This window comes from Ailuropoda melanoleuca, chromosome 4, assembly GCF_002007445.2.
Source record: "Ailuropoda melanoleuca isolate Jingjing chromosome 4, ASM200744v2, whole genome shotgun sequence".
Classification (NCBI taxonomy): domain Eukaryota; kingdom Metazoa; phylum Chordata; class Mammalia; order Carnivora; family Ursidae; genus Ailuropoda; species Ailuropoda melanoleuca.
In genome coordinates, this window is record NC_048221.1 from 105,470,139 (window position 1) to 105,580,322 (window position 110,184).

Here is a 110,184-nt window from a genome sequence, read left to right on the forward strand (position 1 = left end):
GGTAACTCTGTCTCGCCACTCCATCCTCCCTTGAGTCCCCATGGCCCACCACTCCGCCTGAGACCTCCTCCTCCCTCCGCCCCCCGAAGTCCTCCAAGGCCCTGGGTTGTCCTTTTCCCTTTACCCCACCCTCGCCCCCTCCCCTTTCCCACCGGCCAGTGAGGAGGAGGGGCAGGTCCCAGGGGTGGGGAACCGGATGGCTGTGTGTGGGGCCCGTTCTGGGAGCTGGAGGAACAGACAGGGCCCCTTCGTGCCCACGTCGGGTGATGTGGGTGCCGCTCATGAGGCAGAAGCCGGCGCTGGGCTGTGGTCAGCCACATAGGCCAGCTGGGGGCCGGAGTGGGCACTGCACTTGCCTCCCTCTTGCCATGCTGTTTCCGGAGCGAAGAAGTCATCACTAGCGGCCCAGGTGACAGAGCAAGACTTGAACATCTCTAAGTGTTTCATTGAAGGGGACTTGTACTGCCATTCTCACTCTGACCTCTTGCCTCCACCCCTCCTGCTCAGCTGTGGTCTGTTCCAGGCTGGGAGGACAGGGAGGCATGGAGGGGGCCCTCCCTGGGGGCACGGGGAGGGGGTGAGGGGAAGGCTGTCTTCATCCTCCACTACCCCCAGCCTGGTTCTCACCTTGGCACTCGTCTCCCTTCTGAGGCCCTGGACCCCAGACAAGCTCTATCTTTCTGAAGCCAGACATCTCCAAGGAACGTGAATTTATAGATAACGACCTGGTTTTACAGATATTTGGGCACATGTCTAACCTCCAGATGGTGCTACGAATTCCTAGAGGACAGAGATTGGGTCTAATTCATTTCCAAATCCTCGAAAAGGCCTTACAAAATGTATATATTGGTTTCTCTGTTAAATGAATAAAAAGAAAATGCAGTGATTCACGCATTTATTTTCTTTCTTCCACAAATAACTACCAAGCAGCTAATTTGTTCAAGACCTTGATAGAGTGGGACATAGGCCTTTTCCAAAACCTTAAAGAGGCTCCAAGGGAGATGGGCTAGAGTGGAGCGGAGCCTGGGCTTGGGGTTTTTTGCTTTCGGCAGCTGAGCCTTTGAGAACTGAGCGCTTACAGAGGACCGCTTTGGAGCACAGGGGCCTGGCACGGAGCGGGTGGACATCTATTGACCTTGTGTGGATGAATGAATGTCCGCTGCCACACCCCCACGCCGCCCCCACCGCAGACATCACGCATCGTTGGTGGCTCTTCTCCGGGGCCTGAGGCCCCTGGACGGAGTTCCGGACCGCACTTTGGGCGGTCACTATTAATCAATTGAAGAGACGTTCTCCCTTTGCGCTCCTGGAGCGAGTTTCAGTGGGAACACCCTCAGGCCAGCCTCCTGGTGCAGCGCACGGAAGATGGGCCCGCAGTCCTTACTACTCATGGGGCTGCGTGGCGCCCCCTGGCGGGCCTTCTGTCCCTGATCTGTTCCCAGCTGACCCTTCCTCTGCTCTCTTTCTGAAGTCCCTCCCCTGGGCCCACCGCGGCCAGGTGGAAGTCCAGGCTCCCTAGCTGCCCATCGGACCTGTCAGGAATGGTCTGTCCTCTCCTCCAGCATCTCCAACGTCTCCCCAGTCTCTATGACCCCTAGCTTGGCATCCCGGGGTGCTGGCCAAGTCCCAGGTTCTTTTCTCCCGCTGCCCATGAAACATTTTTTCTGAACCCTAGTGTTTGCTGCAGTGGAAACAGTTCCTTTTCAATCTGACTTTCCTCTGCTTTGGATCCACCCAGCTCCCCTCCCCCCAGGTTCCTCCCAGAACATGAGTTGTCTCAGTCCCAGAACCTGAGCAGCCAGAGAGACCCTGCTTTACCCAACAGCAGTGGCCTCGGTGCTTGTCCTCCCATCCTAAGAGCTCCTCTGCATGTGTTCAGACATAAATAAAAACATCTCCACCCCCACCCCATATTCACAGAAGCTCAGCATTGCCCGGAATCTCCCAGGATTCTCGGGGAGGGGGTTGTAGCCCTATGATTATGTCCGCTTTGATCTCTTGGGTCCTCTGAATTCATAATCTCTCTCCCGATTGCCTCCTATGGCTGGTCCTTTCTCTCTAACCTGCTTCAGCTCAAGGGAACCCAGACACCGTTCCTCAATTTCCCGCAAAAATCATTCACATAAGGCAGTTGTATGTAGAGGAATTGTTTTTCTCTTTCTTGGTGATTTTTTAAAACAATGTTTACACTCACAAAACCAAACAAGACCTTACTTTTTTCTTCCCAATTTATGTAGCTGATTTCATGTATTTTTGACAGGTTCATCATGTTTCCGGCAGTTATAAATATTTTCCCCTCTGGCTTCACTCCCTGACACTACATTTCTGGGCCGTGACTCACCCTAAGTTGTCCCACAGCTGGGGCTTAAATCCAGCCTTTTTTCTTCAATCTAATATCTCCCTAACAGACCCCAGTTCCCCACCAAACCCAGGCCAGAAAACATGAGACTATAAAATATGGTATCTAATGGAAAGGTAACGAGCAAATAGGGCAGCTGGCTGGGCTCTCACCCCCCCTCAGCTGAGCAGGTATCTGAGGTCTTTCCCAGGAGGAGAGATGCACGCCCTGGAGTAGCCACATTTCTCTCTTCAGGCTTTCCTGTAACCAAGGCATGTCCAAAGACAGCTGACTGACAACACCATCAGGAGCAGGGGACAGGACAAAGGCTGCCCCCTCCCCCAAGAGGCAGACAGAGCCCTGAACTTAGCCCTGTGTCAAGCGCACACCCCAAACCTCCTTCAAAGCCATCTGGCCCACAGACAACATGCATTCATCCTCTGGGGTTTCATTTCCAGCTCCACAGCAGAAGTTTCTAGAGAATTTCCCTCTTGCACACGCATACATGCATGCAACACACACTTTTTTTTTTTTTAAATAAAGAACTCAAAATGCTTCCAAGTCCCAAGAAAGAAATCTCCATTTTTGGAGAAGAAAATAAAACAAAAAGGCAAGTTTCTTTGGCACACTTTGGGATAGCTTTGCTGACCTTGGTTTTCTAAATAAAAATTCAGGTTTGACAAAGCTTTTATTGCCTCTTCCAGGTGTGAGAGGCGGCCTCAGAAGCCAGATTTGTAATTTGGGGAACAACTCTACGATGAATAGGACTGGGCCTTCTAAGAACAAAGGGTTCGATGATCCTCTCCATTGGGGGCCACAGCATAATAAACCCCTTCTTAAGGGTTCTGAAAAGTCCTGCAGTAGGAAAACATTTAACTCTGGAAATAGTGCTTCTCCAACTTATTCCGGCACTTATTCTATAAAAAAAATTTTTTTTTACTGCTGTAAAATATATGTAACATAATATTTGTCATTTTGGCCATTTTCAAGTTCACAATCCAGTGGCATTAAATATATGCACAATGTTTTAGAAGGATCACCACTATCTATATCCCAGATTTTGTCATCATCCCCAACAAAAACCCTTCCCACCTCCCCCCCAGCCCCTGCTAGCCTCTATTCTACTTTCTGTCTCTATTATATGCCTATTCTAGGTCCCTCCTGTAAGTGAAATTGTGCAGTATCTGTCCTTCCCTGCTGGGCTTATTTCACTAGCCGTACTGTTTTCAAAGTCTGTCCATGTTGCCGCATGTATCAGAACTTTATTCCCTTTTATGGCCGAATGATATTCTATTGCTTGTACATGCTCCATTTTGTTTATTCATTCTTCTATTGACGGAGGGCACTTAACCTTTACTTCATAGCCCTAGCTCTCATGGGACACTAAAGGGGTTCCCTGGAACACAGTTTGGAGACTGCTGATGTATGGAGCATCTAGAATGTTTGGATTTGGGATGGGCCAGGATTTTCTCTACCCACATGGTTGCCCCAGGCACTGCCAGAGGGGCTCTGGTCAGCATTGGTCTCAAAACTCAAGGCGGAGCTGAAGCCCCGAGAGGTGAAGCTGTCTGGGAGGTACGTTGGAGGGGTGGTCCGTGTTAGCGCTTGGGGAAATGAGGGAGAGCCTTGCCCTCCACCCCTCACAGGACACGCGGCCCTGCTGCACTGTGGGGACCCACAGCGATGACTGACAGCTCAGTGTTGGTGACATCTGTCAGGGCTGCCTTCCCTGGCTTTGATGATAGGACTGGAAAGGAGCCAAGATGGAGGGGAGCAGTTGCCTCGAGGCCCCGGCCCCCTCCTGGCAGCCTCACAGGTGCGCCCTGTCCTGTTCCTTCAGGGAGCTGGACGAACTGTTCTGAACCAGGGCACCTCCCTGCCCTTCCTTGTCACACTTTCCACAGAGACCTCCCTCTAGCAGGCAGACATGCTGGGCTCACTCCCCCTTTCGGAGGGTCTTCACGGGAGCCGGTCTGGGAAAGCCAAGTGAGGCAGCACCCAGAGTCGAGCCTCCCGGGACGGCAGGGAGAACATGGGCCCCTCCGGGAACCTGGCTGCCTGGAGTCCAGCTTGGCCTGAGATTCGATTCCATGAGTCGCCTGTCTTGAGTACAAGTAACTGGTGGCTCTGTGGCCTCCAGGGTCCCTCACATGATGTCCAACCTGGGTTCCAAACTGGATGGGTTCTGCCTGCTTGCTGGAGGTCAGCGCTCACATGACAGCTCCCGACACAGGCTCTGCCTCCGTGAGGAGCTGGAAGTCCTGCCTTGTTCCTGCTAGAACAACTGTATGTCTCCTCCTGAGAGATGATCTGTTACACCAGAGAATTATTTGGAGGAGCAAAGCCCTTCCAGAGCTGTGAAACAGGACAAAAAGCAGCTATATTTTTAGAGAAATTACAAATAAATGAGCATTCATCCTTCTAATCTGGGTATTCACCTCCCCAGTCCCCAGCCCTGCCCCCTCAGCTGGAGGTCCTTCACCCTTGGTCCAAACTCCCTACGGCTTGGGCCTCCCAGGACACCTCCTTTCCCCTCACCACGCTGTTGCTTGCCTCTCCCTCTATCTTTCTGGCTCGGTCTCGGCCTCGGAGGACAGGGAGCGGGTCTGGCTGTCTCCCCAGGGGCAGGACAGCCCTGAGGCCTTGACAGAAAGCACTGCTGCTCTGGGATGGGAGGGCTCCTTGGGGTTCTTTGCCCAGGTTGGGACCTGCCTCTCACAGACTTGCCATCTCCCTCTCCCACCTGGGCCAGGCTGTTCTCAGGATGTCTGCTCCCCTGCTCACAGAGCCCAGCCCTGCCAGGAGAGGCCTGCCTCTCTCAGCTCTTCTCTGTCCTCTGTAGGAGCCCATTTTGCCTCTCCGGGCTCCTCCTCGCCCCTCCCCAGCCTGGTTTCCTCTAGCTATGGGTTTCGGGGGGACGCTTCAACTCCATGAGTCGCCTGTCTTGAGTGCAAGTGGCAGTGGCTCTGTGGCCTCCAAGGTCTCTCGTGTACCCCAGGCATCTCCTGGCAGGCAGGTCGTCACAGGTGCCCGGGGCTCTGACCCTGGTGCTCAGCCTTGCTGCTCATTCCTGCGTGACCCAGGGCAAGTCACCCCTCTCAGAGCCTAGGTTTCCATCCACAAAATATGTGGTTGGAGGATGTGATGACTAAAGCTTCTCCCAGCTACATAATTCTATCGCCCTAGAAAATATCAGTCCACACCAGGTTGAGTTAAAAATCTACTTAAATTTTTTAAAAAATCTACTTAAGTTCTTTATAAATTCACCATGTGAAGCCTGCCTGCCCCCCAGGCATCACCCACTGTAGGAAGGAAGAGGCATTTTATTCCATCTGCTTTTCTCACTCAGGACTGGCCTCAGCTGGCCCTCTGGGCCCCTCCCAGGGCTGCGGCCTTCCTCTGGCCTGGTCCTCAGTGCTCAGTCAGGGGCTCATTTCCTCCCTTGGGCCTGAACACTTTCCCAAGGAGCCAGTGCCTGTCCCTGCTGCCTGGACACTTCCTCAGAGGCAGGGCGTGAGCGGCTTGACAGGCACTGGCCTGCTCTAGACGAGGGCTGCATTAACACAGAGATCTGCTTTCTTCCGGCCCGGGTGAGAGGCACCTCGTCAGGCGCTCAGGGACACAGAGGTGTGGTCCACTGCTGTCTGGCGAAGCCCGGCTGCCACTGGCTGCTGGCAGGGTCTGTCAGCTGCTGCCCTCTCGCTCCTTCTTGCTCTCGGGCGTTCTTTTTGCTTCCCTCCCTGAGGGGCTCGTGGGAGGACCTGCCCACCCTCAGTGACTGACGTCCTTCCCTAAGGCCACATCTTCCAGCCATTCTCCCTCAGGGTGTTCATGATGCTAAGTCCAGAGTCGATCCTCAGTCCGCACCAGAACGGACCAGTCCACACGGTCGATGCAGCCCATCCCCCATCCCTGAAGTGGTGCCCTGTCCCTCGGTCCCTCGGGGCTGCCACCTACCTCTCTGGCTGCTCCTTCTCAGCCTCTTTTGCTTATTGGCTGCCCTGGGGCTCGGTGCTCAGGCCTGTCCTTCTCTCCCCTCCCTCACTCCAGGGAGCATGCCCTTTGCAGGCCACTCACTGACTTCCAAATTCATATCTGTGTCCCAGAGACAGCTACGTCCCACTTCAGAGTAAAGCCGGGTTCTTACAGCGACCTCCAAGGCCTGTACCACCTGCCCCACCGCCCACTCCTCTCCTCTCTGTGGTTCTTTGACAAACCAGCCCAGCCCGCCTCCGGGCCTTTGCACCAGTTGTTCCCCAACCCGGAATGCTCTACTCCAGAATATCCCCATGACTTGCACGCTCACCTTTTTTGGCTCTTTTGATCAGATGCCACCTTCTCAGTGAGGCCTCCCCTGATTACTCTATTTTAAAATGCAACCCACCTCCACTGCCCTTCCCCTGGCATTCTCGGTCTTCTTCCCTGTTTTATATTTCTCCCCAGTAGTCTTCACTGACTGACAATCTATGTCTTATAAATGTATCTGTTTGCTCATTGATTTTTTTCTCTCCCTCTGAAAGGTCAACTCCATGGGATCAGGGATTTTGTTTGTTTTATTCAATGTATCCCTGGCATCTAGAACAGTGCCTGGCACATAGCAGTGGAACAACAAATATTTGTTGAACAAATGACTTGGGAGCTTCAGCAGGTGTCCTTGCACATATATCTTCATGTTCTGGGGTTCTTACTTCTGCAGAGTAAATCCTGGACGTGAGGTTGTTGTGTCAAATGTACAGAGTGTAGAGTACTTTTAATTTTAATAAACAACTTTAGATTCTTTCCCCAAGGGGTTGCAGCAAGTCATGCCCATTTCCCTGCCTGTGCTGGATGTCGTATGACGCTTGAATTCTTGCCAAAGTGCTAGTGAGGGGAAAGCATCTCATTGTTTTAATTTTAATTTTCCTGACTAATTAGAGAAGGCTGTGTTTCTTATTTATTGACTACTTGAATTTTTCTTATTTCTGCTGTCTTGTTCATAGCCTTTACTCATTTTTTGGTGTTGGTTGGGGGTGGGGTGGGGGAAAGGCTTACCTTTTCTAATGAGTTTTTAGAGGGAATTTTCATTAAAAAAAAAAATCTCAGATAATGCTGACACTTATGAAGGTTCTAGAGCTGTTGCTATAGAGTGAATATCCTCCTGGTTCTCCATAGGGGTCCCCTGGGGGTTTTAGAATTCAAGATGTTTTACAGGTTTTTTCTTGTTCGTTCTCCATATTTTCTACAACGTACTGTTGCTACTTCAAAAAAGACTAAAAACAATCATAGGAAAGCCCTTAGACGGTCATGCCAAGTAGAAAAAGCATTTACAGTTAGGATGTACTTTTTTATTTTTTTAAGATTTTATTTATTTATTTATCTGACACAGAGAGAGAGCGTGCATGTGAGCACAAGCAGGGGGAGCGGCAGTGGGAGAGGGAGAAGCAGACTCCCCGCTGAGCAGAGAGCCCAACGTGGGGCTCGATCCCAGGACCCTGGGATCATGACCTGAGCCGAAGGCAGATGCTTAACCGACTGAGTCACCCAGGCGCCCCTGGGATGTACTTTTTGATGACAGGTAAATGAAAAGGCTCTCTGTATGCAGAAACTCTAGCAGTGAATCAGCCCAAATGAAAAGGTGGAGGGATTATGGGTGATTTTTCCCTACAATGGGAGGCAGCAGAGTAAGGCAGGGAAGAGGTGATGGTGAATCCTTAGTGGAAAAAGCTAAGCTGTTGGAATGATGGCACGCAGCCCACAACACTGTGTACTGTGCCTTGGCAGACATCACTAATCGATCACTGTGGTCGTTTCACTGAGGTCCAGACTCAGTCTTAGACTCTTTCTCAAGCTGGTAGGCCAGGGAGCTACCCGTCACGGATCAGAGTTGGCAGGCAAGATTAAGCCCATTCACCCATTCTTGCCCAGGCAGGAGGCGGTGCAGTCAGCACTAGCCCCGCAGAGGCCTCTAAGCTGGGGCAGCGGCAGGCTCCCCAGTTGGCTGCTCCCGCCCAGAAGGGGCATCTAGGGTTTTTCAACCTGCCCTGGCTCCCATCACGGATACCTGGCATCGCTTTCTGGACTCCCTTTTCCTCTGGACCCTGGGACTTGTGGGAACTGGGAACACTGTCCTCAGCCTGGATGCTAGAACTGTGACTTTGTCCAGACCCTGGCACAGCCCCTCAGGTACCGCACGCTGGCTGCTCCCATTACTGGCCTGACTCTCCGGCCTCTGACTTCTGTTCTCATGATTCCTGGCCTGCCCCTGGCCCCACCCCATGGTCTCCACTGTGCTTTCATGCCCTGTGTCCACTGGCACATCCTGACTATCCAACCAGGCTCTTGGCCCTCCTGCCTCTCCTTCCTGCTCTGCACTTGACTTGCCTCAGAGTCACCAAGACCCACTGCACGATCCCCAGAATTCCTCACTGATCCTCCTCTTCTAGACCAGGTAGGTTGATTAGAAAGGATTGGAAGAAATATTTTTTACAGCTTTTTCTGTTGTGGGAAAAACAGTAAATGATCTAGAAAAACTACACAGAAATGTATGAAAAAGTTGGCAGTCATTTAACCCCCTGGAGTTAACCATGGCCATTGAGTTGGCAAACACCTTTCCCAGTCACCTCCCCACCTCCACACCCATTGAGATACGTGTGTATAAATCGTCTTAAATGAGATCACGCTGTTATTCAACCTGCGTTTTTCACTCATCCATATGTCATGAACATCAGAAAGCATGCCACTGATAAAAAACATGTTTTCCCTCTCCTCGAATGTAAATTATATACCATCAGATTCTTTTTTTCACCTGACACATCTGCGTTTTGCTTCTTTTGAGGCAGAAACTGAATTTCTGTCCCATTCCTTTCCTGTAGTAATAGACCAGCAGTTTTTGGTTGGGTGTACAGCCACTACAATAAAGACGATACATCCCGGCTCCCCCTGGACTATGGGTGGCCATGTGACTGAGTTCTAGCCAATGGTGTCCTAGGAGAAGAAGTATACACACAACTTCCCGGATGTGTCCTGTGGTGGTTTTATGTACGTCCGCAAATTCTTTGATGCTCCTTCTTCCATGAAAGGTGAAGCCTAACTCCCCTCCCTCCAAGTGTATGCTGTACTGCGTGACTTGCTTCGGTGAACAGCATGTGGTGGCAGTCATTGTGTGTGACCTGCAAGATTAGGACAGAAGAGGCAGTTGGCTTCCTCCTTGCTCTATCTTGTAATAACCACTCTGGAGAGGCCAACTCCCAGGTCAGGAGGACAATCAAGGAGCCTATGGAGAAGCCACGAGGTGAGGAACTGAGGCTTCCTGCCAACAGCTGCACGGGGAAGCCATTTTGGAAGCACACCCTGAAGCCTCAGTCTAGCCCTCAGATGACTGCTGTCCTGCTTGACATCTTGACTGCAACCTCGAATTCCCGACTCATGGAAACTAAGATGATAAATGTTTATTGTTTTATGTTTTGGGAGAATTTGTTATGCAGCAGTAAACACCCAATATATGCCCTTAAGAGGCGGGTCTTCCCTTCCCTCTTTACCCTCTCTCTGGATGGAAGGCGGGCGTGTGGAGCACCATCTCGGATCTTGCAAATGAGGGCAACATGCTGGGGAAGGAGGAGCAACAACATGGATGGGGTCTGGGCCCTCAGTGGCTTCACAGAGCAGAGTCAGCATAACAACTCACTTGCCTATCTGAGAGGGAAATCAGTAGCTGTAGTATTAAAGCCAAAGCTTCCCAGTGTTGGGCCTCCTGGTGCGTGTAAATGGGTTCAAGGTGTGTGAAGCTACCTATGCCTCCATCCCTGGGCCAGTGGCCTCTGCAACAAACAACCTTGTTCTTTTACACCAGTGAGCTGTATCATTGTTATCATTTTCTCTGTGCCATAATGGAAATAAAATTTGGGAAGCTTTGGATCTCTGTCACAAATGCCAAATTTTATCCTAACAAAGACACTCTGCAAAGTGAGATGTCACTTAGTATGTTTAACACGCATTCACCTTAATAAGGCCCAAGGGTAGTCATGCCCTTGAAGGGGTCTGTCACATCTTGGCAGGTGAGGCCAGAGGGTGTTGCAGGTGGTCAGGCTTTCGCCAAGTCCAAGAGGCCCATCGCACTGGCAGTTGCTCACCGTGTCTGTGCAGAGGGCCAACTCTGCAAGCAACAGGAACAACCTCTCTTCTCCAGCCTCAGAGAATCACTTTCAGCTGCCTTTGATTCCGCCTCTCTTCTTCCTGACCGCATCCATTCCCAAGATCCCTTTTCTTCTTGGGCTCTGCCCACCTCAGGAACAGAGGTGGTGGCAGGTCAGAGGTGGATGTACTCCTTTTTTTCATATCCTGTTTAATGTCATTTCTCCCAGATGATGGTCATGGGTCACACACCCAGACACACTTAGCCTCATGTAGACAGAATCCTTTTTTTCTTAAAGATTTTGTTTATTTATTTTAGGGAGAGAGAGAGAGAGAAAGAGAGAGTGCAAGCAGTGTGGGGCGGGGGGGACAGAAGCAAAGGGGGAGAGAGAGTCCCAAGCAGACTCTGCACTGAGCGTGGAGCCTGATGCAGGGCCCGATCCCAGGACTCTGAGATCATGACCTGAGCCGAAAACAAGAGTCAGACTTAACCGACTCAGCCACCCAGGTGCCCCAATTCGGACAGAATTCTGTTAAGAGGGAGGGGCTTGGGGCTTTCCTGATTTCACCTACTCAGAACAGCAGAATCTCACTTTTAGTAGCTAGGTAAGGTTCACCCGACCCAGGTAACCAGCTAAAAGGTCCTCCCCTGTGTTTAAACTAAAGACTATAGGAAGTCAACAAAAGGATTTGTTTCAGAGTGAATGACCTCACATAGTGACGTGAAAACGTATACATGTTGTGGTATTGCTTATGCAAACAAACTCCAATCTACATGACTGTGACTATTCTCCGGTGGCATTCTGGGGTCACTGCCCAGCCGGTTCTCACTAATGGCTGACGGGCCCTGGGGAGCTCCTCTCCAGGCAAACCTTCTCTACAGCTGCTCTTGGAACTGGGTCTTTTTGTTGTTTCAGGGCCCTCATTTTCCAATTAGTTTCAGGATCTGCTAAGGTGATTGCATACCGTTGGCTTCAGGCCATAAAGGTTTGTTTTTTCCCCCCTTCTTTTTTTGGGAGTTTTTTTTTTTCATTGTGGTAAAATACACGTCACATAAAAATTCACCATGTCAATCATTTCTAATTGTACAATGCAGGGGTATGAAGTCCCCTCACAGTGTTGTACAGCCATCACCACTCTCCAGCTCCAGGACTTTTTATCACTTCAAATTGAAACTCCGAACCCATTCAACACTAACTCCCCGTCGCCGCTTCCCCTCAGCCCCTGGTAACTAGTCTACTCTCTGCTTCTATGAATTGGCTATTCTAGGTACCTCAGATAAGTGGAATCCTACCGCATTCGTCCTTTCGTGTCTGGCTGATGTCACTCAGCATAATGACTCCATGTTGTAGCATGTGTCCGAGTTCCATTCCTGCTCATGGCTGAGGATTACGTTTATAATCAACGGGTTTTCACCAAGGTTTGATGTTTCCAATACATTCTGCAAACTTCCCGCAGGCATTTATTAAACCTGGACTTGGCTTCTCTCTTCCCTGCATCTCTGTTCTCTTTATCTTGTACATGGTGCCTGACATCTGGTAGTGTCTGGGCAAGGTGTTTCATTCGGTTCTCTTGGGTGAGAAGAGGTGCTCCCAGGTTGGAAGTCCATGCTGGGAACAGATGCCCTGTGGTGCGGCACCAACAGAACACACGAGAAGCCTCTTTCTTGGGTGGCAGCTCGGGAACACTCGCCGGCACGTACCACACCCACGTTCTGTAAGCCTGCGTAGCATCATGCTTGGTGTGTTCCATGTGGCTCCATGATTCTTATTTGATTTAATCCCAACCCCATGATATAGGCTGGGTGTCCGTAACCCCTTTTCACTTCGAGGAGACTAAGGCCCAGGGAGGTGATGGCTCTTGCCTCCTCGAGAGGTCAGTGGCTTCCTGGAGACTGGATGAGGGCACTCAAGTCCAGGAATTCTGTTATGTCACGGGGCATCTCAAAGGCAGGGAAGGCTTTAGTCTCCTTTTCTCTCGCATGGTCCTTCCTCCTCCTGCCTTTCAGGGTTTGGATGGAGTAACAGGGTTAGGAAAGCATGGAGAAATAAGGAAGAATAAACACTGGCCCTTTCCATTCATTCTTCAGCTTGTGGCAAGCCCAGCTTCCTTTTGCGATCCCCTTAGGGCCGAGTCTGGCGCCCTCAAGAGGCAAGGGTGGGAAGGTGGCAAACGGGGCTGTGTCACCTCTTGGGGACTCAGGGCTACCACCATGGGTCTGGGAGGCTTCTCCTTCCTTGTGTGGACTTCCTACAGGAAATGCCAGTAACTGCCGCCGATGTGAGGATAAATGATTCATGCAGTGATTTAAATATGACGAGAAGCAAAGGGAATGCTGTGAAAAATCTCTTCTGTCAGCAGCACCCACTTCCTTCCTTTGAGACATCAGTGTTTTCTACTTCTCTAGATCTTTCCTGAAAAATGTTATGTATCCATGTGAGTACATATATCCATGCATACACACACATCAATGTCTGCATGGATGTGTGCACATGTGTATAGTTATATATTCTTGCTTGCTTCCTTTTTTTCCCACGAGTAGTAGCATATCGATATGTACATACTGCTCTGTGCCTTGCTCCCCCCATTTAATTTATAATAGTAAGAGCAACAAGCATATATTAAGTGCTTACCAAGAACTGAAGACTGTTCTAAGAACTTGATACATATTAATTGTCTTAATTCATTTAATCCTCACTGCAACCCCATGACGTAATGTTATTTTTTCAACACTGCTCATAATAAAAACCATGCAAATTAAAACAACACTGAGATACTGCTTTTCATCCATTGTGCTGTTAAAGATCAAAAAGCTTGCTAACACACCATGTGGGGAAGGGTGTGGGGAAACTGACAGTCCATAGATTGTTGGCAAGCAATTTAACAATAGCTATCAAAATTAGAAAGGTACATGGCTTTGAACTGGCAATTCCACTTCTAGAAATTTTCCCTGCAGATATACTTCACAGACCCTGGATGACTTGGACACAAATTACTCATGTAACACTGTTTGTGATCACAAAAGTTTGGGAAAAACTTAAATGCACATCAGAAGAGGCTGGCCAAATAATTACGGTATGTTAACATCCACTCATTGGAATACTAGCTATTTTTACAACGAGCTAACTTTTTATGCACAGAAGTGGGATATTCTCCAAGACGGAGAGTGTCTTAGTCCATTTGGGTTGCTATAACAAGATGTCATAAACTGGGCAGCTTATAAACAACAGAAATATGTTTCTCACAGTTCTAGGCGTTGGGAAGTTCAAGATCGAGATGCTGGCAGATTCACCCTCTGGTGCGAGACTGCTTACTGATTCATAGAGGGCCATCTTTTCCCTGCGTTCTCATGTGGCAGAAGGAGCGAGAGATCTCTGTGGGTCTCTTTCAGAAGGTCAGTGATTCCATGCATGAGGGCTCCACCCTCATGACCGAATCACTTTACAAAGGCGAATACCACTCTGAATACCACCACATTGGTGATTAGGGTTCAACATATGAAGTTTGAGGGGACGCAAACATGCAATCTATAGCAGAGAGGTAGTGCAAGATAATGGTTAAGAATCCACACTGAGGGGCGCCTGAGTGGCTCAGTCGTCGGGCGTCTGCCTTCAGCTCAGGGCGTGATCCCGGCGTTATGGGATCGAGCCCCACATCAGGCTCCTCTGCTATGAGCCTGCTTCTTCCTCTCCCACTCCCCCTGCTTGTGTTCCCTCTCTCTGGCTGTCTCTCTCTGTCAAATAAATAAATAAATAAAATCATAAAAAAAAAAAGAATCCAGACTGAAGTCAGTCCCCCTTGCTTTCTATTCTGGCTCTGCTCCTGGTCAACTGTGCCAACTTGGACCATTACTTTACCTCTCTATACCTCTGGTTTCCCCATCTGAAGAATGGGGCTTGTAATAACACCTTGTAATACTCCCTACCAACCCGAAGACTGGTGAGAAATAAATGCTCATGAGGATATGCCATTGGGATTTTGTGCGTATTTGTTACACAGCACATAGCTAACTGATACAAGCACATAGTAGGTTCTCAATAAATATTGCTTAAAAGGAAACAGAGTAAGCCTTTTCCTTATAATGAGGAACTTCACAAGTTACCTGAAGATTGGCTCCAAATAGAGCCCAAAGAGGAAGCTCAAGGTTAATATCCAAAGCAGAACCCAAGCCCCGGGGTTTTATTTACTGAACAGGCTGTTTTTGGAGTCCTAGCTATGTTGGAAGCTGGCCCTTGTCCTCAGAGCGAACGTCTCGGGAAGGAAATATTTGTAACAAGTAATTACAAGGCAAAGTGCTACTCTCTGTAACGAAGGTGTGTGGAAAGAGTGCAGAGGAGGGAGCGGGCGGGTCAGCCCATGGTGGACCTGGTGTGACAGAGCTGGGCTAGAAGATGCGGATGGCGCCTAGTGAGAAGCACGGGGATTCAAAGCTACAAAGGTAAGCTGAACCCAAGGTGGGAAAGGCCTTGAGGGCTTGGGAAGGGATCTGAATGCCATTCTTAGGAAACTAATAGGATTTGGGGCAGAAGAGTGCCATGTTCAGGTTTGTGTTTTGGGGAAAGAACTGTGGAGTTGATGTGGAAGGTGCCAAAGTTGCCTGCTGCAGAGCCCAGGACATGGGGCTGCTTAAACCATCCCTCCTGCTGCAGGTCAGAACTGACTGAGGGACAGCTCCTGGGGACAGGACTGATCTGGGGGCCATACAACCCCAGATGAGGAAAGAGGAGAAGTACGGGGGTTGATAATCAGAAAAAGTCATTTCCCCCAACTCTGCTGCTAGAAACTGTACCAGTTAGGAAGGCATTTGGCAACAAGTAACTGGAAACCTGGTCATAGAGGTTTGAACGCACAGCGGAGTCTTTCCCTCCTCAGAAGGAGTCAGGAGGTGGTGGTTGTAACATCGCTATCTTAACAGCTCTGAGGTTCTTGGGGCCTTTTCCTCGTGGTTGGTACAACTCAAGATATCATGCCCACATTCAAGGGAAAATAGATACAGAGAGATGGACAGAGAGGGGCACGCCAGCTGAATCTGTCTCTTTTTATCAGGAAAGCAGAAGCTTGACTTGACTAGACACGCGCACGTGCACACACATGCACACATGCATGCGTGCAGACTGCCACCTATATCTTCTGCTCCAATCCTGGTTGCCAGGGGACTGGGAATAGAGGAACAGGATTGTCATGCCTGCCTTAGACCAGCCATAGATTCTGTACTTGGGGCTAGGTGTATTTCTTTTTTTCTTTTTTCTTTTTTTTAAGATTTTATTATTTATTTGAAAGAGAGAGAGCAAGTGGGGGAAGGGGCAGAGGGAGAGGGAGAAGCAGACTCCTCATGAGCAGGGAGCCCTATATGGGACTCTATCCCAGGACCCCGGGATCATGATCTGAGCCGAAGGCAGATGCTTAACCAACTGAGCTACCCAGGTGCCCCTACATGCATTTCTATCTCCAACAAATTGAGTTTGTTAGCAAGGAAGAAGGAAAAATGGATGTTGGTAAACAAAGGCAGAGTCCGCTACAGGGACTCGGGCATGTCCTCAAGACATAGCCTAAAATAATGTGTTTTCTTTGTTCTGTTTTGGTTTTTTCTGTTTTGTTTTGTTTTGCTTTCTGAAATGGAGCCTCTGGCAGGTGACATGGCAAAGGTTCAGAACCCCTGCCTTCTGGACTTGGTACCATGACGTCCTCTTTGTCCCCCACTCCCATTCCAGGCCCTCACCTCAGTGGGTCCCAGTTTGTCCTCATCGCCCTTCGAAGCAGGTCCAGCCCCTGTGTCGGGGGGAGTGCCCAGTGCTAAGCAGGGTGGGGAGGGCTCCACGGGTCACTGGGAGCCCCACTGCTGAGTTCCTGAGGGCCTTTCCTGAGCCGAGCTGGTGCAGTCGCTGGAGTGTGGTGTTTTAGTAGCAGAGAGAGCTCCTAGAAAGCCATAAACTTGCTTGCTGGTTCCCCTCATAACAAGCACATTGTGCCATTCCCTGGGTGAGGGGGACCTGGATTCTTCCAAAGTCCAATTTGGTCACTGTCTTGGTCAGGAGAGGCTGAGTCGTGCTGTGGTAACCAACAAGCTTAAAAGTGTAATGCCTTAAACACATGGTATATTTCTTGTTCATTCTAAATACCCGCGTGAATCCCCTGGGGGCTCCGTTCCTTTTCTCCCCACTCTGGGAGGCACGCTGATGGAGTGGCCGCCATTTTGAACTTAATAGTTTCCGGAACAGAGGGAAAGAAAGGATCTGGAGGGTCTCACAGCAGCATTTAAATGCTCCACGTTGGGAGAGACTCCTATAATTTCTACTCACAGCTCGTTGGTGAGGAGCAATCCCCTGGCCCCACACAACCACAGAGGGGCCCGGAGGAGTGACGCTGCCAAGTGCCTGGACGAGAGATAATAGGAAATGTTTAGTAAGCAGCATTCATGATGACTAAAGTAATTTTGGGAAAGTTGCCTTATTTCTCCAGGTCGCCTTTATTTCATCTTAAAGTAGAGTTCCTAAGGCAAAAACCGGGTCAAAGTAGCTCTTATAATCCCTTTAGCCATTGAATACCCATAGGCAAAAAAAAAAAAAAAAAAAAAAAAAAAAAAAGAACGTCAATTTAACCTCAGACCTTATACAAATTAACTCAAAAATGGATCATAGACTAACTGGGCTTGAACACAAGCTATAAAACTTGAAAAAACATAGGATCTAGGCCTAGGCATGATCCATAAAAGGTTTATCCATTGATAAACCGCACCGCATTAAAATGAAAAACTTTTGCTCTGCCGAAGACCCCGCTGAGAGCATCGAAGACAATTTACACAAAGCTACACATGATAAAATTGCAAAGAGCCGTGCACGCAAATAGATACACGTATGCCTTGTGAAACTCTGAGTACATTCTAGAGATTGTACCACCACTGTAGGTTTCTTGGGTTTGATATCCTACTACGGAAATGCATGACCTTCACCCTGGGGGAGGCTGGGTGAAGGGTGCATGGCACCTCCCCGCACATTTCTTTGCACCTTCCTGAGAATCTATAATTTCAAAATAAGAGTTAAAAAAAAAATCTGCAGCCACCCATACAGAAATGTGTTTTCGGAGCCGTATTACCCATAAGCATCCATGTAGTTAAAAGCCACTCTTTCATCTACAAGATGCTCCCAATATGGCGGCTTCTGGAATGGGGGTGTCCTTACTGGAAACGCACGACAGAGCCACCTGAATCATTGCTACTACTATTTCTTTCTCCCGGTCTCTTTGTTTTATGGCATTCACTGGTCTACAGCTTTTTATGGGAGACCCCTGGGGCCAGGAAGTTTTTAAGGTTTTTTTAGAGGGGGGTTAGAAAAGTAATATGGTGCTGTGGCATTTATTACATAACTCTCTCCACACCAGCAGGGTGGGGGGCGGCCTCCCTTAATCAAGCACACTTAACATTAATATTCATTAATGCACTGTACGAACATTGCCAGAAAATGGGGTACACACAGAAAATTGTCCGTTTAAGTCCCCAGACGAGCCTGTTCCTGTCCGATTTAGGCCCAAACCTGACATACTTCAGAGGGCGTGCACATTTGTCCAGAACTCTGGGCCTTGGGGCTTACGGAGCAGCAACTGAGGAGTGTGGCAGGATGTGGCCGCCGGAACTTGTCCATGTGGGGGGGCCCTTTGTGACCTGGACTGTGTCCACAGAGGCCGCTACGCTCAGGGTGTGCGTGACCCCTCCCCCGAAGGTCCACGACCAGTGTGGGGCCCTAAGACATACCCCTCTCCTTACAGGCTGCTAGAGCGGGTCACAGCCCCTAGAGGAGAGGCCACCGTGCCTGCTTCCCAGGCTGCTGGCAGTCTCCTCGGAGGGCTGCACCTGGAGCTGGAGCCGGCAGGGGGCTGAGAGCAAGCCCAGCCAGCGCCTTCTTACAGCGGAAGGAATGCAGACCCAGAGAGGGTGAGTGACTTGTGTAGACTCACACAGCAGGCCAGGGAACCGAGACTGGGGGAACTCAGGCTCAGAGGTGCTGGGGGCATATTTCAAAGCTGGGACTAGACAAGCCCCCCACCCCAGCTACAGACCTCAGAAAAGACGCCTAGACTAGCGAGGAGAGCGCTCCCACCCCAATGACATGTGAGAGGTCCCCCCCCCACTTCCAGGCTTGGGGGGGCGTGGAGGGGGGAGGAGAAAGGTCACTCAGTCTCAGCCTGGCGTCCCCCGTTAGTGCACCCAGTCCCCAGGGGTGCGGGTGGGCGCTGCCGGCCCAGGCGGGGAGGCCTGGCGGTGGCTGTGGGCGCCCCCTGCCCCCGCAGGCGCCCCCCGCGGGCGCCCGGTCCTTGTGTGGGCTGCTTTGACTCTGTGCCCGAGCCGAGTTCAGGCAAACCACGCCGCACTGGACGCCATTCAAGCTTTTACAGGCCCTCAAATTGGGGCTGGAGCCGGAGAGGAAATACTAAAATCCTGTGTACGCAACTTCTGTCTGTGCGCGCCCGGCTCCAGCAGAATGAGGCGCGCGAGGCGCGCGGGGACGCGTTTGTGCTGCTGAGGGCTCCGCTCCGCTCGCCGCTCTGTTTTCAACGGGATCACTGATGTGTCGCCCAAACCCAGGGTTGCCGGGCGTGGTCCCGGGGCGGGGGCGCAGAGCCGGTGAGCTGCGGCCGGACCGCTGCGGGACTGCATTTGTCTCCTACCCCCACGGCCCCAGCGCACAGAGCGCGCTTCGAATCCCCGTGATCCTTAAGCCACCCATGCTGCGCGGCCCCGGCCCCGGGCCCCTGGCGCCCAGCAGAGACATGCTGCTTAGAGGTCCATCGAGCCTGGCCTTCGGAGTCAGGCAGGCCTGGGCGGAAGGCGGCTCACCACTTTGCAGCTCCCGGAGGATCGGCCAGGGCCTCCCTTTCTGCATCTGTAGGATGGGCGCGGTAGTGGTAGGCTTCCCCGGGTTTCCTGTGAAGACGGCACTAGGGAAATAGCCCAGAGCCCAGGTGCTCACTAAATGGTAGTCATTGTTATTATTTGTGTAAAGTAATAGTAATAGCACCATTAAGATCCAGGCAAACGCTAAGTCCTATGTACAGTTTACATTTTATGGGGGAGAAACTCGAACTCCAAGGAATCCAATGACTTACCTAAGGTCACACAGCCAGTGATTGGCTGCGTCAGGAATTGAACCCAGGCAGTCTGTTTCAGAGTCTTCAGTGCTTTGCTGCCCTCTGAACCGCTGGTCGGCCCTATGTGCCCATGGCGCCCTCTGCCTGGCACGAAGCTCCCCGCACTTGGGCCCCAGCCCATCCTCCCAGTTTCTCCCCTGTCAAGTGCTCTTAAGCACCTCTCCTGCCGCTGGCCAGCCCCCCCTCCCCCCGGGTTCTGAACCAGGGCTCCCCCTCCCAGCTCGCAACTCAGGCTCAGCCCTTTTCCGGTGTGAAGCTCTGTCAGCTGCCTGGGCCTTCAGTCCTCCCTGACCACCCCCTCCAGAGAGATCCACTCCGCCTCTGAGCTGCCCCAACACTACCCCACGCCTAACCCCCGCACCTTCAGGTCTCCCATTCCCTTGACCTTGGGCCACTGTGGTCTGTGGATGTGTTTGTTCCCCTTGTTTTGGTCCCTCATTAAGATCTCTGCAGGTCTGGCCCCGTCTCTTGGGCAGAGCAGGGTGTCCCATTTGGGGAAATTGGATTTTTACTGATGGCAGCTCTGGGCTGATGACTGACATCACACTGCTGTCCTATGTGAGGGAAGAAGAAGGGGGGCCCAAGCCCACTTGCTTTGGGGAAGTGAGGGTCAAGGTGGGCATCAGCCCCATATTCCTGGGATCTGCTACCAGACCAAAGAACATCCCAGACAGTGAGAGTGTGCTCTGGGCTCCCCTGCCCACAGGTGTTTTGGGGGCCCTGCCCACCCCTGCCTCTACTTCCCCGTTAACTGTCCTGTCATGGGGGCCCTCAGGAGCCCTGCTCAGTGTCAGGTAAGGACAGATGCCTCACAGGGGTCCGAGCCCCTTCTAGCTGGGCTCCCCCAAAAAAGCAGCCTGCGAAGGGCATCTGTTCTCCAGCCTGTCCTCAGCTTGAGCCGAGCTGGCCTGCGCGTGCATAGCGGGTCTCCCAGACTTCTGCGAGTGCCCCCCCACTGCTTCCCCCCAACTCGAGAGGCTCCACGGTGTTGTGGAGATGGCATTTGGAATCTGGAGTCTGGGTTTCAGTCCCAGCACGGTGGTTCCATGAAGTCTCGCGCACGTCCTTTAATCTCTCCTGAGCCCCAGTTTCCCTGTAGGAGCGATAGTGTCTGTCTCATTTCCTTGGTCTTAAGCGGCCTGAGAGCTATGAGAGGGCCTGGCCCACCGTGGGAGCTGAAGTGTTGGTTGTTTAAGTAGGAGTCACAGCACTGGGGTGACCTGGACCCCCCGGGTGGTCTGGGGGGATGGAGTGACCCAGATGACCCAGTGACCCGGCCCCCTGCTATAAGAAGGCAGGAGTTAGTCGTGGGGAGACCGGTGGCCCCTGCGGGACTCACAGCTGAGTGCTCCCTCCTTCCGCAGAGAGCGGAGGGGGTGGTTCTGCCCTGAGCACCTCTCAGCTTTGACCCTTAGGGGTGGTGTCCCCCACGGGTGGAAGCTGCCACAAGTCTGGGGGTGCCACGGATGCCACGTGGGGACCCACCCAGAAACCTGGCAGAGCTGCAGTGGTGCCCCGTGGTGCAGACTGGTTTGTGACCACACGTGAGCCACCCCAAGGGCTTCCAAACAGGGCATAGTGCTGAGGGGCTGAGGGTCTGTTGGGGGGAGAAACTGGATGCCTGCCACCTTCTACCTGCAGGCTGGTGAGACCCGAGGGTCCGGGCGTCTGGACCACTCCCCTGAAAGGGGGATGGACGCTGGACGCTGTCCCCATACAGCCCTGAGAGCAGGTGGCCTTCTGGAGAGGCCCATTCCACTGGCGGAGCACAGTCTGCGCGGCGCGACAGTGCCCTCTGCTGGCCATGCTGGGCTGCCATCGGCTTCTCGAGGCCCGCGAGGGGGACCTAATGCCCACGTGGGCGGGCCTGCAGAGCCCCGCAGGGGGGAGGCCTGGGAAAAAGCCTGGTAGGTGGGCAGCTCCTTCCCATGTTACAAAGGAGGAAACTGAAGGTTGGGGAAGTGGAGTAAGGTGCTCAGGAGTCCACCGCTGTTGCAAGGCCTGGCGGGACCCGTCCTTCAGGGCTCTTCCTCCTGCTCCAGCCAGACTCATCTTGTGTGAATGTCACAGAACTCAGGCACGCTGGAAAGACCACTCTGTATTTATTATTCGTTTCACTAAAATCACATTAGATCAGACTCCACCACTGCCAGGACAGCAGAAAAATGTGTTCCTCCTTGCTTTTGGAAATAGAAGTGGGGCTCCTCCCCAGGCCTGTGCAAGAAGCCAGAGCATCACCAGATCCTAGAAACGGGAGAGGGAGGGGAGGTTTAAATTCTCAGTGTGTCAGGGCCACTGTGGAAGCTTCACTTCGAAGCTTCAGGGAGGCTCTGTCGCTTCCCTGCCAAGGTTGGCAGCCCTGGAGCCCGGGCCGTCCTCACTTCCTCCCCTGCTGCCCCCTGAGGTCCTGTCCCCTCCATGGGGGTGGGGGGGCACACTGATGTCCTGGCCACGGGGTTCTCCCAAACCACCTCTTTCTCCTCTCCCCAACTCCCACCCAATCCCCTTAAATTGCTCAAGATCCTGAAAATAAAAGCAGGAAAGGCAGGTTGAGTAGGGAGAGGAAAATCTATCAAGAACAAATAGCAAATGATCCTCTCAGGACAAGCGCCTGCTTCTCTAAAATCAGCTGGGTAGCAACGAATGCCTATGGGAAAATGCTGTGTCCTTGGAGTGACCTTCTTGCTGCGGCTGATGCCAAGGCGACAGGATTCGGACAGTGAGTAGGTTGGTTGAATCCAGTTGAAGAGCCCTGGGGAAAGGGGTTGGACATGGGGAATGGAGCCTGCTGACTCCTCAACGAAACCGATAGAAGTTAGAAAAGAGGTTACGGGAAAGTGAGTGAGGACAGGAATGTCTAGGGAGCCTGGGTTGCAAAGCCAACTCTGTCTGAAAGGAATAAACATGGGGTCCCCTGTTGTCGTCTCGAGTATGCAGTAGGCCTGGCAGGTCAAACTGGCGCCCTTGGGACCCTGCGGCGCCCGGATCCACAATCCTCCATCTTGCTCTGACCAAGAAGCATCCGCATCCAGGCTGTAAACTGCCAGCCCGGTGTCACCATTTCCCGAGGGTGGCGCCCTTGGCCTTCTGCAGATGGTGCCTCTGCAGCTTCCTGGGCCCTTTCCTAACCTGGCAAAGTTCAGGTTTAAACATGGAGATGAGGAAAGAAGTGAAGTTTTTACAATCAAACTGTCACATCAAGTTTAGGAGTAACCCGTGCGTAGTTTCTTTAAAATATTCTAATAGTCCCGAGAATCTCTCATGTTCAGGAGTGACGTATTAGCCTGATGTTTCCAGTTTTAGATGTGTGATAGACAGAGACTTGTGATTTTAAGGGAAAGAAAACTTGACTTTATTTTTTTGTGAATGCTAATAGGATTTTAAAGAACACTGGTGTTTCACTATGTTAATACAATTTAATTTTTCTTTCTTTTCCTTCACTATGTTAATACATTTTATGTCTTAGGCATATAAGAATTTATTACTTGCTTCTTAGAGTCATTAGTTTGCTTTGTTAGGCAACTGCAGTGCTTACAAAGGAAATGTAATATGTTAAATTTATAAATGCAGTCCAGAGTGTTTAGAGGAATTTAATTAAGTTTACAGATGATCTCTAAAGGGAGCTTAGGGTCTTCAAGTTGAGTTAATAGATCATTAATCAAAGAAAATTGAGGGTCACTGTTCTTATCTTGCCATTTTTATAAATAGAATAACAAGATTTATAAACTGAACATAACAGCTTAAGGATAACTAGGTTATTTCTACTTTAATGAAAGGAACATTAATTTAAAACCTAAGTAACTGTAAGTAGTCCTTTCTGGACTGCCCTCCAACATAAAAAAAATAATTCGCTGTGACAGCTATTCATACTAACAGCTAACGTTTATGGAGTGCTTTACACTGATTATCTCATTTAATCTTCCATTCCAGATGGGAGACACTGGGAGGGCAGGAATTTGCTCAAGGCCGCGCAGTTAAGAAGTAATACAAGATGGACATGAGTTGGCTCTTCGACTCCATTAGCCACAATGTTGGATGAGCTTTGGGGCCCAGGTTTCTAGGATTTGCACTGAGCTCCCTGGAGAATGGGCTTGCTCTCCCTAAGTTATACCAGTGAATACCGTCTTGTCAGCAGCTCACCCCCCCAGCCACTTCAGTACTCACCAGAAATGGGGAAGGGGCTTCTGAATGCCTGGATTTGAACCCCAAAGTACCATTGGTAAACCCTTTTTCAGAATGCTGTGTATGAACACTAAAGCTGTTGTCTGTCTCCGGTACTGGGGCCACAGACCCAGGGTCCCCTCAGAAACTTCTTCCTTCTTCTCTGTCCCCATTTCTAGACCATCTTTATTTTCCATACTCCAAAGACAACCTTTTAGCTTGAAAGTTGATGAAATGAAGACATTTCATCTACATACATTCCCAAGGGCAGCCGGGAAGGGGCTGTCTACACTTTCCCAACTATTGAACTCCTTCTGGCTCAAAAAAGCAAATCTGGGGAACCCCTGTGTCAGCTCCAACATGTAAAGAGCCTGGAAATTGTCATTCCCATCCTGACACGAAGAAAAGCTGAACAAACTGACAGATCAAAGAGGCAGAAAATCAGTAAATACACAGTTGAACTCAACAGCATTATCCATTGTCTGGATCTTTGACACTTAGAGGATATTTCATCCAACATGAGCAGAATGTACACTCTTCTCACACCGAACATTCCCCGACAGTTTGTGTGCCCTCCCCTAAATTCATATGTGGAAGCCCTAATCCCCAGGGTGGCTAAATTTGGAGATGGGGCCTCTGAGGAAGTAATTAAAGTTAAGGAGATAATAATGGTGAGGCCCTGATCTGATACGATTAGTGTCCTTATGAGAAGAGACGTCATGCCAGCACACGGCAAGAAAGCAGAGCTCAGCGGGCCAAGGGGGGGAGCCCACACCAGACCCCTACCTACCCTGCTGGTCTTGGACTTCCAGTCTCCAGAAATTCGAGGAAATAGATTTCTGTTGTTGAGCCTCCCTGTGCATGGCTGTCTTTTGCAAAACCCTCTCTCTCTCATTCTCAGTGTGTGTGTGTGTGTGTGTGTGTGTGTGTGTGTGTGACCATGCTCTGGGACATGTGAAGGACATTCTGTAGCTATGAGGATCTGATGAGGCCACTGAGCCAGGCTTCAGGGTCCGCCAGGTCTGCTGCTGGATTCAGTGGCCGGGTAACAGATTTCTGTAGCCAGGAAAACAAAGTGGAAGTTGGCTTATGGGATAGTCCCGGAGAGACATTAGACTCTTTCCTCTGGCCTCATGCAGACAGGTGCACGCAGACAGGTGCATGGAGTCCTTCCTTGGCGAGGGGACACAATACAACCTCCACTGACCTTTTGCAGGTCAGTCTCAGAGTGAACGAGGTTCCCAAGGTCTTCCCTTGTGTCGTGCTCTGGCAGCTGCACGATTACCTATATGACATCTTCGAGGTTCCAGAATTGTTTTTAGAAGTGGAATTTGGAGGGTTTTTATCAATGAGACAAGCCAATTTGGACGACCCTCTTCACCTCTGGAGAGCAGAGTCCACACGGAGGGCTTGAGGACTGGCGTTAAATAGATGATGTTGGAAGGATCCATGGCAGTGGAATTAACACCTTTGACATCCAAGCTGTTGAAGCAATATAATAAGTTTATTACACTTACACAAACTTTTTTTTTCAATGTGAGCTGCAATAAAATCTTGCTTTCAGATGACTTACACCAGGGTTCATAAAAATAAGTAAAATTTCTAAATTGTAGCATTTCAAATCTGACATTGCTAATTTAAATAAATACAGAACATCAACCCCTTAAAAAAAAGTGGAGCCTGGTTCAGGCAACCGAAGGGACAGCTGGACTCATCCTCGGGCTGAGGTGGGGTTGGAGTCTCGGGAATTGGCTACAGCTGAATGCACCAGGAACCGAGGGTCTCTGATGCTTGACCTGCAGGACCTGAATGGCCACAGAGGGATGGCCTGGGTTCTGAGGAGGCTCCCGGGCCACCGGCTTTAGTGTCTTCAGAAGGATGAAGAAAATATGAACAAGACTATTTAATGGCTTTATTGAGGTTTAATTCATAGGCAGTATTATTAATCTAGTTGAAGTATACAAGTCAGCGGTGTTTAGTATATTCATAGACTCGTGTGTTCCTTCATTACTGTAATTAATTATAGAACATTTTCATCACTCAAAACAGAGAACCTAGCGCCCCTTAGCTGTCACTTCCCAATCCCCACCCATCGTCCCAACCCTAGGCAACCGTTAGTCTGCTTTTTGTCTCTATAAATTTGCCTATTCTACACATTTTGTATAAATTGAGTCATATAAAAAATATCCTCTTAGACTGGCTTCTCCTAGTATGTTTTCAAGGTCCATCCGTGTTGTATCACTACCTCATACCTCATTCCCTTTGTGGCTAAATAATATTCTAGCGTATGCATATGTGGCATGTTATTCATCTATTAGTTGATAGAATTTGGGTTGTGTCCAAGTTTTGGCTAATATAAAGAACGCTGCTATGAACATCCATGCAGAAGTTTTTGTGTGGACCTATGTTTTCATTTCTCTTGGGTATGCACTTGGAATGAAATTGCTGGGTCCTATCATCACTCTCTGTTTAATCATTTGAGGAGCTGCCAGACTGTTTTCCAAAGTGGCTGCACCATTTTATATTTACACCAGCCATGTATGAGTCTCCAATTTACCTACACCTTTGCCAATACTAGTTATTATGGTTGTAATAATAATTTAAAATTTTATATTATTATTAATTATTACAGTCATCATAGTGGGTGTGAAGAGGCATCTCATCGTGGTTTTGATTTGCATTTTTCTGATGGCTAATGCTAGGGAGCATCTCTTTATATGCTTATTGGTCATTTGCATATCCTCCTTGGAGAAATGTGTAATCAGACTCTTTGCCCATTTTAAAAATTGGGCTATTTGTCTTTTTATTACTGAGTTGTAATCATTCTTTACATATTCTAGCTATAAGTCCATTATTGAATATATGATTTGTAAAAATATTCTCCTATCCTGTGGGCTGTCTTCTCACTTTCTTAATAGTGTCCTTTGACACACAAGTTAATTATGATCACATCCAGTTTATCCATTTTTTTCTTTTGTTGCTCATGTCTTCTCTAAGAAGCCAATGTCAAATCCAAGGTCAAAAAGATTAACCCTCATGTTTTTTCCCACAAGTTTTATTGTTTTAGCTCTTATATTTAGGCCAGTGATTCATTTTGAGTGAGTTTTGTGTATAGTGTGAGGTAGGGATCCAACTTCCTTCTTCTGCATATGGAAATCTAGTTGTCTGCCGTCTGCCCAGTTGTTCTAGCCAAGATCAAAAGTGGAGTCTTGAAGTCTATTATTGTTGAATTGTCAATTTCTCCCCTCAGTTCTGTCAGTGTACTGTGAAACCTCATCATGGAATGAGTGAGCTGGGGTGAGGATGATTGGGGCCCCAGTATTCTTGGCCTGTCACGTCTAGGGTACAGCCTCCATCATATGGGGGAGGGGATGGGTAGAAGAAAGGAATGCCCAACCTCTTGGCTACACCCACCTCTAATTTAGAGTTGAAGGTGGTGAGAAACACTGATAGCCTGTCCCTACTGGTGAGATAAAATAGCTCTTAATCAATTAGCTGCTAAGGAGAGAAGAAGCCTGTCTTCTTGGCCACACCACCTGAAACGGAGCTTCCATTTAGCAGAGATGGTTGGGGGTGGGGAAGGAGGGAGAGGATGGTGGCTCACATACTCTTGCTGTTCTTAACACGCTTTAGCAGATTGTCTTGAAAAAAATCTTTCTTCATTTGCTATATGTTCTTAGGATAATTTCCAGACACTTAAAGTTTTTAAAACAGTTTTAGCAGCTTTGCTTGTGTCTCCGGGGAGGGGTTCTGTGCAGTTCCTCATGCTTTCAGCTTGGAAGTGGAACCAAACTTTTTTAAAACATATAAAGAATTCTTGTGAAATTATTAGAGAAAAATGAACATGCCCCATGGAAAAATGTGCAAAGAGTATTAGGCAATTTAATTTAGAGAAAGTACAAATGGCCAAGTAACAGAAAAATATTTAGCCTCTCAAGCAGTTAAAGATATTCAATTTGAAATAACACATTGTTTTTTTTTTTTATCATATCGTTAAAAAAGAGAGCAATACTCAGGATTATCAAGGCCATGTGTAAACAGACACTTTCCCACATGGTTGAGAGGAGTGTAAGGTAGTGTGACTCTTTTGGGGAGCAGTTTGGCAATTCACACCAGGATTTTTTAAAAAACATCTGTCCCTTTGACTTACTGATCCTATTACTAGGAACTTATCCCAAGGAGATTACCTAACAAGAATTCAAATACGTATCATTTATAATATTAAAACAAAGAGGCCCCTGGGTGGCTCAGTCGGTTAAGTGTCTCAGGTCATGATCCCAGGGTCCTGGATTGAGCCCCGAATTGAATTGGGCTCCCTGCTCAGCGGGGAGTCTGCTTCTCCCTCTCCCTCTGCCCCTCCACCGGCTTGTGCTCTCTCTTTCTCAAATAAATAAATAAATAAAATCTTAAACAAAAACTTTGTAAAAAAAATTAAAGCAATTTAATTATCCTTTCTTGGGGGGTTAATAAATTATGGTGTATTCAAACATAGCCATATAAAGGGTGAGGTAGACCTATATGGATTAACATGATTAAAGGTGGGGGAGATTATTACAGAGAAGTATGGCTTATATGATTCCATCTATAAAATCTAATCTATCCATAATCATTTATGTTGCACGTGCATAGAAAAAAGTACCCTGGAGAATATATCTTAAACTCTTCACAGTGCTTATACCTCTGGATGGAAACATGGTTGATTTTAATTTTTAAATTTTTGTCTTTCTGTGAGTATGTATGTTGAAACGGATCTCCAGTGGCCGTGTATTATTTGTACCACAAAGAAAAAACCCAAGTTGGGTTTTTACTGATGGCAGACGGAGGAGCCAGGGGCTGTGGGCAGGCAGAGGCCAGCAGGTCAGGAAAGTGTCACGGCGGTGTGGGCTCTGCAGGGTCTGTGGGAGTTCCGTTGCCTCCCAGAACCCCACTCTTCCAAACCATCCATCTAACAGGGGACAAAGTTGGGCGTAAGAGACACCGCGGAGGGACACTCCGCCAGGCCTGCCAGCAGGTGGACAGGACTGAGGCACCTGGGAGGTCACACCTGTCAGAAAGGAAGTTGGTCAGTGGCTGGGCTTCGGGGTGAGGCACAGCATTTTCAGCCTTCGGAGTCTGAGGTCCAGGCTTGCCCGGTAGTCAGGGAGGTGGTGACATCCTGAAGAAGGAGGACATACGGGGCTGGGGTTCTGGAGGCTTGATAGGAACTCCCATGCAGACCTGGGAATGGAATAAAAAGAGGGAGCATCAGATCCATTGAAAGGATGATCTCGCAGGAAGAGATCACAGTGAGAAGGGGACAGAAGAGAGTATGGAGGGCAGAAGTGTGGGAGGGGGAAAGGAAGCCTGAGAAGTGGCGAGAGAGAGCAGGAAGAGGGGTAGCGCCCACGCAGGCAACGGGGCAGAGGAGCCAGCCGGCCAGACTTCTGAGTACTGGGCTCCTCCTGGAAACCCAACGCCGAGAACTGTGCACACACCTCACAGACACTAGGCGGCGCTGTGGTCCACTCTTATGGCCACATATTCCGGGGTTGGCAGTTTTCTTTTCATTAAAGAGAAATTAATGTGTGCTGGGGCCCCGCCGATGCCCTGTTTAACAGATGAGAAGCGCAGAGAGGGGCTGTGACTTATCCCAAGGCATGTATGGGTGTTATAGCAGAGGTAGGCTTACCTCCCAGCCTCCTGGTTCCTGTCCTGGGCTCTCTCCAGTCACACCCCAGAGACAGATCTAGAAAAATGGTTGGCAGAATCCTGGGTCATGAGGCCCACCCTGGAGCTCCGGCATCACCCACTTTTCAGTCTTGCCCACGGTGAAGTCACTTCCCTTGGTTTTCCCATCCTTTCTCTGTCTGCAGTCCCCCACCCACCACACCCTTCATCCTCTTTCCGCCTGCAGCCACAATGATGTTTTCCAGTGTAAGCTGGATCAAGTCACTCCCATTACCTCACCTAGTGGCTCCAGAATGTTCTTTACCCCGACGTTCATCTTTCTGCCCTCTAGAAGCTGCACCCTGAGCCTCTATTTGCCTTTTGGGTTTGGTCTGATAAAGTTGTTGTGTTGGGTCATCTCCACATCTTGGCAAATCTGTTCCCTCTGCCAGGAACTCTCTTCCCCGGCCCTCCTCTCGTTCTGCCCATCACCGCCTTGGCCTCAGGTTGACTTCCCTGACATCCCTTCATCCCGTCCATGGTGCCCTTGCCCTTTGCTTTAACACATGCCTTTGTCATGTTTACTTCTTTTTTTTTTTAAGATTTTATTTATTTATGTAAAAGAGAGACAGCCAGCGAGAGAGGGAACACAGCAGGGGAGTGGGAGAGGAAGAAGCAGGCTCCCAGCGGAGGAGCCCGATGTGGGACTCGATGCCGGAATGCCGGGATCACACCCTGAGCCGGAGACAGACGCTTAAGGACTGCGCTACCCAGGCGCCCCTGTCATGTTTACTTCTTTAAGAAGTTTTGCCCTCTAGACTCAACTCCGGAGCTGTAGGACAAGGTCCATTCGGTTTGCAGCCTGTCCATCAGGGTCTGGCTGTGGCTCTCAGAAGGCTGTAGACACGAAGGTGGCCGTGGTGGCAGAGCGGGCGAGGAGCTGGGGCGAGGTGGCACAGGGCAGTATCTTTAGGACACCCCAGCTGGGTACTAAGATACAGCCGAGAGTGTCTGTCGGGCATGGTGTGCAGAGCAGCGACTGTTTCAGTGTTTGAACAAATGGTGTTCAGGACAGAATGGTCTACCAGAACAGTCAGCCAGAGCTGCAGAACTGAGCGTCCTACACAGGGGCCATCCACTGTTCCTTTCACTTCTGTATTCTAAGACCTGGTATATTTTAGTGTGTTTGAAACTAAAGCAACCATCGGATTCTATTTCACTTGCAAGTTTTGGAAAATGTGGGGGGTGTATCTGGAGCAGGTAGGTCTCAGCATGGCCTTTGTTCTAACCTGGTCTGAGCTCTCCCCGAATTGGGGCCAAAAGTCCCTGGAGCCAGACAGTGACAGCAATGTGGAGGGACCCACAAAACTGGTGGTGACAAGCACCCCACCACCGTCATACCTGTGGATACACCAACTTTGGGCTGTTTGTTCATAGGATGAACTCCAAAACATTTCCCTCTCCTGCTCTCTTGTACCCATGTTGTATCAGTGGGTCTTAACAGAGGTTTTGTATTCCTCCAAGGCATAGGTGGGAGGGCCAAACGGCTACTTAAATCCAAGTTTGTGACATAAAGGAGGTCACATATCTACTATGTGAAGACTTCAAAAAGGCTAAAGAAATGAAAAATGATCTAAATAAGCTTTTCTTTTATTTCATTTTTCAATTTTAAATAATATTTAAAATCTTATTTTAGGAGTATTCAAAATTAGACAATACAAACTGGACCGGCCTTTGTTCCTGCAGGAAATTATGACATCTGACGGGTAGAAACAAGGTGGTGATCTCTGCTCCTTGCCCCTGGCCAGAATCTCTTTGATTGTCAGCTCAATTTTTGCTATCTTCCTGAAAAGGAAAGATTCTTTCTAGTTGGAGGAAAGACAAATCATTGCTCAATACAGGACATAAGCACGGGGTGGGGATGAACAGAGAGAAGGGAGCAGGGAAGAAAATCAGGGCCGGCTCTTTATGGAGAGAGGCCTGGGGAAGATTCTGGAGAGACTTTGACGTAGCTGCAGGCTGAGATGGAAGTGGTCAGAAGTCACCCCTTCTAAAAGTGACTCCAAACATCTTGGGATATACACTGTAAGAAACACAAAATAGGTTTCTAGGAATAGGTATATAAAACAATAAGTATGGTGATTATATTGTCCAAAGTAAGAATCAGGACATTTGGCCTGCTCATTGGACAGGACAGCTGGAACTGAGACTTGCTACCCCTTCCAGATGAGGGGTGCCCAGTCAGTGTGCATGAACCCTACAGGGATGCTCGTCTGTGAAGCCTGGCATTGTACTGGATGGTTCCTCAGTCCCTGTCAGTCTTGTGGTGGTTGGGTGGGGAGAGGAGTTGAGGTTAGCAAGAAGATGGGGGCCTGTCCCTTCTGACATCTCCTCAGCTCACCCCCAGGGTTCGCAGTGCACTCATGTTAAATTTAGGTCAAGTTTGTAGAGAAAAGTGACATAAATGAGCCATAGGCAAAGATGGGGAGGGAAAGGCCACTACTGTGACTTTCCACTCAACCTCTCATTTTAGGACAAGACTCTTGGTTTAGCCTAGAATCTAATTTTGCATGCTTGGCTGTGTGTGTGTGCACGTGTGTGTGTGGGTGTAATCTCACTCACTCTTCCTACTAAACATCACACTGGAAGAGCAAACCACTCCAGCACAAAGCCCTCATCAGAAGGCCTTTTGTCCACCAATATTTTAAAGACAAGGGCACATAAAATGATCAGCTCTTTAGTAATTATGTCTTTTAGAAGTAGTCTTTATCAAGTAAATGATGTATAGCAAAAGAAAGAAAAAAGGCAGACCAGTATGTACATACATACAATAGATGTATATTACCTTGGTTTCCAAATTCCGTATAATAAACTCACTATGACTGCCTTGACTACAAAACATAGAACCTTTGACACAGGACCTTCCCTGTTATATACAGTGTGAAACACCAACCCCTACGCCACACTTTGGTGTACTTTGGCAGGTCTTTTGTGTTCTGAGCACCCAAATTCAATGCGTGTTGTGGAGGGGTCCCCACACCTCCAACAGGCAATGCTCTGACACTGGCAGTGTGTGTGAGAATTCGACTCAAGTCTGACAACATCCGCCAGAAGATAGCCTTGGATCCCACAGGTTGAGGGTTCAGTCCTACAAGCGCCCTTCCCACTTCTGACACCAGCCCCAAGCTCAGATTGTTACCTGGGCTTCCGCCTAACTGGCTACAAATCGGAGGTTCCAGTGAACTCCAACTTAAGATGCAAATCGCCAAGCCCTGGTGCTTATCTGTACTTCTGACCAACTGCCTAATAAATCAGAGATGCCCAAGGGCCCCTCCTCAGGTTGACTAATTTGGTAGAGCGCCTCACAGAACTCCAACATTTTACTTATGAGACGACTGGTTTATTATAAAAAGATAGAACTCAGGAAGAGCGAGATGGAAGAGTTGCATGGGGCCGGGTGTGGGCCCGGGGCTGGGAGCTTCCCTGTTCTCTCTAGGGGCACCAGTCTCCCCAAGTCTCTATGTGTTTGTCAGCTCAGAAGCTCTCTGCACCCCAGCCTTTCGGGTTTTTGTGGAGGTTTCATTACCTAGGCATGGTTGATTAAGTCCTTGGCCATTGGTCAATGATTCCAACCTTTAGCCGCTCTCTCTTCCCCAGAGGTCGGGGGGGGGTGGGTGGGACTGAAATCACTTGGGTTGGTTCCTCTGGTGACCCCATCCTCAGGTGTTTTCCAGAAGTCATTCATTAACATAATACAAAACAACCTTATTATTCTCAACACTTGGGAAATTCCAAGGGTCTGGGGAGCTCTGTGTCAGAAACGGAGATAAGATCTCCATACACTTCTTACGATAAGTCACAACAATCACAGCAGGTCTTTGAAAAGGTAAGGTACACACCTATTTTGGAAGCTTCAGCAATAAGGTGGTTTTTCCGCAATGTTTGGATATGTATATAGCCACTAAATAGGCCTAGTCAGCTTCTGGCATGTTCTTTTAAGATTCATTTAAGTCACTAAGGCAATTACATATAGAAAAAGTGATCGTGTTCATTTACTGCTTTAGTTACCTGTGTTCTATGATAGGCCAGGCCTCGTTATAGGTGCTATAGATGGAATAAAGTACAAAATCCTGTCACTAGAGAGTTCATCCCTTAATTACAGCAGTCCTCTCGAATTCTTATTGCTTTCGGGCTGATAGTTTCTTCCCACCCCAAATGAACCAGCCCAATAGGGTATCTTGATAGGTCATGGGGAACAGCCCACACAAAACGACTTTTGCATCGGATTACTGTCCCTAATCGCCCTCAACTGGCCCTCACTGCCACGCTGTCCTCCGTCACCTGTCACATTCATGTTACTGCCTGGTAGTGTAGTGTGGTCTTTCCAACCAAGGACCTAACCAACATTTTAAATGAACTCGTCGTTTTAAACATCAATTTTTCTTGGAACTGATTTTCAAGAAGTCAAAAAACTAAGTCAAGTAACAGGAGAGTGAAAATATATTGCTTTTAGAAGTTACACAGTTCTGATGTATAATCCATTAGGCGCATTGCTTCTGTGGGTATCTAGTGAATACTCGGTTTCTTTCGTGTTTGCATTTCCTGACGATTCACTTCACTCCATTTCCAGGCACACAAAGGCTGAGACAGTTACGTCTGCTGTGTCTTGGATGGCGGCCTGACGCCAACGCAAAACCTGACGGCCCACTTCTTCCCACAGAGGAAATTTGGAAACCTGTCTCCCTTCCTACACATTTCAATGACACAGCTCACTGGAGAGATCTGCTTTTTAAAAAGTTAGAGCCAAATTTCTTAGCACGTTATTTACTTCTCTTCCCCGGCAGCCCTCTAAGGATGGATGATTTTCTTCTCCTCTCAGTGGGTTGAAATTTAATATTGGGAATTGGTCAAATCTAATCATTTAGGTAATGCAAGCTGAACGACTGAGACTGCAATTTCCTTTGTGGGGGGGGACATTAATGTCTAGTCCATAAAATGTGTGTATTTAATGAATAGTTCTCCTGCCCAATTCACTTCAGTCTTATATTGAGTGTTGGCTGTAGGTAAATACAGATAAATACCATGTTTTGAGCACACAAATCCATGCTGTCTACAATGACCTTGGGAAGTGGGGAAGGACAGAATGAAGGCTGAGGGTGGGCCAGGGTGTCTTGACCCCAGAGAAAGGGCAGGGACAGATGTGAGTTCCGGTGCTCTGTGTACTGGGACCCGCTTCCCTTTGTGCTTTGTGCTATACAGTCTGAGAGCCAAGTGTGTGGTCATCTGGTCGCGCCCTCACAGAGGGTCAGTGCCTGGGGAGAGGGCATTGGTCCCACGGCAGCAAACACAGGGTCCTTTGTTTGAGAGAAGCATTTTGTTACTGTGTGTGAATGGAAGGAAGGCCGGGTGTCCCAGGGTTCCCGCTGGCGCTGCAAGCTTACTAAAAGCTCCCTGCATTCCACGGGCAATTGTGCTAACTCACAGGAACTTGTCCTTTTCTTCCTTCTCAATGGACTTTACTGAAGTGTTGCAAAGAAAAGATGAAAAGGTAGCCCGCACTTGGATGCCATAAACCTGCCAAGGAGGAAAATAAGTCGCCATTTCTTAATCCTCCTACGACGCTGGTCTAAAAGGGTCTCTTCAGACAGTAACAAGGCCAAGTCAACAATCCCTCTGATAACCAAGTCCCAAAGCGCTGGGGTTGAAATCCAGCTACAACAAAGTGGTCCTTGGTTTTAGAAATCTTCAATAACCTGAGGAGACTGGGGCGTGACCACTTTTTCCTTTTACAACTGAGCCTCTGTCTGCCACTGCAAACCACACTGACTGTTGATGGCCAAGGGGTCATCCCTGTTCAACACAAGCAGCTGAGTCAAAAAGCTGGTCTGACAACTTGTTTTAACTAATGGGCCCAACAAATGACGACACCCCCCACATATGTGAAAACAGGCATCGCCAACATTTTCTCGATACACTCTTGGAAAAGAAAAACCCCGTGCAATACAAAAGCAGAGGAAGGGAAGGGGCACCCAGAATACATGAAGTTGTCTAGAAGATCCCAATTCAGCTTTGCCTAAAAACGTGACCCACGTCATCGGGAGATGCTCATCCGGTCCCCAAGCATTTTCCTAAGGCCAGCCTAGGTTTCTGGAAACAATCTGCTCGCTGTAGGAGAGAAAAAGAAGAAAAGAAAAAAAAAAACCCAAAAACTCATACAACTCACTGAAATTTTCTGTGGCCCAAAGTTCCGGTAAGATGTACATTAAAATACACAACATGTAGAAGGTGTCCTCCGTTGCCTCAAAAGCAAGCACTACGGCCACGTAAGAGGGATGTGCGTGTGCCTATGAAGCTCTACGAAGTCGGAGGGGCGACATGGAGCCTGTTATTGGAGATCCACCCGCGATATCCGGAAGCACCGAGAGGTCTGTTCCCCAAAGAGTGGGGTAAGGGAGGCGTAACTCCAGGAGCCCCTTCTAACAAATAGCTGCCAAAGTGCCAAAAGTTCTCGAAGATGGTCTCCGATCGACTCCGACCGGATGGTGGACTCCATGAAAGGTCTTTGAAAAAAAAAAGCATGCCTTTTGATGCCCTCTGGGCACTTGCTCCCTGCTAGTAATTCAAAAGCGAGAGGCCTGGGAAAAGCAATGTAAGGATGCAAAAAGGGCCGCAGAGAGGAGGGGTGGGGAGGGGGCCAGGCCTGACATGGGCTAGAAGATGCCAGGTGCTGGGCACGGAGCTACACACCTCCCAGCGGCCCTGCAGGGCAGTGTCCATGTGAGCCCACGGGGAAGTTGTCTAAGGAAGTTCCAAACCCTGGCTTCGGTCAAACTGCTAAAAAAAAAAAAAAAAATTCAGGTTTCGAGTAGCCGCTGAAGGACGAGGGGCTGGAGCTGGGTGGTGCAGGGCTGGCCTTCCCTGAGTCAAAGGACAGCCCTGGACCATCTCCCCGAGTCTCAATTTTCAACGCTAAGTCATTTAGCTGGTGAACATTTCCAAGCATTTTCTCTTAAACGGTATTTTATAAAAGAGAAGGCAAAATCCATAAAAAATGTGAAGTCACCAATCCAGAGAAATACTATTTTGTGATGCCGGCGACTCTGAGTTCGACCCCAGAGCCCTGGCCATCCAAGGGCCCCCTGTGCGCCTGCTGTGACTGGCTCCCCACCCCGAGTGTGCTGAGGAGGGGGCGGATGCCGGGCTGGGAGTCAGAGCTGCAGGGGACCCCGACGGCAGGAGCAGTGAGTACAGAGGAGAACTGGACAGGGCGGGGAGGGAGCAAAGTAGCTGCCGACCCTCTGATGACAAAGACTAGAGCAATTAAGAGACAGAAGCTGGAACAAACCTGTGTTCTGGGAGGGAGCCACAGACGCTCAACGTCTCTCCAAGAGTCCCCACCTAGCAGCATCCAAGGACATTTCAGGGACATTACAGGCTTTTTTTTTAAGTGCTCAAATTAACTAGACTATAAGAGCTCCTCAAAAGCTTTTATTTTTTTTATTTTTATTTTTTGACCAGCACGCTGCCTGGTACACGCTGCCAGGTAGGCATTAAAAAACATTTTTTTAAATAGGCAATTTATAACACTGGGAGAATTTTATTTCAGTGTTTCAGAAAATGTGACTCTTCTTGGAAAGGGTTTATTCTTCAATGCTGGAAAACGGGGATTGTGCCTTATTTTTACAAGCCCTCTCAGGCAGACAGTGGAACACCTCCGATTAACATTTAAGTGCTTTGGAAGGGCAGTAAAAAAACTCTCAAGAAATTCAAGAGTTGTCACCATTTCAGGGGAGACAGTGGCTTCTGCAGCCCCGGGTGGCTTCGTATATCCCGAGGACAAAGAAAATGTCTTCTGTGTCCCTCCCCGACCAGGGACAGCTAGGACAGCTCCCCTGGCTGATGGCTGCAAGTCATCTGGCAGAAGGCAGACCCAACAGAGAGGGGCCGTGAACTTCTCCGACCAGCCCAGGCCTCACGCAGCAGCACGGCCGACCCGGTACCCGTGGTTTAGCTACTGAGCACGTCATCCTGGAAGCGCCTCCGACACGTGTCCTACCGAAGAGTGACAAGGAACCAGAATCTGGCATTCAGGGCTCTCATCGAAGGAGTGACCTCCATTCTCCTTCCACTCAATTACCTGGTATTCTATGTGCAGTAGACATGGACAGTTTTTACAAATTAAATAACGTCCTTAAAATACAATAAAACATCATTACATATAAGTCTCTTTGAAAAGTCTTTCCAATTCAATTCTCAAAATTATGTTACAAAATGTTGTGCAAAATCACTGACCTCAAATAAATAGGGGTGACAAAGTGGGAAGAGCAAAACTGTTTCTCACTTTTTTAAATTAAAAGTTAAAAACACCAGCTGCACTTCAAAGGCTTTGCAGGATGCATCGAGAAGGCTTTGAAAAGCAGCCTTCAGAGTCAGAGCTGCGCTGTCAGATGAGGTTTCTGTGTTCAGAATTCACACTGGATGCCTCCGCTGAGGTCCTTCACCACGCCCTCTCTGACCAGCTGCAGGAGGAACCTGGTCTCCGTCGTCACATTGTGCATGGTCTGGAAGTTCATGGCAGCCATGCAGAGATTGTCAAAATAGTGCAAAGGTGTTCTGGGTTGATTGAGGTCATACCCAAAGCCTGCCAAGCTGACTTCATCACACAGATGGGTGGCTAAGACAACAGCAATGACACCGATGGTGGGCACGTTCTGAAAAAAGACAGAACAAGGCTTAGCACTGTTCACTGCTTTCCAAGCAGTGTACATGGTCTGTAAGTGACAGAGGATGCCCCGGGGGCCGCGATTTTATACACCGTGCAGTCTCACAGATCACAGAATCCTACAGTCTGAATTAGACTCTCAAACACGGTCTGGGATGTGAAAACCTTGTAACACACCGCCAAGAGGGAGCTGGGCAGGCCTCTTGCACCGAACACAAGGCTGTTCTCTGTAAAACTTTTACCTCCTGGTCCTACACGTGACGACCAGAACTGCAAAGCAAGTCTATTTCCTTTCTTACACGCCAAGTATCTATAAAGTCTTTTCTGGAATTAGGAGGTCCACAGGACCTTCCACCACCCTTCTTGGACCTGTTTCTGGAGGCTGGCCCTTCCTTGCTGGCTCCCGTGGACAGTCTCTGCCTTAGAAGAGAGCAGCCTCCGCTCCTGCCGGCGAACACTGTGTTCACTTCTCACCTGAAGGTACATCCCACCAAAGGCCCTCATTTGCTTTTCTGGCAAATACGCTTCCAGGCCATTTTTACATGTATGGCTGCTGCTAAGCCAGTTTCTGCCCACCCTCTGTGGGGGCAATTTTTAGGCCCAAATTAAGGGTTTCCACATTTGTTCCTTCTAAAATGTATCCTACCGACTGTGGCCTAATGTGCCAAATGTCTGAACCAGTCTGGATTCTGATGATATCGTCACTTCCTCCCCTCACGTCCGCTATCTTGCCACTTGCAAATCTGGAATCATGCTTCCTGGATCTCTGTCCCAGTCGTAGGCAAAATCAGTACACAGGGTAGAGAGAAATACAGAAAGCCCTACAGCGGTCTGAGCACTCCCTGAAGGCCACACTGATCTGCTAATGACATTCTGTTGTACAATTTTTCACGGGTAAATATAACTACTTCGTTCATCCTCCTCAAGTCTGTGGCTTCCAGAAACAACTCTCTCTTTCTGTCAACGAGAACCACAGTGAACCCGTCTGAGTTCACCGTTTAAGTGGATTAAGGAACCTCTACAGAACTCAGCATGTGTTCAAAACCACCTCCTGCTCCTCGAGGAGCGGCATCTATGTCACTAAGAAACTCAACAGTCACTGAGAACAAGAGAAATTAACCCAAAGGAAGATTTCTTCCTGTTTAGCCGAAGGACCCTAAGGCAGTGTCCTGTCTTACCTATGGCCGGCTCCATACCTAGCATCCCAGTGTTTACAGAAGGACTACACGAAATCAGCCGCACACAGGGGCAGTGTATGGAGAGAGACTCAGAAGCTATGAAAAACCGCTCAGAGCATACTCTTTCCAGAACATATCCCCTAAACCACACCTCTGAACCCACCAGACTTCCCTCTCCGCTGGAAGGGCGTGTGCACCAGGCCGTTCCTGCGTCCAGAACGCAATCCCAGTTTGCTGTTTATTTCCAAGCTTTTCCCTATGCGTCTCTATACACACATTTTTACTTTTAAACACAAATGGGATGGTATACATGTCCAGTAACTTGATTTTCTCGTTTAATACCTCAGGGAGGTGTTTTCATATCCATTTGTATTCTTTCATCCTTAATAGTCACACAAGACTGCACTGACTATACATAATGCGTTTAAACAATCTCCTAATGAGAAACGTTTAGGCTGTTTTAGTCCTTTGCTATTAACATTATGGTGAACATCCTAGAATAGCCACCTTTGCAGATTTCTCTTTTCTCTCTTTCTTTTTTTTAAGATTTTATTTTTAAGTAATCTCTACTCCCAATGTGGGCGTCAAACTCAAACTCACAACCCCAAGATCAAGAGTCACACACTCCACCACCTGAGCCAGCCCGGTGCCCCTCTAATTTTTTTTTTTTTTAAAGATTTTATTTATTTATTTGACAGAGATAGAGACAGCCAGCGAAAGAGGGAACACAAGCAGGGGGAGTGGGAGAGGAAGAAGCAGGCTCATAGAGGAGAAGCCTGATGTGGGACTCGATCCCAGGACGCCGGGATCACGCCCTGAGCTGAAGGCAGACGCTTAACCGCTGTGCCACCCAGGCGCCCCCCCTCTAATTTTCTTATGATAAAATTTTTAGAGTAAAATTGCTGGGTCAAGACTATTCAAATTCACATTTAAAGCTGATATATACTGCCAAACTACCCTCCAACTTACAATTCTACCTGTATTCCTGCCAAGTAAAGACATTTTCAAGCCTTTAAATTTTTGCTAAGAAAACAGGAAAAAATGTCATTGTGGCTCTAACTTACTTTTATTTGATTACTGGTGAAGTTGAACATTTTATCATGTATTCCTTGGCTATATTAATTTCTTTTTTTGTGAAATGTCATTGTTATCTTTTCCCCATTTTTTTATTGGCTCATCTTTTCTTTTTAATTTAATAAGATCTCCTTATACTTTGGGAATATTTACTATCATACATATGATAAAATTTCCCCCACTTATTTTGTGTTCTAACTTTCCGATAACTTTTGCTGTTCAGTAACTTCATATTTAATGTAATTAGATCTGCTAATTTTTTAAAGGTTACTTTTTAAATAAAAATCTACCTACAAACCATAAATGAGCATTTGCCTATGTTTAAAAAATACTATGGAATTTAACAGAGACACAGGGCAGTTGAGAAGATAAAGAAATCTAAGGACAGTGAAAACTCTTCATAACTTAAGAATCTTGCCAAAGTCTGTTTAAGTCTTTTTTTTACACTGTGTTGTTACGATTGATGCTAACAGGTTAAAAGTGTGAAGTCCATGTCCTGGGGGACCCTATGTGCTCCCGTGTGGGGAAGAGCAGCAAAGCAACCGATTACATAATGAACCCAATCACAGACCCTGCCAGCCGCCGCTGAGCGCCAGAGCCACTCTCCTCCGACAGGGAAACAGGCACGGCCTCCTGACCGGAAACACTGGTTCTGGACACGTTCCTGCAGTGGGCAGACACGACACGGCCCTCGCGGCCTCCCCGTGGATGGAGAGGCAGGAAAGCCCCCGAGAGGGCAGAGCACCTGAGGAAAATGGTGGCCTGCTAAGGGAAGAGTGTCAGCTGTGTTGGCAGCGAGCTGGGTACTGAAGCCTGGGGCTGGAGCCAGAGCTGGAGTGAGCTGCTACCGACCACAGCCAAGTTTGCTTCCAGGAGCCTACTTCGGTATTTGTGTTTCCCAGTAAACACAGAATTCTTCTTTTAAAATTTACACAGGTGTTTTAAAGAACATTTTTAATTAGAATTTGATTCATGGGGGGGAGGCTTGGGTGGCTCAGTCGGTGAAGCATCTGCCTTGGGCTCAGGACGTGATCCCGGGTTCCTGGGATGAGTCCCGCATGGGGCTCCCTGCTCAGCGGGTAGTCTGCTTCTCCTTTTCCCTCTACTCCTCCTCACCGCTCATGCTCTCTCGCTCTCTCTCAAATAAGTAAATAAAATCTTAAAAAAAGAATTTGATTCATTGGGCAAACAGAAGAACCTGCCACTCTGCCTACTGGTTACTGGTTGACCACATCCAAGAGTCTAACTCACTGTCTGCAGATTGTGACCCTGACCAGCCCCAGGTATCTGCTAGGCAACATTGCAGCACCCCCCCCACCCATGTGAGCAGTGCCCCGCCCCCGTTTCTAAATTCCTCGTTTTCCTTTATATATGGAGATTTTGCTTAAAAGTTTGTTTAAGAATGGGGATGCCTGGGTAGCTCAGTCAGTTTCGCATCTGACTTGACCTCAGCTCAGGTCTTGATCTCAGGGTTGTGAGTTCAAGCCCTGCATTTAAAAAAAAAAAAAAGTTTAAGGAAGATTTCCCCTGCTTTTAAAAAAGTTATTTTTAAAGACACAGGCTTAGCTATTCGGCTCATAAAGAAACCAAAAATAAAGGCGTCGCCACCCTCCTGCTGTCCATGCAGGCTAATTGCAGGTAGAGAATTTCTATTGCAGTGAACAAGCTACAGAGAGCACAAAGGTTCTCAAATTAGGCTGCAAAATAAAATCGCCGGGGGCAGGGGGGGGACTTTGAAAATCCCAATGTATAGACCATAGCAGAGAAAAATTAAATAGAAAGTTTGGGATGGGACCCAAGCATCAACTGAAAAGCACTGCTCTAGGGGGCGAACTTTACTTACCATCACCTATCAAGTGATGACAATGTCAAGTCTGACCTAAGCGGCCCACAGAGTTAAAAATGCAAAGCACTGTCTAGACCACCAAAGTGCCTTTCAGTGTCCTGCAGTTAGCTATATGGAGTCCCAGAGTCAGAATACCTTGAATAATCTCAGGGACCTAAATGTTAACATGTGGACTATACTAGAGATGAGTCACCAGGGGAAGAGCCAAGCGAACAATGAGGGGCCCTGAAGTCAAGATGCAGAACAGCAAACGCGCGCGGAGCCTGTCATCAGTGACTCCGTTTCTACCCCGGGAGACGCTTCTGGGGGTACAGCTGAGCCGAAGTGAAATCTGTACAGAGGTCTCCCTTCCAGCACAGAGAAGAGCAGTTAACTTTCAACGGCAACAAAAATACCTTATCTCGACCCCAGAACCTGGACTGGGGCTCCGAGTACTGAAGGATGTCAAAGGCAGTCTCTTTGATAATAACCGGATTCAAAATCCTGAAGTGTTTTGGCTGTAGTGGGATTTTTTCCGCCACCTGCTTCCAAAAGAAGAGCCGCACCCAAAATGGCTAAGGGAAGAAAGCAGGCAATCATTAGGGGGCTGAATAAAGTCATCCTGCCATCAGGAGGCGAGCGTGCACCCCTGCTAAGCAGCCCAGAGCTGTGGACATGACCCCACGTGGGCTGGTGGGCGGCAGTCACTGAAATCCCTGCCAATCCGATACCCCAGCTCAGAGTAGCAACCCCAAAGGACCTGATTTACGCAGGTGGCACTGGACAAGAAGGAGAACTGCAGAACCAGCTCTGGTTTGTTTGGGGAAGAAGTTCCCCACGCAGTGACCTGGGATGGTAAGCCTTTTTAGGACCGAAAGGCATCATTTGACCCTGGGAAGACCAGGTGAACAGATCCGACTTAAGGGTATTAAGTGCCGTGTGTGCCCCACTCAGATCAGGCCCTCCCCCTGCATCCTCCCTCCACTAACTTGATCTAGTCTCTAGTCCTATGAAGTCTCCTGGCAACCGACTGTAAGTCATTTCCTATGTGCTTCATTTTCCATCTAGACCCACTTCTACCCAATGGAAAATCCAGAAGATCATAACCTATACAGAATCAGGCTTTGCAGACAGACACTCTCCATCAGATGGAGCTTATGTAAAAAGTCTAATATATCCTATTAATTTCGCAGACACCTAGTTTTTACGTGTGTCTATAAATGGGGCAGTTGACCTCTGAAATTTATTTCAGCATAATGGGTGGGGCCATAAAGTAATATGATCAATTACTGTAACGAACAAAAGGGAATATGACCAAACTCATGAGGGCCATTTCCTCAACATCTGCCCCTCTGGAATTCTGTGAATTGCCTCCAACAAGGGGACCGCCAGCAGAGCATTTTTAGACAATCTCTTGGGGAATATTCCTCAGAGGTTTTATATATATTCTTCTGAAAACCCTCAATAATGGTTTCTACTCATCCAAGGAAATTTAATTTCTGGATTAGCCAAAAGACATGTAAATTCAAGTCTGGTGAATGAGGCAGGTGGTCAGTAATAACAATTTTGGTTCAAAACCTGATATTCCCATTAAGTAATGATCACAACTTCCACGTGACTTCATCTTAAATTCTGAAAGTAATTTCCAAAAAGGAGTACTGATGGGTTTCTACAAAGGTAGTAGTTAGTTATTTGAAAGACAACACAAAAGTACCATTGACCCTGGAATGATGTGGGGGATAGAGGCACCATCATCCCCTCCCCGCATGACTGAAATGCACAGATAACTTCTGACTCCCCAAAAACTTAACCACTAATAGCCTACTGTTGACCAGAAGCCTTACCGATAATATAAACAGTTCTAACACATTGTTTGTGTTATATGTATTATATATTGTATTCTTACAATAAAGCAAGCTAGAGAAAGGAAAATGTTATTAAGAAAAGAAGGAAGAGAAAATGCCTTTACTGCCTTTGCTGCACCGTATTTATCAAAAACAATCTGTGTGTAAGTGGGCCCATGCAGTTCAAACCCATGTTGTTCAGAGGTCAACTGTATACATTCCACTGTGTTTGTTTAAAAATAAAAGTCTGTAATTACAATTAGAGACCCCTCCACTTTTTACGAAGGAACGCTGGAGAGCTGAATTTCTAGTGCTTACCAGGGTTTCATTTTTTACCATTGCTTGAAGCCAGTTGAAGTCAACACTCTTAAATAAAACAGCAACAAACAAGTCATTGGAATAATATTCAAGGTCAGACAATGGCGCGCCTTCTGGATAAGTCATCCTGATAGTAGTTTTATTACCAACATGCTCAGAATATCCCTCAACTGGTGCACTGTTCAACCTATTTAAATAAAAAGGACAAAGATAAAGTGACAAAGCAAGCCATCAACTACTTTATCACATCATGCAAGATTCCTTCCTTGTGCCCCCCACATGTTTTTAGGGCTCCGAGTGAGCTGTGGTTTGGGGGTAGGGCCTCCCACCTGGCAGCCTCAAGCCCCAGGGGACACCCACACCTCCTCTCTGAATGTCTAGCAATTCCATCCAGTCCTACCATTTTAAGCCAACTCAAACATATTATATTTTGGGCTTTCTCTGGGCATCAGTAATGATTCCTCGAAAGCTTCCTGCTGTGCTCAGATATTAGGAGATCTTGCCAGAATTTCAGAAAGGTAATCAGAAACGAAACCAAGACACCAGGGCAAGGCAGACCCAAACCACAATTACATTGACAGGGTCGGGACCCAGGAGGGCACCAGGCCCAGGTGCATCCTTAAAGCAAGGACTTGGGACACTTAAAACTGAGATCAACAAAGGGTCTTACCAGCGCGGTTGTTTTGGGGGCAGATTCTGAGAATTCTTCTGAAAGCACTACCACTCACCCAGTTACAGAGTCTCGTAAACTCAAAGTCTGTTTGGTTCTTCCCTTGTATATCACATCTGTGTCTCAGCTTGCTTCTCTATTCCACTGCCACTTCTAGAGATCTGATACCTACCTCTGGATTATCAAAAGACATTACCACGCATGAAGACCAAATGCAAGGCATGCCCCTGAGGCAGTTATTCCCCCCTCCCCTTTCTTTTCTTTTTTAAAATAAAGGACATTATCAGGGTTGTTGGTGAAATCTGGATAAGGATGTAGATAGGGCCTGTGTTTTCTCAGTGTTCATTTCCTGATTCTGCATACTGTTCTGTGGTTCTGGAGTTCTAGAACAGAATGTCCTTGTTCTTGGGAAATGCACACTGACTTATTTAGGGGTAAAGGGGTTTGATATTTGCAACTAACTATCAAAGGGTTCAGAAAATAATAATAGCATCTATAGAGAGAAAATCATAAAGCAATGTGATAAAGTTGTTGCCAGCTGGAGAATCTGGGGCAAGTGTGAATGGGAGCTTCTTTGTACTATTCTTGCAACTTTTATGTTAAATTTGGAATTGTTTCAAGCCTAAAGTTACCCCCCAAAATCTTCTTAACTGATATTCTCCCGCATCATCAGGCTAAGCCACCATTTCTCTGTCCCCAGCACTCAGTGGCCTCTCAGTGCCACACATGAAGTCCATGTTCCCCAGTTTGGGGATCTGTGGACCACCACTGGGCATCAGGCCACCTTCCAGCCCCTTCCCTGCTCTCCCAGCCCCACTCTCCTTGCAGAGAGCAAAATGGAGTCTCTCCTGTCAAGCAGGGGCCTGAGTCAAGCAAGGACGCAAGCAGTTCAGGTACTGCCGCTAGGAGAGATTGCGGGGACCAGCGTCCACTGACTTCCCAGAACTGATAACGAGCAGAGCCAGAGGAGGTCTGCAGAGACCCCAAACTGATGAAATCCCTCTAAAGGGGTAGATTTTGGCAGCAAACTGTCAGACTCTTCAGACCTGACCCCTCTATGTCTGACCACTTGCAAAAGTAAGTGCCCTGGACGGCTCTGCCTGACTGATGTCTGAGCAGAAGCGAGAGCCTTCACCGCTTGAACATCAGAAGCAGTCAGTGCCGAGAGCTGACCCGGATCGGACTGACACAGACTGACTTCGGGTTTGGCTAGTTCACTTCCTACACCCTTCTGCTGTCTTCTTTGTTGTGTGGCTTGTCTCCTGTCCTGCTCTGTGTGCTGTGTAAGAAGCCAAGTTAATCACATGGTGAACTGTCATCAAGTTTGGAATCCAGAACCTGCTTTCTAACTGTGATGAATGAACTTTGCTTTGTGACTGAATAAAGCTGAAACTGTGCAAAGACACAACTCGTGTGTGCGCCTTCACAGGGTGCCCATGACACTCCTCCTGCCAGGGCGGGGCTCCACACCCAAGCTCTCCTTGCCTGCCTCCTCCCTCAAGAGCCCAATCCCACTGGTCTCCAAGGCCGCCGTTCTCCCCCACCACACCTCTCCTCTGGCCCAGTGTGCGCACCGTGGGCACCCCTGCTTTCTGTCCACTCCTCGTCCTGTATCGGTCCCACACCAGTAGATGGGCACGGGCCCTGCCTGCGCACACATCGTTCAGCTGCTCGCACAGGGCCAGGGATCAGGTTCTGAAAGCCTCCTACCCTGCATCTGGGCTGCTGGCATCTGGCCTGGATCCTGGGCCCTCCAGTGCCTCAACGTCTTCACTGGTGACACTAACAGTGATGGCTTCCCGGAGGAATGAGAACCTCTAGAGCACGTGACACAGTGTCTGGCACATGGAAAGCATCCAGTGAAAGGCAGTGGTTATAGCCTCCTTCACCCCAACCTTTACAATCCTCAAAGCCCAACCCCACCACTTCTAATCCCTCACCTCACACCATCTCCACTTTCTCTGCCTCACACCAGGCCCACACACTGCATGCTTGCACAACCTCGAAACCCAGTCCCCTGCCCAAGCCTCTCCTGCCTTCGGTCAAACCCACACACCCCTGCTGAACAAATCTGTTGAAGACCCAGCATGCACTGCGCTCCTGGCTCTGCACATCCTTCAGATAGGGAGAATTTATTACAATGCATCAGAGCCTTAAAAACCCTCGAATATCTTTAGACCAACAATTCTAAGAATTCTTAGAATTATTTCCAAGGAAATAATCAGAGATAGGAACATAAGTGTGAGCTATGCAAGGTATTTTCACAATAACAAAGAAACTGAAAATTGTAAAATGTCCAGCAATAGGAGAACAGCTAAATAACTTATGATACTCTCATTTAAAGGACTACTAAGCAGTTGGAAGAGTTAATTTTCCAAGAAATACTTAATGACCTCTGAAGCTGTTCATACTATTACGTTAAAAAAGCAAAACACTTTGTAAGAATATAACAGCACTCAGTATCTGTACAGAACGGAAGCGGAAAAAACACAGCAAATTAATAGTGATTGGTTATTTGGGCCTGAGGAGTTATTTTCTTCCTCACATTTTTCTATATTGCTTTAATCTTCAAGAATAAACATATTTTGCTTTCATAAGGAAAACAAGTTTTAGCCAGCTACACCAGAAAGAATCTAGGATGAGTGGAGCTCAGACTGTGCGCTTCCCAGGTCCCCGCCAGGCCGGCCTCTGGGGGGCACACCCACACCCGGCCCTGCTCCCAGACCGGGCATCCCACCCACTCACCCCCCACACCCCGGGCGCCTCTTGGTCCTGCCTCGCTCAGGCTTCCTCCTGAATCCACCCAGCCTTCCAAACCTCACCTCCTCTGAAAAGGTGCGGCCAAATGAGGGTCAGTGTGGCCCACTTTGGGGCATCCGATCGATTCATGTTTTTGTTGCACGGTAGGCCCCCTGCAGGCGGGGACATGCGGCGCTGTCTGCGTCCCTCACTGTTGCTGGGGCGGCGGGGACCAACAGCAGCAGTGAGGTGAACTCGGGAGGTGAACCCATGTACCTTATCACAACGTCGAACTGGTTCAGGATGTGGCCCAGCGCGAGTCCGTGGAGTATCCCCCCGCTTCCGATAACCACACAACGCCTACAGCTCTTGGCTCTCACGTGCTCGGGCACGTCGTGCTCAGGCAGTATTTCCAAGAGGGACTGGACTTGGCTGGAGAACTTCCGGAATCCAAAAGGAGGATCGTACTTGTACTCGGCTTCATTTCCTTTGGGGACCTCCTTCACGAAGGGCGGTAAGTCCAGGGTGTACCTGTGCTCGAACAACTGCGCCATCGACCTCTTCGCAAACTTGGGTCGGCACTCCTTTTGCAAGACTTGCTGGGCATGTTTCTGGGCTCTCTGGAATGAAATCACAGCAATCTGAGTTGGAACAACTCTCAGGCATTAGAAATATCTTCTTACAGGGGACACTGTGTCCTGCAAGGTCTGACAGAGCTCCCTGCTGATTCCTGCCTTTCAGCACAAAACAGCTGCTTTTTAGAGTCAACTGATGCTCAGAAACGTAAAGAAATAACCTGGGAGAATCACAGGACAGGGGAAAGCCTGTCCTCGTACCCCCACCTCCTACCCATGGCCTAAGCTTGTTCCCCACATAAATTTGGGGTGAAATACATACCTTAAAGTATCTCACATTTTATAAAATCTATCACATGCTACCACATGGATGAACCTGAGAACATTGTACTGAATGAAAGAAGCCAGTCACAAAAGGACTGTCTGATGCCACTTATATAAGGTCTCTGAAGTATTAAAATTCATAGAAACAGAAAGGAGAATGGTGCTTATCAGAAACTGGGGGGGGCAGGGGCAAATGGGGAGATGCTGTTTAATGGGTTCAGAGTTTCGGTTTTGCAAGATGTAAAAGTGCGAGAAATCTGTTCCACAGCAATGTGAATATACTTAACAGCGCCGAACTGTACAGTTAAAAATGGTTGAGATGGTAAGTTTTATGTGCCTTTTTTTTTTACTGTTCATACTATTTATAGTATGTTCATACAATTTAATAAAATTTCACATTTCAGGTTCTTATCTACCAGGATGAGAAACAGGCTGATTTATCGGTTGGGCAATGAGCTTCCTAGAGTCTGGAATGCAAGTTATTCTAAATGGAATCAGGGCACGATGTCATGTCAACATAGAAGTGGCCTTGGTTTTATATACGATTTTCCTTGCACGTTAATGCTTTGCCTCAACAAGGAACAACTGCTGAATGCCAAGTACAGTAGCCCAGCTGAATGCGGTGCCCCGTGGGGAGACGTGGTCCAGAGGCCTATAGGCCCAGGCCTCCTCCTGGCTCAGTCTGGCCAAATGCTGCCTCACAACCGCTTGGCCGGAAGTTCTCCCTCATCATTGTGCTTTTTGTCCTTCTCTCCACATTCATCAGCCCTGGCCCTGCCTTTCCCCTCCTCTCACCAGGCTGTCTTCACACCTACGCACGTACCCATGCATGCGTGCCTGCGTGTATGAAGTCCCAGATTTCCTGGGATATTTATTTTTAGGATTGAACGTGTGTTTTAAACTATGTCCATACTATTATGAAGATAATTATTGTTGCATACTGTTTTAAATGTATGCCCCAACTAGGTTTTTCCTGAAAGTTTTATTATTTTTATTGTCTGGTTTTTGTATAATGAATATTTTCGTAGGAAAACACCTATCCTATTATAGCAACCCCCCCACCTCCGCCCCGCTCCTCCCTTTTTAAGTTACAGCTTCAAAGAGTTTTAGTACCTGGAAGAGCACACTGTCTGCATCTTGAGGATGGGGCCCCGTTTCTGAAGAGGGGAACTGATACTCTCTGAGCACAGATGATGCCAAGACACTATGCGCAGTTGCGGTTTCGGTCCCTGGTACCGAGGCTCCCACACCTTACAATGTGGCCGTTAGTCTCTTTGCTTCGTGGGCTCAAGGTGGCACAACCAGTAAGATGCTGAGCTGGCGAGCTAACCGGGTCTGATGACTTCCCCAACACCGACAACCACAGCCTCTGTCTACACAGAGCAGCACAGAAACACCACCACCGAGAACAAGAGTTTAAATACGAACTGGCATCTTCGTGAGGACTCAGTGGTAAGCCACGCAAGGACCAGTCGTGGCCCCGAGCAGCCCCAGAACGGAAGGCCAGCCAAGCCCAGGCCACTCGGCAGCAGGGATGGGGCACAGAGAGGGGCCACCCCTACCACAGACGTTTGTCTCCAGACCCGCGGCCTGAGGGTTATGAACAGCAAGTTTTAGAGAACAAGAGGTTGAGTCGTTCGCTACAGAACGACACGTCAAGCACCCGGGGGTGCAGATCTCCCAGGACAGAGAGGAACGTCTGACAAGTGCCTGGAGGCACCCCGAGCGGCCTCGGGATCCCCGCACGACTGGAAAGAGAAGTAGGCGATCGAGCCAGAAACCTGGGCTGCCAAATTTCCTCTTCAGAAGTTTCATTTGGGAGGAGGGAAATTTCATTACATTGCCATTCTGGCAAAGAGCTCCATTTCAGACTTCAAACTTCACCTTCGAGGCTGGGAGCAGAGCACAAGGCTTATTAATCACCCTCTGACCGTGACCACTTGTGCCTCTCACAGTGGGGGGCAAGACATCAATCGCAGGGGAACAAGTGTTCCAACGCCACTGGAAACGTCTATGGCGACAGCAATTCCTTTCCCCCTTCTGCTTCACCTCATTTAGAGACGTGGGACAAGCCCCGAGAAGGCCCCGGGGACCGTTTCTTCTAACGGGAAGCCAGCCCGGCCTGTCTCCAGCCTCCGCTGTGCTGCGGGGCACAGCCGGGGAAAGCCTCGACAAAGGCAGGACAGTGACCTTGCTCTTCCCCCAGCTGCAGGAAGCTCCAGAGCTGGAAGCCGAAGCAGGTCGGGGAGGAAGGGCGCGGAGGGGTCTGGGTGGCATTCATCCAGGGAGAGGGCCACGGGGAGCAGAGAACCGGAGACTGGCGCGGAGACACAGAAACCCCACTTCTCTACAGCAAGGCCCAGAAGCGAGGGCTCCAGCTTTTGCAGGTCCTCCAGGCTGAGCTTGCTGGCTGCCCAGAGCTAAGAATAAACAGACAGCTGGTCCTTCCAATTGTCAGTGAGGTGGCCCTGGGCCACAGGAAACCACGCCGTGAACATTCACTGCAGGGTGTTGCAAAAAATCGAGGTGGTTTCCTCGGCCAAGTCTCCACTTCCGTTTCTACTGCATAGTTTTTAGGACAATACTTCTCAGAAATAGAAGTAAATGGCATAATTCTTCGTACAAGGCAGTGTTCTCTTTTCGTTCTTCAAATCCGGGACAGGGCCCAGCACCGACGCTGAAGCAGAGTTTGGGGGCTGGAGCCCACCTCAGCCACAGACCACGTGACGGAGGGCTTGAGTGACCCCAGGAAACTTTCGGTTCCTGCCTGTGAAAGGCGGTACTGCTCTGTTCCTCACAGGGCCGCTCTGCCGCCCCCCCCCCATCCTGCACTGCGCCCCAGATGTGTGGAGACTGGGGTTCCATCACAGAACAGCGACCGCGGGCAAAGCTACTGCCACCCTGAACTCATGCTCAAGGGAACCGTCTGGAATCTTCCCCTGGCTACCAGCGGGGCAAAATCTGAATACCCAAGTCACAGAAAAAACACCACAGTAACAACTCAAGCAGTCAGTGGCGGCCCGGGCCAGGTGGAGGAGGGTGGGACAGACTACAACGGGTGAGGGAACTCATGCAGGTGACCGACGGAATGTTCTACAATTGGACTGGGGTGACGGTGGCGTAACTGTAAATGCACGGACTCCATCAAACTGTATGCTTAAGAGGAGTCAATCTTATGGTGCGTATACTTTGTGACAGTAAACGGTTAGAAAAAGACAATCAGAAGATCTGGACGCTAGACCCACTTCTAGATCCATTAACCAGCAGAGTAACCTTGACTAAAGCATCCAGCCCTAGGTCAAGGCTTCAGTTCCCTCACCTTTGCCATTCGAGAATGGTCTGGGGCAAGGGGCCAGCGCGGAGGAGAGGAAGGAACCGGTCTAGAGGTGCGGGCACCCGGACTAAAAACTCAGCCTGGGTCCCTCTGTTTACCTTAGCTACGTGAGTGTACATCTGCAGAGTTGGAGAGAAGGACATTTGGCCATAATCAACTGCACGGCATAAAATGCCATCCCCCGGGTGGTATGTGGTTTTTAGCTCTCTGAGAAGAGAGAGGGCCTAGTTCAAACGCTTGCAACCACGTGGCCCAAACCTAAACTGACAAGATGTGCCCCCGTCTCTCCTCAAACCTCTTTGAAGTGCAATTTCACTTCTGAAATGTGCTTTCAAAGTGTCCAGATCCTGGCAGAGACCACTGCTAGTCTTTTTAAAGAAACGGCACGTTAAGGGGCATCTTTAAATAGAAAAGACAAAATCCACAACCACCCCGGCCACACTTCTGCTGCCGTATTAACATAGTCCGGGTCCAGCACAACCAGACAACGCTCAGACCCCACAGGGTCAGCAGGGTCCCACTAACACGGCGCTGAATAACCTCAACAGAGCTAAGGGGGCCTCATGGCTTTGAGACCATCTTCTGCTTAACCTACATCCCTAACAATTCAGATTCATCTACACGCTCTTGGTGGTAAGGACCGATCTCCACCAACAGCCTGGAGACAGGGTTTTCTTTGTAGAGAGCTCATACCACCTCACAGCCATTCAGAACACCAGGACCACACTGGCCAGCTTCCGTGGCCATCTCTTCTACTCTGGGGACTTGACAGAGGGTTTCTGATTTTGTTTTAATGAAACATGACCAGATATCAAATTTGGGACTTGCTGAGTGTGGCGTTCAAGGCCCTTCCCTCTTTGGTCCTGGCTCATATTCAGTCTTCTGTCCTGCTCTTCCCTACGCCAATCCTCAGTGATATCCAACTCTTGTTGTGCGTCTAATTTGCAAAGCCCTGGGGGGCACATGCTTTCTGCACACACTGTTCCCTCAGCCTGGAATGAAGCAGGACAACCTGTCAGGACCATTGTGAAAAGTGGGGCATTCTGATAGTGTCAACAATGTGAAAAAGCTATAAAAAAAAGTCTCAAGTAAAAAAATAAAAAATATTCCTAATTCCACCGTGATTATAGCAGGCTTTCACTTTCCACTTTATTAATTTCTGAACGGATCAAGGCTTTCACAAACGACTTTTGACTTATATAACTACACCCTGATTCCTTCTTCCTTCTGCACAAACTACGGGGGACTTTCTGCTTTATTCATTTCCATATTATTTGAATTTTTGATGTTATTTTTGTAATTGGAAAAAATAATGATCTTTTAGAACTGGGTTGATGTGGTAGTCACTGTGGGCTGCCTACTGGGTCTCCATTACCCTGCTCCTTCTTAGGAAACCATAGTTTTGTGCAGGAAGCTAACACCCCTTCTCGAGTCAGGCAGTGAGGCCTGGGAGGCTGACCTTGCCCATTAGGTACTCCCATCGCCCTTGTCAGGGATTGGAATCCCTGGAATCCTCAACTGCAGCCAATCAGGGCAGGGCACTGGCAGCCCTGAGAGGCTGCTATTGGTCCCACAGTGAACTTAGCTTTTGAAACTGGCCTCATCAGCCTAAATGGAGGACTCTTTATTTCATGGTTTAGGGGAAAGGGGATATGAGATTTTTTTTTTTCCTGTCTACTATCCACTGGTGGATAGGAGGAGAGTTGCACAGAAACTACCTGACCTATTCCTTAAAGCAATATTAAACTTAATATACATTACTGAAGATACTAAAAAAATTGCCTGTTATTTAACTGTGGATTTTCTATTCAGTTGGAGTTCAGAGATGAGACACCACACCATGGTTCAGTAATATCTCTCCTTCCTCTGGGGTTGAATATACCTAAGTACATATTCATTAACACAAAGTGTTAGCACACAATCCCCATCTCCCAAGGGCTTGCTTAAAGGACAAGTGGGAAAGATAGTTAAAATACTGCGGTGTAAGTGTTAGGATTAAGGTGTGAGGCGCTTCTAGAAGACAGAGAAGGATGATCAGAGAAGGCTTCTTAGAAAAGATAACTCCTGAGCTGGGATTTGATATAAAAAATGAGGAGCGGAGAGGCAAAGGGAGGGAAGGGCTCCAGGGAGAGATGTTAGAAGGAATGCAGCAAACAGAGGGGAAAGTCTTTTCAACAAATGGTGCTAGGAAAACTGGATATTCACATGCAAAAGAAAAAGGCTGGACCCCAACCTCACACCACATACAAAAACTAACTCAAAATAAATTAAAGACCTACATTTAAGAGCTAAAACTATAAAACTCTCAGAAGAAACCATAGGCTTAGGCACTGATTTCTTAGATATGACATCAAAAGCACAAGGAACAAAAGGAAAAATAAATAAACCGGACTTTACCAAAATTAGAAACTTTTGTGTTTAAATAAAAGAAGGAAACTTTTGTGCTGAAAATGACATCATCAAGAAAGTGAAAAGACAATTCACAAAATGGGAGAAAATACTCGCAAGCCATATATCTGATTAAGGAACTGGTAGCCAGAATAATATAGAGAACTCTTATAACTCAGTAATATAAAGACAAACAACCCAATGAAAAATTGGACAAAGAACTCGAACAGACATTTCTCCTTAAAAGATATACAAATGGCCAATGAGCACACAAAAAAGATGCTCATCATTGGTTACCAGGGAAATACAAATCAAAACCATAATGAGGAAGAAAGAAAGAAGCTCAACCAAGGGGTTGTGAAGGGATTTAGTGCCTGGTACAGGCAGTGCTGGGACACGGGGCAGCAAAAGGAGGCTAAAGAGACAGGCAGGAACCAAGGCACAAAGAGCCCTACAGGCCAGACTCAGGAGTCTGGATATTCTAAAGGTAATGGGAACAAATCAGAGTCTGCAACTGGGAAGCACCATATCAGATTCAATTTCTGGAAATACTACTACCACCATAGTGGGGCATGCCTGGATGCAGAAAGGTGGGCAAGGAGACATGAAACTGGGGCAACGGGTGAGAACAGAGGATGCCAAAGGGCAACTGGAGCTTTATTCCTGTTCCCAGAATCCGAGAAACTGTATATTTTTATAAATACCATCCTTGTTTCAAATAACTTCTATTTTAGATGAGACAACAAAATGCTTACACAAATTACTGTATCAGATGGAGTCTGGGAAGTTTCAGAAGAATTTCAAAGTATGGTTGAGGCTCAGCATCAAAGGCACTAAGTTGGGGACCAGCATTGAGAGCAGGGAAGAAACCAGCCTATCCTTTCCAGCCTGGTACTGATAAAACTACAGAGAACCACACTCTCTCAGGCCTGGAAGGGATCAGAAAAGCCCATGAGCCACCAACTGTCTGATTCCTAAATTCTATCTATAGGACCAAATAGTTACCCTGGACTTGCTTCAAGAGCTCCAGAGATGCACACAAAGGTGGTGCATTAATCCCACCTTCGGATGCCTCGGACCATCAAATCTTCTCCTTTCAGCTTGGCCGCCACCCCTGAGTCTGCACATCTGCCATTAAGGCCACCTGGGCAGAGCTGCCCCTCCCGGAGGCCCATAGCTGCCACGTGTCCCGCACCAGGCCTTCTGTCCTTCCGGCTACGCAAACGTTCCCATCCCTTCAAAGGTTCCTTGGGGACGTGGTCTTGAGTCGCTTCTCTGGTCATCCTCAGAAGTCACTAGGACTCCTTGGGGAACCTTACAGAGTAATAGCCGTAATGATCAGAGCACTTGTCTGAGCTCTGCAGGGATGAGCAGACCATCCCTGGTCGATTAACGCAGCTTGTGGGGAGCGGCTGTAGGCAGCCACGGCACAGGCCGATGCAGACGGCGCTGGCCAGGCCCTCAAGCTGCGAAGTTGATTTTTACCCCAGGTGTTACGAAAGCGCATCTTCTCCATCCTGTACTTGTGAAATGGTGTGCTGGACCCCTGCACGCCAGAGCTCCCGTCTCTCCTCAATGAACCCAGTCTGGAGAGTGATCTTTGCAGTCGGTCAGATGGTCACTAGCGTGACCAATTCAATGGACAGGAGAAAGAGGCCACAAAGAGAACATGGACAAGCACAGCAAAGAAGCAAAGGGAAGAGCTCACGGCTATCAGGATGTCTGCAAGGCCAGCCAGAGAGGGAGGCGGGAGGCCCGAGCAGAGGCACTGGACACATCCTGCTCCACGGACAGATGTGCTGATACCGGTGAAATGAACACAGTCAGCCAGCCTCCGGCGACAGACCCGCACGGGAAGGAAGGCTCTGGGAGACACAACCATCCTGCAGAGGCCACGCTGCACATTTCTTAATTATATTCTTTGCGTTTTCTTGTTTCTACCTGCCTGTCTCACAGGATAGGCGAGGCACTTCGCGGGACATACAGATTGAAGTAAAAACATGTGACTAAAAACCCAGCCGAGAAAAGGAGCTCCGTGTACGTTACCTTATTCAGCTTTGAGGACTGCCCTGTCCCACAGATGTTGTTATCTACATTTCAGCGCTGAGAAAACTGGGACTCAAAACAATTAAGTAACTTGCCCAAGGTCTCATCTTTGACTAAGTGGCACTTAGACTTGAATCTAGGTCAGAAATTTAAGGTCCCTCCTTCCTGCATCAGCCTGCCCATAACTTCTGGCTCTGTTCTGTGGACCTCCCCTACCCGGGCAGAGAGCAGTCAGCAGGAGCTCGGACTCTGAGACCACGCTGCAGAGTCCAAGCCCCGAATCCACCACTGACTAGTGAAGGTAACCTTAAACAGGCCACTCAATCTCCCTGCCCTTCCACCGCCTCAGCTGAGGTAACGACAGTTCCCAGTAGGAGGGTTAAATGTGTTTATATTGCTGAAGCACACAGCACACACTAAACTAGATTAACTAAACTGGTTAACTAAACTAGATGTGAATTTGGGCAAGCAGCTTAACCTCCCAGCCTTCACCTGTCAGAGGGAGAGGATACTGGGATATCTCCCCGGCGTGATGATGGTAAAGGGCCCGTACATGTTGGTCACCAATATTACCATACTACCTGGCTTCAAATCATCTTTCATTCAGGACTGAACATTACTGGTTCATCTAACCACTCAGGTAATCTGTGAAATTAGCACATAATAGGTCAATCGATTTGAAAAATAAATACAAATTGAAGGGAAAAAAGCTTGAAATACAGTGTGAAATCATTAAAATGAAAAATAAAACCCAGGAGTGACGGGATACTAAAAGAACTCGTTCTTTTAGAACATCCCTGTTGTAAGGACGTGTATGTTGGCCACATCACAGCATGCTAGCCCACGGTGGGTGCCCAGAGTGGGTCAAATGCAACTCACCTCCCCCCAGCGACCTCAGTACATGGAGGAAGAACACTGTGGGGTGGGTGGGTTGGTTATTTGTTTTGCTAGGGCGGGGGTTGTCTCTGATTCTGGAGTGCTAAGATGAAATGTTTTCCCTCTGTTTATAACTTTTCTGAGGACTTCTTTATAACCCTTTAGAGATGATATTTCTGTTTAACTATAAGCTTGGAAATATTTTAATTTAAACCACATCAATGGCATATCTAACCTTCACACGGTCCGGGTCCACATAATGCATTTTTTTCATGTCACATTCTTCAGTAGTATAATTTAACTTGAGAATATAAAGGATCCACACTCCAAACACAAGCAATGTACACCTGGAAAAAAAATCAATTAGGTATAATGATGCAGTTATGCGATAATCAAGAGAAATCTTGTGATATAAGGGAAAACCTACCCCAGCTTGAGACTGCCTGCCAGATAACATGAAAGTACAGCCTTTAAGGGGACCTTCGTGGTCAACTTAAGGCACCATTTTTTACTTTCCTGACAAGAAAAATTAGTCATTTATGACTATCTTTGTTATAAGTGAATACAGAGAAAACATTTTTCTGCAAAGGCACCCTAATGAAATATGAATCACCATGCAGACACTGGACTTTACAAAACGAGGTAATAGGTTTTGAGCTACAGAATTTCAGCTTCAATTTTTGACCACTTTAAAATACTGTCAGTCTTTCAAATACTGTATGATTCCACTTCTATGAAGCACATCGTCAAAAATCACACAGACAAAAAGCAGAATGGTGGCTGCCGAGGGCCAGGGGGAGGGGAAGGAGGGAGTCAGTGTTTAATGGGTAAGAGTGTCGGTTGTACAAGATGCAAACAATTCTGGAGGTGGATGGTGTGATGGTTGCATAACAACGTGAATGGATTTACTATCACTGACCTGTGTACTTAGAAATGGTTAAGATGGTAAATACTGTTATGGCTATTTTACCACAATAAAAAAAATTGGGGAAAAATACTGGAAGCCCTTAAAAAAGCAAGAAAACAAAATAAGTAATCCACTCATTATTGCTCTAAAGATTCTACCCAGAAATGAGGCTAACTCAGGTGAAAGAGAACCACTAGTCACCCTTAATACCATCTACAAAAACTGCTTTTAAAGATCTGACAAATTTGTATTATTATATGGTTTAAAATACATACATGCACATACATACACATACAGGATTAGGAGAAAAGAATTGAGCCTAGTCCTGGTTCTAGAAATTTCATTAACAACAACAAAAGATTATTTATTTATTTATTTGAAGAGTGGGAGTGCAAGCAGTGGGGGAGGGGGAGAGAGAGACTCTCAAGCAGACTCCCCACTGACCGTGGAGCCCTATATAGGGCTCAATCCCATAACCCAGGAGATCACCACCTGAGACAAAACCAAGAGTTAGACACCAACTGAGCCACCCAAGTGCCCTAGAAACCTCATAGTTTACATTTTTAAAAAGATTTTTATTTATTCATTGGAGAGAGAGAGAGAGAAATACAGAGACACAGCACAAGCAGGGGGAGAGACAGAGAAAGAGAGAAAGAGGGCAAAAGCAAGACTCCCTGCTGCGCTGGGAGCCCGACATGGGGCTCGATCCCAGGACCTAGCGATCATGACCTGAGCAGAAGGCAGATGCTTAACCATCTGAGCCACCCAGGCGCCCTTAGAAACCTCATTTTTAATAAGCTCCCTAAGTGATACTGATAAAGTAAAAAAAAAAAAGTTTAAACCGAAGTTTAGGAACCACTGTTTTAAACAATTTGTGTGACTGAAAAAAAAAGAGTTAAGGAATAACCTTAATGGGAAGATGACCTCTTTTCTAAAGAAAGAGGCAGTTTAAAAAATACAGCATCGGGGCGTCTGGGTGGCACAGCGGTTAAGCAACTGCTTTCAGCTCAGGGCACGATCCTGGCGTTGTGGGACCGAGCCCCATATCAGGCTCCTCCGCTATAAGCCTGCTTCTTCCTCTCCCACTCCCCTGCTTGTGTTCCCTCTCTCGCTGGCTGTCTCTATCTCTGTCGAATAAATAAATAAAATCATAAAAAAAATAAAAATAAAACCTACAGCATCTATCTAGCACAATATACTATACGCAACAGGTGCTAAATATTTCTTAATACTCAAGGAGGATGACGCAGGAAAGTATTGCTAGGAAGTGTTTTCAAGACTTCTTGATTCTTCTTTCAACAGGCTCCCCCAAGAAAACCTGGACAAGCACCCCAATTTTCCCCTGGGATCGAGTACAAGGTTAAGTGAATAGGATGCTACCATCTGTGTAAAAGTGGGGCATAAGTAACACACACACACGCGCACAGACACACAATTTGTTATGTACACAAGACTGGTAATATTGGTTACCTTTAAGTGGGGGGCAGGAAAGAGAGGATATTTTACTGAGTACTTTTAATATCTTTTGAATTTTAAATCTTGTGAATGTAGTATTACCTATTCCTTTCCCCACCCCCCCCAGAAGGGTATTACATTTGGTGCATATAATAATTCCCTTATCTTGATCAGGAACAAACAAGGAAGGAAGGAAGGAAGAACAGTGTGTTAAAAGCACTGAGGACACTGTACTGGAATGCCCGTCGTGCATCCGTCGTGCCTACACTGTGTGCAGCGTGGGCCCAGGTCAACCTCATTCACTGCCATGGGCCGGCATCCCACACAGTGCTGGGCATGTCAAGCCTCAGTAAATATTGCTTGATGACAAAAAGCAATGGAAAATATTAATGTATGTTTCCTTTTTCCACCTTCTTCCTTCTACACCTCCTAAATTAGGGGTATTTTCAAAAGGGTGATTTTCTTTTTTGTTTCNTTTTTTTTTTTTTTTTTTTTTTTTTTTTTTTTTTTAAAGATTTTATTTATTTGAGAGAGAGAACAAGAGAGAGAGCGCGAGAAGGGGCGGGGGGGACGGCAAGGGCAGAGGGAGAAGGGGAGGGAGAAGCAGGCTCCCACTGAGCAGGGAGCCTGAGGCAGGACTCTATCCCAGAACCCTGCTATCATGACCTGAGCTGAAGGCAGACACTTAACCGACTGACCCACCCAGGTGCCCCAATAGGGTGATTTTCAACTTGGTTTGGCTGTTAACAAATGCGACCACCAAGTCCCTCCCTTAATAATTCTACCGCTTATTAGGATCTAAGGGCGACCTGGCTGAAACACCTGTCATCTTTTTTAGTGTTTAATATTTAAGGCTCTTCAAAAGCCTGTAGGGGACTTTATTAACTGTATTTTTAGATGAACTTAAAACAGCTAAGGGGAAAAGCCCTCTTTCGTTACGTAATGGCAGGGAGCGCAGTGCATGGAAGAGCGGCGCTCTCGGGCACTGAGGCTCAGGTACAGAGCCTGGGCGCTCCCTGGCTGGCGCTGCCCTCTCAGGAAGTACAACCTGATCCATCAACCCAGAAATCTGGGTGCCGAACCCGCACTCGAATGTGCCTTTGTATGATCTTCTGACCAAGTACGAGAGCCCTCCTTCTTCTCCCGGCTCCCCACAGCTGACCCGGCCAGAGGATGGATCATAAGGCCCGCGGGCTCACACTTACTTGAGGATGTCTTTCAACATCAAGTTGGGTCTTCTCATCTTGTTTTGAGCTCGGGTACACCATTGCAGAGAGGGTTTTGTGCGATCGCTTCTCAGTTTCACACAGTTATACTCACTGGGCATTGCTGTGAAGAGAGAAGCCGGGGGAGGGAAAGGAGGCAGAATCAGGCAGGTGATGTTTATAAAAAGCCTTTAGGGGGCACAGCCATAGCATGAAATACTACTCAGCCATAAAAAAGAATGAACAAGTTTTACACACAACAACCTGAATGAATCTAAGGCAACTATGCCGAGCCAGTACTAAAAGTTTACATTATTGTATGATTCCATGTATATAACATTCTTGAAATGTCAAAACTACAGAAATGGAGAAGAGATTAGTAGTTGTCAGGAGTTATGGTGGGGGGGCTGAATGCGGCTAGATCCTTGCAAGGATGTAAATGTTCCATGTCTCGACTGTATCCCCATCAAAATCCTAGCTGTGATATTATACTGCGGTTTTACAAGATGCTGCCAGTGGAGGAAACTGACTAAGGGGTACATGGGATCTCTCTGTATTATTTTTTACAACTGCACATGAAACTACAGTTATCACCAAATAAAAAGTCTAATGTTTTTCAAGAGCCTTTACCTTTTAGAGGTGCCTACGAACTATTTACAGATGAAACAGAAGAAATGAGATTGGCTTCGAAAAGTCAGGAAGGGGATAAGAGTGTACATGGGGGAATGGATATGGCAACACTAGCTTTAAACTGATTGTCAAAGCTGGGCACTGGGTACATGGGGCTCATTATACAATATTCTCAATATTCTCATGTTTTTGTACATTTGAAATTTAAAGAGGAAGTGGTACATTAAAAACAGAACAAAAGTGTTACACTAAGAAAAAAGGAAAAAATACGGCAATTTTAAAAGATATTTTTCTTTAAAAAATAATATGTTGAGTATACTTGCCTATTTATTCTTTTGAATTAATTGTATTTTCAAGTTTTCAATTTCTAAATAATATTCTAAGGGGTACTGTAGTAGAAATCAATACGTCTACCCCTGTGTAAGTTTCCCCTTCCTCTCAACTTGGTAAAACGCTGGATTTTTGGCTAGGTGCATAGCCTCCCAGCATAAAGACTACACTTCCCAGCCTCCCTTGGAACCAGATATGGCCTCATGACTAAGTTCTAGCCAATGGGATACGAGCAAAAGTAACCTGTACAACTTCCAGGGTGCATGCAATGTATACACCCTTATCCCTTTCCTGCTGGCTGAAATACTGACACATGAGGAGCCGCTCTGGACCACAGAGAGCATACCACCAAGGCATGGTGGAGCAAAAGCAGAGAAGGGGCCTGGGTCCCCGGACAACCCCCAGGACAGAGCCACCATTCCACCTTGGACTGCCTGCCTCTGGGCTGTCAGAAGATAGAGAAATAAACTTCTGTCTTACTTAAGCAATTGTTAATTAAAAGTGAAGTCAGAGCTCAGCTAATCTAGGCACCTGTTATATTATGATAAATTTATATATTAAGAAACAATATCTTTACTATAGTCTTTCAGCCAAGAGGCAGTTATATGTCATTATACACTTTATTTCCATTAGAGTTGTATCATTTCCTTTGAAAAAAATCTTTCATCAAATTGATGTTCAAGTAGTTAATGTTTTCGCTACTGGAAACAATCTCTCCCTCCGCTCCAATTCTAATTGTGTAGCAAGAATTTTCCTAGATATGTATCCTTCTGAATAGTTTCAAAAAATAGTGCCAAGGGCCTCACTGGTAAACCCTTGCTGAAGAACTGAGACCTGGAAGATTCCAAGCACCATAACTGTGGGGTTACTTAAACACATGGAAGGCCACCTGTAACCAACACACACACATAAAACAGACATTTCTAAAATGTCTGTGTTTTTACAACCAGAAATACACGCAATTCACCCCGAGGCAGACCTCCAGCAAACACAGTGACCGTGGTGTCAGAAGGAGCCTGTCTCCCCCTCTGTCTCTGTTGCACTGGACAGCACCGTCCCGCAGGCCGCAAGCCCATGAACTTCCTTTCCCGGATGGGCCCGCCCGCCTCCAGCTGAGCTGTGACTGCGGGACTTCCTGGTAGAAGCAGGAAGACAGGAGGAAAGAAGCAGCCCCATCTGGTCCCCTGATTCGGCGCAGCGTCTGGCAGGGGTGATGACAGTCAGAGGCAAGAGAGGGTGACTACATGTGACTCCAGCAGCAATGGTGGGCATTCAGCATCCTCGGTTTCCACTCGAGAGAAGTGATGGCACCTCCAACAGCTTTGTGACAAGTACAAGTCTCAGCCCAAGGTGACAGAAGCTTCCTGATCTCTGGCTAACACTTCTACACCTCTTTTTAAAAATTAATTTTTATTTATTTATTTGAAAAAGAGAGAGAGAGAGAGAGCAGGTGGAGGGGCAGAGGGAGAGGCAGAATCTCAAGCGAGCACGGAGCCCAACGAGGGGCTCGATCTCACAACCCTGAGATCATGACCTGAGCCGAAATCAAGAGTTGGATGCTGAACTGACTGAGCCACGAAGGCGCTCCTGGCTAACACTTCCCTCCCACTTTGGCATCTCCAGGCCTGCTGACGTCTTTGAGATCAATCCCCCGCATGAAAGCCCTCCCTGCCGGAAGCATCTCCGTGGTTTCTGGTTTCCTGCTGGGCATTGACTGGTACGGTCCGATGATACTCCCCTGCCACTTTCAGGAAAGTGGGATTGTTCAAGGAAAGGAGGAGGTCTGCGGGTGATCGAGTCTACGGTCCTGAACTTCCTTTTCTCACTATCACTGCCATACAATTCAATCTATTCAAATGCTTAAAAACAAAAACAAAAAAGCTGTTTTGTTCTTTTCTAATCGCACTGGAGAGAATCTCAGGAGAGGGAGTACGAGAACACAGAATCTACAGCCCGACAACTGGGCTCAGCTCCTCCACCTGCCAGTGGAGGGGAAGCTTTGGGCAAGTGACTATACCTCCTGCAAGCTCGGTCTCCTCATCTGTAAAATGGGGGCAGTCGTATTACCTACCTCGCAGGATTCGCATGGGGAACGCGGGTGCACATCACAAGCACTATGTACCTGCTGGCTGTCGCACAGGAAGCGAACACACAGGCGCCCAGTCTCATCTGACAGGATTCATCTGGTGGGGCTTCAAGGCTCTTGTGTCTTTTGGTCACCCTCACCTCCAGATGCAGTTTTGGCTCTAGCCCTATGATGGAGTCCTTTCTTCCGTCCACTCCATTCCCCTTCCAGGTGTCTCTGGAGAAGCCACATCCTCCTGAAGCCCCTCACACACTCCCCCGGGTCAGGTCCTGGCCAGCATCCTCTCTCTCCCCCACCCCCTTTCTCAACCTGCAGAACCTCGAAATGCTCAGGGTTCACTGGCCCCTCACCGGCCCTGCTCCCTGTGACGGCTGAGCCGCTCCCAGCCTATCTACCCTCCTTCAGTCCATCTGCACACCATGCCTGGGATACCTTGCAACCACACTTCCTTTAAAACCTCCTGAACCTTCCCTTAAACTGCTACACGCACATCTTATGGCTCCAGGGTCCTGGTCTCCACCACTAGCACAATCTCCTCATCCCACAAATACTCGCCGCAAGGCTTCACCACCTGCCTTTCACTCACCTCCTCAAGGGAGAGATCCCCCCCAAACCCCTCTCTCTGTGCGGACCTCTCACCTAAGCTCGGACTATGCGTCCGAACCTGCTTGCTATCTTCACTTGAGACAACATTACGAAGCAGAACCTGGCATTCTCCTCTATTCCTTACGTGATTTGGAAGCTACCATCCACTCAGCCATCCAAGCTGAAAACCTCTCAACTCAGGCTTCTAACTTTCATTGCCAGCCCCGACCAATCCCCAGGTCCTCTCAGTCATACCTTCCTGAACTCATGCCCACTGACATTCCTCCCGCGGTCAAGTCCCTGGACTCCCTGTCTTGATTCTGTCCCCTCAAAGCCGTCTTTCTAAAATATATAGCTGCTTAATGGTTTCCAGCTCATCTCAGGTTTTATGACTCCAGGTGACAAACCTGTTACACCCTCGCCAGAAAAAAGTACTGTTAGAAGCCCAGATGTGCCAGAGTGTTACCTCAGTGCCTTTGCACATGATGTACCCTCAGTCTGGAATTCCAGTGGGAACCCCAACAATCTGCCTGGTGAACCACTTGCATCCTTAAACCCTTCTCCTCTGTGAAGATCATTTTTCAATATCATGGCCGTCCCCGGACACTTTCCCATCTTTGTTTACCGCAATGACCCGACGTTGTCTGTGTGATTTTAGGTCTCCTCGATCATTCTGTAAGCACCTGGAGGATGAGCTACAGGGCCAGTACTCTGTGCTTCCTCGTATCCCCAACACCTAGGACAGAGCTTGGCCCACAGCAGGTCCTTAGGAAACATCTTGCATTGAAAGGAATGTGCGTTGCATGCCTGTCATCAAACAAGATAAGCATCCCCCAAAAATGTATTTTCCCCAAAATATCTAAGATAGAAACTGAAAGTTAAGAGAAATTATAATAGCAAAGAAGAAAGTATAAGTTCTACTGAAACATCTACAATGGCCAACAACAGGGCATCTGTTGATAAATGATCACTGCAGAATCTGTGGAATCTGTGACTGCAGCCTCGGCGTCACCCAGTGACAAGTGGGAAATGCAGAGTCTTGGGCCCCCCAGATCTGCTAAATTGAGGGACTCATATGGACACTCAAGTTTGAGAAGCACTAGCTTGAAGTATTGGGTACATATATTTTTAAAAAAGATTTTATTTATTTATTTACTTTATTTATTTGAAAGAGAGCAAGAGAGAGCCTGAGCAGAGGGGAGAGGCAGAGGAGAAGCTGTCTCCCCACTGAGCAGGGATGACAGACACGGGGCTTGATCCCAGGACCCCAGGATCTGAGAGCAGAGGACATCATGGCACGAGTGAAGGAACACCAGTCTGCTGCCTGCTGACAGCAAGGCAGGGTACTGGAGGCTCGCTGCTCACCAGATGGAAGGGGAGACTGAGGCCCACCCTGGTGAGGAGTAGGAGGAAGGGACAGGACAGAGATCTACTGAGAAATGATGAAGGAAGATTACCAGCAACAAGACGTGTGCAGATGGAAAGCTGCAATCCCAGTTCTGGAAAGACAGGTTCGGAAGTCAATTTTTATAGTTTTGTGACGCTGTGATTAATATGAGATGATAAATAACTAGCCAGAGATGCCCAGGAGACAGGTGGAAATATGGCTTGAGGCTCAACAGTACATCCAGCCCATCAGCAGCCCTGCTCACCAGATCCAAGAGAGCTAAGCCCCAAGTCAACCACAGGATGAAATAAATTAACCTCTCCTTTAACCAGACTGGTATGAGTTATACACCATCCAGGTAAGGTTGAGAAAACAGTTACTCAAATCGTGTTTGGGTTTTTCTGTTTTAGATGAAGACCTCTACTTGATAAAGGAGGACAGAAGACAAGGCAGGAAGCCTGCCCTCAGGGAGAAGCCAGCTTTGGGGTGTACAAACACTGGACACGTCATGGCGCCCAGGAGAAGGCACGGCATGAGCGGAGGGCATGGCAAAGAGGACCTGGGTGGAGAGGAAAAAGGCACACTGTGGGCAGAAGAAAAGGAATGAGCAAAGCACAGAGGCCTGGTTAATTTGGAGAACAGCAAATGATTGGGTATAGCTGAGAAAGTACAGCATGGGATGGGGGCAGGGGTGCAGGCAGGAGTTAAGGAAATATCGTAGTCCTGTTGGACATCCCATGGCCAGTGCCATATCTGGGCTGTAGTGCTGGCTGCCAACAACACATGTCTGCCCCCACTCTGCAGAGTGGCCCCACAGCTGACTGAGGAGGTACAAAAGGCTAGCCATCTGGCCTCTAGGTGGAATCACCCTGGGAGAACAATTTAAGCTCCAGTGCTCCTTGGGATCAGCTGGGAGCACAGCTTTGCTCAGCTCCTTTCCCTGCCTCCTTTCCTTCCCCACCTCAACCTCGCGCCCTTTCTCCAGGCAGCCCCCTCAATGAACCTGGGGCCCCTGAGTCCTGTTTTAGGCTCTGCTTCTACCAAACCTGACCTAAGACAGACCATTAGGTCAGCAGGTCAATGTATGGAAGACCACAGAAGGTCACGGACAATCACGAGAATCCCTTGAGGACTTTATTCAAGAGGTTCAAGAAACATGGAGGAGAATCACTGGGGAGGCAGCAGGGATAGTGGAAGAGGGGGTGGAGAGTCTGAAATGGGAGGCTGGTGGGAGCCGCAGATCCCATGTGCCACAGCAAGATGGCGGCAGCCGGTGGGGGTCGGGGGGAAGGAAGGGCTCAGGCTGCAGCACTGATAGGCCTGGGGATGGATCAGAGGTGCTTAGCACACAGCAGGGAAGACAGTTCAAGTGATGGCAAGATGGTGGAGTGCTCTAGAGAGAGAGTAATCATAAGGATGGAAGCTGTGGAGCCATTACGATCAGTTGGGCCTTGCTGAGTCCCAAAGTCCTGTGGGCCCTCAGGTGGCTAAGTCCTATGGAGAGCTAAAGCCAGGCTTGGGGCCCTTGGGGGGGATCTCACCAGGAATATCAGTCAGGGGTGCCCTTCACTGCAGGTAGCAAAAACCTGGGTATCATGGCTTTTAGCCAAGTGGCGGTTTCTTTTTCTCACAAAACAGGAAGTCTAGGGACAAGCAGGCCAGGGCTGGTGTGGTGGCTCTGGTATGCCACAGATGTCCCCAGCTCCCACCAGCCTCTGTTCCTCAAGCCTCGGTACATGGCCAACCTCAGCCCCACAGTCCAAGCAGGAAGGAGAAGAGGGATGAGGAAAGGAAGGGGAAGCAGCTATATCAGGAGAGGGAAAACTTCCCCAGAGTGGACAGGCTTCCTTGTGTACCTGTGGCCAGAACGATATCACGTGGCTACCCCCAGCTGCAGAGTTAGCCAAGAACTTTTGACAAGCTGGGCTGGCTACTTCCCCAAACAAAATGAGGGTTCTGTTGGTAAGGAAGGAAAGGGGGGGGTCTGTAGTAGTCAATAGTAGGATGTGCCAGGACTGAGATAAGGTCCTGGGGCAGCTGGATAAAGGCAGCAGTTAAGACTCCTCTAAAGAGATAAGATCCGCAAGGGGAAGAACAAAGTGCAGGGCCGTCTTAACCCTGGGAAGCCCACCTTGGGAAGGAAGAAGCACAGGAGGGACTGCTAGAAATTCGAAAAGGAAATATTAAGCAAAATCAGTAACTCTGATGTGACGATTCCATGCCTGGGTTCAACAAAGTCTGAAATTCCAATTAGTTAAGAAAGCAGTATGCTAGTTCCTAAGCAAAATGCATTTTAAATAGCTTTACCCTAAGCAAGTAATACGGGTGCCCACACCAAAAAGGGTGATTTCTAAAAGTTCATTTCATCACTTCTGTGAGAATGCAGAGATGGCCTGACAGACTGAGTCTGGAATGAGTCCCCACTTTCCAGAGAGCCAAGATCGAGGGAAGTGGTAACAGGAATGTACCCACAGTGGTGTGGGGAGGGCGGTGGGAGCAAGGAGACTGTTCAGAAGCTCGGCCTCTGCCACACAGCACAGACGCGGTTTACTCACAGAGGGGACTCCCTGGGCCGGCTCACCAAAGCCCATCCATGGGCACAGGACAAACAAGCCGGGGCTGGGGCCCAGGAGCTGGGGAGCAGTGGGTTGGAGTGAAGTTCTCCACTCAACTTTCTCCTAACCCAACCCTCCAGGCTCTCAGAGGCAGCAGAAGGTAGGGGAGCAGTGTTTTAGCCAGAAAAGCTCAAGACTACACCAGTCCAGGGTCTTGCCTGTGGCTTCCAGAGCTCTGGGTGATATGCTACTCCTCTCCTACTGATTCCAGAGGTCAACCTGTCCTCCTCGTCCACCCAAACAGACAATCTAGGAGGCTAATTCCAAGCCCAGTTCTGGCTGTGGACCTTTTTGTTTGTATGAAAGCTCACTTAGAATCCTAAGACATAACACACACAGGCATGCAGTTGGGGGCACCTGGGTGGTCAGCGGGTTGAGCATCCGACTCTTGGTTTTGGCTCAGGTTATGATCTTAGGGTCATGGGGTCGAGTCCCACATTGGGCTCCACGCTCAGTAGGGAGTCTGCTTGCGATTCTCTCTCCCCCTCCCTCTGCCCCTCCCTCTCACATGCTTTCTCTCTCAAATACATAAATCTTAAAAAAAAAAAAAAAAGGCATGCAATTGATCTTTTGCAAAGTTTCTCCACCTCCGCACTACTGATATTTGGGGCTGCGTAACTCTGTTGCAGAAGATAGTCTCGTGTAGGACGTTTAGTAGCATCCCTGGTCCTCCTCCTCGCCCAGCCGAGACAACCAAAGCCATCTCCAGACGTAGCTGAATGTCCCCTGAGGGGCAAAACTGCCCCCAGCTTTACCCACTGGAATAAAGTCATTGTCTATATTAACATTCCAAACATCGCCACATTTTTAAAGCATTGAGGGTTATTAAACTCACTGCAGAAACTGAAAACTCGAAGACTGTGGACTACAAATTGAAGATACTTGAGTTTCGGTATCTAATCATTTTTAATGTTTGGTTTGGGTGGCTTGGCCTCAAGAAACCTGATTCATCAAGGTAAGTGGTCGTGTTCCTACCTGGACAATGTGGCAGCCGACAGACAGGCACAGGCCTGCGCTCGCACAGCCGCCAGGCGCAGCGCCGGCCTGCAGAGGAGAGGCCTCGGGCATGCGGAGACAGAAGGCGCACACTCCCTGGATCCAAGCGACCCACGCCGAGCGCCTTTAACCACCCCTCTCCATTCCCACCACCGAAGGGTGCAAACTCCCCCTGCATGGTCCTTTCCTGTTTCTACTGGGTAGGCAGTGTCTTACTTCTCTTTTAGGAATATGAAATTTCACCTGTGATTTCAAAACCACAAAGGAAGTACTGATTTGAGCTCTGCTGCTGAGACCACACCCAATCACCCTCCGTCTTCTAGGATTTGTTCAACTGAAATTATCAGTGCCTTCCCCCAGGTGAGGACAGACTGAGGCGGTTTTCCGTGAAGCAGGAAGGGGCTCTCAGCAGACACAGGGTCTGCCAGTGTCTTGATCTGGGACTCCCCAACCTCCGGAACTGAGAAATGAATGTCTATTGTGTAAGTAAACAATAAATAAACAAACAAACAAAACAAATAATCACCGCCTCCACCATTGCCCTGGCCTGTGGTTCTGCAAGCTGACCAGGCCCAAGAACCACTGGAGGGGGCTGTGAAGGATGCAGGCTCCCAGACCTCACTCCCAGAATGTTCCACCAGGGAGGACCGAGTAAGGATGCCAAATGTGCATTTTAAGCAAGGTCCTTACGACTTACAACTTACGTGGGTGCGGCACTCTGAGAAACCTCCCGCAAGTTCCTCATAGCTCTAATTAGCAACAGATTAAGGCTCCATCTTTAGCCTAAGGATGTTCAGATCCTCCCACAAACTGTGCAGTTACGAGGACCTATCTTCTGAAAGGAAAAATAAAAAAGTTGCTCCGTGAATGCAGTCCACACTCTACTAATTTTGACCACCAACCAAAATGCAAGCACCTCCGTGATTCCGAGGGACACTTTTTAATCTCCTGCTAATCAACTGGTACTCCTCTAAGGTTGAGAACGCATGGTTACTGTCGTTCAATTGCTGGCATTTCCCATGTTTAAAAGTGCTAAGGCAGGGACGCCTGGGTGGCTCAGTCGGTTAAGTGGCTGCCTTCGGTCAGGTCATGATCTCAGGGTCCTGGGATCGAGTCCTGAGTCGGGCTCCCTGCTCAGGGGGAGACTGCTTCTCTCTCTTCCCTCTGCTCGTACTCTCTCTCTCTGAAATAAATAAATAAAATCTTTAAAAACAAAAAAAGTGCTAAGGCAATTAATTCTGAGTCCTCGCAACGCATAAACATTCTCCAAAACTAGAACATGCCCAGGAACTACACATGGAATTTCTCCATGATTTTACTGAAGTGACAAAGATGTCGACAGGGCAGCGCCTTTTGCAGGGTCAAGTCCAGAGCCCTCTCTCCCTCCCCACCTCTCTCTCCCACTCCCCTCCTCCTCCTCACTCCCCTTCAGCCTAGAGGCCTCCTGCTCCCACCCACCCCCACCTCAGGGTCTTCATTTGCCTCTGCCCCGCCTCCACGGGGCTCTCTCCTTCACCCTCTTTATTCTGCTCTTTGTCGCCTTCCTTGTAAAACAGCATCCCCACCCCTGAGCCCTGTGAGGCACTCCCGCTTTCCTTCAGGGAACTCAGTACTACTCACGCACACTTGCCTGTTGTCTGCTCTCCCCACTAAATATAAGCTTCCTGGGAAGGGGGCTCTGGTGAGTTCATTCACTGCCGTAACCTCAGGACCCACAACAGTGCCCAGCACAGAAAAGGCTCTAAACACTTGCTGAAGGAATGAATGCGCTCCTCAGAGGCCTGCACCCAGGTCCGTGGCGAACAGCTAAGCCAAAGTCCGCATGGTCCTAACAAGAGGCAGACGTGAAAACCAGATGCTTCCCTGTGTCCAGATATCACAATCACTGGGCATTTGTGAAGTGTCCAGAGCACGCCTGATGCCCGGGGCACAGGGATGGGAATCACTGTGTGTGTGTGTGTGTGTGTGTGTGTGTGTGTGTGTGTGTGTGTGTCGGGGAAGGGAGACAAAGTCAAATGACTGTCCCACCCACCACCATGGGAAATAAAAGGGGCAGCCGGATCTGTTTTGTTTTGTTTTTTAAAAGGAGAGGAAAGAGATAAAATAGTCAACAGTTGGGCAGTTTGAAAATGGCCAAGTCACCTCTTTCAGGATGTTTGCTAATATGTAAAAAGCAGGGTCGGATGAGAACATTTCTACTGCCTCTTCTTCCACTAAAATTTATGAGTCTCACCTACTTTTCAAAGTAAGAACAGGAAACATAAAACTCAGCTCATTCAATGAACGCTCATACATTATGACCGTTTAGGAGAGAGAAATAGGAAGCTGGAATAAGTGGAGGATTCGAAATGGATTTTAAAAAATAATAAAAGGGGAGGGGCGCCTGGGTGGCTCGGTCAGTTAAGCGTCTGTCTTAGGTTCAGGTCATGATCTCAGGTCTCTGCTCAGGGAGTCTGTTTCTCCCTCTCACTCTCCCTCTGTGCTCTCTCTCTCAAATAAATAAAATGTTTTAAAAAATAATGAAAAGGGAAAGAGAGAGTTGGGGGGCACAGAGTGGAGAAAATGGAGTGGGGGCTGGAGGACAGGAAATTCTGGAAAAGGAGAGTTGGAAGGGAAAGATAGACAGCAAGGAGGAATAGAAGCTTCTGTGTTCTTCTCATATTCTGTTCCCTGGGGCTGGACAGTTTCCCAGGAACGCCTTTCTGCAAATTCTGATACGCAGACCCACCCACACACCCACCTCAGGCCCTAACTCAAGAGCTCCCCTTTGGAATCCAAAAACTGCCCCCGCCACCCCCATCTCCCAGGAGAGACCCCAGCCCCAGCATAGAAGGTTGCCCTAAACTGCATAAAATGCAGTGGGGGCTGGAAAAGGACCCCCTCCTCATGCAGAACATAGTAAATGCAGGATTTCTGCCAAAACATACAACCCGAGGGTCTGTCAAGGCGGGAGGGAGGACCATCTTTAACGGGCTGATGCCAAGGCTTTGGGCAAAGCACACCCTCCGAGGGCCTGGTGCCTTATTTGCTGGCAAGTGCTCGACCAAAGCATCTAGGTGCAGTGCGCTGATCTCATGCATCGACACTCTCCATTGTGTTTAAATATACTTCTGAAGCTACATGCTGCCTGGGAAGCCTCTTTTCCAGGACAGTTGTAGGTGGGGTGGGGGTGGGAGCAGGAGTGAAGTCTAAACCAAGTAAATGCATGGCTCAGAGCTGGGAGACCAGCTGCCTGAGGCCAGTCAGCAGGAGTGAAGTCTCTGGAACAGGAGCAGCCGCAGCAGACAGCGGAAGGAAGAAACCTTCCTGTCAGGCAAAGCTGCACTATGAAGGCTCTCTGGCCCTGTTTTCCGCCAATGCCAGGGGGGGCCAAGCCAATGGCAAAGAGAGCTCAGTGTTGTGGGAAACGACTTCATAAACGGCCACGGAAAGGGGAGACCCTGAAAAGCCCCCACACGCCTACTGATGCTGGACTGGGCACAGCACGACGACCTGCAGGCTTCTGAGTTTTTGAACTCTGTCTTCTGACAAAATCTCTAAGTGACAGAAAGATTGCAAGAACAGTACCAAAAATTGCCGTATAATTTCACCTAACTCCCCAATCGTTAACAACCTACCACATTTGCTCTGTCATTTTATATGATACAACAGAGTATGCACACTACCTTTTAACCACTCGAAAGTAGTAGAAAACATGACATATCCCCCCTCAAATATTTTAGTATTTCCTAAAGACAGGGATATTCCCTTAACCACCACATAGAGATAAAAATCGGGAAACTGTTGTTGCTTCAATACCATCTGAAGACCTGATACGAACTTCTTTAGTAGTTCCAATAATGACCCTAGAGCAAAAAGGATCGCGTGTGGCATTCAGCTGTCATATCTTTTCAACCTCCCTTACCCCGGAACAGCGGCTTTATCTCTCACGACCTTGGCATTTTTTGAACAGTACAGGCCGGTTCCTCTGTAGGATGTCCCTCGATTGAGATTTGTCTACTTCTTCATGATTAGATTCAAGTTATACATTTTTGGCCAAAATATCGCAGACTAACGCTGGGCTCCTCCCGACGCATCTTCTCCAGGGGCATACGATGCTGATCTACCCCGCTGCTGGAGACGTTAAAGTCGACCAACTGGCTGACGTGGTGGGAGGCAGGTTTCTCCACTGTCAAGGTACTCTTTTTCCTTTGTAATTAATAAGTAACTTGATGGATGATACTGCGAGACAAAGTAAATATCCCCTTCCTCATCAAACACTATTTCAGCGCCCCCTGGTACATTCCTGCCCGAGTAAGGGTAAAATCCTGTGGGAGGACAAACAAGGTCAAACTTCAGGGAAAAAACTAGGGCTGGTTGAAGCAGTGACTCATGAGCAAGAATCAGCATGTGAGACTTAATTCAAATAACCCTGGGTTATGTTCACTCTTAGCAATTAAGGAGAAAACAAACAAACAAAACACCGCTAGATTTACTTTTGAGAGTATACGTGAGTACCCATGAGCATGCTAGTTTCTTTCATGGTGAGCCACGGCTGCTGGAAACTCAGCCCTTCAATTCACACGGTGTCTGGTGGCAGAGACACCCACGTCCAGAGAGCTGACGGCTAGAGTCATCCTCACCCCGAGGCCCAATTCTCCAGGAGCAATGCTGAGGGGCTCAGCTCGGAGATTCATGGCGCAGGGAGGCATATTTGAAAACAAACACCCCAACTCCCTACTGCCTTAGATGAGCCACAGTCAGGTTTAGGAACTCTGACCTGGCTTATTCAAGAAGTATTTTTTTTAAAGCTCTATTATCACAAAGTGAGAAATTTCAGAAATTATTTAAAAGCAGAAAGAACATTTTGAAATCATATACTGGTTGTCATACTACAACCCAGTGATATCCACTGTTCACGTCCTGGTCTATCGTCTATCAGTCTTGGCTCTTGGCATATGTATACTTTTATCAGGATTGGGATCAAAGTGTCTACACCAGCCTTCCTCAAGCTGGGTTCCACTGGGGAATTAGGCCCAACAGAAAAGGGTATGAACACCTATTTTCTCAATTCTCCCAAGGATGGTCTATAACTAGAATCATTCCAGAAGCATAGAAGAGAAGTTAATCCATTACCTACGGTGGTTGCCTTAGAGTAGCAGGGCTTAATTCTCCTGCAGAGCCCATTTGTGGAGGGCTGGTCTATACTGTTGGCTAATTTGCTGTATTTCCCTAAGAATCCTTTAAATAAACATTTAATAAGCACCAGGCACTGGGGATATAAAGATAAATATGGCACAGCCCCTTTCTTCTTTAAATGAATAATCTAGCGAGGAAAAGTGAAAATACCTTAATACCCCACACACCCAACAGCACCATGACAGAGGGGCAGCCAGGAACCATCACAGCCATCACAGACAGCAGAGAGGCTTCCTGAGCAGATGATATGCAAACGAGTCTCTAAAGGATGGGCAAGACTTCAGAGACAGACGGAAGAGAGGAACAGGCATTCCAGATGGAAGGAAGGCCATGCCAAAATGCCCGGAGAGACAGGCTCAGGCCCGATCACAGGGGACCTGGTGAGAGTGGCAGAAAATGCGGCTGAGAAGGAACCAGGCCCTCTGAACTGGCCCCAAAGGAGGAGGTGCCAGGCAGCCCTAAGTGGTTCTGGAGCGGGGGTGGCCAGCTCACCCAGGGATGAAGGAGGCCAAGAGAGAGGGTAGTCAAGGGAGAGGTCACAGAGGTCGCTGCAGCTGGGGGTGATGGGGAAGCCGAGCCAGAGCAGGTGCAGTGAGAAGGAGGCTGGTCACAGGACGTGGAGGGAGATGCCACAGGGAACTGGTGACAGAGCCAGCAGGGGCTGTTCCTTGAGGGCACTGCCCGCGGAGACCTGGCCTGCATTAACAAACTCAGGCCAGTAATGGAAAGGAAAAAGAGCAAAACCCATGCAAGAAGGCGCCACACAGCGCCACCATTCCACCATCCTCGGAGATGATTTAATGGCAGAGGTGGGGTTACCTCTCAGAGGAGGAGGCCAGAGGGAATGAGACACGACACTGGAGTAGACTGAGGAAAACCGCTTACAAAACAGAACTCCTCCTTTTTGGGTCCCTCCAAGCTCTAAGAAAACACCTTACATAATAGCTCTCCAGTGGGGGGCCCCTGTGGCAGCAAATTATTCACACAGAATATGCCCCCAGAGAACAAAAGTCTGTGGCAACCCCATGAATACCACAAACAGAGCAAAACCTAGAAACTACCTTTAAAAAAAAAAAAAGACTTTATTTATTTGAGAGAGAGAGAGCACGAGAGAGCACAAGTGGGGGGAGGGTCAGAGGGAGAGGGACAAGCAGACTCCCCGCTGAGCAGGGAGACCAGGATCATGACCTGAGCAGAAGGCAGATGCTTGACCAACTGAGCCACCCAGGTGCTCCTAGAAGCTACCTTTTTAACAGATTTCCCTCTTGATTTAAACAAAATACAAGTAGTTGGGCTGAATAAGTAATAAATAGCAGAAAATGAAAATCAGTAGAATTGACAGTTAACAAAAGGATAAACAGGCTCCAACATGGGACCTTCCCCCAAACCTGAGTAAAATGGGAAACACAGGGTATGAGATGATGGGAAAGTGTGCGTGCAAGCTCTAAAAGAACCAAGATCCTCCTCCCAACACACACACACACACACACACACACACACACACACACACAAGGGGTGGGTCCCTAAGTCCTGGCATTATGAAGTGACATCGCCAAACCAGACCTGAGCAATACTCCTCAGGGAGCCGCTGTCCAGGTGAGTAGGGAAGGGAAGGTGAAGGATTCGCTAGGCAGTTTTACGCAGTAATCCAGGATTCGATAAGCCTCATTGTCCTAGAAGAAGCAGACTAGTCACGGACAACCCAAATCAGAAGGCGGTAATGACCCTAGAAAAGGAACTGGAGGGACCACAACTGGAACCTGCCATTTGGCAGGCCCTGGCAGTTTTGAGATGGAAGGACTGGAAACAATCCCATAGAAGGAAAAGGAAAGTTTTGTTTGGGCCACTTTATGCTCAGAACAAATGAAATATGTTTAAACTCTTAAAACCAACAACACATATTTAGGTCTGTAAGAGGCATGGCTAAAACAGAGAATTTCCTTTTACACCCCATCCATATCCCTTTTGCTCTTTGCTCCAAATATTTGGAAAACCACTATTTGGGCAGGCCCCTAAAGAGGTACGCTGCCACTCACATAACCAGTTTTAATCAGGCTTGGAGTACAGGCCCCGGGCTACAGCACTAGCAACACGGACACAGTGTCTTCTCTAGAGACTCTCATAATCTTATTTTAAAAATCAGACAAGTACATCTACCACCAGTGTCATTATTTTCATAGTATTTCTTTCAAATTTATTCTACCTGGGACATAAGGGCTGTGTTACAGGATGTTTTAGATTTGGGGAGGGGTGTGTGTCTGGGAGGGGGTTAGAAAAGGTCCTCCCAGGAAGGAAGGAGTAGGACTTGGTGGATGTGGGCAGGCAGGTGTCAGCTGGGCGGGGACAGCAGGCACCAAGGGGAAAACTTTGCATGGAGTGTCTGAAGGTCCACCAGCAGGGAATAATGTGCAAACAGAAGCTGGAAAAAGAAGCAGGCCAAGCCATGGCGGGTTGGAATTTTATCCTGAGATAAAAGGAGCAACAGGGTGGGGTGGGGGGGCTGGGAGTTAACTGGAAAATGGATTTTGGAGAGACCTCTCCTGAGGTCAGACTGGAGATGGGGAAGCCCTCTTGTGCCCCGAGACCAGTTAGGAGGCTGCTGTGGAGACCCAGGGGAGTGATGATGATGTGTCCGGGAACCCACCGACCTGGACAGAGAACAGAGCCATCTCAGCCACCTCAGGTGACCTTCTCAACAATGTTGACAGGAGCTGTTCTCAGGCGTGGGAGGGATACATTTGCTTCCTCACCACCTCCAGGTCAGACTGCTTGAGTCAGAATGCCCCCTAGACACTTCCCCTAGGTTCTGTCCCCTACAGTTTCTTAACCTCTCTGAGCCTCAAAATCCTCGTTTGTAAATCCTCGTATAGCTTTTGTGAAAATTAAGTGAGCTGACATATATAAATATATAAAATGATATACATCTAAAAAAACATGACATATGTATATAAAACATGTCTAGAACAGGTGAGGATAAAGTGAGTCAGCATAGCATTTATCTTTTTTCTGATCTTGTCTACGTGTTGTGGCATGTGGGTTTGTTGGGAGGGGGATGAGTTTAACAAGATTTTCACAAAAGAGCCCACTCCCTCTTTGCCAACCAAAAAACACAGCTAGATTCCTATGATCCTAGATTTGCTTGGCAGACAACTGAACCCTACCACCAGAATTGCTCTAACTGTCCCCTTTATCAAGACAAATCAGCTCAATGTTTACAGGCTAGGATGCAGAGCTGTGCTGTCCAGTACAGTGCCACTAGCCACATGTGGCCATTAAGTACTTCAAATGTGGCCAAACCAAACTGAGATGCGCTCTATGTAAGTAAGATACACACTGGGCTTTGAAGACTTAGTATGAACAGAAGAGTGTAAAATACCTCATTAATAATTTTTATATTGATTTCATAATATATTGGACATATTGGGTTAAGTAAAATATATTACTAAAATTAACTTCATGGGGTGCCTGGGTGGCTCAGTTGGTTAAGCGTCCGACTCTTGATATCAGCTCAGGTCTTTATCTCAGGGTCATGAGTTCAAACTCCAAGCTGGCCTCCACACTAGGTGCAAAGCCTACTTAAAAAAAAATTAATTTCACCTGTCTTTTTAAAGTTTCCTTCTTTCTATCTCATTGGTTCTATTTTAATTGCTATGTTCCTAACTTCTTAATTTAGCTAATTAAATCATTACTTTTTGCCATTTTTCTTGTTAATATGAGCAATTAAGACTGTACATTTCCCCCAAATACCAAGTTAGTTGCACCTCACAAGTTTAAGTGTACAACTCATCCTACAAGTCTTGACATATATGTTTATTATTAGTTATCTTTCAAATCTAATTATTTTCAAATTCAGATTTTCAAATATATTTTTTCAAAGTATCTTTTAAAATAGATATAATTTAGTTGCATTGTGTTCAGAGAACTTGGTCTGTATGGTACTAATTCTTAGGACTTATTTCATGACCAGGTATATACTCAATTTTTGTAAAAGCATAATCTTCACTTGCTGGGACCATGTTTTCTATATAATCAGTGTGATCAAGCTTATTGTTTGTTGAAATAATCCCTTATTCATTTTCAGTCAGCTTGTTCTATCAGTTACTCAAAGACGTATGCTAAAAATCTCCCACTATGGTGGCAGATTTGTCAACTTTTTTTATCCTTCTGTTACTTTTTACTTTATATAGTTTGAAGCTGTGTTATTAGGTACATAAGAGTTTAGAAGTTCTTATATTACTCAGAAATTGAAACTTTGATGCACCTGTATCTTTTAATTTTTTTAAATGTAGCTACTAGAAAATTTTAAATTATGTGTGGCTTGGGTTATCTTTCCACTGGACAGCACTGGTCTAGAGAAAAGATAATAAACAAGCAGCCTGCACCAACCACCAAGTCCTGGAAGACTAAGGATGATTGCAGAAAATAACAAGCAAAGAGAGGAGGGTGTTGGCAGCCCTGTTGAAGCACCATACTCTGTCTTCCTCTCTTGCTGCTGGAGTCTAGCTACTAGGAAATGAGACCAAGATGTTTGTGAAAAGCAGAAAGGAGGTGAAGAACAAGACAGAAGAGGATAAAAAAGCAGAAGCTGAGAAAAGGCGGCCAGGAAAGAAGGAATTCTACACATATAATTGAACAACTACTTCTGCTCTGAACTCAATGCATTTAAGCCTTTAATTATGAAAATGACACTCAGTATTAAAAACAGCCTTATTGTCCAAAAGGCAGAACTATTTAAAGTAGAGCTATTTTGTTATTTTTATCAATTTTCTCTCTTTGAATTAATCAAATCATATCATATGATACTTAACTATTATGATTCCAGATACTAAAAACTTGAAGGGAAAAGGAGAAGGATTCATAGGTTATAGGAGTTGGTAGAACCATCCAATAACTTAATCCTGGATATTTTTTCCACGCCAGAAGAAGAGAACAAAAATATCTTGTATAGCCTCAAAAGACCAACCAGGAAATGGGCTTCTCTTCTAGGATGTGGAGGAATTCTTAGCAGAAATCCAGAAGTACAGAGAAGGCAGGTCAGAGAAGTAGAAACAAGTATACGAAGTACAATGTTACGAAAGCAGAGGGAGAAGAGGTTCCCAGAAGAGTCTGCAGCAAGAAGGCTGGAAGCTGAGATAAGGTAAAGCAGTTTGGCCACAGAAACTCTTCCCTGACAACATTGCTCTTGGGTTTCCCACAGCTCAGCCTGCCCTGCTGCCTGACTCTGGGGTGACTGGGGCATGGAGGTGACTGCACTTGCCAAGAGCATATGGGACATGGGGCACAGCCAGGTAGAAACTGATCATGACTCCTGGTAGGACTCCTGCCTGTCTCCTTGGTGAAAAGTCAATGCTGCACTCATCAGCTAGTAGAAGAATGTACTAACAGTATGCTAATAAAAAGTAACCACTAATTACCATTTAATAACCATATTGATCACTGTACTAATAGCATAATTAATAAAAAATTGGAATAAAACAGCTTTGCCTGCAGCTCCCAAAGCTGAGTATACACACATCCATGACCCCTTTATCCCACACCTACTATACCCCCATCAGAAATGCATACATATGTATACCAAAGATAGGTACGAGAACAGTCACAATAGCATTACATGCAATAGCCAAATGCTGGAAACTGCCCAAATATCCATCAACAGTGCACAGATAAATATGTGATTTATTATTCACCCAATGGCCAAAATCAGCAATGAGAGTGAGCACACTACGAGAGGCGTCATGAGCGAATATCAGAAACCTAACTCATGAGGAAAGATGGCAGACTGCAAGATCCTTGGTCAGGCGCGGGTTATCCTCGGGGAGGTAGGGACTGGAAGGGAGCACCTAGGGAGCTCCTGCTTCTTGATCTGAGTGCATAGCTGCGTTCAGTTTGGAGAATTTGTGAATATAGTAGGTGTACTTACCTTTTGTGTATGTCGGGAAGGAAGGAAGGAAGGAAGGAAGGAAGGAAGGAAGGAAGGAAGGAAGGAAGGAAGGAAGGAAGGAAGAGAGAGAGCGAGCTCACCAGGTAAGACGAGCCTGATAATGTCCTTGTACCCCTCTAACCTCATTTGTCTCTCCCTCCCTTACACAACTTCCTTGCTCCCCTCCTGCACGTGTGCTTAAGCTGGGTCTCTCTCCTTGGGAAGCCCACATGTCACCACCCATATTTACCGCTTCTTCCCACATCAGGCTGGCGATTTGTGTTCCCCCCTCCCCGCATTTTGGATGCCTTTGCTAACTTAGGCCATTCACGCTGATCCAGCCCTAGCTTCTCCTTTCTCAGCAGTTAGGAAGTTTGTACCATCCTTGTGTATCTTCCCAGCTATTTTATTTCTCCCCACACTGCCCAGCTAGACTAAAGACACAGAGCATGCCCTTTGGGAACGATCTCAACCCTCCATAGGCAGTTCACATTAAATCGTTCCTCAGGAGCTAGAAGGGTGTGGAAGATGAGCCTCGATCCTTCTCAAGAACTGCTGGCTCCAAGACACACCCCCATGTCCCCCCTTCCCAGCAGCTGGATGGAGTCCTACAGAGAACTCTGAACCTCTTTTTATTGTCTGTTCACCTCCCCTCACTGCTGCCAAATAGCATGGGGCTAACTTGGCAGTTTATGCCAAAATCATAAGCATTTTCAAAATAAGTAGCCATAAACGTGAGTTTTGGGAATTTATGCCTGTCAGCCCTCTCCCTCTTCCATTAACCTCCTAATGCCTTCCCATCTCACCCATTTCTTTTCTGGCCTGAGGAAGAAATGGCTACTGATCATAACTAAGGTTCATTTCATTTTACAAAAACAGCAGCACTCACATAATGGACAGACACGAGAAAATACTCATGCCATCCTGGTTATTGGGCTCTGGCAGTTCACAGCAAGCTTCTGTCCAAGTACTGGTTGGAATTTAGGTGATCCCAGCTCTAAGACTAGAAATCTAAGACATTCTTCTAAACTGTCAAGCTTTCCAGATTACACAAGTGAAACCACAGCCCACCACGGTTTTGAGTCTGTGCGCCTTCACTCCACAGACATGGATTCCTCTTCCACAGTTTCAGGACACGCATACCACTGTGGAAGAGGATTGGCACTTATAAACCAAGAGAGCGAGGCTAAACACCAGAGGGCAGGAGATGCGTCTCCTTCCTCTTTGTAACCCCAGCACCCAGCTCCCTGCTTGACACCACAAGCAGGCAAGCCTAGGGTGCCAGATGAAACGCAGCACAGAAAACTATTTTCTCTTTTAGAAGAACGATACCTAATTAAGCAAAGGCCACGAACACGAATTAAGACATGAGCACATAAAATTCGTTTTTCAAGTCATCTACTGATTTGCAGGACCCTCTTCACTGGTAAACACATTCTTGGGTCAGAACCACTGAACCAGAGGCCTGGAAGAGACCACCAATAACAGCAGCTCAAACCTCCCAGTAAAGACCGGGAGACAGAGCCCCAAATGGGGACCAGTGTCGGCCAAGGTCACCCAGCTGGTGTTGGGTAGGGACAAGATCCTGCCTCTCCCTATGCGGCCGGCTCCTCTAAGAGATGCCCTCGGAAAACCTGAAGTTACTTACACACTAGCGGCGTATAATGAATGCATGCCCACGTCAAGTCACTGCTTACAATTCAGAGGAAAGCAAAGGGTCACGAAAACGTGTCTCTTCCTTAGGGCTGGCATCAGAGAGGGGGCAAGGAAGGTCACTGGCGGATTTCTACCAGCAGACGCCACACATCGTGCTTTCCGAAGGATGCAATGGCCAGTCTGGGGACCCGCTAGTTACCCTGCAAAGGGTCCCCCAATCCTGTTCCAGGGAAATGAGTTAACTCGGCTCCGCTGGCTAGGAAGCTTCCAGCAATGAATTAAACCCCGAGCCGCTGCGAGAAGCCGCGGGGGGAAAAGGGCCAATGCGGCTGGACCCGACATCCTGGCGGTNAGAAGCCGCGGGGGGAAAAGGGCCAATGCGGCTGGACCCGACATCCTGGCGGTTCACCCCTGCGCCTCCACCACGTCCACACTGGCGCGGCGCCCCCCGCTCCGTCCACGCGGCCCGAGGCCACGACTCTCAGCCCGCGCCCCCGCGAGGCGGGTCTAGGGGCACAGCGCCCTGGGCGCTGCCTGCAGGGGCTGGGGCGGAGCCGCCAGGCCCAGCTAGGCAGGGGCTGGGAGTCATCGCCGCCGCCGCCCCCAGCCCGGGGGCCCCGCTACGCCGAGAAGGGGGCTGCGCCACTTACCTCGGCCGGCAGGTGCCGCCGCCACCGCCTCGGTTCGCAGCTGCAGGGGACGCCGCTCCGCGCCTCCCGCCGCCTTCGTCCTCATGCTAGGGAGGGGGCGCCGGCCGGCCGCCAGTCCCGGGCCCCGCGCCCCCGCCCGTCCCCGGCGCCGCGCTCGCGCCCATTCAGCACCGGACCGTCCGCTCCCCCGAGCGGATGCGGAGGAGGGACGTGGGGCGGGGCCGGGAGTCACGAGGACAGGAGAGACCAATCGGAGATCGTGAGGGGGGGGTCCCGCGGCGGCCCCACCCCCGAGACGCGCGACCCCTCCACCCCAAGCGGTTGGGGAAGCCGGGCGCCCCCAGCAGGACGTAGCCGGGCGGGTGGGCTGGGAGGAGCCAGGGTGTCAGGCACCCAGCGCTCGCTTAAACTCTGCGTGGCTTAGCGGGTGAGGGAACAAAAGGTACAGCTTGATTGTAGGCTTTCACTGCGCGTAGGACTGGTACTTAAGGAGCCGGTGAACGGAGGGGCTTTACGTAGTCACGTGCTTCACTTGCTAGCACAAACCCCGAGGCCGACCAGGGTTGAGAGTTCCTGGGGCCCTGAGACCCTTGAGAACTGCACGAAGGCAGCCTGGGCGTGTGTCAGGGCACTTGCGAAACATCTTTATGTTGTTCCACGTGTCCGAGAAGAAGGAGATAGTGCTGATTACCACCAGTATCAGAGATGGGCAATTGAGGCCCAGGGAGCAGAAGTGAGTTACCCTAAGTCATTGGGGCATTTGGTGGCAGAGCAAGGATCAGAACCTGCGCTTGGAGTGCCCCTTTCCATGCCTCAGGAGTCTCGCTTGATTCTGGAAGAGGAAATGTCATACAGTTTTTTTAAGGCATAAATATTAGTGAATCCCCAAATTCAAGAATCAAGAGGAGTTTAAAGCACTGATATGTTATTTCTTTAACACAGCTGAATGTGTATAATGCGCCTGCAACATTTCCGTGCGTTAGGACTTGTTGACTCCTCAGTGAGCTCAGTGAAATTGCCTTCAGAATTTTTTTTCAGGTTAACAGATTCAGAGCATCGCGGTCATGTGCCGGTGATACCAGTTCCGGTTTAAAAAGGAAACTCCTAGACACTGAGCCAAATATATTTACGTCAACTGAGAGTTTTGTCGCTCTTTTTCGCAACAGTTTGCACAGGGTTTGCGCAGCTCCCAAAAGGGTTCGGAAATGTCTGTGCTCTTTCCCCGGTGGGGGCAGGGGTGCTGGAAAAAATGTGGTATCTGGGTAACAAAGGTCAGAAGGGAAATCTTGGAAAGGAAAGGGTGGCGGGTGGGGGGGACTCCACCATCATACTTTGCAAAGGGATTTTGCCAAAAAAAAAAAAAATGTTTCCAGGTAATTCTAAGGTGAGGACACGGGAGCATTTTGAAGATATTTGAGGAAAAGCTATCACTGGGAGATCTAAATCCATTGGATTGGCCAAGGCTGGCCAGACCGAGCAACTGGGGGGGGGGGGGGGGCGGGAATCAGTGACAGCTGCAGGGAGAATGCTGAGCACCTCACCACTTCTCTCTTGGAGACCAGCCCAAGGCCAGCCTGCTTGATCAGACACTCTTTACCTCGCTTTGCCTCAGCTGTTCTTCCCCTTTCTCCCAGATACTCCTTGTCGGTAAAGCACCCAGAAAGTATTATGGCTGACCTAAAGATCAGGACACCCAGGCTTGGAAGAGTGGGTGTCAGGTGAGTGTGAGAAAGAAAGGGAGCTTGAAACTGCCTCCTGTCCCAGCCTAGCAGAACGACTGTTAAGCTTACCCGCACCCACTACCCCATTCACCCCTTTCACGTTGGGTGGGAAGAGAAGCTGACTTGTGCAACAAGACAAGCCCCTGCCCTAAAACATCCTTTTTACTGGCTGCAGAGCATCCTCAGCTACTGTTCTGCGCTGAGATAGAGATCCCCGAGCTGTAGGTTCGGGTCCGCCACTAGATCTTAAAGCCTTAGCTGGAGGGGCGCCTGGGTGGCTCAGTCGTTAAGTGTCTGCCTTTGGCTCAGGGCGTGATCCCGGGGTCCTGGGATCGAGTCCCGCATCAGGCGCCCTGCTCTGCTGGGAGCCTCCTCCTTCCTCTCCCGCTCCCCCTGCTGTGTTCTCTCTCTCGCTGGCTGTCTCTGTGTCAAATTTAAAAATAAATAAATAAATAAATAAATAAATAAATAAATAAATAAAGCCTTAGCTGGAAATCTCTTCAAGTCAGTGGCTGGTCTCAGAAAAGCTCAGGACCCTGACTAGCAAAATGGCCAAACTATTTGTAAATTCGGGACAGCTACCGTGATTTTGTTATTCTTTAGTTCCTTGTGTTCATTACTTGCTCATTCTGATAGCAGGCATTGTAGTTGCCCCCAACATCCACTCCCTCTCCCCCCTGTGATGCAACATATGGTTCAGGTAAATCTGCCCCACTCTTAACTCTTTGAGGGAGCTCTGATTGGTCTAGGTCAAAGGTTCTCAAAGTATGGTCCGTGGACCCCTAGGGGGTCCCTGAAGACCTTTCAGGGAATCTCTGAAGTCAAAATTATTTCGTAATTATCTAAGACATAATTTACCTTTCTCATTGATGGTGCAAAACTACTGATGCCTTCACAAATCAAGGTGGTGGCACTGAACTGTACTCATATCCTTCACCATCACAGTCATGGTAAAAAACATATATTTTTAATTAAAAAATGCAGTTTCATTTAAGAATATTCTTGATGGAGCAGTAAATATTACTAAATTTATTAAAATCTCAACCGTCAAGCATGTATCTTTTTAATATTTTATATGATAGATTGGAAAATGCACATAAAACCCTTCTGCTGGGAACTGAAGCATGGTGCTTGTCCAAGGGAAAGCTCTTGTGCGGTTGCATGAACTAGCTGGTGTTGCGGGGGCAGGGGGCAGTTGTGGAAGACCATTTTTACTTGAGAAAGCAACTGACAAATTATGGTTATTTGGTAGACATTTTCGTGACAATCAAGTGAGCCTGTCTCTTCCAGGAAAACAATGGCCTGTTGGTTGCCAATGATGAAAAAATTCCAACTTTCAAAAAAAATTTAGAATTTTGGAAGTGTTTGTATCACCATGGGACAGCTTCTCAATATTTAAGGACTTTTCTGATGGGACCGAGGTGATGTTAACACATAGGATTCAGAGATAATGGATCACGTGTGATGAGCCAACCCTTGGAAGGCCTGCATTTACTCAGTGAATCAAGGTTTTCCAGATGGCTAATGCATCATGTTACAAAATCACACACGGGCTAAAGATGAATTTTAAATGCAAGGCAGACAGTGGATTTTGACTGTATGAAAAATTTATGGATAAGGTTTCAGATTCCACAGTGCAACAAGACTAAGAAATGTCCTCTCGTAGAGTTTTAGTATAGTACCAAAGAAGAATATCCAGAATTATCTTAAAAAGCTGTTAAAATACTCCTCCCTTTTCCAATTACATGTGGATATGAAGCAGATTTTCTTCTTGTACTTGAATAAAAACGATTTGCAACAGATTGAATACAGAAGCAGATATGAAAATCCAGCTGTCTTCTATTAAACCAGACTTAAAGAAACTTGCAAAATAAAAAGTAAAAAAAAAAACAATAATCCTTTCTTCTCACCATCTTTTTTATTTTGGAAAACATAGTTATTTTGGAGGGGATATTAGTACCTTTTAAAACATATTAATTAACTTGTTATAACATATGAATTTATTGTTTTATGATTATTTTATTAATTTTATTTTTTAAAAAGTTGTTATTTATTTACTTGAGAAAGAGTGTGTGAGAGCGAGAAGGAGTAGGGGGAGGGGCAGAGGGAGAGGGGGAAGCAGAATCCCCACTAAGCAGGGATCCGGGGACTCTGAGATCATGACCTGAGCCAAAGGCAGACGTTTAAATGAATGAGCCACCCAGGTGCCCCTGTTTTGTTAATTTTAATAAATGTAATTTCTAATTTGGCATATATCGATAGATGAAACCTCCATTAAAAAGATTCTTTGAGATCCTCAGTAATTTTTAAGAGTGTAAAGGGTCCTAAGACTAGAGCTTGAGACCTGCTGGTCTAAGCCACCCAGAGTCATCCCATCCTCCTTGCCACTAGGATTGATTCATGGGAGGCCATAGGAACCAGACTGACCCAGTCAGAGGAAATCTCAGATTTATGGGACGGTGGGAGAGAGATGCTCTCATCTCCAGCTAGGCAGGGGTCAGGCAGTAAGCAGCCTCAGAAGCTGCTGATAAGGCAGTCATGTTAGACTACAAGAAGAACTTATCTTAGAAGAAAATAATGCTGAGGGAAGCAGAGAGAGAAGTTAGAAAGAAACCATTCCCTTTATGACATTTTTGAGCCACTAGATCAAACCAGCCCTGCAGCCCATCCTACCTCTATATACTCCAGTTTTATGAATCAGTGGAGTCTACTATGGGTTAAACCAGCCAACCTCAGGCGCCCCCTTGATGTTTTGTGTACCTGTTTGTGAATATTTTTACCTCAATAGGGGCCTAAGGCCTTAGGATAGTATACTTTCTAGGGTCTATTCATTCAACTTTTTCATCGTATCATCAACGTAAGTTAGCTTCTAGAGAGAAGCTGGAAGGCAGAGCAGGGACTGGGAGGAAAGGGACCTAGCACAGACAACGGGAGTCAAAAGTGCCAAAAATACTTGTGAGAACAATAAGGAACAGTGGCATATGATCTTGCATAGCAAAGTTATAGCAGATTTTTACTTTCTTTTGCTGTTATGTATTTCTCAGATTGAACAACATGAGCATGCATTGCTCTTTTAAGGAAAAAAATAGAACCGTATTATTATTTAATAGCCCTTGAAAAGGACACAGGCTTAGAGAGCAGGTTGGCATCAGGATATGGCAAGAGAAGTCTTGGGCTAAAATTGCTAGCAGGAAGAGAGATCTGTGAGGGATGCAGATAGGCCCGGAAAACAAACTTCCTTTCATTTACAGCTTTGCCAAGAGCCAACCTCAAAGATTCAAGGGGATGAGCAAGAATCCCTAAGGGTTAGGGAATCATTAATTATGCCTCTATCAAAGTGGCTGGAATATTTGCAGTCGAGAGAGAGAGACCAATGTGAAGATTAGGTCAACACTAGAAAAGGCTTGAGATACCACGTTAAGTGAAAACAAAAAAGGGGACACAGATTGTGAGCAAACTTCTATTATGTGGCCAAAAATGAGAAGAGAACTTGGAAAAAGAAAACAGTTGTGGTGTTAGGGTGGTAGGATCATGAGTAATCTTTTTTCCCTTTGTAAGAGATGTCCTTTCATGTTGTTATAATGTTGTTTTTTACAATAAATAAAGCTGAAGGGAGTCATTGGTTCCAATTACTGAGGTCTCAGAGGCTTTTCCAGATGGCCTGTTTCTTTTCGCCTGCCAAATGGCTCTCATCTGACACCAAGACAGAAGCTGTGCCTTCCCTAGGGCCTGGCATCTTCGAAGCTGTTAGGGGTGATGCTGTTGTGACTATTTTGTAAGTGGCCAGAGGAAAGGAGGGAAGGAAGCTGTAGGAGCCAAGCCTGAGGCTGTGTGGGAGGCAGGGGGTGGGGTCAGCCATCCCTCACCCTCTACCAACGTCTTGTCCAACCGGTTTCCCACCCAGGTATTGTCTTTGTATTTTTCTCCTGGCGAGCTTCACCTCCCCTTCGGACTCCCATCCTTATGTTCCTGAGATACTGTCCCTCCCTCAGTCCCCAGGGGCTGAAGCACAGCTGCGGCCAAGAGAACACAGACCCAGACCGTCTGCTGCCCTAAAGCACAAAGGAAGTCAATCCCTTGAGGTTTTTCTAGGAATGTTTCCTGTGAGCAATCACAGGGAAAAAGCAGGAGTGAAACAAAGGAGGGAAACATCAGGGGAAGGCTGTCTGGTGACAGAGGGCCGCCTGGATTGGGCAAACAGTTCCACTCAGACTGAATCCTTCTAGAAGTTGTGGGCCCCATATTCAAGCACATCTGCCTCTCATTCCATCCTTCCTTCACCCATATATTCATTGCACAAACATTTACCGAGGGCCTGTCTTGTGCCAGGTATGACGCTAAGTGCTGTTCGAAAACTATTTCACTTGATCTTGACAACCCCCCCCCTTTGCAGTAGGATCTTCTTATTCTCATATCTTATCTAAGAAAGTTGAGGCTTGGAGAAACTTAGGGACCTGAAATAAATTGCCAGAGGTCACATGGCTAAGAAGTAGCCAAGCCAGGATTGGAATCCAGGCCATCAGACCCCAGAGTTCAACTAAGGCACAGTCCTTTCTCGAAAGGTCAAATTGTCTCACTGAAGAGAAAGGCACTTTAAAACAAATGAACAAGGAAAACCAGTAACACAATGAGATATAACAGAAGGACTATTCACGAAGAGTCATAAGAGCAAGGCGTGGGGGTTGGGCAGGGGGTGGAGACACGGCTGGACCGGCCTCAGAGCTGCTCAGGGACCATTGATTCTGGCTTTGAGGGATGATAAGGTGGGTATATCAGTAGGTATATTAGTTTGGGGCTGTATTCGTTTTCTATTGCTGTGTGAAAAATCACCACAAATTTAGCAGGTTAAAACAGCACGAATTTACTGCCTCACAGTTTACGTCCAGGTCCAGTGTAACCGAATTCTCTGCCCAGGGTCTCACGTGACAGAAATCAAGCTGTCGGCCAGGGCTGCTGTTCTTACATGGGCTCAGGGTGCTCACTCAAGCTCCCCGGGTTCTGGCAGAGTTTATTTCCTTGCCGTTACAGGATTGAAGTACTCGGGGTTGTTCTGCAAGCTGTTGGCCAAGGACCACCCTCGGCTCCCAGGGGCTGCCCAGGGGTTCTTGTCATGTGGCCCCATAGAAAGTTCACAACACAGATGGTTGCTTTCTTCCAGGCCAACCAGAGCACAGCTGTATGACTTTTTCTTCTACTACCAATCGGACAAAACTTTCTGTTTTTAAAAACCTCGTGTGATTAAGTCGGACCCACTCACCCAGATAATAACCTTATTTTAAGATCAACTGGTTTAGGGCATTAATTACACCTGCAAAACCTCTTCACAGCAACATTAGATTAGTGTTCGACTGAATAACTGGGAGAAAGCGTGCATCCACCAGAGGCTAGAGATTCGGGGCGCCATCTTAGCATTCTGCCTACCACAGTAGGATGTAGCAAATGGAGAAGATGAGGAAGATCAATCTAGGAAAAGGATACAGGGTGAGCAAGGCTTCTGGGAGACTGCTGGAAAATGATAGAAAAATGAGTGCCATGTTTCCAAAAACATGGGAGAGTAGATTCTGGAGAAATCCACCAAGTCAAAAATCCCTAAGATTCTGGGGAAACTATTAAAAGCCTGTTTTTACAACAAAGCTGAGCTGACAGGAATGGGAGGAAATCCCTTGGAGGCAGAAACAATGAGAGAGTGTGAACCCAGAGAAGTGACCAGGAGCCAGACTTTGCCGTGGAGCCCCTGTTAATTCTGGCCGAATGGGCTACAGAGATAGAAGACAAAGTTAGACTGAAGTGGGATATGAGAGTAGACTGGAAATCCTTATGAATACCCAGAACCTTCAGAAGATAGAAATTTTAGTGGATGCTGTCAGATCTTGCTCCCCAAGGGAAACAGTGGTATACATTCCATAGACCATTACTTGCCTTAAGATAGCCGATTTTATTTTTATTTTTATTTATTTGTTTGAGAGAGAGCACAAGCAGGGTGAGCAGCAGAGGAAGAGGAAGAGGCAGGCTCCCCGCTGAGCAGGGAGCCCAACACGGGGCTTCATCCCAGGACCCTGAGATCATGAACTAAGCCAAAGGCAGATGCTTAAACGACAGAGCCACCCAGGAGGCCCAAGATATCTGATTTTAGTTCAGAATGGTCCAAAAGAAAAAAAAAGTTTCCCCTGAAAATTTCTAATCAAAAGCCTGTCCTAATGCAAGTTTGGGGCTAGAATTCATACCCCCTTTTTGACCAAAAACCTTTTAAAATGGTCCTAGGTTCTCAGGATTCTGGGATCCAGCCCCATGTCCCCCAGTCAGGCTCCACACTCAGCAGGGAATCTGCTTGGGATTCTCTCTGTCCCTCCCCCTTCCCCTGCTTCATGCTCATTCACACTCTCTGTCTCTCTCTCTCTCTAAAATAAATAAATCTTTAAAAATAAATAAATAAATACATACATACATACATAAATAACTAAGCAAGTCATCTTGCAAGATCAAGGGCAAAATAAAAGCATTTTCTGACAAAAAAAATTGCTGGACATACCCTAAGTCATGGAACTTCTAAGAGATATACGTTAGAGAGAAGGAAAATGATCTTGGAAGGTCTGAGATGCCAGAAGTAGAGTATGAATCAAAGGCACAAATGAAAGAGATAAAAAGTGAAACCTGATTCTGAGAAAACAACCAGCTGAATGCACACCACCACGAAAATCACTCATGAGCACCCTAAGATTGGGAGAAAAACATGTGTACGGGAGCAATGGGAGATTAGATTGGGACCAGAATTTGAAAGGTTTATCAGTTGAAGGTGTTTGGACTTTATTCTCCTGGTAGGAGGAAGATACTGAGTTTTGTTTTTGTTTTTTATTAAAAAAGGATAAGATGGGAATGCCTGGGAGCAGGACCAAGCAGGTGGCACCCTTGAGTGAGGGAGGCTGGGTGAAAGACAATAGGAAGTGGGGACGATAAGGGGGGACTCTGCCACTGGAAAGCCCTCTCTAAAGGGGGCAGTCACTGCTCAGCTCTTGCCCACTGCCGCCATGTGGGAGTTGAGCACCCTGTGTTGCCAGATCTTTAGTTTTCCAGAGAGGCTATAATCTGAGGTTTTGGTCAGTTTTGTTTCTCTCAGTTTTTAAAATAGGGCTACAAATTCAATTTTTTGAGAAAATTGCATCACAAATGAAGATGTATGGTAAAACAAAACTTTCACACGGAGGGCCTAAAGGGTTGTGACATCTGGACTGATGAAAGCGATGATGTGGAAACACTAATTTGGTGGAGTGTGCAACGTAGGCTTAAGAGGCTGGTCCCAGCTCTGCTGCCTCTTCAAAAATGATCTTGTCTGGTCGGGTTTGGTTTTGTTTCTTTACTCAGGGATGCTCTCATATTACTAAATAGGCTGTTAAGTCCATATGGGTGGGGGCCTTATCTTCTCTGAACACGCCATAGATAAAGCACATTACCTAGCTTTCAGGGGGTAAGGCAGACAACCTGGTGAGAAATTAGATCCCTTCTTCTCCCTCCCCCAAGTCTCATTCTCAAAGAATTGGAGGTGTTGTTTCCCCCCTTCAGCCCCTCAGGGTTGCTGTACCCTAGGGATTTGGGTTTCCCTTGCCCAACCTCTAGTGGATGGCCTCCTAAAGAAGCTGAAACCTGTGCCCAGTTCCCCTAAAATGCCCTAGGAGGTAAAGAACCTTCTACAGGAATGCCTGAAGATGGCAAGTACTGGCCACTAAATGCCACAACTGAGCAAGAAGCTGGAGTCCTGTGGTTGAGACTATGGCTGGCCTGTGTGTGGTAAGGGCATCTCTGTGGGCCCTGGAACAGCAGATGTCCAGAACCAGACATAGAAGTAAATGGTAACAATGAAGGAGGAGGCCCCTGACCTATTTTCCGGGTACCATATAACATCTAGAGTTCTCCTACCATCACCTGGGAGGAGGAGGGAAACTCCCAACAGTGGCTAATGTCAGTCATCTGGTCAACCAGACACAACCAAACTTAGAAAACAATTGGCACTATTGTGCCAAACCTGTGGGCACCTGTGAAGTGTTTGTAGATGGCAGGAGCTCTACCAAGATGGAAGTTGAGGAAGGTGGGAGAGGGGAGTTGGTAGGAATGGGAGAAGTGAATAAGCCTTGGATCCCCAGAAACATGTCACCACCTCTGCTTATCCCGGAGGGGCACTCATCCTCTGTGATCATTTTCCTAGAGTCGACAAGAAAAAATCATTGCTTTTCCACTTTATATACAACTAAAATAATATTGTTTTAATGAAGTATAAGAGACCTACCAAAAAGTTCCAAAATCATCAATGCAAAGCTCAATGAATTCTCTCTTAATGAACAGACAATGTCAAAAACAGGTCAAGAAACAGAATATTGCCTACCTTCCCAAAGCCTGCCTTATGGCTCCTTCCGGTCACCACCCTCACCTTCTTCCTGCGATGGTAGCCACTCTTCTGACTGCCAGCCCTTAGATTTGTTCGGCCTGTTTTCAAACTTTACACATTGCGCTTGGGAGTTCCATCTATGTTGCTGAGTGCAGCTTTGATTTGTTCATTGCCATTATTGCATAGCATGGAAATACCCCAATTTATAAAATCCCCTTGATGAACATTTGGATTCTTTCAAGTTGAAGACTATAACAAATAGTGCTGCTGTGAATGTTCTTGTTCATGTCTGTTGGTGGCTTTGGGTTTTTTTTAACCTTCAAGAAGGGGAAGAGCAATCTTGAGAAAGTAGTGGAGTGATGGGAAGTCCTGGAGTCATCTCACCATAATTACTCATGATTATAACATTTTACTGAACTAAAATGATCGGATAATACCCTGTCAGTTCCCAGCACTTTCCTTGTACTCAGTATAGCTACATGTAGACACTTAAAAACTCAAAAAGAGTCAGAAAGGGAAGCAATCCTATCACCCAGCCCAGAGTTTCCCAAACTTCAGTTTTACAAAGGCCGTCTTTGTGATTTTTGCCATATTCTTGTACCACCCGGACAATCATTTCATATTTTTCTTTTAACTGTCTAACTTTTAACATTTAAAGACCCATTCCTGGGGTGCCGGGGTGGCTCAGCTGCTTAAGCATCTGACTTCCGCTCAGGTCATGATCTCAGGGTCCCCCGTTCATCGGGGAATTTGCTTATCCCACTCCCTCTGCTTCTGCCCCTCCCTCTGCTTGTGCACATGCACGCTCTCTCTGTCTCTCTCTGTCTCTCTCTCTCAAATAAATAAATAAATACATAACATAAAAAATAAAGATCCGCTCTTGCCTTATCCTAAGAAATAACAGCTATGAACTCATAGCTTTGATAGGTGGCTACATTGCTTTTCTTACACGTTAAAACAAGCATGTAACTATTCAAATACGTTCGTCACATGTGTGAGATATCCTCTGTTGCCTCCTTCTGGTCCATTACTTCCCCTGCTCTGTCTGGAAGCTGACCTCCAGGGACTGCCTCCACCAGCTCCCTCGCTCTCTGCCTTTGCATGTATTCAGTTGAGAGGCACTGAAAGGGGACTAGAGGTCAGGGCATGTCTCGCTACCCTGGCGGTGTGTTCCATTCTCTATCAAAGGCTGCGGGTCTGGCCCAGCTGCTGTGTCTCACAGTGAATAATGTTACCTCCTTGCCTCTCCAGATGTTGCAAGTCCCTGGCATTTTACAATTTCTTGGCTCCCTTTTGTGCCCATCCTTTTATAAACAACCCTTACTCAGCCTCCTTCAACTTCCCCTTTCATGGGGCGTCTGTTTCCTGCCAGGAGGGATGTGATATCAAGCACCACCAATGGTAGGCGTGCAGCCCTTGCTCTGTACGGGTGCTAGCTGAGACCCCGGAGGGGAGCTCACGTATCCAAGGTCCCCCCGCCGCCGTGAGTGCCGGAGCTGGGAATGGTCTCCCTGCTTCAATGGTTTCTCACAGTGGATGCTGCTCCTCGAGGGAGAAACTGGTCAGTTCTGCTAACAGAGTCCACGTGTTTAATCTTGCAAGTCCTCTTTCTAATCCTCTCTCTCTTCCACCTTCTTCCTTGTCCTCATCTTTTTTTTATTTTATTTTTNGGATCACGCCCTGAGCCGAAGGCAGACGCTTAACCGCTGTGCCACCCAGGCGCCCCCCTCATCTTTTTTTTTTAACTACGCCCCGGATTCAACTGGATCTCAGCTCAATTATTTCTTCCCTCCCCTGATCTAATACTGACATACGGCATGCATCATTCCTCCCGGAGCCCATACCTTTGTTCAGACACACCTGTGTTTCACTTCTCTCCTTTCATCATGAATCCTTCCCAGGAAAGTCCCAAAGACCTGACCCAACATCTCTTCCTCTGTGATCCTGCTGTGTAAACTTTCCCCCTGTCCAGAAATAATCATTGCCTCCCCTGTCTCCCATAGCTCTACCTTACCACTGGCCCAAGTGGTGAGGAGTCGTGCGTATGTGTTTCCTTGACTACACTGAGATCCCTTCTCTGAATGATCAGCACCCACCCCCGAGCCCAACTCAAACCCTTCACAGTGCCATCTTGAATTAAATTGCATTCGTTAGGCCATCAAGAGCATTAAAGCATGAAAGATGTTCTAATGGGGCACGGATGAATTCCTATCCTGCTAGTTTTTAATGATTATTTATTTTAAAATGGTATGTTGGAGATGTGGTCTGAGTTGAAGGTGGAGTCAGGCAGGGGTGCCTCTTTCCCATTCTTACACTTCCCTCACCAGAAAGGGGTGAGGAAATGGTCATCCAGTTTCATTATGGGTCATGGGTCCTCCAGCTGAGGTCCTTAGATGAGTAGCATTGGACCCATACACTGCGGGGTGAGTTTGCCTGCACTGTGTGCATCAGAGGGAACAGAAGGGGGCGGGGCTCAGAGTGCTCTTTGAATTTCTGAAGGCATCCGGCTCCAAAGAGCACTTTGACCTTGAATGTGAAGGAGGTCTTCCTGATCTCCAGCATCTGAGGTCGAGTTAAAGCCCCTGTGAATGGTAAATTGTCCCTTCTCCTGGGTTTTTCCTCTGTGCGCGGATCTTCCTTGGGGAAGGGTAGCTTTGGCCTCAAAAGGCAGCTTCTCTGGGATCTAGGTGTTTGAGTGCAGAGTTATGACCATGTCCTTTTTCTTTCAGACATAGTTCCTGTGAGCATCTGTCCAGGGCCTGAGCTTGGGAGGCAAGTCTGTTGTGGAGAGCATGCAGCCACTGTACCGAGAAGGGCCTCCATGTTTTCCACTGACCATGGGCTCACCCACAGGTAAGTCAATTTCCAGCTCTGAGCACCTCAGGGACCTTGGACTGTGAGCTAGGGTGGTCGCATGCTGTCAGGACAAGGTTCTCCAAAAGGGCCAAGCTCTTACACGGCGATCTTACCTCTTGGGAATTCTGGAGGTTGGCTCTCCAGGGAGGTCCACCAGGGGAGCAAAGAATTAGGATGGAGCACTGGGTTTGGGATTGAGGGGTGGCCTGGGGCTTATTGCCCACGATTCTCTTCTCTTTATTCTGTCTGACCCAGGGCTGAGGGAAGAGGCCTTGATAATGGGTAGAATTTAGGGGAGCCTGATCATGGCTTCAACTCGAGCCAGTGGTGGTGTACCCAAAGGAGCTCCCCAGCTCTTGTTCTCTCTCAGGTCCTCTGGACACCCTTCCCACTGTACCTTACTCTGGGATATTGCCCCACACCTGGGCCGTTACAGCCGCCTCCCCGCTATGCGCATGGAGGAAAGGGCCCCAAACCGGACATCGGGAGCTCTGGGTGCAAGTCTCACTTCTGCCAACAACAACCACTGTATATTCTTGGGCAAGTCCCTTAACTTCTCTGGGTCTTGATTCCCTCAGCTGTAAGAGGGCGATAATAATCCTATAAGGCCCTCAGTGTTACTCTGAGGATCAAAATAATGCGCGTGAATGTCTTTCATTTACTCTGAAGTGTGATTAGCATTTATTATGATTTATCCTGGAACCTCTTCCTTCCTTGGGGCCCTGCTAAATGAACCAAAGTGTGAATGGTTAGTAATTTTTACTTTTAGTAAAACTTTTAGTTTCTCCTTCCAGACAACTGTTTGCACTTGTAACCAAGATGTTCCATGCCTGCATGCAGAGAAAAGAGTAGGGGATAAAGTCTAGGTTTGCAGGCCTGCTGGGGAAGAGCACCCTCTGACCAGGAGGTCCTGCTTTCTTCCCTGGACACGGCTGGCACCCCTGTCTCTCCTCATGAAAGGATGGACGTTGCTATCTACGTCAGGGAAGTCTTTGTGCAAAACGCCGAGAGGAGAAGAATGTCCAAGGACACACACTTGCTGGGGAACCCACTCCACAACCATCCTTCATGGGTCACTTGCTGGGTACCCAGCTGACGTGTCCATGAGACTGTTCTCAGCCGAACACACCACAGCATTGGGAAAGGGAGAGAATTCCTTCCCTGAATTCCTGTGCAACGCCGGTGAAGGGAGAGAAGACTGCCAAAAAGTTTTAAAACACTTGAAGGCCCCTGTCCTGGTGCAGGTGTTTGTCTGCATTCGGATAGATCGGTGGCTGCTTTCTCTCTTGCTCAACACTTCCTCTTGCATTCCACTGGCGTTCTTGTTTCCCATCCAAAGGCCTCCACTCCTTTTCCAGCAATTTCTGTTCTCTGGGCCCCCGTCTCCTCCTCCTCCCGTGAATACGAACACAGGTTCATCTGAGACTTTCCCCGTTGACTTTGGTGCAGCCCCCCATTGCCTCTCCCAGCGTCTGGCTTATAAATTCATTCTTCCTTCAGCCTAACTCAATTCTAGACGTCACCCTCCTGCTTCCCAACTCTCCTCAGGCTCCTCATTATCTACTGAATTAACTGCCATCCTCTAAGACTGGCCTTGGAGGCTGTCCTCCACCTAGTCCCCAGGGAAGCTGCTGGCACAGACCTGGGCCGGCCTCACCGTTTCCCCGGGTTGGCACAGCCTGTTCAGGGTACAGAGCTCAGAAAGAGGCATTTGACCCCAGATATTGGCCTGTCGTTCCTGCTGGCCTCGGTGCCTTCCTTTCTCAGGCACCTGCTGGGCCCAGCCAGCCTTTTGGACCTCATCTACTTTTCCCGTACCCCTGCCTGCCCTGCTCCCTGGCCCAGTGCCCTACTCATGCCTCTCATAAAACCTCTCCATAGCCTGTCTCTGTACATTAGTGATACCACTCCTTCCACCCTCACAGTCCCCCACCCCCAGCTTTTTTTTTTTTTTTTTTTTTTTTTTTTTTTTTTGAGCGGCCCCCGCAGCAGCCCCCCAGCCCCCCAGCCCCCCAGCCCATCTGAATGGTACTTCCTCCTCAGCCAAGTTGTGCATGGGCGGAGCACGCTCATATGGTGGGGGATCTGGGCTGGCTGTTTACCAAAGGACCCAATCTGCTGGCCATGTCTTTAGATTTTTCCTCTTGGGCTGCTCAGACTCCCTAGAGAGGAATCTTCCAGGCTCTTGCCTGGAGGGTGGGGTCAGGCTATGCATGTTTAAGCCCCAAGTGGCATGAAGGGCCAGCAGTCCTTAAGTTTAAAAATCAATGACATCAGTCCTTGATCCTTCTGTTTTCCATTCCGTACCCCACACTCCACTGTTACTGAGCCCCCCATCCCGAGACCCACTCTGTTACCCTCGCATGGGAGTAAAACTGCAGACTCCTGCTGGGGTGAAACGGGCAGGCACCCAGCGGGATGGAGTAGGCCTCAAGGGACATAGAAAGTACAGTAACTGCGAACACTGGTAGACTGCTTCCCAAGTGCAAACTGCTTGCTGTGTGTGCAAAGTAATTTGCGTATATAAGCATATATTTACATATTTACGTTTCCCCCTCAAACCACACTTCTCCCAGCTCTCTGCACTTAACCCCACTTGCCTGACCTCCTGACTGCCTGACAGCCTGACCGCCCGACAGCTGGTCCTAAGCTCCTGGGCCTCCTGCTTCCTCCTTTTGAGGAGCCTGTGGTATGAAATGTTCATCCTAGCTTTCTCCAAGTCAGGCTTGGGATTGGGCTCAAAAGTCTGCCTGGTCCATTATTCCTCATCTGTTTGCTTTCCTGCTTCCAAAATGTGAGTGCTTCTGTGTCCTCATAAAATCCTTTCCTAGGAAACATCAGTGCATGTACGTTCGTGGGCTAACAGAAGTTGACACATCCAGAGAGAATAGTCCACTACTCACCCACCTGACCTGCCACAGCCAGCTCGGCACCCTGAGTTTGAGACCCTCCCAGGTTTTCCCGATGGGCCTCTTCATTTGCCTGGCCCTAGTCTATAACCCTTATAACAAAACCAAAGTTGTAAGTTTAGCACTTTTCTGAGTTCTGTGCATTATGCTAGTAAACATGCTCAGGGGGGAAAGTGGGAACCCCCAAATCCGTAACTAGTTGGTCAAAGCATGGGTGGCCTGGGGACCCCTGAACTTGCGGCTGGCACGTGAAGCCAGGGCAGTCGGGCTGGAGCCGGTCCTTCGGCAGAGCAGTGCGCGCTAACTCAGGGCAGTGAACACCAGCACTGCAGGGCGGAACTGCAGAGCCCGCAGGCGAGCGAAGCCCCCCACCCCCCAGGCTGCCGTGGCTGCCAGAGTGCTGAAGACAAAGAGGTCACAGAGGGCCAAGTGAAGCTTTCTGAACTTCGTCTGCCCTTGCAACCAGGGCCTTCTCCCTCCACGGCCAACCTCAGAATAATGGAGCATGCCAGTTTCCCAGGCCTCATAGGTACAAAGGAGGTTGTGTTCATGACCTGACTTCTCAGCTTCTTCCCACATCCAGCCCTGCAAAGTGCCTGTGCCCATGGGAATTTCTGGGGGTGCCCGGGTGGCTCAGGTTTGCTCATGAACAAGTACGGTCCGCTCTTCCTGAGGTCTGCTGGATGCCGCTGCTTCCACGGGATAACACCATTTTGGATATATTCTGCTTGCCTGTTCAGATGAATTGTATCATCCAAGCTATTTGGTGCTGGCTTCGGGTCAGGTTCAGCCCACGGAAGGCACTGGCTGGGGCTGGAGGAGGGTGAGGTCAGGGTATTTATTTCCTGCTCCTTCCCTGCAAGGAGTTGGCTGATTCTCCTAAGAAAGGCTAGAGCTGGTGCTGTTGGGGTGCCTGGGTGGCTCAGTGGGTTAAGCCTGCCTGGCTCAGGTCATGATCTCAGTGTCCTGGGATTAAGCCCCACATGGGGCTCCCTGCTCAGTGGGGAGTCTGCTTCTCCTTCTGCCTGCCCCTCCCCTCTGCTTGAGCGCCTGTGCTAGCTCTCTCTCTCTCTCAAATAAATAAATAAAATCTTAAAAAAAAAAAAAAAGGCTACAGCTCTTACTGGGTGGCCCATATGCTAACGTCTCCCTCACTAGTCCCCTGGTGGGGGTGGGTAAAGATTTCACCACCCCTTGTGGATTTCCCTTAACACTGCCCGTGGCATTGTAAATGGTCCTTCTTCAAGCTCTCCTTAGATGGCCACGTTGAAAGGCCATTTGCTTTCTGTGGAGACCCTGACCACACAGGCCTCACTGCTGCTTCCACTGGATACACAGCCTCAGCGCCCGGCCGCCCCCCTCCCCGGCACATGCCCCGGGACATCACCAGTGATCCTACTGCGTCCTATTAAAAAGCAAAGCCATCCCCATGCCAGGGCTGCACAGCTGCCTCTGGCGAAGCTGGAGGGAACACCTCTCCCTGCTCAGTGTCCCTCTGCCACACGGTCTCAGAGATGTACTTCTTGTGCCCCTAGTGGTTTCTAGAATTTTGAGGGGAACATCTTCTTCCCGATGTGCATGAGGCTGAAGGAGGAGTCGGGAGAGTGGGAGGTGCTGAGCTGGAAGGGGCCAGGAGCCTGCTCTTACAGGCAGGCACAGCACTGGGGCTGGGGGCTGGAGCCCAGAGCCAGGAGCTGGTGGATCGCTAAACAGCTGTGTGACCTTGGACAAGTCACCCTCACTTTCAGGTCAGTTTCCTCTCCTGTTTCACAGGTGTTGGACTCGGTGATTCTCAAACTGCTCTGGGTCCCCAGCTTCCCTTTGGCCAGAATAGCTCTTGTTTGATCTATTTTTAGAATCTGAGCTTTTGTGAAGATTTCCTTTAAAGTATGATTCCGCTGCTTTAAAACTGTTTGAAAACAGCTGGATTAGAAGATTCTAAGGTCCCTTCCAGTCTCAACATTTTTGAACATAAAATCACCCTTGTCTTCCTCAGCATTGTGCCAGGGGGGGGTCTGGTTCCAAGATTTAATGGGAAACTAATGATGAAAGGCCCATCTCCTGCCAGGCTCTCTGCCACGGCAAATCTACCATGACTGGGTAAATGGTTTTGCTCCCTCCCCATCCATCCTCAGCACCTTGTCACTTACTTCTCATTTACTTCTGCCACTATTCCCAGGCGAGGACAAAGAAAGGGAAATTTTAAATCAGTTGCATAAAATGTAAACCAACCCAGGGAACAAAACTGTGAAAAAAGATGTGAGCTTTAACAAGTTGACCTCGGGAGCTCTGCAAAGCCTTGGTCCACAGCAGTGGAAGTTGGCAGCCCCTCAGTAGTTTATCCCAGACATTTGGTGCTGGAGAGAATTATAGAATAGTGATTAATAGCTTGGGTTCTGGGGTCAAAAGGATATGGGTCAAATTCCAGTGCCACCATTAACTAACTGATTGATCTTGACCAAGTTACTTAACCATGCTGAACCTTTTCTCATAATCTGTAATATCAGAGTAATAAAACCTACTTTCTAGAGTCATCATGAAGATTAGGTGTGAGATAATACACGTGTGACGTTTAGCACGGTGCCTGGTACATAGAAAGTATCCAAGGAATCAGCTATTTATGGTTATTGTCATCAGAACTATTTCTCTTGGCTTCCAGGAAGCTCAGAGGTCAGAGCTCAATCAAGTGTTTAGTTGAGAACCCTTCTAAGCACCATTCTCTCCCCCTCCGCTCCCATACAGTTATCACTTATCAAATTCTTAGTATGTGCCAGAACTTAGAGACACTATCCAACACCCAGCACAGTGCTGGGAATACTATCAATAACTTGATATATGATGGTAGGATAATTGAATGATCTTATTCAATGCTCCCAGCAGCCCTGCGAAGTTGGTATCATTGTCTCAGTTAGAGGAGACATGTTTTTGTCATCATTGCACAACATCTGAGGCTGCTTCCTGATTGTGGGGCATCTGCTCTTGGGAGAGGGTCCCCCTCTGGATGCGGAGAAGGTGGAAAGCTCCCCTTGATCTCTGACAGCAGGATATATTGGACATATGAACTAAAGATAGCCAATCGGATCCTCACCTGAGACTTAAATCCAGACTGAACAATGTAATCGGAATCCCTGCTGGTGGGGCTGACCCCTGGGGCATCCAGTGGCGTGTGGCATCCGTGGCACTGGGGCCGGCAGTGACCGTGGCACCGGCAGAAGGCCCAGCGCCCAGGGCCCAGCTACCCGCAATTCACTTTGAAAGAGGGGAGAAGTATTGTAAATGACATTATATGATGTTAGTTTCGCGAGAAAGTTTCTACATTTTGCCGGCCTTTCCAGCATTCCCTTTTCTTCTGCGGATTGTGAGTTTCCTTATCATAACAATCCACTTCCTTCACTCCCAAGGGACTCCTCTCTCAGAATGCCTGCCCTCCATCCCCTCTGCGTGTCCAGGTAGCTCTGGTTGCCTCTAAGAAGACGACGCAACACCTCTCTAGCTTTTCTACCTACCCCCCTGCCCCCACCCAGCCTCCTTCTGCCCATTTTATGCTCAAACTATGCCAATTCAGGGTGGTTGGTACTCCTCTCCTCATGCACATGAAAACCCCAGGCTGAGTCTTTCTGTCACACACAAGTGCGCTGGGGTCGAGGGCTGCCTCATACATTTTCCTTAAGGAAAAAAGGCCTTTGGGCAAGCTGGCATGGGTTGGCTTTCGTTGATTTCTTTTTCACCCCCTTCTTCAATTCCTCCTTTGTGCCAGGCATGTGGCAGATTCCATGAGGGATCCCAAGGAAAAAAACACATGTACGTAAATAAGAAAAAGAATATAGGGCTTGGCATCAGGAGACCTGGGACGGAACGCTGGTGTGGTCGCTCACTATCTCCCAGAACTTGGACTGGTTCCCTGACGTCTCTGAGCTTCAGTCTAGTATCTGTAAAGTATGCCCACGCACACACGTATTCTAAGGGTTGCTGGGAAGTCTAAGCAGGAGTGCATTTACGCACTCATCCAAATTGCCGGTTCATGGCAATCATCCCATAGATTGTTTCTGTCCATTGAAAGTCCCCCCCACCATGATGGAGCCCTAAAGGAAAATGCCCCACATCTCCAGTCACCCTAAGTGGGGGGGGGGCGGGGACAGGAGCATTCAAGAGTCAGGGTACCTGGCAACATGGGAAAAACCACTTCCAATCGTGTTAAATGTTGGTTTACATGAGTCAAATATCCTTCTATATTCTTGGCAAGAGTGCTTATAAAATAGAGCAGGGAGGGAGTCTGAACAACCTGAATCCTCGGCAGATGAGGGAGGGTGAGTGGAGGGACGAGGGTGTTGGAAGAGAAGGTGCTAGAAAGAAGAGCTGAAAGCAGCCATTACCCATAACTGACTGTTGTCTAAATAGTCCTCGAATCCAGTTCCCTCGGGGCCTTGAGGGGCAGGGGGTGGCAAACACACTGGAAGGATGGTGTGGACCCCATGGGTGCTGGTGTCAGGACCTGAGTCCCAGGCTTGTCTCGAACACGGATGAGGTGATGAACTGGGAGGGCCACCTGAGCTCTCTGAGCCTTCGCTCCCCATACGGTGGTGAAGCGGACAGTGCTAGTACTTGCCTCACTATGGTATAAACAATGAACAGGCGGTTGATTTTAACAGTGTACTGAGATATAGTTCCCATCTTCCTGGCTCCCTCTTTTCCTTGGACCAGCAGTACAAGGGCATGTTCTTTTCAAGTCAAATGGGAGGAGCTGAGGAAGCTGAGCAGGGACACATGATGCCTCTTGGGCCTCTTGAGACACTCCTGTCCACACCCCACTGACCACAAAGCAAGTCACACGGCTGTGCTGACATCAGTGGCGAGAGGTAGGCTGCTCGAGCTAATGGGCAGGGCTGCAAAGTCACATGGCAAAGGGTGTGAGTGTAAAAGTGTACTGCAGGAAGGGTCTGAAGACTGGTGAACAATGATGCATCCTATGACAGAGGACAAGAAATGCCTGGAAATGCAGGTCGCGCGAGTTTTGGTCCCCCAGGACCTCCCAGGAGCCCACCGGTGTTCCTTTTCTTACGACGACCAGCTTCTGCTCTAGCTTCCTGCTCCCGAGGGCCGCACTTCCCAGGTGGGGGACTGTGCTAGCCCAGCCCCTCACATAAGTTTTCTAGACCACAGTTCCTAGTTCCTGGCTCACCAGCTATCCTGCAGCCACTTCCTCTGAGGTTCTGCCAAGAGCAGTGGGCCTTCCAAGGGGCTCAGGTCTTCTCCATGTGCAACAGGAAACTGTTCCCAGGGGTCCAGCCAACTTCAGACCCCCTTCTCCTGCTCAGTCTATCAACGACAACTTTCTCATGCTGCTTTCCTGTACAATAGGGCCTGATCGTACATCTGGCAGAGAGCAAAGACCCACACAGCCAGGCCCTCAATTCACAGAAAAGTCTGTTTATCTTTCCTGGGCTAAGACGGAGACTCCAGCAATGAAAATTCAGAACTCAGATTAGCTTTTCAAAGGGTGACCTTTCCATATTTGACATTCTCAATAAATGTCCCTGCTAAATTGCAATTGATTGAGCTTAAAGCAAAATCCTGAAAGGTTTGGTCAACATTTTGGCATAAAGAACCTTCTGGGCACTCCAACCTTGCCAGTCTGCTTAGCTTGCTTCCGTTAGTGATGTGAATAAGCATTTCCTTGGGTAGAGCCCAGAGTTAGTGGCAACTATGAAAACTAGGCAGAAGCTGGTTAATTGAGGAGCTGGTTTAAACAGCTTTCTTCACTAAGAGCTTTCGCCTCTCTGTCACCACCTTCTCCCTATGGAGGGGGTTTTATTGTGGTCTTTGCAGGCTGATTTCTAAACATCCATCCTTTCAAGAAGGTGACATAGAAGACAAGCCACCAGTTAAACATTCACCTATCTTATAACTCAGTGATTCCACTCCTGGGCATTTTTACTCCAGACAAATGAAACTTCTACTGGCCCCCCACAAAGATTGGTACATCGATGTTCATAGCAACTTTAGTGTCTCTCTCTCTCTCTTTTTAAGATTTACTTATTTATTTATTTGAGAGAGATAGAGAGAGTGGGAGGGCAGAGGGAGAGAGAGAATTTCAAGCAGACTCCCCGCTGAGCACTGAGCCCAACACAAGGCTCGATCCCATGACCCTGAGATCATGACCTGAGCAGAAACCAAGAGTCAGATGCTTACCCAACTGAGCCACCCAGAGGCCCCAGCGGCTTTATTCTTAACGAAAAACTGGGAGAACCCGAATGTCCATCAACAGCTGAACGGATAAACAGACTGTGGAATATACATACAATGGAAAACTCTTCTGCAATAAAAAGGAAGGACAGCCAAAATACATGACAACACAGATGAATCTCACAGATATTATGCCGCATGAAGGAAACCAGACACGAAAGACTGTCTACTGCATGATTCCAGTATCATAACACTGTTTCAGTCCGTCTGGGCGCTCTAGCAGAATTCTATACACTGGGTGACTTACAACAGCAGGAATTTATTTCTCACAGTTCTGGAGGTTGGGGAGCCCAAGATCAAAGCACCAGCAGATTCCATGTCTGGTGAGAGACTTCATCCTGATTCAGAGACAGCCATCTTCTCGCTGTGTCCTCACAGGACACAGGGGTGCGGATCTCTCTGGGATTCATTTTATAAAAGCACTAATCTCACTCATGAGGGCTTCACTTCTGAAGTCCCGACCTCCTAATACTCTGATATCAGGGGTTAAAGTTTTAACATATGAATTTTGGAGGGACACAAACATTGAGTCCTCATAGACACTCTGGAAAAGAGAAAACCAATCAATGATGATAGAAGTCAGAACAGGTGGAATTGATTGGAACAGGGCAAGAAGGAACTTTGTAGGTGATAGAAATGTTTCATATCTTCATTGGTGTGGTAGTTCTACTGTGTATATATCTATTTGTTAAAAGTCATCAAACTCCATTGTTAGATCTAAGCATTTTGTTGTACATAAATTATACCTCAATAAAAGATATTTTTTAAAATTATTTTTTTCCTCAAGTGTTCTAAGAGAAAACTTAGGAGATCCATGTCCTAGACATTAATGGGGATATTGGTGACCTTAGAGCTGAAAAGGTGGTTGGTAACATGGGGTCAACAGCCAACTGGCCACATTTTCGCTTTGTATCACCATTTAATCATTCATTAAAAAAAAAACAATTTCTGAAAATGGAGTATGAAGCCCATCCATTAGGTTCTTAAAATAATTTTGCAAGTGGATCTCAGATTCTGCTCAGTAAACTCCAAACATCATGATGGGTGGCTTTTATGTCAAGGTCCCATGATGCTCCCTTGCTGAGGAGCAGGGCTTGTCCAAGCCCTCAGATGTCGGGTCTGAAGAGCTTGTGACACGTGGGTCAGACAGAGCCCCTCTCCGGCCCAAGGGAAACATGATTTTCTGAAGACACCTCAGAATTGGAGAATCCTGTCAGCTGGGGTGGTGGAAGGAGCTCTGGCCTGGGGGCCAGCATGCCTGGCATGAGACTTTGCCCTTCCAATAACCTGCCCTGGCCAGCACATGCATGCAGGAACCTTCAACCAGAGAGAAACAGTGCTGTGACCTTGGACAAGGCATCTGTGGCTTCTCCTCTAATCTCCCCAGGGCCTCAAGACTCCTAGAACAGGAGTTCATTATGACTCTGCCTTGACCAAAATCCTTTATAATCCCCACGCTGCTGTCCCTGCCAGGAAAGGCAAAAGTCTCCCTTGCGCTAAAGGTCTGGCTTTGTTTGATGTGGCCTGGTTCAGTCCCAGTGCGTTTTCCCTGCTTGTTCAATTAGACAAGCTTTTTAAACACAGAGCTATACTGGAAAACACACACACACACACACACACACACACACGCACACACACAGAGACAATGCAAGGAAAGCTGAGAGCCTCTTCTCCCTTTTTGTCAAACTGTCTTTGGAACGTGCTTGCCTTCTCGCTCTTCAGAGGCAGGGAGCCCTCTCCAGCTGGGGTACTGCTGGGGGCTGTCAGTTGCTGGGTGGTCCCAGCCAGTCTCCTGTTCACTCAGCCCCCAGAACAGTGATACACAATGCATTTCAAGGGATTGGCTGGGGGAGGGCCGCCTTCATTCTTTTCTCCCAGTCACTGCGTTCTGGGTCTCGTGCAGAATGCTTGGCGCAGCACCGTCGTACCCCAGGCACTCAGAAAGCCACACACACACAACCACGTGGTACTGAGCAGCCGTTCATTAAATCGTTCTCCAACAAGGATGTAAGGAGCCTCTAGGTGCCAGCCACTGTGCTGACCGTCAGGGTACGGCAGTGAGCAAGGTTAACACCTAGCGCGCAGGGCTCACTGCTAACACCGCGCTCACGGGCAGACGCAGAAGTCAGAGGGCAATTTCAATAGAATGATCCATCCCACCACAGAGGAAGTGCCGTGAGAGTGTAGAGTGGGGGCAATGATTCAGACTCAGAGGATTAGGGAAGTGCTTTCCCAAGGGGCCTGTGTTCTAAGCTGAGACTCTAACAATAAGGTGTTCAAGTTAAGAAGGATGGAGAGGAAGGTATCTTAGAAAAAGGAACAGCATGTGCCAAGACCCAGAGGCAAGAGAGAAATTCGTTCATTCAAAGAGTGAAAAGGAATGTCTCGTATCTGGATGCTTAGAGCGGAAGGGGGAAGGTGAGGGAAGCAGCTCGGCTGGCAGGTTTCTAAAGGCAGCAGAGTGAGTAAGTCAAGAGCCCGGGCTCTGGGAGAAGGCTGCCTGGGATGAATCTTGGCTCTCCCACTCCTAAGGGTGCGACCTTGGGAAAGACATATGGCCTTCTCCACCTCAGTAGAGCCGTTGTAGCGCTTACCTTTGCAGGAGGATGGAGACAGATATTGCACTAGCCGAGAACTACCTGCCGTGTTATGGCTTCATTCACATCAGCCGTTACCGAGCTCCTAAACCCCTCTAGCAAGTCAGGAGCCGTTCCAGAATAGGGAGTGGCTGTACTTCCAGTGGGTCAGCCAGCTGCTACCCTTAAAAGAAATGCTCAATATCAAATAAAAACGACATCTGGCATTATAACCACCAGGATAACCACAGCTCTCTCTCGAATACCATTTTATTTTTTATTTTTTAAAAAGATTTTATTTATTTATTTGAAAGAAATAGAGACAGCCAGAGAGAGAGGGAACACAAGCAGAGGGAGTGGGAGAGGAAGAAGCAGGCTCATAGCAGAGGAGCCTGATGTGGGGCTTGATCCCACAACGCTGGGATCACGCCCTGAGCCGAAGGCAGACGCTTAACCGCTGTGCCACCCAGGCGCTCCTCGAATAGCATTTTAAAAACTGCAACGTATGGGGCACCTGGCTGGCTCTGTCAGCGGAGCGTGTGACTCTTGATCTCGGGACTGTGAGTTCAAGCCCCATGTTGGGTGTAGAGATTACTTAAAAAAATTTTTTTTAAATCTTCAAAAACTAAAAAATTAATGAAAATTACTATGTCATGTCCACACATTTGCTTTGTTGACATCTTAATAGTTATCCCGTAAAAGAAGCAGAACGTCCACCTTCTTACAGAAAATGAAATGGGAGGCTTTTTGCCGGGAAAGTCTGGGGCCTGGAGTGGACCAGCTCTTTTGACTCCTCCATCCTACATGGCCTGGTAAACCTGACACCTTCCCCTGCACCCACACCCCTGTGCCAAGCCCAGTAGTACAGCACTCCCTGCTTCCCAGGCATGCACTCACCACCACCACCACCACCACCACCACCACACACACACACACACACACACACACACACACAGGCCCTTAGGGCTCATCAGCCACCTGGGAGGTCCTCAAGTTGCCAAGAAATGGCTGTGTGGGGCTGTGACAACTACAACCAACATCTTCTCTTTGAGGGTGTCCTGGACACAGCAGCTTTCCAGCACTCACCCCGCCTATGTCTGGGACATGTCACTCTCTGATCTCAGCAGTCTTCTCGAGGAACAATAGTGTTGGCCCAGCTCTTAACATGCTGGACTGATACATGAGTGTGGGATTCTTTCATAAGTTAATTTTATCTCGCACATTAAGCTCCTTGGGGTGGTGAATTATGTCTTCCATTTTTCGGGTGTATACAAGGCTCCCCGCCTGGTCCCAGGCACGTAGTTGTTACTCAATAACTACTTGCTAATCACACATTTGTAATCAGTAAATACACACTTATGGGTATGTGTCCCTGTATTGTGGAGTCAAGGTAATTTGGCTAGTCATCAGAAGGTTGCTTGGGAACAGTGAAAAATAAGCAAAAAGCCATTATTATACAGTCTTGGTCAAGGATGGGTTAGTAAAAGGAGAACTTATCCTAAGGATATAAGGTAACCTCTGGGAACACACCTGTGAAAGCCAGGGCTCCCAGGACCTGATGGAGGAAGGCAGACCGTCCTCCACCCCCTTCTTCCAATCCCTCCCTCCCATCTTTCTTCATATTTGCTTCTCTTAGCTTTTCCTGCTAAGAGCTATCTCCTGCTTCGAAATAACCCACTGCTTTGGGTTACCATGCTACCAAAACCAGCTTCCGCTCTCCAGGGTCTTGCAAGTCCAGTGGCTCGTCCTTCTGCAGTAGTTTCTGTGTCTCTTACTTTAAATGCCTGAGGGCGTTGAATTGGCTCGACTTGGATCAGTTCTTCCTTCTGTTCCAATCAGTTGAGTCCAAGGGGTGGGCTCCCCCAGAAACATGGCCACTCAGGCTGCCCCTTTTTCTGGAAGGATGCCGAGCACTTCCCAAGTGAAGGGTCTCTGCTGTACCTTCCAAAGCCGCCAAACGCACTCCATTTCCCACTACACAGGCACCATCAATCCACTCATTCCTTTCACACAGACATTGACCGAGGGCCATTTATTTCAACACGCATTTTTTGGGCTGTCCTGTACCTTTTCAGAATATGTTAGGCCCTAGAAAGAGGAAAGAAAATTTGCAATATAAGAATTCTGACCTCTAGGATCTGTTTCTAGGGGTAGGGGCTTAACCATCGGGCCCAAGGGCTAAGTACAAGTTAGGGTATGGAGAAGGTACAATAATTTTAGGGGCAGAAACGTAGGAACACAAGCTCAAACGATGGGCCAACAAGAGAGGATCAAAATCAGACACTATCTTCAACTATCAGATTGACAAATATTAAAAAGAATGACAACACCCAATGTTGGGGCAGGAGATGAGGAATCAGGCACCAACAGCTACTGCTGATGGTAGCGAAGAAGTAGACAGGTACTGCTGTAGGGTAATCCCTGCCAAGAGAGTAAATGTGTTCTCTCTTACAACCACCAATTCTAGCTTCAGGAATGTATCTTATGTAAATAATTCAACGAGAGTTCAAGAATGTTTGCATGCGGGGGCGCCTGGGTGGCACAGCAGTTAAGCGTCTGCCTTCGGCTCAGGGCGTGATCCCGGCATTATGGGA

The 110,184-nt window shown here is 48.0% G+C and overlaps 1 protein-coding gene and 1 long non-coding RNA gene across 6 annotated transcripts; both read right to left on the reverse strand.

Moving 5' to 3' along the window:
- Window positions 1–22,916: 22,916 nt before the first annotated feature.
- LOC117802004 lies at window positions 22,917–29,223 on the reverse strand. Its single transcript, XR_004624998.1, has 2 exons — window positions 28,794–29,223; window positions 22,917–25,231 (listed from the first exon to the last, which is right to left on the reverse strand). It is a non-coding gene; the product is annotated as an uncharacterized LOC117802004 (long non-coding RNA).
- Window positions 29,224–36,866: 7,643 nt separating this feature from the next.
- ST3GAL5 (ST3 beta-galactoside alpha-2,3-sialyltransferase 5) lies at window positions 36,867–83,110 on the reverse strand. Of its 5 annotated transcripts, none has more exons than XM_034659474.1 (7): window positions 82,909–83,110; window positions 60,876–60,999; window positions 57,544–57,655; window positions 48,042–48,385; window positions 44,357–44,543; window positions 42,611–42,769; window positions 36,867–38,106 (listed from the first exon to the last, which is right to left on the reverse strand). In XM_034659474.1, the coding sequence occupies exons 1-7, from the start codon at window positions 82,991–82,993 to the stop codon at window positions 37,858–37,860; spliced, it is 1,260 nt and encodes a 419-aa protein (XP_034515365.1). In that variant the 5' UTR covers window positions 82,994–83,110; the 3' UTR covers window positions 36,867–37,857. The 5 variants fall into 5 exon arrangements, with proteins under 5 accessions (XP_034515365.1, XP_034515366.1, XP_034515367.1 ...); XM_034659475.1 differs by lacking the exon at window positions 82,909–83,110 and adding an exon at window positions 73,409–73,762; XM_034659476.1 differs by lacking the exons at window positions 57,544–57,655; window positions 60,876–60,999 and having other exon boundaries at window positions 82,909–83,022.
- Between the last annotated feature and the right edge of the window lie 27,074 nt (window positions 83,111–110,184).

Excerpts from the sequence above, each read along its gene's own strand:
- ST3GAL5 (XM_034659474.1), bottom strand. The coding sequence starts at position 82,993 with ATGAGGACGAAGGCGGCGGGAGGCGCGGAGCGGCGTCCCCTGCAGCTG. Across the intron at positions 48,386-57,543 it reads TGGACCCGGACCGTGTGAAG|AGAGCCCAGAAACATGCCCA; the intron begins GTTAGATATGCC and ends ATTTCATTCCAG. Across the intron at positions 38,107-42,610 it reads GGTTCTGGGGTCGAGATAAG|AACGTGCCCACCATCGGTGT; the intron begins GTATTTTTGTTG and ends GTCTTTTTTCAG.